Source organism: Protopterus annectens, chromosome 3.part1 (genome assembly GCF_019279795.1).
Source record: "Protopterus annectens isolate FY-2018-M chromosome 3.part1, PAN1.0, whole genome shotgun sequence".
NCBI lineage: Eukaryota > Metazoa > Chordata > Ceratodontiformes > Protopteridae > Protopterus > Protopterus annectens.
In genome coordinates this window covers 460914945-461059123 of record NC_056732.1, presented here as the reverse complement: position 1 = coordinate 461059123, position 144179 = coordinate 460914945, and positions in this window count along the sequence as shown.

The window sequence follows — 144179 nt, the reverse complement described above, 5'->3', positions numbered from 1 at the left end:
AAATCTGACAACTCTGCATGGGTGATGTATGTACCCCTTCTGCTTCTGTTGCTACAGAAGACCACATGCCTGGCCTCTGGGGCAGATCTACCTAAGGGTACAGGCAGGGCAGGGGCAGCAGGGGGTGAGCACCAGAAGGCAGCCCAAAAGTGCTGTACCTTGGTGCTGCAACCAGTGGAGTGAGCATAGGTGGATCACCAGGAATTGGCCTATCCTGCTGTGCTGTAGTAAAAACATAAAGAAAAAACAAAAACAAAAATGAAATAAAACATGAAACAAAATTAATCAAAGAATTTAAAAAAAAAAAACAACAAACATTATAAAAAGGATAAATGATATTGATACAAACAGAATGATATATAATGAAAATTTAACATAAACAGAAGATAAAAGTATGCATAATAAACAAAACATAAGAAATAATAAAAAAGGATATAATGTGAAATATGATTAAAGAAATAATATAATAATAATAATGAAATTATAATAAGAATAAGTAATCTAGAAATAACAAAAAGAACATACAGGGTGGGGTGAGAGAAAAAAGGAGAAAATTAGCAACTTCAAACATTATACAACCAGCTTTCAAAAATAACTTGTATCATATTCTGTTACAGTGTACTTTAAACAAAACAACTGCTAAGAAATCCCTTTATTACTTGGACTACATGTACAGTGCTTAAATGTAACAGCAGGCTATTGCAGGCAAAGGTCTGGAGGTCTGCACTACATATGCTATAATGGTGATTACATGACAGCATTATATTTTTACTGATGAAAGCTAACACAGTATTGTAATCAAATGATTTTTATATTTGGGTATTGTGGTATTGTGGTATGTCAAGCCACAAGCAGTGTCCACAGTAATACTATACTTTTCCATTGGAATACAACATAATGCAAACTCTCCTTTGTTTTACATTTTATAGACTCATGGTCACTGTTATTTGGGAAAGTGCAACTGTTGCTTTGTGTGTCAGACCACAGATCTCCACCTTTTAGAGCAGGATATCTTGACATATCATAAAAATATTGGGTGTACAAGGACCCACAATTAGGAACATATGTCAAATGTTGATATTGCACACATGGATAGTTGCATAGGATTTGATTTAACATAACATTTTGACACTCATTTAATTCTTGACTTCAATATAAAATACTTGCCAGACAACCAGGAATCCTACAATGACCAGAGTAAAGCAATGATTCTTAAATCAGGGGTTTCAGCAGACAGAAGTAGTATTGGAAGCTACTGTGCAGATAGGCATTTCAAAATTCATAACAAAGTCTGATATAGCAGCTAATCCATCTATAACTGTTAAGGGTGCAATAAGAGTGCTTTATATAATTATTCTTACTTGCCACATGCTTCTCTCATCCTCTTCAGTTGCCTAACGTGGGACCTCAGATTCAAGGTCCTCTCTTCTGCAGCTGTGAGAAAAAGGAGAAAGAAAAAGCATTATGAATACCAGTGTTTACCATAGCCAGCTTAAGTATGTTCTTGTAAAATGTGCAAATCATACTTACACATCACCGGGGTCTTCCCCATCTGGCAATCCCTGATCCACCAATCAAGGGTATCCCTTTTTCTTTTACAGAGGTTGTCATAATGGAGATGATACTGTTCATTGGTGCAGGGGGGATACCAGTTGCACTGGTAAATGCCCTTGCCATACAATGCCAGGCTTCTGCTTTGCTACTTCGAGAAATGCATTAATTTAAAAATAGTACCTCAGGGGCTTAGAATCTTCAAGGAACCCATGGGAGTTGACATTTGTGAAGAAGTTATGAATGATTTTAATTTACTGTTTGATGAATTTGGGTTTAATTTTATGCGTTTACTGATAAAGCATAAAGACATTAAAATAAGTAGATTTATGGTTGATGTTGAGACATTAAACCTTGAAATTACTGAAGATTTGGTATTTGACAATTGGAGAAGTTTTTATGACAAACAGTTTAGTATTTTTAATAAAAATGCTAGTTATTTTTAAGAGAAAGGAAAGAAAAATACAAAGGGATATTAAACAATATAAAGAGAAAAATGTTTATACATGGAATATAACCAGAGAATACTAGGATACCCCCCAAAAATAGTACTTATCAAGTTAAGGAACCCAAGCAGGGTAACAAAGATGATGGGAAGGGATTCCAGGGAAATAAACAACAAAAAACGTTGGGAAAAAAATGTTTTGGAAGGGCCAAAAAAAGAAAAACTGGAAAAACAAGGGAAAAATATGGGATTCAGGACAGAAAGGGTCAAAAGTCTGGTACAAAACCAACAGTTAAAGCCATCCCAAGCAAACCATCACTGGAGATAGTTAAAATTAATGATTTTACATTTAAATACAAGAACATTAAAATTTTGAATTATACTGACAGTGTGATGACTCCTGAGCATTTTTCCTTGTTTTTAAAAGGGATGAAATTTGTGCCTACGTTTAACATTTGACTTCTAATATTGTATCACTGATACAATATTAAAAGTCAAATTGTTTATTAGGAAACTTAATTTAACTATGCTTTTTAAAGATAAGAACCAGGATCATGACACTAACAAACTAAAAAGAAAGAGCACTTTTAATCCCCCCTTATTACCCATTCTTGCTAGTCTTGAAAAATTAATTATTGAAGACATTTATAGGACTCACACATACATGGCTAAAAGTAAAGAGAGGGAATACAACCTCAGGAATGCAGAATGGGAATTGTTTCAGAAACTTTGTCAAGATAAAGCAGTCCGAGTTATGAAACTGGATAAAGGAGGGGGAGTTGTGCTTTTTGACCAGTGTAGGTATATTGAAAAGATGTATGAGATATTGAATAACCCAGAGGTCTATGAGACTATTAGCATTAATGAAATTAATATAGCTCATACTCGGATAGATTCTTGGTTAGAGGAGATTCTTTTGGAAGGGAGATTTACTAGAGAGACGTATGAATTTGTTAAAGTGGAATCCCCTTTACTAGCAACTATGTTCGGAGTACCAAAAGTACATAAAGATTACATCGACCCTCCCCTTCGATCTATAGTATCAGGCAGTAAGTCTAAAACTTACCAGATTGGAGTTCTGATAGACAATTGGTTAAAACATGTTTATAATAATATCCCACACCTACTTGTCGATTCATGGGATTTTTTGAGTAGGTTGAAACATGATTTATGGGATAGTAAATTGATTTTTGTGAGCATAGACATAGTGGATTTATTTAATTCTATACTTAAAGAAGAAGGTTTCGAATTTTTCCACACCTCTATGATTCGATATTCTAATCTCAACAATGATATGATTCTCCTTTTATTGGAATTGATGAGTATTGTTTTAGATAACAATCTTATATATTTTGAAGGAGAATATTATAGGCAATTAAAAGGACTAGCCATGGGGGTGTCGTGTGCCCCCATATTTGTTAACTTTGCACTCACAGAATGGGAGAATAGATATGCTTTTAACAGTGAGTTTAGGCATCATTTTACTCTCTAGATATGGTTTTTGGATGACATCTTTATTTTATGTAATGGGGAAAAGGACGTTATTTACAAGTTTGTTGGTTATTTAAATTGTGTTTGTCCTTATTTTAAATTTACATATTCACTCAGTGAAGTTGGGTTGCCATATTTGGGCACCTATATTTCTCACACACCCTCAGGATTTAAATCAAATATACATCGCAAGCCTACTTAAGCTGCCACCCTTTTTCACAGAAAAAAAGTATTTTAAAAGGGCAATGTATAAAGGCAGTAAGAATAACTTCCAATCAACAAGATGTCATACAGGAACTCAATCTTATTGGTAGAATGTTTTTGGAAAGAGGTTACCCCACTAAACTAGCTGATGATACTAATGAATATGTTTCATCACAATGGGAGGTATAATACAAACCTCTGTTAGGTGCAGAATTTATGCAACAGGAGAAAAGCAGAAATTAGAACAATTCTAGCCTTTCATGAGCTATGATTTTAAAATACAGTACTCAAGCATCTGTTATAAAAGACATTATAGGTAGGAATTGGAATGTACTTAGAGGTAATACTAAAGTTTACAGTTGTCTAGGCCACCGACCTAGGTTTGTATACAAGACTGGTAGGAATTTAAAATTCCAACTTGAAAATTATAAAATAGAACCAATAAAGTACTTAAAGGAGCTACTAAATGTGAAGCCTGCAATCAGTGTGTTTACATATATGAGGGCAACAGTATAATTCTAGAAAATTTGTGTAAAAATAAAATTGATTTTCAGACAAGAAATTGTAACACAAAAACTGTGGTCTATTTAGCTATGTGTACAGTCTGCCCAGCATTTTATGTTGGGAAGACAGGTAGGCATTTAAAAAATAGAATCTATGAACATACATACAATATTTAAAAATAAAAATACAAATAATGCCTTGTTTAGACATATACAGACCAACAACTTTAACCACACTTTTTGTTTTGCCATACTTGAAAAAGTGCAATTTAATCCTAGAGGGGGTGATGAAAAACTTATATTAGAGGAGAAAGAAGTTATATGGCAAGTCAGATTAAATGCATCAAACCTTCCTGGAATAAATGACTACATATCTTGAAATCCATCTTAAAAGTCAGGGTATGACAACGTCATTTTGTATTTAATGTATTCTCAACATGTTTGGTAACAGTTATTCCATTCATTCATCTTATTTTATTTAATTTAATTATGTTATTTTATTACACTAATTATATCTGTAGCCTTGTGAAAAATGAGATTTGATTCATTGACATTGCATTTGTATTTCACATCAAGTATGTATATATATATATATATATATATATATATATATATATATATATATATATGTGTGTCTACCTGACAACACCGACGAGCTAAAACACCGATAATGAAATCACCGTTACCACAAAACCGAAAGTTCAGAAACCTGAAACGTCACATATGCAACAAACCACAATCCCGACACTCAACAAACAAAACAAATGCCCTGTCCGAAAAGCACACACACAACACAAGCACACCAAAAACCTTATAAACCTACACTGAATCTTACATACACAACTATCTATGCACTAATCTTAACCCAAACCCTAACCCTACGGTCCGTCACTATCGCACACTCACCTAACCCATGCCCTAACCCTAACTCACTTAACCCACCCCTAACCCTACAGACCATCGCTATCGCACACTTACCTTACCCGCACCCTAACCCTGATATCCGTCACTACCGCATACTTACCCACTAGCGCTCATTTAACATGTCGGTGTTCTCAGCATCGGGATTCTCAACTATCAGTCATCTTTGTTGTCGATCTTCCAGTGTCAGTCTTCTCGTTGTCGGTGTTTCAAGCTTTCGGCGTTATCAGGTAGACCTATATATATATATATATATATATATATATATATATATATACATATATATTTTTTTTTTTATCTATACATATGTTTTTAAATATATAAATATTTTTATTGGTTGTGTATTTACATCACATCCTATTCAGTTAAGTCCATTTCCTGTGGTTGGATATATATATAAGTTTGTAATTAATGATTGTTTAGGTGAATCTGATGAAGGCCAGTTAAGCTGGCTGAAAGCGCTTATTCTCATTTCTTTTGTTACATTAAATGTGTGCTTTTAAGGGATTCTTTATTGTCTAGGACTTCTTGCTTTATTTGCCTGTTGTTTTCACAATTATAATAAGAAGAATGAAATTATAATAAAAATAAGTACTCCAGAAATAACAAAAAGAACATACAGGGTGAGGTGAGAGAAATAAAAGGAGAAAATTAGCAACTTCACACATTATATAACCAGCTTTCAAAAATAACTTGTATCGTATTCTGTTACAGTGTACTTTAAACAATAACAACTGCTAAGAAATCCCTTTATTACTTGGACTACATGTACAGTGCTTACATGTAACAGCAGGCTATTGCAGGCAAAGGTCTGGAGGTCTGCACTACATATGCTATAATGGTGATTACATGACAGCACTATATTTTTATTGATGAAAAGCTAACACAATATTGTAATCAAATGATTTTTATATTTGAGTATTGTGGTATTGTGGTATTTCAAGCCACAAGCAGTGTCCACTGTAATACTATACTTTTCCATTGGAATACAACATAATGCAAACTCTCCTTTGTTTTACATTTTATAGACTCATGGTCACTGTTATCTGGGAAAGTGCAACTGTTGCTTTGTGTGTCAGACCACAGATCTCCACCTTTTAGAGCAGTATATCTTGACATATCATAAAAATACTGGGTGTACAAGGACCCACAATTAGGAACATATGTCAAATGTTGATATTACACACATGGATAGTTGCATAGGATTTGATTAAACATAACATTTTGACACTCATTTAATTCTTGACTTCAATATAAAATACTTGCCAGACAACCAGGAATCCTACAATGACCAGAGTAAAGCAGTGATTCTTAAGTCTGCGGTTTCAGCAGATAGAAGTAGTATTGGAAGCTACTGTGCAGAATGGCATTTGAAATTCATAACAAAGTCTGATATAGCAGCTAATCCATCTATAACTGTTAAGGCTGCAATAAGAGTGCTTTAAATAATTATTCTTACTTGCCACATGCTTCTCTCATCCTCTCCATTTGCCTAATATGGGACCTCAGATTCAAGGTCCTCTCTTCTGCAGCTGTGAGAGAAAGGGAAAAGAAAAAGCATTATGAATACCAGTGTTTACTATAGCCAGCTTAAGTATGTTCTTGTAAAGTGTGCAAATCATACTTACACATCACCGGGGTGTTCCCCGTCTGGCAATCCCTGATCCACCAATCAAGGGTATCCCTTTTTCTTTTACAGAGGATGTCATAGTGGAGATGATACTGTTCATTGGTGCTGGTGATACCAGTAGCACTGGTAAGTGCCCTTGCCAAACAATGCCAGGCTTCTGCTTTGTAGTGGGTGCCAGAACAGTCTTCCTGCAACAGGTGTGGACCATGATCCCTAACCAGGAGCTCAATAAAAACCTTGGATTCCTGGACACCCCAGCACTGTGCTCTAAAGCTTACACCTTCACATCCACCAGACATTGCTGCACAAGTCAAACCTCATGTATAAAGTGCAATTCCTGGTAATTCCCCTTTAAATACCATGTTTTCCCACCAATTGCAATTACTGAGAGTGTGCACTCTCTGGATTTTGATACATTTGAAAATGGTGTATGCTGTTTACTGTCATGAAACCAACATTTGCCCGATGCTAATTGGCGTGCACCTTTTTCAAATATATTGTCAAAAACAGTCATCCAATACAATTCCACGGTTATTTCCTTACAGTACCACTTTATTTGGATAAGCTACAATGTCCCACCATGATAAGAAAGGTTTGCATGTCTTGAATTAGAACCCAGAACCATTGGCACACTATTCCAAAACTTAATCCATGTTGCCACAAGGGCAGTGAGATGTTCAAAGTATCTTTAGTTGTCATTGTTAACTTTAAGGTATGAACATAGCACAGCGCAACTTACTGGATTTGCTTGATGTACAGCATTGTGCAGTGATATTAATTGACGGCTTCCTGCCTCTATTTTTAGATGTCTGGGTTATGCCTGATACATGGGTGTTCCCTCTGTACAAATGCAGTAAACATCAGCAAGCACCAGGGTGCATCGCGCATACATGGGTTAAAAGTAAAAAAAAAAAAAAATGAAATAAGCAGAGAAAAGATGGTATACATTATGTGGTTTTAAGACAGTCATTCGAGATGGATGGATTTTCATGTAGGACTTCATACTCTTCTGAAGGTGCATGATGGAGGCGGTCCATCAGTGCTTACACAGATTCATTATCTATATACTTCTATGAGGTTTTGTGGCCAATGCAACTGGAACGCACCACAAAACCTCACTTACGCATCATGCACATCATGAAAATGCATTATGTGCTACAGACAACATGGAGCCTGCACAGAGTTTATTGAATCCTGAGGACATTCAGGTGGTAACAACATTCGATTTTCTGCAGTTTGAGGGGAATCAGGCATGCAATGAGCAACAAAATGAATGGTTGATGAATGATCTTGGGGAATAGTAACTGTTTATACTCATTGTGCCAGATCAAAGAACAGTCCGAATGAACACATATCTCATAAAACCAAGAAAAACAATAATTAAGAATATTAATTATGAATACTAAGACATGTTTAAAACTAAATTGTATACAAATATAAGTGGTGGTCCTTTTTAATATAACAAATAATAAGGAAACCTCTCTGTGTAGAAGATTTAAGATTCCCTAGAGTTCCTAAGAGATCAGGCACCTAATAAAAAAACATAGTGTGAATAGCCCACTTAATAACAGGTGGTAGAAATACTATCTTTAAAAACTTTCCAAATTATAAATCCACTAATGAAAGTCGGGAAGCACAAGCTAGTTCAAGTCGAATATTCTTTATTAAAAACATACAAACAAACGATCCAAATAGTAGTTGAAAAAACAAAATAAAGTGTAGAAATTCACCATTCCATTTATTTACCTGTTTAAAACCTTTTTAAAAGCATGTTTAAAAGCATGGAAGTGGTTTACTAGAGTAGCTCTGTTGTAAAAGACATTCCCACTGGAAGAATGTTTAAGAAATTTGTGGACAATAAATCAAAAGAAAGCTGCATACTGACATATACTATAGATTTTCATTGCATCAAGAATATTATCAAGGAGAACTGGGCCATAACATCAGAAAACCCTTATCTTGTAGACATTTTGGGTGAAGCCCTGACTTTTGTAGATAGGAAGGCTAGAAATATTAGGAGCTTTGAAGAAGGAAAACCTAAACCACAAGAAAGGAACATGAAAAAAAGGTGAAACAAACTGTTCATTTTGCATCTACATTCAAGAGGGAGACTGTTTGTACTGCCCATATTTAAAGAAACTAATTAAGACTAATGCAGATGGAAACTGCAACTCTACACAAGTTGTTTACAGGGCTAGTTGCAATGGATGTGATGCATTTTACATGGGAAAGATTATTAATAAATTGAAACAAAGGATTTTGGATTATCTATCAGAGATCCGGTCTAAATGTAGAAATAATGCCTTGTCCAAACACCTTCAACTCCACAGAAGACACTCTAGATTAAAATTTCAAATACTTGATCATATAGACCTTACTGAACTTGAAGGAGACATCCCAAATACTTTATAAAAACAAGAGCTTATGTGGCAACTAAGGCTGAACTATTTTAGAAAGCCTGGACTAAACTATTATTGCTCACCGAAAAGTATACTAGAGCTAAAAAAGTTGCCCCACTGTTTCAAGACTAAAGTTGTGAACTTTATTTGCTTGTTATTTGTAATTAACAACAATTTTATTAACTATTAACTTTGTAAATATAATTTTTAAATTTAATATTATAGTAGTGGCTTATTAATTCTGGTTTAATGGATACCTTTGCATACAAAGAGTTTTCTGTTTATAATCATTTTTTTTAAATACCTAAATGTTTATTCTAATTATATCTGCATTTTGTACTATTATTAGAATCAGGGCATATTCATAAGACACTTTCTCACATTTTTTATAACTAAGACTTTTGATTACAGTAGAACTGCATTAGAGCAGTATGTGCATATTCCGCAGATGTCATGACATCTTATTAATTCTTGTTTATTACTTTTTAGTGCAAATATGGACAGCTTTAATAACTATAGTCATATTAGTGAGGGGGGTGTATGCTAATTATTTTATCTGGCTAAGATACATTAACTTCTGAATATTTTAAATGGTAGACTAATGTTATTTATTTATTTGTAAACAAACAGCAGCGCTAGATTCCATATAGCACATGCATGATTTTTGCGAATGTTTAGCCTTTTTCGGTTGTAACTTTTTAATACACAGTGTTTTAGCTTAACTAGACACATATTGAGTATTATTGGCAGATATACGATATGGTTATATTGGCTTCAATACTATAACATTCATAAATTTTAAATGGGGTCCTGTTTGTACATTTTTTCTAGGGTTTGCAGACCTGATAGAATATCACTGCTGTGAGTATGAGTGACTGTTTTTTCCACTAGATTTTTCATATATATTTTTTATAGATTTCTGAGTGTATTTTACTTTAAAATTCTTTAATAGATTTATCATTTGAGATTAATAGACTTATGCACACATACACACACACACATATATATATATATATATATATATATATATATATATATATATATATATATATATATATATATATATTCTCAAGTGTTTGTGAGGTTTTTGTTTAGTATTTTTTTGTAGTACATTTTCTTAAATATTATATATTGTTTTGATCCCAACAAAATTTAGTGCTATATATTGTTATTTAACTTTTAATTTTTAGTTGCTTTTCTTACTTGACACACAAACCTGAAGAAGTTCTACTAGACAAACGTGATCTATGTTAAAAATGTTAAAAATGTTAAAATGTTTTTGAATGTTGGTAGAAAAGATTTATAAAGAATTTTGGAGACTTGTGTTAACTGTTTTTTTTTTTTTTTTTTTTTTTTGATACTACAATGAAAAGCTTTCAGGATGTTTTAGCAATTCTTAATGTAAATTTTTTTAGTTTAAGCTTTAGTTTAGTTTAACATACCCAGGAATCACATAGCTTGAAGTAGGGCAGCACTGTGTTGAATATCACATTGGTGTATGGGGAAGGGGAATTTGCCTAGTAAGCATGCTGATTGTCTTTTACAGCAGAGCTACCCTAGTAAACCACTCACATGCTTTTCAATATGCTTTTAAACAGGTTTTAAACAGGTATGTAAATGGAATGGTGAATTTCTACACTTTATTCTGTTTTTTCAACTACTATTTGGATCGCTTGTTTGTGTATTTTTAATAAAGAAGATTCAACTTCAACTAGTTTGCGCTTCCCTACTTTCATTAGTGGATGTATAATTTGGAAAGGTTTTAAAGAAAATATTTCTACCACCTGTTATTAAGTGGGATATTCACAGTATGTTTTTTGTTAGGTGCCTGAATTCTAAGGAACTCTAGGGAATCTTTGATATTCCACACAGAGAAGTTTCCTCATTATTTTTTGTTGGATCCACTATACTGACATATTGGATTTGTGGGACTTCAAGGGACACCATGGGGATTGTTTGTTTCCTTTTTAATATAACCATTCCAGAAGGAAGAGCTGAACTTGCATACACGAACATCACATTTAAAAAGACTTGTGTTCTTGGAAATTGTAATATATAAAAGGTAGTTTTTATTGGGATTCCAGTTTTCATTTAAAATGGCATTAGAAACCAAATAATTGTCCAACAAGTTATGTTGGGATGATTTTTTACTGACAGGAAAAGTTGATTAGGTTAACATTGCTTTATTTGTTGATAGATTGGAAATATCTGCTAGTGGATATCATAACAGAAATGCATTTCAATGCCAAAATATTCAATAAAACTCTGCATGTCTAAGATTAAGACTTTCAAGAATGATGGAAGATTAGTGACACAGGTAGGTTTATATCAAAACCTATTTCTATGAATTAGAGATCACCTGGTTGTAATCTATAAGGGGGTATTGTCCTGAGAGGGACTAAACTGGGTCAGATATAGTGAATAATGTCACCATTCTAGAAATAGTGTGTAAAAGCTTAATGTTTAGATGTTTATACCTAGATGTATAAGAGTTAACTTTGGGCTATATATATATATATATATATATATATATATATATATATATATATATATATATATAGTTAAAATAAGGACACTAGCACAATGGAGTGAACAGGCAATGCACAAGTCAGAGGCAATAAAATACAAAACCAGTAATATGGTGTATAAAGTCAAACACTGTTGTAAAAATCCAGTAGCAAAGCAGCAAAGCAACAAATGATATGAGTCTTGAGGTAAAATGATCCACAGGTTTATTAAAAAAGGTAAGCACTTTTGCATTAGAGCTTCATCAGACCAGAAACAAATAAAAAGGACCAACACAATATATACACATCACATGGAAACTCTGTCCAATCAATAACCCTATTGGTAATTGATAAATTAATAGAGATTGCAATCAACCAAATAATTAGTTGATAAATTAAACAATTAAATAACTAGGCAGTGCAGTACCAATAAAATTCAGCTGACTGCTAAACCAGGCATACAAAATAAAAACAGGTATATCCAAGGCAGGGAAAATACATATATATCAAGATAGATATATGACTATTAAAGGAAATATGATTACAGTAAATATACATGCATTGTAACCACGCATTATAACCACCAAATATGCTAGATAGAAACACACCTGCTGCTATAAAGGAGCATAAAAGGTGTATAACAAATATATATAATAAATAATTAATAATATATATATATATGCATGCACATAAACAAAAATATATACATATACAAAAATATATATAGAATATATATAGAAAAATCTTCCATCCAAACATCATTTATACAATCTCCTTTTCTTTAAAAAAGGTTTAATAGAGGCCCTTTCATTTAGGCCTTTTCCTCTATCAGCATGGAGTATGATACTCCAGCAAGTCTCTCTGTGTTCAGTATGTGTCAAGATGTCACCTTCCCTAACACTAGGAAAAATGACCTCAATAACTCTAAAACTAAAATTATCCCTGTTCCAGAACATGTTTCGAGAGTGCATTATGCAAGGAGACTTTTCTAATATGATACATATGCTCCCTCATCCTATCACGGAACACCCTGTTGTTTTTCCCAACATAAAATGACCCACAGGCTGTACATTCAGTTAAATAAACAACATGGGAAGTCATACAATTCGCATCTGCCTTAAAAAAGAACTCCTTGTGAAGATCTGGATGGTAAAATGTGTCAGATGTATTAATATATACACAAAAGTTACATGAATCACAAGGCATAGTATGCCCAGTGGCAGAGGTCACATTCCCATGATCTCTATCAGAACATAAGAGCCTCTTCAAATTTCTGTAATTCTTAAATCTAAACATAGGTCTATCTCCTACAATCCTACCAATTTCCTCATCCACTAATAGGATGGACCAATGCTGAAAAAACAGATCAGTGACTTATTTATGATCACTTGTATAGAACAGAGGGATCCTAATACTGCTCACTGTGTTATTATAACTATTACCAAAACCAGCCTCCATGGCAGGTCCAAAATATGGCCGTGCTGTAGTTGACCTCAAGTCTCTCAGGTCAGACTATTGTCTGTTAATTTCACTAATAGTATACCCCCTGTCCAACAGATTTTCTGTAAGCCTGCAATCTCTTGCTGGAAGCCATCTAATGACGGATTTAACCTAGAGGCTCTCATGCCCTGTCCTCTGATTAAATTCCTAAAAATATAGCCAGGATACATGCTAGACCTAAAAAGAAAAGCATTTCTATGACATGTTTTACGATGACTACCTGTGTTAATTGTATGCTCATCTAACTTTTCAATATATAGGTCCAAAAACTCAATACGTGTATAAGACCAACTATAAGTAAATTTAAGACAATCAATCAAATTATTCATAACATGAAAAAACTGTAGTAATTCATCAGATGACCCCCTCCATAACAAAAACAAATCATCAACAAAACTTTGATAGAATACCACATGTTCCTTAAAACCTAAAAGGGGGAATAATGCATTGATTTCCCAATGTGCAAGAAACATGTTGGCGTAGCTATTGGCACATGAAGTGCCCATAGCTACGTCATGTTTCTGTAAATACATTTCCTCACCAAAGATGAACACATTTTTTTCAAGTACAGTCTCCAAAAGAAAACAAATCAAATCAATCTGTTTCAGAGAATAATCACTATGTAGTGATAAAATACTCATGTATGTACTGTATGCCCAGTTCATTAGGAATCATGGTAAATAATGACTGGACATCAAAAGTAACAAAAATAACATCACTGACATCATGAACATCCTTAATACATTCATATAAATCTATTAAAAACTGCTTAGAATCCCTCAAGACTGTTTGATTCAAACTAATCACCGGCCTCAAAAACTTCTCAACATACAGGGACAATGGTTCTGTAACCCACCCACCTCTAGCTACGATGGGTCTCATGGGTGGGTTAGTAGGGTGTTTGTGAATTTTAGGTAGGCCCTGTATCAACGGAATCAAAGGGTTGGTTACTTTCATAAAAGAGAATAACGCTTCAGTAATGAGGTGGGCAGAAAAAATATCAAAAATGTTACTACCCACAGATGAACTAATCCGGTGTACATCCACAATGGAAATCTTATCATAGAAACCATCATTGCTTAGCATAGAACTCACAGATTGGCAATAAAATGATTTATCCATGACAACTATAAGCCCACCTTTGTCTGCTGGACAGATTACAACAGAGCTATTATTTTGTAACTGGTTCAGGGCTAGCCTCTCCATATATGTAAGATTGTGTCTAAAAGGTTTCTTAGAATAGACACGATTATCATAAAACTGATAGATATTTTCTTCAGTAAGTTTAAGGTATGCTTCTACTAGGGGATGATTGCTAGGAACAAAATTATTAGGCTTCCTCAAATTAGAGTGAAAGCCAACCTCATTACTAGAACCAGGTCCTGTATTGGATTCACCATACAAAAAATGCAACATGATATTCCTGAAGAAGACTTTCAAGTCTAAAATAATATCGGACATTTTGCTTTTGCACGAAAGTATGAAATTCAGGTCCTTACAGAGAATACTACGTTCCTCTGGAGTCAGCTCATGAGCTGAAATATTAGAAATCAATGACTCAGGGTCTTCCCCCAGATTTTCTTTAAAGTTTGAATGGGATGTTGTTCCCCTGATAACTTGCACTTGTAACGTCCCCTGCTGGCTGATCTCCCCCACCCCCCTCTTCTGTCCAAATGGACCAGTAGGGGAAAAGGAAGTTCATCAATAGTGCCATTCCTGGCATTATCAAATGCTTCATTACCAACAGTAAAAAAGCTCCTATCCTTAGGTCTAACAGAATTATCTGAAATTTGGCCTCTCTTATTATGAATATAATTACTCACAACAACATTAGGGTATAAATTACCCCTGGCACTAGCATTCACACATAAATTACCCCTGGCACTAGCATTCACACAATGAACTAAGTTGTCAACCTGTACCCTGGTTCAGAAGTGCCAGAAGGAACCTTGTGATTTCCTACCATCTCTACAGTACTCCCATTGGCATCTTCCAAGGATGATGCTCCAGTATTAGAGTCTCTAACCAAACCATTGGTGCATACACCACCAATAACGCCCCCCGCAGACTCAATAACATTTAGATTGGAGGCACCATGGTCAATATGATCAGTATTCACTGCAGATCAATTGACATTAACACAAATTGCATTATCCTTTTCAACATTACTTACAGTATTATTATGTTCAACATTATTGTGTCCGGAACGCGGCCACATAAAAACGTGGCCGGCCCGAAAATCAGTTATGTCCCTTAAGACTTTAGTTTTTTTCTGATGTATAAGCTTGTGCTCAAAGACGGCTATGCCATCTAACAAGCTTTCAAAAAGAGGACTAAAAACCTCATGATGATAGTTCTTAATGAGTTCTTCTTGTTTCACTTGTAACAAGTGTCTTAACTTTTCCTCCTCAGGGCTAAAAAAGTCAATGAGGAGGCGCATGTAGCTGGCACTTACCTCCAAGTTCAACTTCTGCCAGCGTGCTAATAGTTTGGGATATTGAGACCCTTGAGTAGGCATATTGAGGACACCAAGTCCTCGAGGTACTATTTTATTCTCAAGACATACTTCAAAATGTAAGCGTTGTATCTGTAGTCGCTTTAGTCGAAGAAAATCACGCTCGATGTCCTCCATGCTGTGCTGTAGTTTTTCCAAATCACCAGTCTCATTGATGACATCATCATCTGTCGCTTGAATATCAAGCAACCAAAGGCAGTTCCTATCTCTCAGCAAATACTGAGAAAACCTCTCCGAAAATGAAGAAAGTGTAGTATTCACCTTGTTAGAAGGGTTGTGGTCCAACTCAATGGTCAAAGGTTGTTCAGTAGCCATGTCCTCCCTGGTTGCAAGCAATATAATGAAAATAAAAATAAGAATTACAACAAAAACTGTAGCCAGCAAACTGAGAGGTAAATCCTCCATTGCACCAAATAGAAGATAAAGTTAAAATAAGGACACTAGCAACGGAGAGAACCAGTTAATGCCCAAGTCAGAGGCAATAAAACACCAAACCAGTAATATGGTGTATAAAGTCAAACACTGTTGTAAAAATCCAGTAGCAAAGCAGATAGAATGCCACATGTTCCTTAAAACCTAAAAGGGGAATAATGCATTGATTTCCCAATGTGTTAAAGAAAAGCAGATTGTATAAATGATGTTTGTATGGGAGATTTTTCTATATATATTCTATATATATTTTTGTATATCTATATATTTTTGTTTATGTGCATACATATATATTTTATTATTTATTTATTATATATATTTGTTATGCACCTTTTATGCTCCTTTATAGCAGTGGGTGTGTTTCTATCCAGTATATTTGGTGGTTATAATGCGTGGTTACAATGTATGTATATTTACTGTGATCATATTTCCTTTAATAGTCATATATCTATATTAATATATATATATATATGTATTTTCCCTGCCTTGGATATACCTGTTCTTGTTTTGTATGCCTGGTTTAGTAGTCAGCTGAATTTTATTGGTACTGCACTGCCTAGTTATTTAATTGTTTAATTTATCAATTAATTATTTGGTTGATTGCAATCTCTATTAATTTATCAATTACCAATAGGGTTATTGATTGGACAGAGTTTTCATGTGATGTGTATATATTGTGTTGGTCCTTTTTATTTGTATCTAGTCTGATGAAGCTCTAATGCGAAAGCGCTTACCGTTTTTAATAAACCTGTGGATCATTTTACCTCAAGACTCATATCATTTGTTGCTTTGCTGCTTTGCTACTGGATTTTTACAACAGTGTTTGACTTTATACACCACATAACTGGCTTGGTGTTTTATTGCCTCTGACTTGGGCATTGCCTGGTTCGCTCCGTTGCTAGTGTCCTTATTTTAACTTTATCTTCTATTTGGTGCAACGGAGGATTTACCTCTCGGTTTGCTGGCTACAGTTTTTGTTGTAATTCTTATATATATATATATATATTTTTTTTTGCCAAAGAAGTTTTATAGACTGGTTAACCAACTTGAATTAATGTTGAGGTATATGTGAAATCAAGTCATTACAAAAATAAAACAAAGTTTTGGAACCATGTTAATTTTGATAATGTAGGCCTATTCCAAAAGACCAAATGTTAATTCCAGTTTTTGAGATCCATGTTTATCAGTTTCAAAACTGAGTCAAAATGAATACCAATAAAACTATATCTTCTTCACCTGCACTACAAAGAAAGAAGGTACTTATTTAGGGAATCTAACTGATTTTCTTTGAGAGACATTGTGTTATAGCAATATTCTACTATCGATATTCTTTTTTTTTTTCAAATTTTTGAAAATGTAACTTCAAACCATTCAAGGTATGCTTTTTAGATTAAATATTATTTTCCCAATGGGCATCATTGCAATTAAATTAACTAATGTATTAATGGATTAAGGTAAATGCCTGTGACAAGATATACTAACTTGTGATGTACAGGATTCCAAAAGTTTTAAATTAATGCAGCATTCACCATTTAATATAATTTTTTCACCCCTTCCCTATGAACTAAAATCTGACAATATTATTCCAATGCTAGTAGCTAGAAAATAACTATCCTCATTTAGGCAATCATTTTCAACTAAACTAGCTTTGTCTCCTACAGGCTGTTGAAGGGAAATCTATGCCTGGCATACAGGACATTGTCAGACCCCACTCTGATGGGCCTCCTGCATATCCACAAAACAAACAGCATCAAAATTACCAGTTCTAAAGACTTAAACCTTGCCTGTGATATAAATAGGACCTGCTGGAGAGACAAGTATTTATCCCAGAAACTGCCCTGTCTCTGGAAAAGGTTCTCCAGCCATGTGAAGCAGAGTTCCTCCCTATCCCAATTCAAATGTAACTTGGACAATTGGAAGGGGAACAGGAAATTCATCCATGGCTTGGCACCTTTGTCTCTAATGGGCACAAGCAGCTTGTAAATGGTTTATCTCCCAGGCCCCTGCTTGTAAGTTTTTTCATCTCCCAAGTCCCTGATTACACTTATCAAGGGTACCAGAACTTTTCAGACATTTAAAAAAACAGACATATAAAAGAGCTTCTAGGTGGTTAATTAATGAAGATAATGAAGGATCTGGGTTTATTTCTATAACAGTAACAGTGGAAAGGCATGTTATAATGAACTACCGATAACTGGGGTGTCGCGTGTAAAATGCATTGCTAGTCAAATAACGTCATTGAATAAAGAATATATTACAGTTTCACTTTACCAGGGTTAAAGCTAATTGGTTATTTAGATTTGTTACCAATGTTAACTAGGGATAAGACAACTTATAATAAATTTACTTTGCAATGAGGTACTAATGATTTAGGCAATGCATAATTAAATAGGATGAAAAATACAATTCTTGATATAACTGAGTATTTTGAAACTTTAAATCTAGAGTTTGAATTAGGCAAAATCCTTCCTAGCTTGCACAGGCCAGATTACCAATGGTTGAAGACAAAGTTATTTAATAATTGGTTAAGATAGCAGTGTTTTGTCTGCAATATTAATTTAATACAAATTTGGAAAAACTTTGCCTATAATTTAATAATGTTTTCAATGGATGGAGTTCATTTTAATTATAATGGATCTAAGGCTTTGTCAGGCTTGCTTAGGAATTGTGCTGATTTTTTAGGACCTCACATGAGCAGATCCATTTGTGCAATAGAAACAGGAAATTTAATAGCTCTTTTAAATGTTTCTTTTGTAATGCCCAAGGCTTAGGGAGCAAAATAAGTAAGTCAGAACTGATTGTACTTTCAGTGGGATATGAATTTATTGCTGTTACTAAGACATGGAATTCAACTGACTTACAAATACCATGATATAACCAATTTGAATTCTTATGAACAACCAAGAGAGGCGGTGACGTAACTTTATAGGTTATAAATTCAATTTCTTGTAAACATTTAAAGACTATTGCTGAGTTGGAGTATGTAATAGTCCAAGTGTATGGAATATTGTTACATAACTACAATGGATTTAGAGTCTCAGTATGATTACTTTTCTACATTAAATATGAATTTAAATTATAGAAAGCTGGTACTGACAGGTGACTTTAATTATACTACCACTGATTGGCAAGTAAATACAGGAAAAAATAATTGAAAGAAAATGCACTGAGAGTTTTGAGTATCTTAATATTGATTCTAAAATCAAGTTGAGGTAAAAATATCCTAGATTTGTTAGGCACACATAATCTGATTTTAATTGAAAGCATTTGGACTTTTCCTTCTCTAGGATTATCTGATCATTTGTCTTTTTCATTTGAAATAGTTACTAAGGGAAAAGTGAGAGTATGGACCAAACATTTAAAAATATCTATTATCTTCAGTAAAACAATAATGTGCTATCTTTGGGGTGGGTAGAGATAGCTGAGTCAGTTAGTGAGGGTTATGATAATATAGAATTTCTATTGTATAACAGTGTAGTTGGGACATCTTGCTAAAGAACAATAAATTCTAAAAATAATTTCCCAGTATGGTGGAAATATAATCTGAACAGATTATATAATAGGAAAAAGAGAGCTTCCTGGGTTTACTGTAAATTCCCAAATATGTTTAATAAAAGGAAGTTAAGGTTGAGAAGTAAGGAGCTATCATTAAGTATAAAAAATGAAAAAAAAATAAAATATGAAGATATTTTGGCAAATAATCACACAAACACAAAAAAGTGTATTATGGAACAGATCATATTAATTATATTGTTGTAGATAGGTCAATGATTAGCGATCATGAATTGACAGCTAATAAATATAATGAATATTTTACTGGTTTTGGTGTTGATACAAGTGATTGTTATTTTTCAATCTATGGAAGAAATATTGATTGTAAGACAAAATGACCTGTTATTACTGAAAACATTTTATTAAGAGACTTAAATAAAATTAAACTTGATACATTGAGTGGACCAAATTGTATTCCTGGAATTTCTGTGGTTAATGTTTAAGATTATTTAATGAGTATATTAACTCTGGCATTTAATTCTATGATATATAATGGATATATACCAAAGTCTTGGAAGGAATCATTAGTTACTCCAATTTGTATATCTGCAGATAAATACAAAATTATTGTCTAGTAAGTCTAACATCAATATTATGAAAATATTTTGAGAGATATATTAGTGAAATAATACTAAAAGAAAATAATCCTGCATTGATTGATATTTTTCAGCATTTTTGAAAGGCCATTCTGCATTCACTAATCTGTCAACCTTTTATGATTACATCTCTAGGGCTACAGAGGTGGGAAGCAACATGGCTGTAATCTATTTAGATTTAAACAAATCTTTTGACTTACTATCATTCCACATTAATGACTTGACTTTGGAACAATGTAAGGTTAATCAATATTTATGTAGATGAGTTAATTGTTGGCTCAGATACAGAACTCAAAGAGTAGTGATACAAGGAAAAAAAATCTGTGCTCAGATCTTTGTTATTTAATATTGTTTTTGCCTTTCTTCTATGCAATGATCATAGTTGGTTGGTTAAGTACACTGGCAATTGTATTTTTTTTTGCCAATACTGAAAGTGATTTAATTTACTATTGTTAGATAAGTAGGCATAGTACAGTTGGTTTCTCATTTAGTGAGAAAAAGTATAATATCATGTATTTTGACAAAAATATTGAAGAGATCGATTGCATTGTCTACATTTGATTTTTTGGAAGTTACTATTACTAGTGACTATAAGTATATAGCTTTACTAATTGATTCTTCATTTTGTTTTGTAAATCATGTGAGAAACAGATGGGCTTGATTTTCAAAATCTTTATAAAGACAGAGGTTATGATCTTAGCAAGTTTATTTAAGGTATATATCAGATCAATTCTGGAATACAATACAGTGTTCTGTACTCTTAATACTCTTAATAATCAGAATCTTACTTGTATAGAATCAGTACAATATAAATTTGCATACCTGATATTAAGCAGTTTTAAGGATATATGTGTCTCAGCTGGTCCTTATACCCTCCATTTCAGATATATTAGGAGTTGACTTATATGTGCACATAAGGTATTTAATGACTCTTTTATTCAGTCTTTATTAGGTTTGGAACTATATAATAATCCAAAGACATACAACTATTATAATTTAAGGTTTGGTTTAGAGATATGTAATAAAAGAGCATCACTTGTTATTTAACACACAGGATTGCAGAATTATGCAATAAATTACCTGAAGATATCAGAGGTGCAAATAGTCCAGTAACATTTAACAGGTGCAAATAGTCCAGTAACATTTAACAAGTATTTGGATAATTGGACAGGTGATACAGTGTTTGATCCAACAATTACAGAAATACTGTTCCTTGGAAGCTGTAAGACTTGAACACTTAACTTATGAATTTATGGACTTATGTCAATGTGCAACTCTAGGAATCATCACAATAATATTATAACTATTGATTGGCTTTGCCCTGTATTCAAAGTATCACTTTAATGCAAAATGACAAGTTACAGTGTACATTCCAATATCAAATAAAACAAGGTGAACAAACTTCAAACACTATGCTTGCATAAAGTGTAGCAAGCCAAAGAAAAGGTGTAAATTACTTAAACTAATGTAGTATGTTTCATCCAAAGTTACCACACAAAGTTTTAGCTGTTACTTTTTTCCCTTTTTGCCACCACTGCACGTTAATCATCAGCCCCCTCAGAGCTAAAATGCCCATTTCCTCAATTTTTTGTTGAAGGTTGACTGTGAGGGATCTTTATTAAGAAAGTCAGTGGGTTAGTTCAGCCTTTTCTCTACCTTAGCTTTATTTCTACATGCATGCATTTAAGAAAACACTAGGCAGAGTATATGCAATGGGGTGATAGCAGAGGCCAAATCCTCACTTCCACAATGGGGTGCTCACTCTGATCAGACATGCTCCTCCATCAAAGCACTTGGCAGTAGTTTTCCAGTCTCCACCAGGGTACTGACACTACTTCATATGCCCTTTTATTGAGGACAGCCCTCTGCACCCCAGGGAGAAGTAAGCAGGCCATGCTCCTTCCCATCTACCACTCCTTGCCTGACTTCTCCAGTGCTGGGACACTAATGGAACCCCTGGTCATCTACGTCATAGTTATACCTTTCTACAACACAGAGCCTGGCTAGCTGATTCCCAGTGTTGCTTTAAAGGGAAAATGTTACCCCGATGTGAGATGCCAAATCACAGAATTTCAAGAGCCTTAAAGTATTCAAAATGTTTCAAAATTAAGTGACAGCTTCCACCGAGTGATAGAAAACAGATTATCTGTGCACACAGATCACAGTATCTCAGACTAGCCCATGAAAAGAAGAATAAAAAGAAGAAAAGATAAAATAAAATGTTGTCAAATCAGAAGGTTTGTAGATCCATCCAGCTGCAATAGTGTGGTTTGTAGATTCATCCAGCTGCAATGGTGTTATCTAGCCATCTCCTCCAAAAGGTTATAATTGAGGAATATACTTTATATTGAGTATGTCATTAAGTCCTCAAAAACAGAATAAATTGAATATATATGTATAGGTTCATGGGTAAGTACTAGGCTAGCTGCCATTTGTGGCCATTTTAAGCCTAGGCAGTTTCCCTTTTTGTGCTCAAAATAACATATCCCTTTCAGTTATAGATTGGCATTATCCATCCCATGGTCAATAATTATATATAATTACCCCTAATCAGAAAAAATGGGATCATACCATAGTTAATTTGAGAGGAGAAGTGTATAGGGTAAAGTATTTTAGTGCTGCCTCTTGTCTGTTAGCAGTGTGGGGGCAGTCATGGAGTACACGTTCTGTCTCCCATCTATAGATTTAAGTTACCTTTGAGAATGGATGGGAATGAACTTTGTTTTATGTGGATTTGATTTGCCAAATAATTCTCTTTTCCATAGAAGTATAAAAATGTTAAGTTATCTTTCATTGTTACCTGAAACCACTCTTCATTTAGTAATTTTAATATTTATACATCCTGCTGTGTTTATATAAGGCATTATGTGGATCCATTTTGATGATGGCTCTAAGATGTTTATAAGTCATTTAAATTATCTCCTTGTCATCTTTCCAATATAAAACATGTCATAGTAGGTTGAACAGTGTGGTATATACATATGTATATATATATATATATATATATATATATATATATATATATATATATATATATATATTCACTAGACAATCTCAAAATACTGAAATGTCGAATTTCAGTATTTCGAGACTGAGTAATTGAACACCCACATACCTGAACACGCAAAAATGCGAATAGCACAATCGCGACCACACACACACACACACACACACACACACACACACACACACACACATACACACACACCTACATAACTACACTAAAAAAAAAACAATACACACAAACACAAAATAACACACACACACCTACCCTACCTAAAAGCACCCCCCATGTGTGGAGCTGAGCCCCCCACACCCCCTCTACTTATATATACTAACCCTGAGGTCGCACTAAACACACAGACACACAAAAAACAGCACTACACACACTCACACACACTAACATCCCTATCCAATATCCTTACACAAACATCACTTACCTAAATCCCCAGATAAATCCACAAACTGCACCGCATGTCACGAACGTGACGCCACCGTAACTGATTCGACATTTCTGCAGTCGACATAGTGCAGTTTCGCATAACTGCACTTTTGCGTATTCAGTCTCGAACTACTGAAATTCGACATTTCAATACTTTGAGAATCTCTAGTGTTTCCATACATATATATATATATATATATATATATATATATATATATGGATTCACTTTATAACCTCAAAATACTGAAATGTCAAAATTCAGTATTTCGAAGCTATAAAGTAAAAAATTTAAAACCACAAAAACTCAAGATTTTGAATTTCACGATTCTACTCCACACACACACACACACACACACACACACACACACACACACACACACACACACACACCTCCCTCCCCACACACAAACACAAGCTCTCTACTACATAAAAACAGGGGGGCAAACCCCCGGCACCCCACATGTGAGGGGCTGTAACCCCCACCCCCCCTACTTAAATATTCTCACTCCGATGTCGCACTACATACAAACACACACAAAACACCACCACACAAGCTACATTCTCCTCACATACACACATCACAGCAACAAAACACACTGACACACACCACAGCCCCTACCCAAAATCTTTAACACACACACACTTACCTGAATCCATAATCACAGCGAAACCTCGGAAGCGCAAAATTCACAACCTCTGGTATTTGTGGTTTTGAATTTTGTGCTTCTGAGCTTTCGATCTTCTCAGGATTCCACTTTATGGGCTCGAAATACTGAATTTCAATATTTCAGTATTTCGAGCTTCTAAAGTGAATCTCTCTCTCTCTCTCTCTCTCTCTATATATATATATATATATATATACATATGTACCATTGAACTATGTATGCAGATGTAGCCTTCTGAGCCTAACATTTTACCTGAAATTGGATCCCCAAGGGACTATTAGTTAACTGTTTACATTTCTCATAATCACTATGAATTATAGTCCTTTTTTTCCTTTTAACCAAAGTATCACCCCCTCTGTCACCTAATGCCTCAAAGAGACTTTAAAGGCTCTTCCTCTTCTTCTTGACAAAAACAAGAAGAGGTGCTTAATTCTGGAGAGTGATTCATTACTCCTATGTATATTCCAGTTACTGGAAAGTCTTTTTCTGTTTCCTCCTCTAAGTTTTGCTGGGGGTGCCTTCTTTCCAAGTCCCTGAGCTTCACCTCCTCTAAAAACAGGTCATCCTCATAGACCAAGGAGAAGACCTTGCATTTTGATGTTTTATTTTACTGCACAGTCCAGACAGAAAAAGCATATAGTGTAGTCCAGTCAGAGGCAGGGAAAGTATTTTTTCCCATTACACTAAAAATATATCTGACACTGGGCAAGAAGCAAGTCAGGGAAACAGACAAATGCATGGATGCCACGAGAGTAGCTTAAAATGTAGATTCAATCAATATCAAAAATATCATTTACAGTAACTGCAATGCACTTTGGACCAATGAATGCATTACACAAGTTATAACTCCTGCTTCTGTTTATATAGACAAGAGGGGAAGAACCTTAGGTGTCTTTTGGAAACATTGGGTCACAATATGGTTTGTTTTCTTTCTAGCATGATAAAAGACACTTTCGGGTGTAGATTGTTATACAATGTAAATGTTTACCTAACAGCCAATACTTTTTTACCCAATTTCACATAAAACTTTAGCCATAGAAGAATATTACACCTGCATAACCAGCAATGTATTCATAGCACAGTATTTAACTTGCGATAGTGTCTATATCAGGAAGATCACTGCAAGAAATTGTACATTTTAAAAGGTTAAGATTTACTGTATTAGAAAAGAAACATACTGATGGGGGAGGAGAAAAGACAATTATTTTGGCAAGTTAGATTTGATGCTTCTTGTTTTCCAGGAGTTAAAGACGTCTAATATAAAAGGTGTTCTTCAACAATGGACTTTGAAATTTTGAGACATATGTGATATTACTGAAGATATTTTTACAAAATCTAAATATTTTTCTAATATTTATGCAAATTAGTACATATTTTATTTGTCTTTTATATAGTTGAACCATCATTTTTTCCACTTGTTTGGCTGAAATATTTGAGGTATACTTGTCCGAAAAAAATAATTTATCTTACAAGATGAAAGTGCTCACAATGGTTTGTGTTATTAACGTTTTGAAACATCTATGGCATTTAGACTTCATTGTGGATTTTGCCTGCATTTTATTCTAGTGTTTACCTTTTGGGTTCTACTGGCTGCTTTTGTTTTCAATAGCAGATCATTGGTTAATGGGAAGAAGAAGGCCATAATCACTAAACCTCTATAAAATACTTTTAAATTTCACTAAAGGAGTTAGTACAAAAAACATTCACCATCCTTCCTTTATTAAAAACTTTATAGATGCACTGAAATGAAAGCCTGATGCTGCATGTGAAAAAATGACACATGGTTCATTGCAAGACAATTTGAAATAAAAAGAACTACCTGATAACACTGGAAAATAACTGATACTTTAGAAGCTTAGATTAAAACTACAAACTGCAAAAACAGAAATGCATCTGGTAAGTAACAAATCAGTGGTAGGCTCGATCTAACAATGCAAAAAAATTGAAATATGTCTGAAAACTTTAATTTCAAATTAACTTGAAAGACAAAGGTAATATGAAATGTAGTTGTAATAGTTTAAGTAATAGTGGTATCTATAATAAGAGTACTATAGTTACAAGGTAAAGTACTCTTATAAATCCAAAGAGTCAGTAAGCAGATCTTTATCTAGAGTTGTGTGTCTGCTGTTCAGAATATCCCTGATTTGCTAGCACTTAAAACAAATGGTAAAGAATAGTCTGTTACCATTGTCAAAATACTGGATTAAAGTTTACTTTCTAAAAGAAGATGAATAAGGAGAAATATAAAAGATACAATCAAATATCCCAATGGAATATTTACTGGAAAATAAAATAGCATATGCTCAAAAGGAGACGTCATATAATCAAACAACACAAGCCAAGGAATAATAATGAATATATGGTACTGTTTATCAACAATTCACAACTTTTTAAGGACAGAGATGTGTCATTGCAAAGCATCCCTCATAAGAAATTGCTAAGATTAAAAAGTATGAGTGCTTACAACTACAAGAAAGCAGACATAACAAAGCAGGCAGATGTAAATACTCTTGCAAATCTAAACTGAGAATTTTAAAAGGATATAGAGAAATACAATGTTCACATTACATTTCACCATGGGATTCATGACTGTTTTCAGCAGAAATGCATATTTAATGACAAGCTCTAAACAGAATGTTTAACTATAAATAACCAGGAACATGAACTTTGAACTCTGACAGCTAGGCTGCAAGAGGCAAGCCTCAGGAAGTAGGGATAGATATAAACAGATAAGCATATAATTAAACCTAACATGAATGAAGAATGCCTAAGAAAGAAAGCATCTGATTTTGAAAGAGTGTGAAATCATTTAAAATCCTAGAGATAATTTCATGGAGTAGTTGAAAGGTGAGTGGTGCTCCTTTATTTGCATGCATGATGAGTGAGAGTGGGAGACAGGGAGACCCTGGATTTCATAAAAAAAACAGAAATGACATCAGGGCCACTATTAGAAATGCCCTGTGTAAGCACAATGAGAGAGAGAGAGAGAGAGAGAGAGAGAGAGAGAGAGAGACTGACTCAAGGATTCATGAAGAACCCCACAACCCCAGCATTTACATTAAGGGATGCAGTAAAGAAGTCCTGCACACATAACACATTTCAGAGACATGATAGGCACACTGAGAAAATACCTCATCACAGGCTAATTAACATGTCTCTGAAGCACCATTAATTACCACAAGTGTAAATCAGCACTTTTAGTTGTAACTAATAGTTTTGGCATCCGCATCATGTAGCACACACAGACACACATACACATGCACACACACTCACACAGAGCTACCATGCCTGTCCTTGTTGCTAGAATATTCATTGTGTTTCCCCTTTCCCTGCCATGGTAATCCAAAGATCATTACATTCAGCCATTAATTCATCATCCTTCATATCCTTCAGTAAATGCATTCTAGTGCACGTGATGTTATTCTAGTGATGTTCTCACTATGTAAGAGGATTATTTTAAATCTGACCCTCTTTGTTCCATGATCATTTTTAGCTTTGTCTCATTTTCTTGTGCTTGAAGTTGAGAGGTACACATTATTTTCCCTGTCCCTCTCTCTTGTAAATCATGAACCATTGCAGGCATTCCATAATTCCCCCATTTTAATTTTTTTATATGTCTTAATAATTTTTGCCAGAGTATCTCTGGTGTCTAGTAGTGGCACGGAGGTCTAAGGTCCTTGTTGTAAAAGGACAGCATTTGAATCCAATTTGGTGACTTTAAGGCATACTGTTATGGTATTTCTGATGTCTAGTGGTTCCCTGCTCCATTTTTTTTTCATTAAGTGCATTTATGGAACTTTAGGGAATCCCTGTTGCCTAGTGTTTCCCTTGACACTATTGGCTTTGAAAATTGCTTACCTTGGTAGTTAGTGTCTCCCTGTATCCCTTCTGTTTAAGTGCAGGTCAAGCATAAGATATGTGTATTATTCCTGGTGGTGAGAGATCTCCCCACACCTGATTAATGTAAGGATTTAAGTGCCATTAAGGCAAGAGATATCACATTTTCCCTGATATCTAATGTTACACTTTGATCCATGTTCTGTTTGACTGTCTTTGGTACTGTGTGCAATTAAGGCATCTAGCTAAGGAAATATCCCTGGTGTCTTGTGTTCTCCAACCCTGTGTGCCATTTAGGCATGTAGATGAAGAGTTATCCCTGGGGTATAGTGCCCCATTCAACTGTGTATGCCATTATGGCATGTAGCTAAGAATATATTCCTGGTGGCTGGCATTTCGCTAACTCAGTGAGCTATTAAGGCACACCTCTAAAGATTAGTGCCCCCCCCCAGACACTTTATGCCATTAAGGCACTTAGCAAGGAGTTATCCCTGGTGTCTAAAAGTTTACCCTGATCCTGTGTGCTGTTAAAACTGTAGCTAAGGAGTTTTCCCTGATTGTAAGTGTTTCCCTGACCCTGTATGTCATGAAGGCATTAGCTGAGAAGTTTTCCCTGTTGGCTAGTGGTTCCCACTGCCCCAATGTTGCAGTGTTGCAGGCTATGCTCATTAGTCTAGGGATAAAAGTATGACAGTCAACCCAAAACACCCCCTTCCAAACATACATTCATTGGGCATACACATGTGTACACACACGGACACACACACACACACACACACACGCACACGCACTCACACACACGCACACACACACTGAATGCTGAATGCTTTCACTGTATTTATTGCACTTATTATTTTTTACTAAGTGATTTGATGAAAGGTAAACATACAGAACTAGGTCTTTCCATTAAAATGGAAAATACTGTTTTAATCTTATTCAGTTCATTGTTATTTGCATATGGTTAATTCATCTTAACACTTAGAATGCATGCATCTCAACAGTATACAATGTGAATTTCTTTTAATGTTCCACAGTTAATTATCTCTCTCTCTCTCTCTCTTCTTCTCACTTTTTTAGCTTTTGTCTCTGCCATATTCATGATATTATGAGTCCCCCCGATGCTCCATCCCTTTCTTCAATCATCCAAGCTCTACTTTAAAGGTCCCATTCACTCATTCCCTTTCAGTACATTTTAGAACCCTGAAAAGAGAAGAGAACATTGGTCATGTAGCCATTCAGGTTGAGGTGTTTTTTGCAACTGCAAGGGCTGCAACGTCTTGCTGTTAGATATTAAACATTCTTCACAATATTACAGTACCAATCTATAAATCTATTTCATGCTTGAGGCTATCATTTAATTCTATGAAGAGGAGAGTGGTGTAAGGAGATTTTTTTTTAAATGTCTTTTGTTGTGATCACATGTATATAACAATGCATGGTTAGATATAATTTATGTAGAATGTAATTTGCATTCACATACAGTCTGGCTAACTGATTGCTGTTATGGCACTCTGCCTATAAAGTACTGTTTCTCTTAATGTTCCGTTGACTAGTGAATACACTATTTCATTGACTGTACTGCAGCATTTGTACTGTTTTTTGTCATTTCAATGTTCTGATGAGACCTGAATATATTATTATTTCTCTGAAAATTCTGATGACTACTGAATGTAGATTTCATTGATTGCTCTGCAACAGTCTTTCTTGACAAGTTCTGAATGCTGTTTTACTTTTCTGAATGTGCTGATGACAGCTGAATGAGCTACATTATCAAATGTGTTGCGACAGACACAAAGCAACCAACTAGACAAATAAGTTATTACATCCTCTCAATACATTACATTACATTTCTACATCAGCCAATAGCACATCTGCAATAGATACATAGTGGCCAACCAGATAAACATTGTATCAATTCATCTTGCTAAGTCCCGAGATTTCAGTATGGGTTTAAAGGGATCTTGCCATTTAACCCCGGTTCCTTATCAGCTTCTAGTCTAATGATCCACCTAGTCTCATGTTTTGAGTCATATTCCTGAAATTACCCAACCTCTCACTTTTATGCAGCACTTCAATAGCCATAAACTTAAACAAATGACTGTTATCTGTCTTCAAGCAGTGTTTTGATAGGGCATTCCCATCATCACCTATATGAATTTTATACACATGCTCTCTAATCTGCTTCAATAACAATTGGTTAGTCTTTCTTACATAGAAACTAATGCATGCAACACAACACACTAAATAAGATTCCTTGTAGTACAGTCTGCATGTAGATTAAAAATGTAGCTTCACCATGTAACAGGATGTATAAAACTATTTTCAGTACTAATATATGTACAAACATTGCACCACTTGCAGGAAAAAGTGCCCCGGGGTTCAATTCTAACAAAATCACTATGAGATTTGCTCTTATGGCATAATAATCTTTTAAATGATTTCTGGTTCTTATAACAGACCTGAGGTTCCTCCCCTACCAATTGCTTGATCTTAGAATCTGACATCAATTTTGGCCAGTTTTTATGAATCGCATCACATATTTGATTGATATCTCTAGTAAAAACATAGGACTAGAAATGTTACGTTCCCAAAGAACATCCAAGCACTCACTAACCTGATACAATCTAGGGGCAGCAAAAAAGGTTTAGCTCAATCTGGGGCGCATATCAATAACATCTTCTTTCATTCTCAGAAACTTCCTTATGCTCATACCCTCTATCTATAAAATCTTGTTGCATGTTATCCAGAACTTTCTGAAACTTCACATCATCATTTATTAACTTAGACAACTTCATGCCCTGTTCTTTCAAAACATTCTTATAAACAAAGCCAGGGTGCATACTATTTCTGTACAAGTTATTTTATGACAAGTCTTCCAAAACAAATCAGTATGAAAAGTAAAGTCCAAACCCCTTGTTACCTTCACATCTAAAAAAATCAATCTCAGTTTTTGAAAAGTTATATGAAAATTTAAGAAATGTGATGGTAGTATTTAGATATTCCATTAACTCCAGAAAATGTTCAATTGATCCCATTCATAACATAAAAACATCAAGCCGTGGTGGTGCAGCGGTAGCATTGTTGCCTCACAGCAAGACGGTCGAGTGGTGTTCAAAAGACATGCGTAGAATGGGCGTGCCTTTGTTGAAGGTTGGGCGTTGAGCTGGCACCTCGGCACCCGTAAAAAATCTACTGCCAATCATTAGCAGACTGGAGCTCTGCTGTGGTGACCCATAACAAGGAAAAACAACAACAACATAACATAAAAACATCATCCACAAATCTATTGTATAGCTTAATAAAAGAGGTGAGCTTATTACCCTTTAAACACAAGGATTCTCCCATTATGTTAAAACTGCATTTGCATAGATATAAAAACAAAGTGTACCCATAGCTGCACTCTACTTTTGTAGTCAGTAGTTATTATCAAACAAAAAGACACTATTTTCCAAGATTATTTCAAGGAACAGAAAGATCAAATCTATCCTTTCATTTGTCAGTTGGCTATTACATTTCAAATACATTTTAACCAACTCAAATCCTTCAATATTAGGAATAACATTAAGAGGGAAAAAATGTCCATGATGATCATTAAGCAATCTTCCATATAGGTATTCCCTGCTGTAACACTGAATAAATTCACAAGAAACTGCTGTGTATCTTTGAGAACCACAGGTTTACCTATCTGTCTTCACTACTGTTCTTAACCCATGTAAATGACTTACCTTCTACTACTACCTGCCTTTACAAGTACTTCAGCCTACCTAACTTCCTGCCAACCATGAAGCAAGACATTGTTCATTCCATTCCTTCGTCCAGATAAATCTTCATTGGTATCCTTAGGCAAAGTAGTAACTGCCTCATGTTTACTAATAATCCACTCTTGTTACCGAATATAGTTTTCATTACTAATAATCCACTCTTGTTACCGAATATAGTTTTCATCTGTGAGAGACACATTTATGCACACAAATTGAAGGGTGATCACTCAGATCTTGCCAGCAAACACAGACCCACATATGCAGAAGTAGTCAAAAAATACTCAAGTGCTCCAAACACATTAGAGGCAACTCAGTTACACATTGTTCACATAACCTTGCTACTCTCATATATGTGTGTGTATATATATATATATATATATATATATATATATATATATATATATATATATATATATATATATATATATATATATATACTAATATATACACACACACACACACACACACACACACACACACACACACACACACACACACACACACACATGCACAAACATCAGTGACTACTGCTGCCAGTTCACCATGTATTGTTACCAGAAATTATCAACCCTAAAAAGACCCTTCCTTGAGGATGATACAGCCTATAGCTGAAACAGATAATAAAACCCGAAATATTCTAGTTTTCAGTGACTCCAGAAGTTTGTAAGTATAGGAACCATTGCTTTACCAATGCTTTAGCATGAATATCTGATAGATAGGTATGCATAATGATGTTTTTCCATTCCCATAGCTTCAGAGGAGAGGGCTCGCAACTTGGAGGCCCATGCACGGTGCCTAATGAGTATGCATAGAGAGTATGGTGAGTGCAGATATATCTTGCAATATATAGTCATATAAATAAGAAAGAGTACAGTAGTAACTGCCAGTAGGTATGTTCTGTTCTGAGTGCACTGCAATAACATTATTAATATGTAGGAATTACATGTGTATATGGTATTAATATTAATTAGCTGGTAATAAAGTACACTGGCATTCTAATTGTGAAGGGAATAAATTACATTCATTCTTGATCTACAGGAAATGCAGTACAACTGCAGTCAGAATTGTGAAGGAAATAAAGTTAGTATTGCGTAGGTTGTGTAATAATAGCACACTTTCAATGCAAGCATCATATAAAGTGGAGAACAATAACAATTGTCAAATGTATACCAATGACAGTGGCATGTCACTCTCAATAAAACTTTGTTCTGCCAATTCTTGTGTGTATTCTGGTCTATTGTGGAAGAAATCCAATTTTACAAGTGCTACAAAGCAAATATGGGTATAACACCATGAAGTGACTGAAGTTTGGCTGATAAAGAACTGTTATGCTAAAGTGTAGATGAGGAGCTGTACTACAAGATAGAATGCAATTTGATATATGTTACTGCACTAACATGTGAACCATGAATAATAATGAGTAAGGTATTATAGTGTGTTTCCTTCAGGACTGTCTCATGTTAACTTTTGCATTTCAGCTATATGCATTCCTGAACTTAGGTATGCTGATGTAGGCAAGTATGAGACAGTAATAGCTGTAGACTGCAAATATACCATCTGCAAATGTATATGGGCCAGGTAGGCATCCCAGCACCCTGATATAGTCTGTACAGATCACACATATTCCCATCCACTATGGGTTGTGTACACCTGCATTCCAAGTATTAATACACACTTCACCTGCTATCTCTGTCATGCCTGAATCTCATACATGTATGTTCAACTGTCACCGCAGTCTTCTGTGACACTCTACCAATATTAACATGTCAGACTTTGTCACCAGGTGAGCTGTAGGGACATATAAGTCAACCAACATACAACAATGGCCGAGTAGCTCCGTGTAATAAGCAGTACATATGTTGTTATTTTTTCCACACACAGACCAGGGTTTGAATCCAGGGAATGGTAGTAAGATTTATTTATAGTAACAGATAAGTAGTATTGACCATTTATAGAAACAGTCACATATTTTTAACAGATATTCTCCACACAGGACTTACAGGTAAATAAAGGTCTGTAATAGCTGTATGAAGGGTATACTAATGTCTGTGTCCAGATATACTAGTGGATAAACAGCATTGCTCATCCAGGTGTTAAGGTTCCATTAAATAAAATGTCATGAAGTACACTACTATTCCAACAGAATAAGACAACTAAAATGTTGTACTCTGTACAGCTGTATGTCTGGTGCATCTGTGAATGTGTGCTGATAGTCTAACCTCATTTCTACGAATTACAGCAGGATAGATACAAACTCCCTGGACTGTGCACAATACATGCCTCTCAAATGTCACACTGTTATGGCTAGTGATCACTGTTGCCATTAACCTTGGAGGCAGATATAAATCCAGGTGAAGTATGGCAGTAGCATACTCACACAACATCAGTGCAGGGTACACCTTGTTAGTTATATATGTTCCCCTGGCATGTAATAGTCTCCTGTAGTTATGTACCTATAGTTCTTACAGCTTGGCCCATACTATCCCATGTGGACAGCTTGAGAGGTATGTACGTGCAGTGGAAGCTACAGGGCACATGTAGATGAAAAGTAAGGGCAGACCTGTAGAGTACTGAGCAGTACTGTTGTGAAAAATATAGCCTATACAGTAGGTAATGGAATGTATTTTTCTCCACTCACCCCTTATCTGCATCACAAATGTTTATTATTTTACTACAGCTATGGTTTCATTTCCACATATGTTGTTCTCAAAAACTAATAATGGGCCTTGTGTTGTATTATTGGTTATATATTACAATGGTTGCATACTAACATACCTTGTTGAAATTCCACTGTTGTTGGCCTTTTGCCGTAACTGTTACTGGAATGCTGTTACAATACTGACTGTTATTCCAATTATGCCTGTGTTGAGTATGCTATGCAATTTTATTGTTCTGGGTTAATTGGGCCATACATGTATGCTGTTACAACTAATGTTTAAATGTTCTGTTCATGACTAACCTATACACCTTGAAAAAAGCTCAACACCATAGCATGATTGAGGTGGATCTACCTATCCTATCTCATCTGGCTTTGGCACCTGGTCCTAGTACGTCTGGGACCCAACCTGGAGTTGCTCCTTCTGCTAGTCCTGCCCAACCCATGGTGGAACCACCTCAGGGGATGTGGCCCATCCCCCCCGGTTGCAGGAGCAGAGAAGAGGTTGTCACCCAGACTCAGGTTTCAGGTATGGTGCGCAGGGTCATCCAATATGACTTGGATGATAGACTGCACCAGAATGCGGGCAGAATGGTACACCTCAAGGAGAAGGCTGGCCCCATTACCCAGTCTTCAGCACAGCCACTTTTGGGGCCATGAAGGGGCAGTGGTTACTGCCCATGGGTGGGGATCTCAGTCCCACTGTTGCCATCAGGGAGCACTTGGTCCTCCGATTCCCAGCCACCCACTCTTTCCAAGGTGTTTAACCCCCCTCATGTGTCATACACTGCCCCTGTCCCTTGTCTTGCCTGTCTTGTCTGCAAAAGCAACCTACCCAACTTTCCTCCCCAAACATTCCTACAACCCTTCCCCACCATTAAACTCTCACCTTAATAAAAAAGGGCATCTGTCCCAAAAAAAAAAAAATTGTCCCATACATAGCTTTCCATTTTGCTCCCAGGTACACTGCCACGAATCAATCATCCCATCAATTAATCAACAAAGTTATGCCACCCACACCCCTCCCTGTTTGGAGTGAGGCTTTAAATCCCAAATTGTCCACATCATGTACAGCTATTGCTGCCCAAGAAATGGAGAGCTATGGTCCTTTCCTACACCTGTCCTGGACATCCCTAGCTGCATTTCATCTTGTTTTTCCCCCTGCTTGCCTCCATTTCACCAATTTCCTATCACCCCTTTTTTCTTTTTTTTTTTGGAAATAGCTAGGGTTTAAGCAAGACTAAGCGCTACTTAGCTTTGCTCCATGTCGCACAAACCTGTGTAAACCCACTTAAAACTGATTCTGACACTGTTCTGCACCTTAATAAAACAACCAGCCCTGCCAAGTCTTGTACCCAGGACCCTCTAAACTACAGCATAATGCATTAGTCCACTAGGCCAATTCAACTCTAAGAAACTGCTGCTGGTTTTGTAAATATATCATGTAGTACAGTGATGTAACATTAGGAAAAAATTACAACCCTGCCAAGTATTGGACCCAGGTCCCTCTGAACTACTGTTCAGGGCATTACACCACTAGACCAACTCAGCTCTGGCAAGTTACTGATATATTTTAAATATATCATGCAGTATAGTGATTTAACATCAGGAAAAAATACACTCCTGCAAAATATTGAACCCAGAACCCTTTGAACTACAGTTCAGTGGAATACACCACTAGGCAAACTCAGCCCTGGGGGATTACTGGTGTTTTCACAAAGATAAATGATTACAAGTGACACCACTTCTACATATAGTGTGATAAATGACAGCGTATCTGGGACTGTGATGCATACACCGAACCAGTACACAACCAAAGACATGTTGATGGATTGAAGGGAGGCCTATGATATCAAGTAGAGCTGACAACTGCACAGACTGTTGCAGAATGCCCACAGTTGTGTCACTTACTTATGGCATGGTTACCATCAAAGGTATTCTGTGTGCTGACGTACTGGCAAGGCAGTGTAGACTGATTTTACAAAAGCATGACACACAGGTCAGTGCCACATGTCATAGCCATCCAAACACACATGTTCATGCCAATCCTGTGTAACACACTGCATGCATGCACATATGTCTTGCAACTACACCACCTATAATAATGACTCAGTAGCTCTATTTGTTACATTCCTAGCATGTCAGACATCTGGACACCCACAGTTCTAGCCAACAGACCAGTCTGTTGCATGATAATTACATGCTTGTCAATACGACATAGAAATAACTGAGCCCTGAAATGTCCAGCAGAACTGGTTGCTGTTAACACAGTCACTGCCACCCACAGTAGCATGTTAAAGGCCTGGAGGGTGGATCACACACATATATATATATATATATATATATATATATATATATATATATATATATATATATATATATATATATATATATATATATACACACACACACGTATCCTAAATGTTCCCTAACACTCTCTGGATGGCACTACTACTTAAAATATGTATCAAAGGCACATGCCTCACTTGGACTGTTATGGGTACCCTCATTCTGGCCATGCTGTGACACAAGAGCTGATACTGCTCCCTCACTGACATATACAGCTTGCTGTCCCCAATGTCTTCACAATCCACAGTATGACTCCTGGCCAGAATGCAGCAGCTGCATCCTGCTGCACATGCAGCAGAATGTTCAGCTACCTGCTACAGACCTAGCATACCTCCAAAACACCTAGAACTGGGAATCTACACAACAATCATTCATAAAGGGCTGGGGGGGAGATGTTCAGGTGACAGGGACATGTGTCAAAGTCTCCCCCTAGAAACGTATACAGCTGATAGACCAGCATCAACTGCAGCAGCATGCACATTCAGATAAAAATGAAATATGACACTCACATATGCCTCTTTCCTTACTGACCCCAACACACATTGTTAAACAGTAACCTGTCACAGAATCAGAAAATCTCTTAACAATGGCCAAACATAGCATGCAAAGCTGTGGACATACCACATCAATCCAAACAATGAGCAGTATTTCTACCTACCCTCTGTGATGCTGTAGCTCCCACACCTCAACAATGTCCTCCTCACAGGCCAGGAAAAGGGCCAAGGCCTATATGAAGGCCTTAATTATAGTACTGTGTTGCTATGCCATTGCCTAATGGCAATGCGACCCAGCTATTCTGCATGCTATTACCAAGTGCGAGTCACAGACTGGTGCACAGGCAATCACCTGTTCATGAGCATTACCTACAAAAGGCAAGTTTCAGCCTATGGTAAAGAGGTCTATGACTTTCTTCATATAGACAGACTGCGATTTCCAAGGAAAAATGCCATTGGATTTCTGCTCACATAGGAGTACAGCACTATACCAGGTATGTCATAGAGTCAACCATGTAATGTAATGCAGATGGGGATGCAGTCATGGGAAATTGGACTTTCAACAGTAGGTCTCAACAACATATCTTGGAATGACATGTTCCTCTTACTCTGCAGTCCAGCACCTACAGTCTTGCCTTTTGGCTCTGTCTGCAGTGACATAGATCACAGCTCTGGCCCATGACTCCCCCCAGCAATAGTCAGTGCATGTAGAAATGCCACTGCATTGTCTGTTGTGCAATAGTGACAGCAACTACTGACGGAAACAGCTGGCATATCACATCATATAGTGTCATGAGCCCCTCTCGGTCTGTGAATGTCATACAGGGTTAGTTTAAAGACTTCCCAGGTGTCCCTGACTGTTCCTAATGTACTCTGGCTAGCTCACTGTGTACTCAACACCTGTATCTCATTGCCTGACAGTCATGTCTAACATATCTGGTGATCCCATGCAGCAGGAAAGCAGGTTATAGGCCGTAGTAGTGGGGAGGACATAGGCTCCACCTCAGCAACAGTGTGTACATATTGACCATACGATGTCAGGGAATGAATACAGTGCCAGATATTAATGTATCATTACTGTGTTCTGAGTGGTCTGGCATGTCACAGACACATTATCCACACTCTGGGGACACACATTACATATTATCCAACTGTTCTCCAGACATCCACATTTGTCTGGCATGGGATCCACATATATCAGGCACATGTATACATTCTGCAAACATCTGGGTGCTGCAGATGTTGGACACCTACAAGGAGGAAATCCTACACCACATATGCACTGCTCTCAGTTATTGTGTAGCACAGATGTTGCTGGAATGTCCATGTGCACTTTTAGTTGCACTCAAGTATTTGTCGGATATTGGCTGTATGACATGGTACTGTAATGATTGCCCATAGGGGACACACCACAGTCAATGACAGTGATGGGTGTGGACACATAACAACACAATCTGTCACAGCACACAGGCCATAACTGCTATATCTAGGACAATATGAGGTTACTAGGCTATGGGCCCTGAGCCTCCATAAGCCTAGCCTAGATGTTAGACCATGTGCATGCAAGGCAGCTTCTGATGCCCAGTCCAACAGGGACACAAGTGGTATCCCAAGGGTGGATGTGCAGTTAACCATCCAGTTATCCAGGTTCTGCCTGCAAAGATGTAAATAGCTACCTTGCCTGATGTGGACAGGTTGATCATTCCACAGCAGGGTGAGTGTGTAGGACACATATCTGAGCCACCAAGAAGATCAGATGATGTCACAGACCACCAGGTTGAGGGTGTGCGTTTGTGTTAAAAGAGTGGAGCTTGAGTTGCACTTGTGTAACAGTCCCAACAATGTGGAGTCCGTGACTGCCTTGCATGCCAGACAGAGGTCACCTCTGAGGAATATGTATGAAAGTGGGTAGAGGGCTGGGCTTATAGCCTATCTCTGTGTTGTAGATGTTTGAGTCCCTGGTACTTCCTGGTATGAAACCTCTGTAATGTCTCCAGCTGCTGCATGTGCTGTGTGAGGTGAATGATTAACAGGGCATTTTACACAATAATGGGCCTTATCGTGGGGAATACAGGGATGTTAGGACCACATGTACCTGGATGACATAACCATAGGTATTAGGTGGGCCATGTAAAAGGTTTACCATAGAACATAAGCAACATGTTGGTGAAATGTGATGGCACCATTGACCTGTGTGCACAGATCACACACGACTGACTGCATGCTGGGGATGTTGTTAGTACTGTGATAATATGTTGGGATGTCACTCTCACAAAAGGGGTTAACACTGTATGTTTTGGTATGTGGCCCGAGGCCATGTTTCTGTCACCAATCATGCATCCTCCATAAGACCCTACTAGACAGATATCCATATCACTAGGGAGTCTGGTGCAGCACAAAGTATGCATAGGTTCATAGGTTCATAGGTTGGTACTAGGCTATTGGCCCTAGGGCCTATACAAGCCTAGCCATAACAATTCCCTGGCTATTTCTTCCCTCACTATTTACTTCCCTCACTATTTACTTCCCTGGACCCCTGTCTAGCAGGGTGACTGATGTGATCCCTGGGGTGAATTTACTTTCTCCCATCTAATCATTAAGGATCTTTTTGAAGAGGGCCAAAGAGGTGCTCTGATTGGCATGTATGGGCAGTCTATTCCAGAGTCTGGGGAATGTCTGTGTCAGGAACCTATCCCTCTAGCATGTTTTGTTTATTGTGATGACAAGGTTTAGATTGCTGGAGCTTGTGGCTCTGAGGGATTGTGATTTCTTTAAGTGTAGCAAGTCCAACAGCTCTGGGTTTGACATGGCCTTGTATATTAAGCAGAGATCACATCTGAGTAGATGATATGTAACAGAGTATAGCTGGAGTTTTTTTAAGGTGGTCAGCATAGGGCATCTGCATTAGGCCTGTGATTCTTTTAGTGAGGTATTTCTGTGGCCTTTCCAGTTGTTGCAGATGTCTTGAGAGGTACATACCAAACAGGGCATTGTATTCTATAATGGGTCTAATGAGGAATGAGTACAGTGGGACAATGACCTCTTTTTTTCTGGATGAAAAGCCCTTAGTGATGAGTTGTGCCACATAGAAGGATTTCCTGACTGTTGTGGCGATGTGGTTATCGAAGGTGAGACCACTGTCCACCTGTGTCCCTAAGTCTCTTATCACACTTTCGGTGTTTAGTGTACTGCCACATATGTGGTAATTCATGGGTACATGTTTTTCCTAAAGAGGATAACTATACATTTCTTTGCATTGAGCTTGAGCCCATGGCTCTGGAACCCAGCACCTGTTTCTGTAAGGCCCTTTTGTAGAGTATCCACATAATTTGGGATTGGATAATGGCTCCCATTTTGCAGTCATCTGCAAACTTTGTTAGCCAGAGTCCCTTAGTGTTGGCCTGTACTTCAGAGAAGTAGATGCCAAACAAGAGCGGTCCCAGGACTGAACCCTGAGGTACTCCACTTGTCACTTGTCTGGAGCTGGATTTGGAGTCGGCTATTTTTACAGTGTGGGTTCTGTCAGTTAGCCAGTTGGCAACCCATCGAGTGACATAGGGATTAATGCCCAGCTTTGTAAATCTATCTATGATTCCAGAGTGGGGGATGGTGTCAAAGGCATTGGTGAGGTCCAGATAGGCTGTGTGGACCGCCATACCCTCATCCACGGCTCTGAAGACTGATTCAAAAAAGTCAATCAGGTTCAGGAGACAAGATCGGCCCTTCAGAAACCCAAACTGGGTGGGGTCCAGTGTTTGAAGGTTGCCAATATCTTTGTTTATAAGTTCCGTGATAATGCGTTCCATGGCCTTGCAGATCAGGCTCATCAGACTAATGGGGTGGTATTTCCCAGGATCCAAGGTGGATCCCCCCCTTGTTGAGTGGGATAACTGTAGTTGTGCGCCACTCAGTGGGCACAAAGCCTGAGGTGAGGCCATGATTAAACATGGCACTTAGGTGAGGTGGCAGTTCATTTTATAGTTCATGTAGTACACAGCCCGGGATGTCATCTGGTCTCATGGACACTGTATTCTTAGCTTTGGAGAGTGCCATTTTTTACCTGTGTGGCCATTATTACCGGAATTTGGCAATCTTTCAGTATTGAGATGGGCCGTTTAGGGGGGAGAGGGGGTTGAAGTTGCCACTGAATTGATCTGCCAGGATATTGGCAATATCCTTGAGATCAGGATATTTAATGCCATTCTATTGTAGCTGAGAGCAGATCTGAGCATTGCCATTTAGATTCTTGACATAGTTATAGAATGCCTTGTGGTTGTCTTTGGAATCTTTGGCAATTTTGTTTTCATAAATAGCTTTGGAGGATTTTATGAGGGATCTCATCTTCTTACTGAGGCTGGTAAGGGAGTTTTTTGCATCCTGGGATTTTCCTCTTTTCTGCAACAGTTTCTTCCTTTTGTTGTAAAGTTTGTATATGGCAGGGGATCACCAGATTGGCTTCCTTTTTTGGAGGAGAGCATCTTGGTTCAATTTGGTATGGCACGATTCATGCATGAGTGGATGTGCTTGTACAGTGCCTTAGTGCAGGATTCAGCAGTCGAACTTTCAGTTCCCATTTGCATGGGTGTCATGATGTTTGTCACTTATTATTTGAGTTGCATGAAGTTGGCTTTGGAGAAGGTTTTTATGGTGGTTTCCTTACTGGGGGGTGGGGGAGGGATGTGGATGTTAAGGGTGATTAGCATATGGTCGGAAATAACTAACGAGGGAGTGACCATAGATGTGGAGCATCAATTTCCCATATTTGTAATGACCAGTTTTAGGATATTGAACCCCCTGGTGGGACTATGGATTAGTTGATCCAGGGCATTGGAATTTATGAATTCCAAGAAGCGTTGGGCAAAGGTGTTGATACACGAGTAGTTTTCCCAGTTAATGGCAGGGTAGTTGAAATCACCCAGTATTAGGGTGTTTGGTTGTATCTTAATATATGCAGTCATCTCCAGACATGGTTGGCCACAGGCCAATGGCTGTGCCCTGCACCACAGATGTGCACATCACACATAACAAAGGCCCAAACACAGTGCAATAGGTTACACTGCTAGTTGTGGGTCAACCACTTGGTGTGGCTTCCCCTATGTGTTTTACTTTGGTCATGTCAGCATGCCAGTGTGCTACCCCTATGGTAACATATGGTGTGATGCATACTTGGGAGCATATGTCTATTATGGCCAGATGGGCTATACTGTCAAAGACTTGCTCCAGGTCAAGGAAGGCAGTGTGCACTGTCACCCACTGTCCATGGCTTTGGTGATTGTGTCAAAGAGGTCAACCGAGTATAACAGACATAATTCCTTCCTTGACAAAGCCTAACTGTGTGTGATGGAGTGTGTGGAGGTTGCCAATGTCCTTGTTAATGAACTGTACTATAAACTGTGCTATGGCCTTACACAACAGCCGAGTTAGGCTAATGGGTGTATAATGTGACAGATTGGTGGATGCACCACCTTAGTGTAAAGGGTAGACAGTGGTTGTCCTTCACACAGCTGGGACAAAGGCAGTAGTCATGCCTCTTTTGAATACAGTGGCTTATGTTGTTGCAAGGTTATGCTTGGGGTCATGTAGGATACATCCTGTCATGTGATAGGCTCCCATGGCAGATGTATACCTTGACTTTCACATGGCAGTGGTGACCTGTTTACTGCATATAGGAGAAGGGGGCAGATACTGTGGACATCCTGATGTACTGATAGGGGGACAGGGGATGACGCCTACGCTGATTCTGTCAGGCATCAAGTATGCTATACCTATAGCACTGTATTCCTGGTGTCCCTGACCACCACAAGTGAGCAGATGCAGGTGCTTCCTGTGATGTTGCAGACATATGTGCAGAACTGTAGATGATTGTCTGTAGTGGATGTCAACAATGTGGTCTCTGGGTTTGCAGTGTGGGTTCCCAGGAGTGACCCCATTTGCTTGTTCACACTAACAAGACACTGCTTGTAAATGGGCACCTGCCACTAGTTTGTCTCAGACAGTGGTATGTCATCCCTGTTACAGACACTTATGTATTGCAGATGCCCACCAGACAGGTGTACATATCCTTGCAGAGGATGATGTAGTCCTGTTGGGTATACCTGACTGCATGCATCATTACAAATGCACATCTAGCACATGTGTGTATGTGTGGATATTGGTGGCAGTCCCTACAGAGGGGTTTGGGGCTGTGAAGCTGTGTATACCACCCCCAGGAGGCTGTTATTCCATGTTGGAGGTGTATGTATGTGTGACCCTAGCTAGATGGGTATTGTGGGAGATGGTGACTGCAAACGTGACCGCATGATGGTTGCTTTGCCATGGAAGAGGACACTGTAGGGATGCTGCAGTGGTAACCTGTGTTGTGTAATATCAACAGCAACACACCTTCACCTCATGTGGGAGTAGTGCCTAACTGCACAGAAGTGTTTGTAATTCCACTGTTGATGGCTCTCCTGACGTGTGTGCTGACATGGGTACATCTTCCAGTATGTTTTGGTCATTCAAGTGACCCAGGTTTAGGGTACAGACATAAATCAGAATACAGTTGTCGAGGTCCATATAGACAGGATGGGCTTCCTGGTCACATGTGGTGGCCCGTAGCTAGTTATGATTTGAATAGGTATGTTGTGGTGTCCCCTGTGCATCTTACTGCCTGTACAGTGTGGAGGTGTGTATGTGTCTCATATATACTGCAATCATAGGTCTCATGCCATTTCTGCCCACACTTTTGGGTATGACTGTATGATAGGATGGTAGACCAGGTGAGGCTGCAGCTTTGAACCATGTGTGTGTGACTGCACAAATGTCACCATTTTCCTGGGTTAAGAATGGTTGTATTGAGGGCAGAGTCATGTGTAGACACTTAAGGTTTAGCAGCATGACCTTAAATGTGTGCTGCACTGATAGTTGTATGTTAGTAGTGATAACCTTACCATTTTTCCTAATAAAGGTACTATGGGGGTGGCAAGAATCATTACCAGATGCCTGAAGGCCAGTTCAGACAGATGGAGGCCATCTGTTGCAGAGCATTGTGGTCTGTTGACCATAACATCCCAGACTCACAGGTACTGGAACCCCCTGGAATATCATAGGATTAAAGGCCACATGATAAAGTCAATCATGTCCTGAATGTATTTCAGCATCATTCTGCATGACAGAGGAATGCTGCATAAGGCTAGGGTCATACCTGCCTAGGACACATAATCAGTGTGCTCACTTATGTCTCACTGCATATAGTCCATGGACATACATCTGAGGTCAGGCATGCCAACATGGACTGTGACAGACTCATGACAGTACCTGTTAGTGAGAGACAGCAGTGCATATGCAATATGGTGGAGTCTGTCACCTGACACACAAGTAACTGTGACCATCCATATATACAGCCAGGTGAGAGGAACAGCACTGTGTCTCACAATGGAGTCTCCTATGTGTAACATGTTTGACATGTGCTGACACCTGCAATTTTGTGGGACACAGGTGTGTGTGGCCATGTGTAGTATGTGCCATGTATGGCTGTGGTGTTCACATGTGGCTTTGCACTGGAAGTGTCCTTTGTTTGTGGATGTGTATATTGAGGTCCACTGCATATGTGTGTGTGTGTTGTGTAGGTGTGGGTGGTGTTTGAGGTGTACCAATTGTGTTAACAACCTGTTTGGGGACAGATATGCCACCTTGACAGGGAGGGAGCATGGACTCCAGGTTCCTACTGTCATTGCATCTCTCGCACAGTGTATTCCTTGGTGATGTTTTTAGATGGTTGGCCATGGACACCCATATCAACTACACTGGCAGGGGAAACTGTAGGATATTGTCCCACCATATAGTCCAGAATCTGAGGGAGGAATGCCAGGGAGATCTGAGAGGTGGGCCTACAGCCCATGTACTTACTACAACAGTAGTAGGCTGACACCACAGCATACCATGTAGACTGGCTATGAACAAGCAGTAACAGGTGCAACAGGTAAATGCATTTGAACACCTCATAGCACATGCAGCAAGTAGCATGAAACATCAGGATCAGGAGGCAATGCATGATGTACTGCCACTATGTTGCTGATAGCCACCTACATATTGTGGTGATAAATGGTAGGATATGATGTGGGAGTTAGTGGTGGATAGTGATGGCAGTTGTGAATGTGCAAGGTATATACATTGTGGTGAGCAATGTATGAGGTCCTGTGTTGTGTTCCCCTCTTCATGTCTGTCAGGTGGGATGTATAGATATCACAATCCACCTTTCTCAGAAGCTAAGACTGCTGCCATTATTGATGCCCTGAGACTCCATCAACGGGTGCTGTTGACAAGGACTTGCCATAACCAGCAAGAACATGCTGCACTGTGGGCAGATCTCAAAGCAATGGTGAATGATGTGGGCCACCAGGACAGGAGCTATGAATAGGTCCGATACTGTGCTACAGATATAATACATCATGCATGGCAAAGGGCCACAGCTGTGGCCAGGGGCTGTGCTGGCACTGGGGGAGGGCCTGCTTTACAGCCCCCAGTCTCAGCCACAGAGGAGTTCCTGGCAAACCTGGGTTCAGAACCAGCACACAAGAAGCTATCACAACATATGTCATGGAGTTGGGTGGCACAGATTCCACAGCTGAGGAACATCCAGGTAAGCCTCCTGCGGTCATCATGTTAATACTGTAGCATTCATAGTGGCAACCTCTGCATACCTGTACACATATGTCAGATCAGTCTGCATTTGTGGTTGGGGTTTTGTAATGCACACATGTGCATACATGTTGTGAATGTCAGCAGTCTGGGTAGTATCACAGTTTGTACTGTACATGTTGATAAATGCACATATTATCCTGTACAATGTCACATATGTATCTGCTGACAAGACCTGCCCCCCACAAATCCATAGGTGCCTCTGGTGTGGCCAGAGACCATCATCATGTAGCTGGTAAGAGTGGAACTGTCTTGTTATGGCTCATCTATACCCTAGGCATGTTAAGGGCTGTAACTTTGCCATGTACACTATTGTTAAGCTTAGCCATATTGTAATACATGCATGTTCACTTGTGGTGGGTTTCACTGCGGTGCATCACATCGGTAAGTGCAGTAGCATAGGTGCAGTAGCTGTAACATATTAGGATGTATTTTTGTAAAGGTGTAGCCAGCCTGCTATACAGGAGTGCAATACTATTGTGTAAATGGGTGCACTGTGCTTTAGGTGAGGGGCCATCACATAGTCTGACTTGTCATGTATCTCACAGGTGTATAGTACTAGCAACATTAGCTGAACATTGCTGCACTGCATGTTGTTGAGGACGTGTACAAAGTGTGTCAGTTGTGGTCTGATTGTGTGTTGTGCAATCAGTCAGAAGGTGCAATCTGTATAATGCTTTTGTGGCACCTCACATGTGTGTGTGTGTGTGTGTGTGTGTGTGTGTGTGTGTGTGTGTGTGTGTGTGTGTGCGTGTGTGTGCATGTGTGTGTGTGTGTGTGTGTGTGTGTGTGTGTGTATGTGTGTGTGTGAATGTGTGTGTGTGTGTGTGTGTGTGTGTGTGTGTGTGTGTGTGTGTGTGTGTGTGTATCAGCAGACATTATAGTGCAGGAAATAATGTAGTCATGTTGTCTACCCCTCACAGGTGACCATGGGGTTGGAGCGTGTCCCCCTCATAACCTGATGTCAGTATGTCATCAGACTCTGATGATAATGGTGGCCATTGTGAGGCATAGGTGGGATTGTTGGGGGCTGAATGTGTCCCATTGTTTGACATCCTACCTCCACCCCCAATGACCCTGCACACAGTCAGTATGCCCACACATATCCAGTCCCCAGCAGCCACACATATTATGCAGTCAGAGGGTGGTGGCATCAAACAAGGGAGTGTGGCGACTATGGCATCTGTGACTGTAGACACTAGCCATAGCCAGAGAGCTGGTGAGGTGCTACACAGGCAGATTGACAGGGATGCTTGAAGGAGGACTGTTGCCCATCCAGCACTTGTCAGAATTGTCACAGCATGTGTCACCCAATGCATGCATTGGTCCATCAAGGAGGCACAGGCATGTTGTGAGCAGTATGCTGGATGAATACTCAGGACATTGATGCCACACTACCTGGCATGCATGACTCCCTCTATGGCACTGGTGATGCCTTACACCATTTTGCTGATGTAGTGGATAGACATTGGGGTGAGACATTGTCAGTCCTTAACCATGCAATGTCTGTGCTGGAATATGTGGTGGGAGTAGGGCGTCAGACACATGGATGTAGGTCAGCAAAAACATCAGCTGAGAGCTCACATGGCCATGCACAGTCACACTCCCATAGTGGCAGTACCATCAGCACTACTGTCAGCACTACTGAAGGGAGGCTGCTGTCCACACCACAATGTGGCAGGCCATGAGCATGTGGTCCTGGGTACTTCCGTGAGGGAAACAGACCCAGCAGACATTGGTCACCATCAGCAAGTAGTACTGCATCTGGCCCTGGGCATGGTGGTGCCAATGCCACTCCTGGCAGAACCAGTTCCTGTGTTCATAACCGGAGACAGTGAACTGTACATTCTGCCATGAACAGTCCACAGCTGTCCAACATACTTTCATGTAGGGCTAGCACATGGCTTGACTATGTGCATGCACACACTCACACAGCACTGTCATATGCAGGTCACCAACAGACACACACAGCTCCTCTCCATGGCCCAGCTGACCAGCACCCCTCCAGACACACACACATGATGTCAACAGTATGGCACAGCCTAGGGCTTTGGCAACACCACACCATACCCTGTGCATGTGATGATACATGTGCCACATCCCTGTTTTTCATACCATCAATGCAGGGACATACTAATATGTGTGTGATGCACAGGGTGAATATAATACAGTTAACAGCAGTTTCTAGTGCAGGAGTGTTATGACCTGTAAGGTACTGTCTGCTGGCAATTGTCATGTGTACGCATGAAAGTGTATGCACCTGTGTGCTGTGATGCTTTATTGCTGTTAGTACTGCTGATTGTTGTCTGACAGATCTTATTCTGTTTCTGTTCCGGGTGTCTGTGTGTCTAATTCATGGTGACCTGCTGTCATACCATTGCAGAAGCTCATGATGATGTAGTGGCAATGCAGAGACTTTTTCCTCTCCAAGGTATGGCTGTATATGTTCATGTTTACCTAGATTCGTATGCATGGAACAGTGTGTGAGCGTTAATGGGGCAGACAGCTTCTTTGTGTGGCATTACCATAGGTTATGCTATTTCTCATAACATTAAGGTGCTTCTGATGTGAAATAACTGCTTTTTGCAAGTAGTAGACAACTTTAGGAAATTTTTGTTGTCCTGCACTCTGGGGACCTTTGTATTGTTTCAGTCATTGTCACAGGTCACACCTGACCAAACATGGACTGCAACCTGCAGAGTGGAACAGGTGTTGGCCATACCTCTCACCTCTACAGATTTCTACAGAATGTCCTGATGTTTGCCACATATTTTTGTTCCATTTGTCATAACATTGTGGTTTTCTGGAAAAATAGTGTGAAATCATTAATGACTGACATTACACAATGACAGATATTTTCCTGTCAGACTTCATTTCCTTCAGAAAATGCATGCAAATGCACAAACTATTATGCTAGCTACCTTCTATGTTTGTCAAAGCAATATTTAAAGATTGACCCTAATATTTGGGCTTTGTCCCACTTTTCTGTATGGCTTTATCCAGATGTCTTTCTCTAAGGGGTTGAGTGGTATGTTTGTGGCCCTAACACAGTCACACTGCTGCAAGTGGATAAACATACATACAGACCCACTCATGAACTGCTCTTGTTGATAGTAGAACCTCTACCTGCCTAGTTTTACATATGATAGCACTATACACACAGCACATAGCCACAGAGCTTCCACAATTTTGCAGTGTCTGCCATTACTATTCAGGTGGATGACATCTGCAGATGCTGTTAGGATTGCCACTGGGGGGTTAATAGGGCCATAAAATGGTATAATCATGTCACACACACACTGCTGCAAGGAGACATGCATTCCAACACACATGCACAGAGCATTGCCAGTTTTGAGATTAGAACACCTATGTACTTATGTACACTATAGCCCACCATACATTTTTCATGTGCCACAGTGCTACTGTGTTTGAAAATGGCTAACTCTGCATCTAAGGTGGATGACATCTGTAGGCCCTAAATAGGTTGGCGATGATGGAGTTAACAGGCTGACATAAGCACACAAAATGGTATAACTATCACACACACACACACACACACACACACACACACACACACACACACACAGGCAAGACAGCCATGTTGCTACAAGGGATATGCATAAACAAAGAGCACAGACACATATACTCACACAGTTGCCAGTACTGAGATTAGAATCCCTACCTATCTAGTTGTATGCATTATAGTGCTATGTTCTTATTGTGTGCACCGCGGAGCTTATATGTTTAAGGCATACCTCTCAACCTCTTAGAGCAATAAATGTGGACAAAGCCTTCAATAATGGGGATTCAGGCCCCAAAATAGGGGCACTTTGTATGTATTGCTCTTACAAACTTAGATAACTGATAGAGTGCAGGATTTGCATTAGCATTACTTTTGGGAAGGGCATGAAGTCTGAAACTCAAATGCCTGTCATTATTTTCTGCCTTTGATTTGTCAGGAAACAATAACTTTATGAGACACACACCAAATATATGAGGCAAACACATGGACATTCTGCAAAACTCTATACAGTTGAATGGTATGGCCTGCAGACTGTCAAACAGTGCATTTAAGATGGATGACATCAAGAGGCCCTGTAAAGTTATATAATGGGGGGAGTCAGCAGTGTGGAACAGGCTTCAAAATGATATAACCAACTCACATACATACAGAGGATATGGTTCACACACACACACACACACACACACACACACACACACACACACACACACACACACACACACACAAACACAGTTGGCAGTATTGAAATTAGATCCCCTACCTATCTAGTTATATGTACTATAGTGCTACATACTTATCACATGCACCATGGAGCTTATATGCCTGTAGCGTGTCCAACTGTGCATGGATGACATCAACAGACCACACACACACACACACACACACACACACACACACACACACACACACACACAGGACAGCCACAGAAAATATGCCTCACACACACACACACACACACACACACACACACACACACACACACACACACACACACACACACACACACACACAGTTGGCAGTATCTAGTTGTATGTACTATAGTGCTATGTAATTATCACGTATGCCACAGAGCTTATATGCCTAGAGAGTGTCCAATGGTGCACCTAAGGTGGATGACATCAGCAGGCCATGTAAAATAGGACAATGTGTGGTTAACAGGATGGAGCAGGCCTCAAAATGTATTGGCATTGCACACAGGCAGGAAACACACACACACAACCACAAGGGAATATACTTACACACACACACACACACACACACACACACACACACACACACACACACACACACAAGCATACGGTGACTGATGTTAGATTACAACCCCTCCCTACCTACTATTACATAATGGGCCTCACCATAGTATTTGCACAAGCCACTGGTTAAATTGGTGTAAAATGTGGCTGCTGCAGTACATAATTCTATGCCTTTCAGGGTCTCTCTGTCTCTCTCTCTTTCTCTGTCTCTCTCTGTCTCTCTCTCCCCCTGTTTCTGCCTCTCTATAAATGATATATTTGTATATGTCACCTATATATCTCTATGCATATCACATTCAACAGATCTAGATAAATCTCATATGTACCACGTATGGATAGATGGGGGTAAACATGTCTGATGGGGGTGGAGATAGACAGTTAAGGTGCACATAGCTGTCTGTATGCAGAACGGATATATGCACATCCCAGCTCTATAGTCAGATGTGGGTTCAAACATGGGCTGTAAGCAGGTAAGTGTAGGAGCATGCCCAGTATAACCATCAATAGACTTACCTGTATTCTAATCCAGGATTTTGTGTGCTACAGCCGATTGGCTGATGAAGCTCTGTAAACAGTCCAGCACCTCACTGATATACTGGCTGAGGGATTGCCTGCCTCTGTGCTATCCTTAATAACTGAGTCTATCTAGGGTGGGTACAGTCTGTATTGGAATGAGCAGAGTTTTGCATAATATGTGAGATACATTTTGCACAGCACTGTGATGTCCTGGTATATCAGTATACATTAATGTTTGGAACTGCTGACAGACATCTTTACTGACTCCATACACTGCAGGGACCCCATGCTACTGCATGGAGTGTTCTAGTCTACACATTCTATGTTTGTCTGGCCAGTGATTCCTCCTTCCCATTATATGTGGCCCTTTGTCTTGCTCTGCTCCAGTTGCAGGCTTTGTTGACAGTTGCTGCTCTTATGTAGTTGTAGTTATAGTGTGACTGGGGTAGAAGTCATACACATGGGTTATGGACTGCACACCTCTGACTGTTCCTATTTAGCAGGTTGGCCAGCATTGTGCCAAATACATCTACTCTGGTCCTCAGACAGATTGTATTGCAATGTTCTTCTAAGGCTACAAGTTGGCCATACCTCTCAAACTCTTACAGCCAGACATCTTGACAGGGCCATATATCACTGTCAGACACAGGCCCAGACATGGGGACAGCATCTTAATATTGCTCTTCCAAACATAAACAGTTGGTAGACTGGTTTTGTATTAGCTTGCATTTTCTTATGGGCATGATGTCTGCATCTCAACTGTCTGTCATTGATGTTTTCACATCAACCTGCATTGGTTTGCCAATAGTTTGCCAGACAAATACAATGTTAAGACATTAAGAACAGATATATGAGGCATATGTGTGGACATTCTGAGAAATTCTGACATACATATGGTATAGATGGTGCCCACTGACTTGTTGTCAGTACTGACACAGTTGCATGGCAGCCTTTTTAGCCTGGCACTAGACTGACTTGTCACAACCTGCTGTTCTAATAGGCACCATATAGGTTACTCAGAGCTGTGTACTGTCCATATCTGTGGCTCCCATCCCTATATTGTCCAGTTTTTCTGCAATAACAAATATTGACTTCTAGACAGCCTGTAGAACTCCTACAGTAGGTTTATCTGACTTGCAAAATAGTAGGCACAGATAGTTTTGAACCATGGACCCTGTCAGCCACAGTAATGTACTTAGTCCAATGAGCCACAACAGTCACCAGTCAGTGCCATCTACTTCCTGACACTATTAACTGCACACATACATAGCACATTGACTCCTGCATATTGTGGAAATGGAACATGTTATCAAGTTGATAGGGCAGCCCTGGAAATGTGTGGTCTGCTGCTATTACCTTACAAATATAACAGTTGCTGCAGTTCTATGGTAACATGGGTGTGTCGGGGATAGGGGACCATACCTCTCAACTGTACAGATTTTGACCGAATGTCCAGATCTTTGCCCCACATTTTGAGTCCATTTTTCCATAAAATTGTGGTTGTCTGGAAAATTACTGGCAAATCATTAAAGACTCAAGTTAGAAAGTAATGACAGACATTTGAGTTTCAGACTTCTTACCCTTCAGAGAATTCATGCTACTGCTAAACCAGTTATTCTATCAACTTTCTATGTTTGTAAGAGCAATATTTAACAATTGCCCCTGTTTTTGGGTCTTTGCCCCACATTTCTTTATGACTTTGTACAGATGTCTTGCTCTAAGAGGTTGAGAGGTATGTATGGGACTCCAGCATTAACATCCATTCATCTGTCCTATGACCCTGCTGTTTGTAAGTCCTTCACATAGTACAGTGGGTTTTGCTGGCTTGGGGCCTACTGCATATTCTGGGGCAGCCAGTATTTGGCAGAGTTCCTGTTGTCCCACATAGCTGCTGTTGTCTGCTGCTATCCCGGTAGCCCACTCCATTCCCTTGCATACATGCAGCAATACCATACATATACTACCATACTATTCCATTCATTTTTTATTAAGAAGAATGACTAAACTCATGCCTGCAGCAGTTGAGAGGACAGTGCTTCAGGGCTGACTCTGTTGGATACATGCAGTACACAGCCTATACATGGTAAGATATGGCTGGCATGCTTTTAACTGTGTGTATGTAAGTCGGAGTGAGGTGTCAGTCCCTGGGGCCCTAGGTTGTCAGTGTATCTGTTATGCATTGCCTCTTTGCCAAGGCCAGGGTATACTGGGCACACTTATGTCTGCCTAAAGGGACAGGCTCAGAGAGTTCCTCCTCTGAGTTCCCCTGTGCCTGTGGGGACCTTGGCAATGGTGGGGGGGCTGTGTCCCTGTGATGTTTCTGATGCAGCTGTTTCTGCAAGACCATATTGTGTAGTATGGCACATACTATGAACATCTGTGCACATATGGCTGGAGAGTACTGCTGGACTCCACCATATATGTCATGGCAGCTGAACCGTGACTTGAGCAGCCCAAACACACTACAATGTTCCTAGTTTGTGTGTGTGCTTCATTATGGCTTTCTTCAGTTGGTGTGTGTGCATTTCTGATGGGTGTCATCATCCATGGTTCCAGTGCATAGCCAACATCCCCCACTAGATGGTCATATGAGATGTCCCCCTGGCAAATGTCTGGTACAGCTGTGATAAGTGCCAAGATGTTTGAGTCATGATAACTACCAGGGCTGCCAGCACAGACATTGATGATACTGCCCTGAGTATTGCACATGACCTTGCAGTTGATGGAGTGATACCACTTGTGGTTGATATAGACTCTACCCTCCTCACTGGGTGGTGCTTTGATGTGCACATGAATGCAGTCTATGGCAACCAGTACCTCTGGGTAGTGTGCTACACAATGGAAGAGATGCATATTGGGGAAATAAAAGTGCTCACTGGCATATGTTAGCATAACATCCAGGAAATGATGGAGTATCCTGGATACAGATGCTTGTGAGTCCCCCAAGATGTCCCCAGTAGGTCTTTAGAAAGTACCTGTAGCTAGTATTCTTAAGGCTACACATACATTTCTTTCCACTGGGATGGGTTCCCCTCTGTTGGCTCTGGGTTTGAGGTGAGGGTGGCAGAGCTCGGTGGGTTCCTGTAGTATGTCCCTGTCCACCCTGTAGTGCTCTACTATCGCCAGCTCATGTAGCCCCTGAAAGGTTACCCTGGCCTGAACACTCTTCTCCTCTTCAGTCTGGGCCTATTGTCATCAACATCACTGACCTCAGCCTGTAGTGCATACAGATGTAGCAGTGCAGCAGCAGCCCCTATCATTTTGTCAGTCAAAATTCCCAAGTGTGTACTCCAATGGTGCAGAGTATGTGGGAAAAATCAGATTGAAGGGTGTATGCATACTTTATAGTGGTGTGCTGCAGATGCAGCCTGTGTGACTGAATATGATACATTTCACCTGCCAGGTATATCATTGAGGGGTTTGAATGGGCTAGTGCCAGTGGAACAGGGCTTATCAGTCTATTATACTTGATTGGCTTACTCAGGCTATTTCCTTTTATTTTTTTTCCTATTTCCTCCACTGCTAAGCCCCACGGCACTCTGTACAAACCTCCATTGGTAGTATAAACATTGCTCAGCAGTTTAGACTCTCCCCTGTACACAGGCATGCTTAGCTTTTCTTTAACCAGCTAAAACACGTGCCGCAGGGCTAAGTATTGCTTAGCAGCCTCAGACACACCTCCCTGCTTAGCTGTGCTTAGCTGAGCACAAAAAGCTGCTGCTAGGCTCCAATCTGCTTACACATGCTGTGACACACCCCGTTTTAATGTTAGCTATCTGTTTTGCCTACACCAACAGAGTTCTAGACCTAACACGGTTAGTAACTAAGGACATGGTGGCCCTGTACAGCACTACACTAGGGCCTATTGCCTTAGCTACCACTATAACTAGCCATTGTATGACTCTGCATGCTGGCAACTACAATGGAATAACTTTGCATACCTTTATAGTTCATATTTTACACTTGTTATTTATTTGTTTTTTGCAAAATAGCATATTAGTCCGGTACATGGTTTGTAACTGCGTACATTTTTCCTGCTGACATGGCACCTACATGGATGTCTTTCTGCTTCCTGAATCAGAAAATCACCTCATTTGCATGGTTTTCACCAGCAGATGAGGTGATTTTCATTCCGAGGGCACCTCCGTGTTCGCACTGTGTCCACACGTTTGTGCGTCCAGCCCTGTTTCCTGGATCGCTCAACAGCTATATTCCATGGTCAGGCTGTTGCAATATTCCTACATGGAGAATTGCTCCATGTAGGGTTTATTGAATTACTCCCTTTGATTTTAGTGCTTTCATCTTTATTCATAAAAAAAACTTCCTCAGAAATAAATTTCAAAAATCAAACACATTCATTTAAAATGCTGTTTAAATATATATGTCAGAGCCAAGCCCCAAAATCAATCAATAACAATGCACGTAACACAGTTCATTCATAAATGCTGAAATAAAACTCAATGACAGTTTCTAAAACAGATACGCTAATACTTAAACACTTCTTGTTCAAATACGGTATTACAAATTAAATCCTATACTTGCAAAATATTTATATATTCCTACATTTATTTTCTCCATAATTATTTTAATTTTAAAATGGAATTAGTAGAAATTTGACCATTCAACCTCGTCCATATGCTGGCATTTAAAAACAGTTGCCAGTATAATTCTTGTCTCTCTAACTGCAGTGGCCATGGGCCTCTCTGTTTATCTATTATTAATTTCTCAATAATAATAAATTTAAAACTATGATCAGGATAGTCCAATAAATGTTTTGCTAAAGTATTTGATTCTCATGTCTTTTTGATGTCATTAACATGTTCCAATATCCTATCTTATAACTTCTGTTGGGTTTTTCCTATATAATACACTGAACAAATTCCACAAAGAGCAGCATAAATATATGTTAGTATTTTGTGAGTATAGGATTTAGTTTTTAATACCGTATTTGAACAAGAAGTGTTTAAGTATTAGTGTATCTCTTTTAGAAACTGTTACTGAGTTTTATTTCAGCTTTTATGAATGAACTGTGTTATGTGTATTGTTATTGGTTGATTTTTGGGGCTTGGTTGTGATGTGTATATTTAAATAGCATTTCAAATGGATGTGTTTGGTTTGTGAAATTTATTTCTGAGGAAGCTTTTTATGAATAAAGATGAAAGCACTAAAATCAAAGTCTTTTATGGTGTTTGCATAGAGGAATTGCTTATTTGGTTGGTGCCATGAAGATATAAGATAATAAGTTTATTTTGGGAGTATTTGTCAGATTCTCAGTGGACAGGCAGGTTTCGTTCATTTTTTTAGTGAACTTATTTCTAAGGATTCCTGATATTGGAGGAATTCTGACCTCTCTTGTAAAGCATTTATCTGATTGGCCTGAAGGTTTAACTCTTTAAAAGTCTTCCATCCTGTTGGTATAAAAGAATAAAACTTTTGTGAGATTGTGCTCATTTATTCAGAACTTTCCTGTGCCTGGCTTGGACACCTGTGACCACAAGACTTGGCTTATTTCTAAAACCATCTGGACCTACAAAGCTGATATAATTTTTTTTTTTTGTTGGTTTTGTTTTGCAGTTGCTCTAAATGTTTCTGTGCTGCATTTATTGATTTTGTTGAATTTGTCACTGTTTTTCAGCCTGTGCTTGTTAAAGAAACTTCATCTGTTTGTTACTGTACTACATTTATGTAATTTTAGCACTATTCTGTTATTTCATAACCTCCTCTGATACTGCAAAAGTCTTCTGAGTTTGCCAAGGTTCTCCTGAGTCTGCCAAAACATTTCTAAGTTTTGCAAAGTTTTTGTGCATTGTGAAAATTTCTCAGGGTTAGTGAATTTATTTCCAAGGACTCCTGATATTGCTAAACATCTGACCTCTGACCTCTGTTGTAAAGCATTTATCTGATTGGCCGGTGGGTTTAAATAAGTCTTTCATCCTGTTAGTATAAAAGAATTACAATTTTATGAGATTGTGCTCATTTATTCAGAGCTTCCTTGTGCCTGGCTTGGACACCCATGACTACAAGACTTGGATTGCTTCTAAAACCATCTGTACCTACAAAGGTAATATAAGTATTTTTTGCACTTTTTTTACACGTCCTATTGCAGGAATTCTGACCTCTCTTGTAAAGCATTTATCTGATTGGTCTGAATGTTTAAGTCTGTAAAAGTCTTTCATATTGTTGGTATAAAAGCACGTGCAAATGTGATTCCCCGTGCTTGCATATAAGCAAACCTCTCTATAGTCTCTCACTGTTCACAGCTGCTCAATGAGCTGCCAGTTTGTGCAGAAGGTGGTACCACTGCAGGCTATCTAATTGTATACTGCTAAACACTCTCTTTGACCCATAAGTGACTCTTTACTACTCCTTCTCATCTAGAAATTGTTTATCCTTGCCTTATATAGCACAGGTTAGATTCAGGCCTGCTGAATCTAGACTGTTTTGCATCGGAAAGCTCTTAAACGTTCCATCTTACATTAAGAGGGCGTCCATGCACTGTTGTGGCAGACATGTGTATCACTGGACACATCTGAGTTTGGGATTGATGGAGAAATATCAGTATGTAGATTTCCCATTGCTAGTTGTGTAAAAACTGTTTAAATTCACCTGTATATAAGCTTAGCTTCTGCAGGAGTTCATGTTCAGTTTACCAGAGTTTACCAGAGCTGCTCAATATTTGACAACTTTAGTCAGAGGTCTGGAGAGCATCTGCACTAAAAGCCAAGGCATCCACTGAAAAATAACTATACTTTAAGCCAGCATTGCACTTTGTTAACTATATTTAATTGAATCACTGCTTCACTTGAACTGTTCATGATTGCTTTTTACTCTGCACTTTGAAATTGTGTTTCACTGCCTTATATACCATAGGCTAGATTCAGAAATGCTGAATCTAGACTGTTCTGTATCACTGTGCTCTTAAACCAGCCATCTTACATTAAGAGGGCCTCCTTGCACCCTTGTGGCAGAAGTGTGTAGCTCAGAACCCATCTGACTTGGGGATCCTTAGAGAAAGGCTCAGTGTGGGGCTTTCCTCTTGGTAGTTGTGTTAAAAACTGCTTACATTTTCCTGTATGTAAGCCTTGCATTTGTTCATTGCTGTGTACCTCGCAACAGGGTTTAGCAGTGCCCTGTATAGATGCAAATGCCTGGGAACCTTATATTTTACTAGATACCTTCCAGTAGAACCCCCCCCCAAAGCTTCCCTGCTGAGCAAAGTGCAACTCAGTTGCACTCTAAGCAGTGTTCTCATACTTATCATCCACAACCTACTATATACCCACTACCTTTGCTACTCCAAGTCAAACTAGATCACCGGTTAAGCCAAAGTCCTATGTCCAGCTAGCCCACTTCCCTCCAAAATACTACATTCGGAATAATCCTGCCATAATGGATGGGCAGTTTTCCATCATTTCTCCTGCCAGCTTGATTGATGTGAACATCTTGAGGCAATGTATCAATTGCGTCATGTATACTGACAACCATTTACTCCTAAAGCAAACTGACACCCTATGTGAGAGATGCAAATGCACTGTGGAATTGGAGTCAATCCTCTTACATATAAACAAACTCGATATCAAACAAGCTGTAGGCACACAAGCTTCACCTTTCAAGCAAACCTCACTTCTCACACAAAATAAGGTCATATATACCTAGAGGTACTCACTAAAAACCTGCCAAAAGAACAGAGCTCTCCCAAATGCACACTACCCACACTCATGACTAATCAAAAAGAAACCATTACACATATCAACACACACATCCATTTCTCAACAAATAAGCCCCTAAAGCAAAACACATCAAATGTCTTTGTCATAGTACTATTCATAGTGAGACACACAGATCCCCCCCTCACCAGAGTGGACAAGGAGAAAGTCACAGTCATCTGCCTAGCAGGTGCCAGGATCCAACAAATCATGCATGCACTCAAGTCACTCAACAACAAGTACTGTTATGACTCTGTCATAGTCCATGTTGGAGTAAATGACTTGAGATGTACCTCTCTGGACTATATGGAGAAAGACATGATGGAACTCTCTGATTATGTGTCCCAGACAGGTTTATCCCTAGCCTTAAGCAGTATCCTATCCACACCCAGGACGATGCCACAATATTAAAAAAAATGATTGACATCAACAATTTGTTTAGCTTCTGGTGTCAGCCCAGGAGGATCCGGTATCTGTCAGCCTGGGAGGATATGGTAGGCAGACCTCACAGACCTTACTAGAGATGGTTTGCACTCCCCCCCCATAGGCTTTCGGATACTGGCAGAGGTCCTTGCCTTCCCCATAGCACCTTTTTTAAGCAATGTCAAAACAACACATTTTCCAAAATAACAAAATCTAATTGAGACAAAGTCAGGGCTGTGCTGCTTAATCTTATGAGTTTAAACAAGAAATTGCACCCCCTGGAAGCCCTCCTCACCTTGAAGGATGCTGATGGGTTGGGAGGGTGGCCTAATGATTAAGGTGTGTGTCTTACAAACACAAGATGCAGGGTTTGAGTCTCACAAGGATTAATTGTCTAGGCTTAAAATGGCTCACAAGGGCAGTTAGCTTAGTACTAATCTATGAACCTATGAACCTATGTCTGTGCAGTTATGAAGGCATGGTTCAAGACCACTGAGAGCACCCTCACCGCACAAGGCTACAATGCCTTCCATACATTTAGACCACAAAATGAGCGTAAAGGAACCAAATGTGGGGGTATATCCATCTTCAATAAAACCAAATACATATCAAGACTGATAAAACAGCATGACTCTCTTGAACTACTCCATGTCCAAGTAACTATTGGGAAAGTACCATATGCATTATTGCAAGCTATAGATCCCCCACCATGGACCAGGATAAGCACACCCCCATGCTCAATTTACTTGAATCCCTTGTCATACAGCCCAACACCTTAGTCATGGGAAATTTTAACTATCCTTCCATAGACTGGGGTACATACACAAGCAAAAACATGCTCACCCAGGAGTCTTGGACTTTGTTAACACAAATGCTCTGTAACAGATAGTCTGTACCCCACTAGGGGCTCTACAGTTCTAGACATAGTACTCACCAACATGTGTGGGGGGGTCACAGTCCTTTCCCATCCGTGATGCCATCACTGGTTTGGTCAGATGACAAATCAATCTCGTTTGAAGGAAATACTAGAACTGATATCCTCACAGGAACAAACATTATAAAAAAACTTACCAAAGTTAACTACAACCAACTGAGGAATGATAAAACAAGTTTCATACTATCTGCAATCACAGACATCAATGATCACTATGCAGAAGTGTGCACAAATGCCCTCTACAGACACTTAAGCAACTGCATAAACTCTGCTGCACCTGACTAGATCAACATCAGGTCTTCCTGTAAAAACAAGCCACCCTGGAGGACTTTAAGTATAAAAAGATTATATAACAAGAGGAAGAAATTGCTGTCCAAAATTAAGATCTTGCTTCCTAAGCCTACACAGAAAAATCAGAAATATTGTAAAGTCTTCTAAAGCAAATTATGAAACTAAAAATCACATAGACAAATCCAAATCTGCAAAAACATGTAATAAAATGATAAAATGAAAACACAGACCAAAATGGTAATTCCAAATACACTTTAATGAAAATAAGCACTTTCATTTCAAGCAATCTAGAACATCATCAGACATCTAAAATCACATCCATAACCAAGGATAATCATAAGGCATTCTTTAACTACACCCAAAGTCTAAAAGGGAATACCCAGCTATGTGCCTAACTAGTTGTAGATGGGATCACTTATACTACACTGGACGATATTGCCAACCTACTAGCTGACAGTTTCATCACAAACTTCACTCCCATATCTGCACCTACCATATCCTAAAACAAACCTGACACCAGTTCTCTGCCTAGTATCTCTAGAGAACAGGTCATCTCTGTGCTCACCAAGGCCAAAAACACAGCCTTAATGGGACCAGATAATATCCCAGGTTGTTTACTAAACAATCTAAAAAAAGACCTAGTAGACCCACTTGGTGTTCTCTTTAATCATAGCTTGAGAACTGGCTATGTTCTTACAGAATGGAGAATAGAAACAGTAATTCTCCTGCACAATGGTGGACAATCAATTAACCCTGGGAACTACAGACCCATAAGTCTAACCAGCCTCATCTGCAAAACACAGAAAGAGTTATCATGTACCTTATCAACAAGAACTTAGGTGACCTCCAAATGCTGGACCCAACCCAGTTTGGCTTTGTTAAGGCTATATCATGCTAATTAAGCCTGGTAGACTTCTTTGAGAATGTCACCAATGCCATGAATAAAGGTAAGACAGTGCATACAGCCTATCTTGACCTTGCCAAGGCTTTCAACACAATCTCCCACTCTGGCATCATTGAGAAACTCTCCCAGCTGTGGATTAACCCTTATGTTACTACATGGGTAGCCTACTGGCTCACTAACAGTGAACACTCAGACAAAACTGGTAACTCCACCTCCACCAGTAGACCCATCACCAGTGGAGTACCACAAGGGTCTGTGCTGGGTCCCTTACAGTTTGGCATCTATTTCTTGGAACTCCAGTCAAAGTAGATGGCCTCTGGTTCACCAAGTTCATTGATGACTGCAAACTTTTATCAGTCATTAAGTCACCCAGTTCCTCCTTTGTGAATGGATAGGAAAGAGAGGAGAAAAAAAGAATCAATAAGTGCTGGGTAGCAATATTACGTTACCATTGATGTAATGCATAGCCTGCATAATAAATGTTTGCTGTAAGGTGTTTATATTACTGCAGCTTATTTTTAAGTAAATATTTAAACATGTGTGTTTATACTGGAAGTACTTAGCAACTGTATATATTAATGTGCAAAATAAAAGGAAAAGAATAAAAAACAAAAGAAAGTAAGAAAAAGAGAGCAGTACTGAGAAATAGAGAAAGGTAATATAGAAGAAAGCAGGCTTAAGTATATATATTTGCTAAATAAGTAGAATGTTTGCACCTTATGATTCTATTTGGATCCTGTGTTTTCAGATGTATCGTTAATAAGTTTTAAGAGTGATGGTTTTTATACTATTTCCCCTTAAGCTTCTTACTAGATTTGTCAGCTGTAGTTATTTTACCATTTATATTCCCAGTTTGATGAAAGTAAGATATGTGTGCGTTTAAAACACCAAGGTTCTTATTTAACTATAACCTGTAAAAAAAGTACCAGCTCTCATAAAGTTACAAAGAGAGTTACTTATCAGTTTCTAGATACCTGTTTTGTATTTTTAATAACTAACCTTTTTGAACATAGCATATTCTAAGATACATATGCACAGGTCAGTAATCATGAACTTTGGTATACATTTGTAGTTCATATGCATTGTTCTATCTAGGTATAGATAGGTATGTCTCTATATGACTAACACACAACCACCCTTAAAATATGTACCTAGATATGTGAACTCTTCCCATTTTGTTGTGATCACCCTTGTACATGTATTGAGACATTTTTATTGCTGACAGCAATTTTGCAACCCATTACATTATGCTTGCATAACAGCATATAGGAGTCTGAGATATTCAAACCTACTTTGTCTGTGTATCTATAGCATTTGCTGTTGATTGTTGCATATTACTGTGTTGTCTGTGCCATCAGTACATGTACATGTTTATAGTTGTCCCTAGCATAATATGTACAGAAGTCAGATATTAGTAATTTCTGCATTTGTCATTGCCAGGACTTGCAATACCTGTTCTTATTAATTTACAGAGAGAGTTACTTACTAGTTTTTGGATAGCTATTGTGCTCCATAGTTTAAATCTTAATAGCTTTTACTTAAAATTGTTGATAGTTCCATGTTTTTTATTAACTCTATCTGGAAAACGTTTTAGACTCATAGCTAAACATAAGCTACCTAAAGGCATTACTATTTTCCTACTCCGGTAACAATACACTAGGTCTTTTGTTTTAAAATTACTCTCTAATTTGGTTATACAAAGCTAATTACTTCTAATATACATAATTATCACAAATAAGGTGTTAACTTGAATTTCACACACTTTGATATTTCACTACTCAAATCAGTAACAATTCTATGGAGTAGCCTTTTATTTTTCTCACTTCTTATTGCATTCTATACAGTTATTGTAATGGAAGTAGCACAGAACAGATGTAGATTATTGTTCTTAGGATGGATGAAGGTGGTTTTGAAGAACTTCTCATTAAACCAGGATTTAAATATTCCATGTTTAGACTTGTAAATAGTTTTAAATGTTTTACAGTTATACTCAGTGTTCATGTTATGCTCATAACAGAATCTTTACTATCTAACACAATCTATAGGAATGTTTTCATATAAATGTTTGTTCTTAAATGTAAATAGACTCAACAATCATATAAAGAGAGGAAGCTTAACCAAATATTTGAAAACTAAGCAAGTAGATATTGCATTCTTGCAAGAAACTCATATAATCAAAGAAGATTGGAATAAGATGTCTTTTAATTGCTACTCTATACTTGCAGAATCTCATTTTCAGACCAAAAGAAGAGGCACCATGATATTGTGGAGGAAAACACTGCCAGTACCTAAAATAATTGACATGTATTCAGACAAAAATGGCATGTTCTGCTTAATTATTCTAGAAATAAATAAAAAACTAATCACATTAGCCAATACTTATTGGATAAATGGTGTCGGTGCTGCAACAGCAAATAAATATCTTGACTTACTTGCAATCAAATCTAAGGGAGAAATAATATATGCAGGTGATTTTAACTGTATTCTGTCCAGAAGTGACATTACTAAATGTGATAAATTTAAGTTATCTGCACCTGCTAAAAGACTGAACAACTTCATCAATAATTCAAATATAAGAGATATTTATGAAAAAATAGAACCCATATCCCTCAAATACACACATTACTCATATAGATTCGATATACAAACTACCATCGATAAGGTATTGGTTACAGATTATTTCATCTCAAAAATTCTGGAAGTTTTCATTAGCTCCTGTCCAATATCTGACCACAATGCTATTTTCTTAAAAATCCACATGAAATCTAGTCATCTAGTATATTGGCAAAGAATACCAGCATACATTGTTAAGACAACCGGGTTTAAGGAATGGTTACTGAAAGAAATCAAAATATTTCTAGACATAAATGACAATGATAGTACTTCTAAAGTTATTGTCTTGGATATGCTGAAATCTTACATTTTTGGTAAAATCAAAACCTGGAACCTAAACAAATGAAATGAATGGGATAGTACGCTATCGAGAATATAATCAAAAATTGAAGAACTAAAAAGAAATCTAAATAGTAAAGACATAAACACAAATAGAGAACTGAAACAATTAAACATTGATTACATGGAAATTATTAATCACAAACAATCAATAAATTTAGAAAGAATCAAATTACAGTCTTACTCTGATAACCCAAAAAAACACGCATTGATTAGCTGTGAAATCAAAAAACTTAACCAATGTTAAACATATAAGGGAAATGGTTGATGAAACTAAAAATAAGACTAAAATTGTAACAAATTTAGAAGATATTCTTGAGACTTTCAGAAAACATCACAAAATAATAAATAACACAAATACAAATATTAATAACAACATCCCAAAAGATAACTTCTTAAATGAGAACATAGGCAACAAACTATCAATAGAACAGAATACCAAACTTCTCAAACCAATAACATTAAGTGAACTAAAAGAGTAGATTCAAAGCCTTAAGAACAATAAAGCCCCAGGATTAGATGGATTAATAGGAGAAATTTATAAAGTACTCACAGACAATACATTAAAGATACTTTTACAAGCTTTTGAGGAATTCAGAAAAAAGACAAGCTCATCCCCTTCCTGGAAATATGCCATGATTTCTCCCCATCCTAAAACAGGACAAAGATCCTAAAACAGTAACTTTGTATCATTCCATTTCACTATTAAATGCATACTATAAAATTTTTACATCAATATTAGCTAACAGATTAAACCAACTGATGCCTAACATAATAGGTGATGATCAAACAGGCTTCATCCTAAATAGAAGAGTACAAGACAATGCTATCAGGCTCGCTTCCTTAGTAGATCATGCTAACAAGAAAAAAAAAGAACTATCAATTATTAGCCTAGACTTAAACAAGGCTTTTGACGCCATAAATTCGACCTATTTATTTAAAGTATTAGAAGTATATAGCTTCTCCCCTGGCTTTATCGATATAATTAACAGATGATATGTTAAAACAATATCATACATCAAAATTGGAGCTTTTTATCAGGTCTGCTCAACATCCTAAAAGGCACTAAACAAGGTTGCTCACTCTCCCTCTTATTATTTGCCCTATCAGTAGAACCTCTAGCAAACTTCATAAGAGCAAATTCTAATATAAGGGGATTTTCTGTTAGTTCAAGCTACATTTCTAAAATGCAACTTTTTGCGGATGATGTCATGCTAACAACTGGAAATATAGATTCCTCTATAGAGCATATAACAAAATTTCTGCAAGATTTTGAAGAGGTTTCAGGCCTAAGCTTTAATCACACCAAAACAGAAATATCATTAATAAATAAAAAAATAAACACTTTACTAAGAAAACACAACAATTTTAACTGGGCAAATGACACCATTAAGTACTTAGTAATATACATAAAGTCAAACTAGAATAATACTTTAAAAATGAATTACAAATACCTATTATCCACAGTTAAGGACTTTTTAAATAGATGAAATAGAATGTATTTCACGATAGAAGAAAGACTGTCATTAATAAAAATGATCATATTACCCAAAATTTTGTTCTACTTCCAAACTTTAATTGCCTCCCCATCCAAAAAGTTAATGAAGCAACTAAATTCTATGTTAATAAATTTCCTATGGTTTCTTCAAAAGCCAAGAATCTGCCATGCTTGGCATGACAGAAGCTGGAAAGATGGGGGAATAGCATTCCCAAATTTAGAACTTTATGCAGAATCGACCATACTTAATTTGATGAGCCAATGGTTAAACTCCAAATATAGTTCTAATTGGAAAAATCTCCATGTAAGTATCTTATTATCTAACATAGACACAAATATTGGCAATAATATGTTCTCAGAAAATAAAAAAAATCTTCCTTGTTGTCAAAGAACATTTCTACAATACCAATAAGAATAAAAAAGTTCTCTTTTCACTAATTATATATTAGATAATTTTGAAAAGATAATAAACAAAAATCATATGACAAAAAGCTTAAAATTTTTAATATTTCCCATAGCATACACGAAGACATGAATGGACTCTTTCAACGTATCTAAAATAAAAGTAATGGAAGAAAATGGCTTAGTTTTCTGGCATCAGTTTCTCTGCAATAATAATATCCACAAACCATGTTCTCTTATAGCCAGGTATAACATAAAGCACAACAACTGGTTGAACATACAAATGTTTAAAAAATACATAGTTAATGAATTCAAAATATGTCATATCACCAGCACAACACCTTTACCTAAAATACTTTCCCTTCTTTGTGAAATAAACACTTTGCACATTAATAATATTCTATCATTGTCAAGTATGTATAAATCTTCAAGAACCAATATACAAATCCCAGAGGACTCCTTATGGAATTTCACAGAGAGAATAAACAAATCCATTTTTTCAGATAATGACAAAGATTTAGTACTTAAATCAATTAGTAGCACAGCGTCACCCCTTCTTGGAAAATCTTCACTTGGAAATACATCCATAGGAGCTTTATTACCCCACATAAGATGGACTTGATATCAAAAAATAATCTTAATAAATGTTGGAGATGTGAGGAAATACTTTGTGCAGCTTGGGTACATATGTTTCTTACATGTAAAATAGTAACTCCATTCTGGATAGAGTTCAGAAATTTCATAAAAGCTAGTGGTCGGACAAGTGTGAAGTATCTGACTCATTATTACTGTTCAATGTACCGATACCAGCACATATCCCCAAAATACAGGTGCACCATCTTTGGTCCTTGCTTGCAATTACAAGAAAAATCAATACGTCAAATTGGAAGTGTAAAAAAATCCTATCATTTACAGATTTGCTACTATTAGCTAAACTTGTATGTAATAGGGAGTTGCAAACTATTTCAGAAAGAACTACTAATATAACACATAAGAAATTAACTTGGTTGAAGCTTGAAAAACTACTAGATAAAATGTAATCATACCAATTACATTATATCTGTTATGGATATTGGAAATAGTTATTGTTCCATGTTATGGTGTTTTTAAGACATATATTGTGCATATTTATATATCATATTTCTTGTATTATTTTATTTTATGAAAATCAATAAAAATGTTTAAAAAAATGAAATTACACCATCTGCAGATTCTTTCAGCTAAAATGTCAATCTTGAAACTTCCAAATAAACTTATCTTAGTACTTTTAAATAGTTGCCATTACTTTCGCATGTGAACTCATCCTTACATGCCTTAATAATTACAATGTAAATGGTAGAGTAAGCACCCTAATAACATCAGATAATTTCCTACCAACATGTTTACCTTCATTGACGAAGAATTCAACAGTCTGTACACCCTATTTAAATGTTTTCAATTATTCTACCTTATGCTAATAAAAGGCGGATAAATCTTTTTTCTATGTGTTTATCAACTCCTTGTGACTACAGCTGGCCCACTTATTCTTGCCTCTATCATCACTAAGACCACTTTTTTCTCAGAGAGACATTCAGTCCAGTTAATAAGCCAGATTTTTAGAATATCTGAGAATAAGTCCAAGAATCACCTATCTGAACTCTGACAGAAGCACTGTTGTGATTATTTTTATTGCTTCAGCTTACCCCAATTCAATTTGTGGGAACACTCCTTCTGCTTCAGATTTTTCCTCACAACTAAAAATTAACAAGGTAAATTAGGCACCCTATATGCATTTCTAATTTTAATCTTGCCAGACCTGATCACTCCTCATTCACAATCATGCTAACCTGTGGCTTCTTATACAATAACTTTACTGCCCCATGAAGAAAGCTTCATCAGGATCTGTTGTTTATATTAAAACATTCCAAAAAGTGTGTCATATGCATTTGTATATCAAATAAAACAACCCTGTCTTCCACGCATTTGTTTCAGTTCATTCTGCAAAATGGAACAGTAACTTGCAGTGTTTCATAGAAGATCAACATTTCAGACCTGCAAAAGCTCCCATAATTACTAGCATCCCCTTCTTCAACCATAGAGGCCTAACTTATTTTCCTTCCCTGTTCAGTTTTTGCATAGCATAAAAAAATGTAGCCATTTTTTATGTGTGTCTTGAGAAATCCTTATCTGCTGTGACCATCAGTAGCCAGCAGCTTCCCCAGACTGCAGCCAATCTCATTGTTTATTTTTTTTCAGTCTGTAGCTATGGCACTTCACCACAAAGTGGTTTGGGTACATGGGAGTGGTCTAGCCCTCTGAACGTAGTCAGTGTGAAAGCCTAATCATTCCCAGTGGCTCACCTACTTTCTGAAAAAAAAATTGGATAAATAGAGTTGAAGTAATTCTGAATATCTCACTGCTGATATGATCTTCTTGCTCTTTATTCTTTTCTTGCAGTGCAGTATTAGCTTTCTGCATTTTCTACATCTCTTCCCTATGGAAGCAGTCTGTCTTCCATAGCCACTATACAATGAAGTATACCAGTCACTTTTATTTGTTACTCTACCTCACTGCATGCTTTCACTGTCTTTCCTTAAGCCATATGTGTCAGTACTAAACTCCTCAACTTGCCTACTAAAATTTAAGATGTTGTGCCTCCATTTCAGCAGAAAAATAGATGATCACTATATTGGCTTGTTCAATGAAATGTTGCGTAACTAATTTCATCCTCCAAAAATATAAAATGTATGCTTCATTGCTTACACATTCTAATAAAGTAAACGCTTCACCCAAAATTGTGACTGTAAACTTCTAGAGGCTCCTCAGTCTTACCCACTGTATCTTCATGTTTCTTATCTTCAAGCTCTAACACACCAAATATATATATTTTCTGCAGCAGAAAGTAAATTGTCTGAATCATTCTACTAGTCCCTTTAATCTCTCTTTCACATCAACTTTTAACTTAACAAATGGATGCCTTTCAACAAACTGTAGCTTCAAACAATAGCATTCTTCAGGCTTCACAGTGCCCCACACCCTTCATTTACAAAATAGTCACTCACTGACTGAATGTGTAAAGGACTATTCTGGGTTGTGACAATGTGTGTATAGTATAGAGTGACTCAGACTGGTTAAGTACTACCTGTTCCTGGACAGAAAGTGTTTCACTGAGTTTGTCTCAACTGACTGTCCTTTTAAGAGAAATATTTTCAAGCATAGCAATTCCTTTGGTGGTCATTCAAAGTTTAACTATAATAATATGATATGCTACAGTCTAGTTTGAGTTGTCATGTCTTTATGTGTGTGTGTGCGTGTGTGTGTGTGTGTGTGTGTGTGTGTGTGTGTGTGTGTACACGCGTGTGTGTGTGTGTGTGTGTGTGTGTGTGTGTGTGTGTGTGTGTGTGTGTGTGTGTGTGTGTGCGCGCAGTACACGGGCATGTGGCAGTGTCACAATTTAATATAACCAATTCTAAATGGGACTGCACATATTTCCACTTGACTGAGAAAGACAAAATAAGCAATAAACATTTAGAAACAGTATGCTTTAAGCTGGAGACATTTCTCCCAAAAGTACAGAAAGGTATTATGAAATATGATTGTGCATTAGAAGTATTTCTTGTGATTGCAGTGCTAAAGGGATTCTGAAATTTTAATTTATTTTCCTGAAAGTATTACAAACAAGTGAAATCTAAGAAAACAATGCCCTTTTATTCTTCTTGAACTAACTTAGTATCATTTAACAGTCAAAATGTTATGGCTATGTTTTTGAAAAAACATGAAAAATTGTGTTTTATGTAGTTTTCACCACTTAGTAAAGATTATACAATTATAACAAAAGTGGGTAATTAGTCCATGTTTTGATCTAACAGTAACATGATCCTTGCAAATGCTGAATATCTTGACAGTTTGTAGTAGTATGTCATTTCGGTTTCATTTCTTCAGTCTGATACACTAAATTAAATTGCTCAGTCCTACTTATCCAGTTACCATTAACATGTCAGCTAGGAAACTGAAGTTCTTCCTTGCAGCTTTATTCCTACATCAGTTCTTATTATAAGCAAAATGATAACTGCATGCTGTGAAAGGGAACGGTTTGAAAATATATATATATTTTTTTCTCGTTTCTGTTTCATGGTTTTACAATAAATACTGTAATCCCTCCGGTGCAACAAAATGGAAGTTCTGTTAACAATCATCTTAGTGCCCACTGTATACACAGCTGCATGTATTTGATTCCAAAATGCTCAGTAGGGGTTAGTAATGAGTCAAGTTGGAAACCTACAGAACAGTGCTAACTCATAGCCTGAGCTGGCAGAGATTTTTCTTAATCTAGTTGTAACTATAAACAATCCAAAACTAAACAGTAATAAAATGTAATAAATAACAGCAATGAGTCAAAGCTGTTGTAACCTACTTTGATGGCTCCAGCATTTGTCTGATTCAACTGTTTTAAAAGAACATAAGGAAGTATATGCACTCAGCAGTACAGAGTATGTGTTAAGCATGGATAATTATTTGCTGTCTAATTTTTTCATGTGTAGTAATATAACTAACTGTACATATTTAAATATAGAGTTTTTTTGTAATCCTTGTGAGAAAATGTATTGCACAATGTCATCCTGCTGTAAAGATTTATAACAAGTAATCTTCATAATGGAATGTTTACAGTGCACTTCCTTTTTCCTACTCCATTTCTATATTCCTTAGAGAATTATTGTGTCTTCTGAGCTTTTTCATTGGTGTCAAATGTACCAGTGAAATTAATTTTAATCATTTAGGCGTGTTTGCTGATGTTCACATTGAAAAATGTTTACATTTATTTGCTAGTGAAAAAAATTGTGTTTTCATTGCTATAAGGTACTACTCCAAGCAAAGTAAAGTAAAAAAGGTGTGAAAGTTCTATAGCCGCATTTTATGCAACCTAATGCATAAAAATAATAAAAGACGTAGAAGACAGCAGTGGTAATTGCTATTTGTGCATTTATTTTATTATGAACGAGAAAAAATAAATCATTGTATTATTATAGCAGAATGCTAGGCTATCAACCCAAGGGCCTTTTTTAAGCTTAGCTATGCTTCCCAATAAAACTTGATTGGTATTAGTTGTTGTTGTGTTTTTCGCTTTTCCCGGTTAGGGGTTGCCACAGTGGAACTCCGGTCCGCTAATGATTGGCAGTTGATTTTTACGTGCTGAGTTGGGGGCCCTAACGCACAACCTTCAACGAAGGTACGTCCATTCATGCATGTCTCCACAGTAGACGCTCTAGCTGAGAATCGAATGAGACAACGTCTTGCTGTGAGGTGACAACGTTACCGCAGCACCACCACTGCGGATAATTGATTGGTATTGGTAAGCAAGGATTTTGTGCAGATATGTATATGTGTGTGTATACATATATATGTGTATATATATATATATATATATATATATATATATATATATATATATATATATATATATATATATATATATATCTTTATTTATTCTCTGATCATTAGAGACCAGATGATCGGATTTCTGAAATATCGAACCTAAGAAAAAAATATCTAAAAGGGGAAAGCGTCTTATTTCTTGTTTTTGCAGGAGGCAAGCTCCCCTGCAGCCCCCACATCCCCTGCTATATACCAACCCTGAGATCGTACTACAGTGAAGTGAATGGTAAAGTTCCTGTTCTGCAGTGTATGGTGATCTCCATTCACAAGGTTTGATATTTCAAAACTTTGATCATCTGGTCTGCATAGATCAGTGATTCGATGTTCTGAAATTTTGATCCTTTGAAGGGGATCCATATGTGTATATATATTTATCTCTCTACTCTCATCCAGCCTTATACTCCCAATCACTCTCTCCGCAGCTCTCAACAGAATCTACTGCAAGTCTATAAGCCTAATAAAAAAATTGGCCAAATACTCTACAGCTATTCCATAGCAAATGCTTGAAATAAACTACCTCACAACGTTAGGTACATCACTACCCCTAACACCTTTAAAATATCAATAAAAGATTACCTCTGTAAATCATAGTCATGTTCTTGAAATTACCCAACATAATATATCTTCCTCTACTAATAGACGGCAGTCCTCTCTGCTTTTCTACTGCAGTTCTCTGTACTGACTTCCTATCTGGGGTTCTCCACCTATATATACTCTAAATACTCATCTTCTATGCCTCGCTTTACCCTTTGCTAGCTTGTGCATATATAGTGTTTACTCATAGGTTCATAGGTAGGTACTAGGCTATTAGCCCTAGGGCCTATATAAGCCTAGCCAAAAAGGTACCCTAGCTTTCGGCACCCAAGAAAATTATTTTCCTGTGCACCTGTCGAGCAGACCCACAGAAGTGATCCCTGGAGTGAATTTCCTATTTCCCATCCAATCATCAAGATTTTTCTTGAAGAGTGCTAATGAGGAGCTCTGTTTGACATAGATAGGTAGCCTGTTCCAGAGAATGGGAAGTCTCTGGGACAGGAATCTATCCTTCCAACATGTTCTGTTATTTATTTTATATATTTTTGCTTACCTGTAACAACTGATCTAGTTATTTACTGTTAGTTCTCATATACTAGTGTTTCTCTTGTAATTAATTGTCTGTGTTATATAATGTTTATTGTACTGTATTTTTGGAACTTTTCTCCTCGGGTCTCTGCTGAAAAAGGGCCTTGCCCAGTTGGAATAACCAGGTTAATAAATGTCAAATAAATAAATAAATAAAGTGTGTGTGTGTGTGTGTGTGTGTGTGTGTGTGTGTGTGTGTGTGTGTGTGTGTGTGTGTATCTATATATTCTTGGGCATGGGTGGCCAGCATTTTCAAGCCTTCTTTCTCCAATAGAAACATAGATGCTAGGCTAGGGGTATATTTATGGTCCCCCATCCACTGATCCAAGTTTTACTTTATTTATGTATGCATGTATGTATTTGTCTTTGTTTAGCAGGGAGGTCTGCCTAAGATAGAAATGCCCTTTTTTCATTGGAGGCCCAAGGAGAAAAGCTTCACATTTACATTCATAAGTTACAAGTGCTCACATTACATAGACATATTTATTACATCATAGGCAGTATTGTCTCTTGGATTATTACAGAGCGCAAGTAAACATGTCAGCTGTTTTGAAAAATGCTATGTTCAGAAATTAAAAAAGAAAAAATGGAAAAATCATTAATTTATATTTCATTTAGTTCTGTAGTTTCAAACTGGAGGTAAACTGAGAGTGAAAAATAAAGTACAGAGAAGTACTGATTGTTTATAGTAGGAGAGAAAGGTGACATTGTACTAAGCTTGTCATGATGATGGGTTCCATATGTGATGAGTTAGGAAGGGTGAAGCATGGTTTTGTCGGAGGTGCAGTAGCTTAATAAGTTACTGTGGTAGGCATTAACCAGGTGGAGAGCAAGAGCAGAACCAGGTGTGTTGCAGGTGCTGTTTTAGTAGGCTTTTAAAGCATTTGTCATTTTTCTGTAAGTTTTAGCTGTAGTGGAATGGAGTTCCATAGTTTTGTAACACAGTAAGAGTACAGTGAGATGCCCACAGAGGTTTTTTTTATTTACCTACAGGTAGGAGGGATTTTTATTGCAGCATACTGTTCTGCTACTACTGTATGGGTGGGTGCAGTATGTTTTTTAGAGAAGGGCAGCTATCTCGTTTATGGATAAGTTTGTGGGCTGTAGTGGGCTGAGAGTAGGTTAGCTGGTTTGGGAGTTCCATACAGTTTAGTTCTGTCAGGGCTGTGCAGTGATGGAATTTGGTGATTGAGTATGTGGCAAATGTTGCTACTTTATTATAGTGTGTTTCAAGTTTGGATATGAGGGTACAATTAAGATATTTGAAAATGGGGAATGCATGCAAAAGAGTTGGGAGTAGGTAAGTGGATGCTACAGATATTCTTGTGGATAATGAAATATATTGTTTTGCTCTATAAAGGGACTCTTGTTTCATATGTTTTTTTGATAGTTTGATGAATATGTTGATCATGAATTTGCAATCTATGATTACTCCAAGTAGTTTGGCTTCTGTCACTATTTCTATTACTCTATTGTCAGATGAGACAATATAGAAATAATTTTTCTGATCATTGCATTGTTTTGGTATAAGGAATATGAGTTTTGTCTTTTTAGCATTTAGGAGTAGGTCCACGCTGCTTAACCAAGATTCTATGGAGGAAAAGGACTCTTGAGTGGTTTCTTGGAGGGTTTTTAGTGTTGGGGCAGGGCAGATTATGGTTGCATCATCAGCATACTGAACAATGTTTGCCTGTTTGGTGGTGGTATGGAGGTTCTTAATTAATAGGTTAAATACTAGTGGTCCCAAAACTGAGTTTTGTGGAGCCCCAACTGTGACTAGGAGAAAGGAGGAGAACTCATGTTTCCATTTTACCATTTGTTATCCATTTGTGAAATGGCCATGAAACCAGTGAGAGTACATTGATTAAGACTCAGATATGAGTTTGGTGAGAAATTTTTGATCGGATGCTGTGCCAAAGGCCTTTGACAGATCCAAGAAGAGTGCCAATACTAGATTGCTACTATTTCTGTTTTAGTTGATAATATTGGTTAAGCTAAGAAAACTAGTTGTTGCCCTATGACTGGGGTGGAAACCGTATTGGGATTTGGATAGAAGAGTTTTGTTACTAGGATGTTTATGGAGATGAAAATGGATACATTTTTCTAGAATTTTTGATATTTGTGGCAATATAAATAATGTTTGTAATTAGACAGATAAGTTGAACTTCATCCTTTATGTACTGGCATTATGAATGATTTTTCCAGGTACTTCGGATGTGGCTTTCTGTTATCGATCAGACAATTGGTATTGAGACAGGGAAGGCTAGAGCATCAGTAGAGAGCTTCAATTATTCTGTTGGCAGGTTGTCAGCTGCTAAGGTTGTTAGTTTGAGGTTTACTGAGTGTTTTTTATGGTAGCTATTGAGACTGTGTAGAATATGAGACTGGGATGGTGAGGATGGTGGAAGAGTTTTGTTTAGTAGGAGAGGTCAGAGTGTTTATAAAGTGGAAATTGAACTGGGTTCCTATATTGTCTGTGTTGTTATCAGTTGTTGGTAAGGGAGTCATTGTTTGGCCAAGGTGCAGAAGTTTGTTAACAGAAGACCAAAAAATTTGGAATTGTTTTGGTGTGAAATTTGGAGGTTGGAGAAATTGGACTTTGTGTCATTTATTATTAGTTTCTTTGCAAGATGTCTTAAGTATATAAACTATTGCTAGCTAGATTGGGTTTTGTTTTTGAATCAGAGTTTCCAAGTTTTATCTCTTTAAAGGAGTACCTGCCTTTCTTTTGCTAAGTAGGGCTACTGGGTTTGACCTGACCATCTTTGTTCTGAGGGGTTCATGAATGTTTAAGATGTTTAGGAAAGTATTACTAAAATGGGTTACTGCATCCTCTAGTGACATGGTTTTTAGCATATTCCAATTGTAGAGTTTGAGACTAGATATTGGGTTGTTTACATTAAAGTTTTTTATATTGCATATCTGTTCATATGTTACCTGTTTGTGTATGATTAAATGGCTTCTGAACAGCATAAATAGGTCAATGGTTGCTGATATTGTCAGATGGGTAGCCAGAGGAGCTTATTTTATTTGGCCTATTTGAGAGGCACTGTTCTAAGGTAGATAAGGCAGTTACAAAGATATGCATCTGGAGTGCTTCTCCCCGGGCCTGCACTGAAAATTGGCTTCATTCTAAGTTGCACTTTCCTGGTTAACAAATGTTAAATAAAATAAATAAAAAATTCCTTATTTGTGCATTTTTATATTTTTCTAGTCTCATTTATGAATTGAGAGAATGCAAGGAGATTCATTAATGGGGTGGTTGTATGATATGGATCCAAGTTTATGTTGAAGTCACCCATTATGATTGTTTAATGGGGTATATTGTCAGATAGCTATTGCAGTAGGTGTTTGGCAGTGCTTTTGTATTGTCCAGCTGGTATGTAGAGACCAGTGATACAACTGCTTTTTCTATTATTGTTTGAGAATTATTATTGCATATTCTGCATTGTTAAGTATTGATAGAGAGTGTGGGTACAGTTTAACGTCAATGGAGTTTTTGTATGTAATCACTATTACTACACCTTGTTTGTTTTGTCTGGCAAGTCTGAAAATATTATATCCTGGGGGTAGTATTTTGTTAACTTTTATGTGTGGTTTTAGCCAGGTTTCAGTGACTACAGCTATATCTAGGGAGCAGCATGCAAAGCTTGCATGGAATTCTTGTCCTTATATTTGGTCTTCTACAAGCTGCTGAGAGGCAATCAATGCCTGGTCTTCAAGACATCCTTCAATGCAGTTCTAATGGACCTGTTGCATATTAATAAGTACAGGGAGAAAAATTAAATCATTGTAGTATCATTGAAGAATACTAGACTACCAGTGTAAGGGCCTTTTTAATCCTAACCATGTTTTGCAATAACATTTGAAAGGTATTGGTTTCCAAGGGTTTTGTGGAGGTCTATATACTTGGCATTGGTGGCCGAGCATTTTCAAGCTTTCTCTATCAAATGGCACCATAGCTGCCAGACTAGCAGTATGTTTACAGTTCCCCATCCACTGATCCAAGTTTCACTTCAATAAGTGCAGAGATGAGCTCTACTTCACATGGATGGGAAGCCTATGCCAAAGAAGGGGGGGCATCTGAGACATGTACCTGTCCCTCTAGCGTGTCCTGTTTATGTTGCAGGCAAGGTTTAGTTCTCTAGATCAGGTGTTCTTGATGATGTTTGTTTGTTTTACAGATATGCAACCGGTTTATTAGGACTGCACTAGAGGATGCCTTATAGGCTTGGCATAGATAGCCTCTCAGCAGGCTGTCGGAGACCGAATATAAGATCCAGGCTTTGAGGTGGTCCACATAAGATTTGGTTTCCAAACCATATATTATTTTTGTGAGGAATCTCTGAGGGTGTTCCAATTGTTGCAGATGCTTGGCCAGGTAAATACCGAAAGGGGCATTGTATTCAATGATTTTTCCTATGAGAACAGAGTACAATGGAACAATGACATGTTTGGATCCTGATGCCATGCATGAAAATCTATGCACTTATTTTGTAAGTCAGATACCAGAATTCAGTAGGTAAATTATGCAGATTTGTTTCAATTTCAACAGCTGAATATATGTCATACCTGTGGCAGACTTAGCTAAATTGCAGCAAGCACTCACGTCTGTCTTTAACATACCTTTAATAAAACTGAATTCAGTTGTAGTGATGCATGGAATTATGAATAACTGGACACAGATTTCAGAGCAACATTAGCACTTCCCAAGTGGGTGAGCTGTGTAGCTCATCAAGCATAAGTTTCTTTTCTGCACAGAGGTATATATAGATAGACAGATAGATAGATAGATGGATGAATAGACAGATACATATATATAGATACATACATACATAGACAGAAATATATGTGTGCATGCATACACATGCACACAGTTCATTTTCTTTAAGCTCAGTTTAGTATACAGTAAATGTATAAGGAGTGAATGACTAATTTCAATTATCTGCTGATTAAAAGGCAACACCTTTTAGGCAAAGTGGATTTCATGATTTAGAAAAATACTATAATTTTAACTAAGATTAGATGGAACACACACACACACACACACACACACACACACACACACACACACACACACACACACACACACGCACTTACGCACTCTTGACAAAAATTTTCCTATACAAATCAGAAATCCTCTGTTGAATAGTAGGTATATCACAGCTGTAAATTAATTACTTGTTGAAATTAACATCTGAACATTCAGTATGTATAAAAGATGGCATTTCAGAAAGAAGTTGCTGGACAATGTGGGTGTACTTAAGAGTGTTTATGAAAGATATGTAAAAAGTAATTTTCCATACCAGTACACAGGAGGTGTGTAATGGACGTGGTAGGGGGAGGGGGTGCATTAACAAATAAGTATCCAGAAGTAGATATATGTGTAATCCTCTTGTCACTCAATAGCCACTGGATGAAGGAAGCAATAACACAAAGTTTAAGCATCAGTTGTATGACAAAAACGGCAGTGCACCATCAATAGGTGGTACATCTGATAGTTGGGCACATACAAGTGAAGCACACACTGCACTTTTTGATGTTAGCCTACAAATTAAGTTACAAATGGAGGAGATGTCATCTTGTCATTTTATATCCACTGATGTTGAAATCTTTCAGTGGTGTTTGTCATCAATTATCACTCTTCTTCTCTTTTGGATGTTCCCGTTAGGGGTCGCCACAGCAGATCATCTGTTTCTATTTCTTCCTGTCCTCTGCATCTTGCTCTGTCACACCAGCCACCTGCATGTCCTCTCTCACCACATCCATAAACCTTATCTTAGGTCTTCCTCTTTTCCTCTTACCCAGCAGCTCCATCCTTAGCATCTTTTTCCCAATATACTCAGCATCCCTCCTCAGCACATGTCCAAACCATCGTAATCTCGTCTCTCTGGCTTTGTCTCCAAACCGTCCAACCTGAGCTGACCCTCTAATATACTGATTCCTAATCCTGTCCATCCTTGTCACACCCAGTGCAAATCTTAACATCTTTAACTTTGCCACTTCCAGCTCTGACTCCTGCCATTTTGCCAATGCCACCATTTTCAACCCATACAACATAGCTGGTCTCACTAACCTCTTGTAGACCTTCACTGTCACTCTTACTGGTACCCGTCTGTCACAAATCACTCCTGACACTCTTCTCCACCCATTCCACCCTGCCTGTACTCTCTTCTTCAACTCTCTTCCACACTCACCATTACTCTGAACTGTTGATCCCAAGTACTTGAACTCATCCACCTTCACCAACTCTACTCTCTGCATCCTCACCATTCCTCTATCCTCCCTCTCATTCACACACACATATTCTGTCTTAGTCCTGCTGACCTTCATTCCTCTCCTCTCTAGAGCATATCTCCACGTCTCCAGGGTCTCTTCAACCTAGTCCCTACTCTCACTACATATCACAATGTCATATGCAAACATCATAGTCCATGGAACCTCCTGTCTGATCTCATCTGTCAACCAGTCCATCACCATTGCAAATAAGAAAGGGCTTAGAGCTGATCCTTGATGTAATCCCACCTCTACCTTAAAGGCATCTATCACTCACACTGCAGACTTCACCACTGTCACACTGCCCTTGTACATATCCTGTATGAGTCTTACATACTTCTTTGCCACTCTTGACTTCCTCATACAATACCACAACTCCTCTCTAGGCACCCTATCATATGCTTTCTCCAGGTCCACAAAGACACAATGCAACTCCTTCTGACTTTCTCTATATTTCTCCATCAACACTCTCAGAACAAACATCGCATCTGTAGTGCTTTTTCTCGGCATGAAACCATACTGCTGATCACTAATCATCACCTCCCTTCTTAATCTAGCTTCCACTACTCTTTTCCATAACTTCAAGCTGTGACTGATCAGTTTTAGCCCTCTGTAGTTACTTCAGCTCTGCACATCACCCTTATTCTTAAAAATAGGTATCAAAACAATTTTTCTCCACTCCTCAGACATCCTCTGAATTTCCAAGATTTCATTAAAGAATATGGTTAAAATCTCTACTGCCATTTCTCCTAAGCACCTCCATGCTTCCACTGGTATGTCATCTGGACCAACAGCCTTTCCATTCTTCATCCTCTTCATAGCTGTCTGTACTTCCACCTTGCTAATCTGTTTCACTTCCTGATTCACTATCCCCACATCATCCAACCTTCTCTCTCTCTCTCATTCTCTTCATTCATCAGCCCCTCAAAGTAATCTTTCCATCTGCTCAACACACTCTCCTTGCTTGTGAGTACATTTCCCCTCACTATCCTTTACCACTCTTACCTGCTGCACATCTTTCCCAGCTCGGTCCCTCTGTCTAGCCAATCGGTACAGGTCCTTTTCTCCCTCTTTAGTGTCCAGCCTTTCATACAACTCTCCATATTGCCTTATCCTTAGCCTTTACCACCTCTCTCTTTGCCATGCTCCTTATCTCCTTATCTTCTTATACTGCTGTCTACTTTCTTCATCTCTTTGACAATCCCACTTCTTCTTCACCAGCTTCTTCCTCTGTATACTCTCCTGTACTTCCTCATTCCCCCATCAGGTCTCCTTGTCCCCCTTCCTCTGTCCAGATGTCACACCAAGCACCTTTATAGCTGTCTCCCTTACCATCTCTGCTGTAGTTATCCAGCTATTTGGTAACTCTTCCCTGCCCCCCTAGTGCCTGTTGTAACTCTTTCCTGAACTCCACCTCACAATCACCCTTTTTCAGCTTCCACCATTTGATCCTTGGCACTGCTCTCACACTTGTCCTCCTCTTCTTGATTACCAACATCATCCTACAGACCACTACTCTATGCTGCCTAACTACACTTTCCCCTGTCACCAATTTACAGTCTCAAATCTCCTTCAGACTGGCCCTTCTGCATAGGGTATAATCCACCTGTGTGAATCTTCCTCCACTCTTGTATGTCACCCTATGCTCCTCCGTCTTCTTAAAAGATGTATTCACCACAGCCATGTCTATCCTTTTTGCAAAATCCACTACCATCTGACCTTCTGCATGCCTCTCCTTAACACCATACCTTCCCATCACTTCCTCATGCTCTCTGCTCCCTTCATCAACATTCCCATTGAAATCTGCTCCAATCACCAGTCTCTCACCCTTGGGTACACTCCCCACTACTTCATCCAACTCACTTCAAAATTTTTCTTTCTCATGCATCACACAGCCAACTTGCAGAGCATATGCACTAACAACATTTATCATTACACCATCAATTTCCAGCTTCATAAACATCACTCTATCCGACACTCATTTCACCTCCGAACACTCTTGGCATACTGTTCCTTCAGGATAACCCCTACAACATTTATCCTCCCATTCACAGCATGATAGAACAATTTGAACTTGCCTCCTATACACCTGGCCTTACTCCACTTTCATCTGGCCTCTTGCACACACAATATAGCAACCTTCCATCTCTCCATCATATCAGCTAGCTCTCTCCCTATACCAGTCATACTCCCAACATTCAAAGTTCCTGCCCTCACTACTACACGCCTAACCTTCCTCCTCTCTTTCTGCTTTCGGGCATGCCTTCCCCCCTCTTCTTCTCCTTCGGCCAACAGTAGCCCAATTTTCCCCAGCACACTGTTGGCTAACAGTACTGGTGGCGGTCGTTGTTAACCTGGGCCTCGACTGATCTGGTATGGAAATCTGTATTGTTGTCTGCATATGTTATTTGGAAGAGGTTTTACACCGGATGCCCTTCCTGACGTAACCCTCCCCATTTATCCGGGCTTAGGACTGGCACAAAGAAATGCACTGGCTTGTGCAACCCCGGTGGCTGGGTTTACCATCAAATATCACTGCAAATGCTATTTCTATGTATGCACAGCAGTGCTTCACTGTGACTGTGTTTTTTCCTCTTTTTTGTTTCTGCAATTGCACAACAATTAAATTAGCATATTTAGGTAAAGGTAGGAGGGGAGTGCACAGTGTTGCCTGACTTCCTGCCAAAACACTTTTAAAAATATTTGTCAAGCTAAATGTTAAAGCTTTTTTTATCTGATTAAAATATTATACTCAAGAAAATTTAGAAGCATCTTTTGACTTTTTGAACCTCTGTACAAGAGCAACCCCCAGTATTTGTGACCTGTTGTTCACATTATGATGTCACAAAACCATGGATATTAATGCATATTACAATATAGAAATAACCAGCAACAGTTTGTGTGGCCTTTTGCTGATTTCTTTACTTAGAGATTCAAATATTTTGGAGAATATTTCCTTCTCATATCTGTTCTGCCTGCACAGCGTGATGTACATGCATGTGCATTTGATCTAGATTTTATTCTTCTGCCTACATTGCTGTATTGGATGTAGAAATATAACCTTAAAATCATTTCAGCTGATGCTTGGCACTGTCTGGTATGCTACTCTTTGACTTACACAAATTGCTCAGTATTATTACTTTCATTAGCAAACATACAGTTATAAAAGCAGATGATTCCAACTAGGAAATTATCTTTCTCCAATGGATGACCTTTGAGTATGAATATCTAAGTGGTTAGAATGGGGATGTAGGGAGGTGTCTTACCACTGAGGAAAATGTACTTTTTAAACTTAATCCAATTTCACTAGATTATTTTTGGTTAGAAACAATAGTGATTAGCATTAGATCACTCTAAACTAAAATATTCACTTGTATGTAGACACAATATCTATCCCCTTGCATATGCTTTTGGATTTGGCCATTTAAAGTGCATTCCTTCCTCCACATGTTCTGACAACATAAAATGTGTAGCTCTGTCCTCTCACTAATCTGAACAATTACCATATCATTGCAAGCCCATTGTATCAAATCCTGCAATTTATATGGCATGATATATCAAGACAGAGACCAAGAGCAAAATACTGATGTTTTCGCTTAGGATTCTACTTGCTAGTTGGTGCACTGTTTGAGAGAGCCTTTGTAGGTATATCTTTCTTGCTGACAAGTGTGCATTATCAGAAATATATGAAACTTTTTTCTTAAGCATAGTTAATGCTTTTAAAAAAGATTGTTAAAATATGTGATACAGAATTTCAACAACATCATCATGTCATACAAGTAATGCATGAGCTATAATGCAGCAATGGAGCAGATCATTCAAAACAGCATGCTTTCCAGATGTGTCTTAGAGTGAATGAGGATGAAACTGAGTGCTGCAGCAATAACAACAGGGAAACCACCAACAAACTCAAAGCTGCTAATAAAACACATACTGTAGAAAAACTTTAATTCAGAAATAAAGTCACATAAGCGCTTTTGTCTTATGATAAAGACTTCATCAGAGTGACACACAAAGAAATTCCTGGTGAAAAGCTTTAGTTGAATAATTGCTTGCACAATGCCCAGTTAAAACTAGGAATGAAAGCAAAATCTTTTTTTTAAAAATGGAAAACAAGTCTCTGACCAAATAACATTAGAAAGGTTAAAGACCCTAAAAGAATTAACTTCATTGTTGTCCATTAACAGTACACATCTGGATTTACAAGAATTCAGCATCTGAATCTGCCTCCCCCCACATCGGGAGTTGGAATATGCCCCTCGATGTTGAGGTTCCAAACCAGGCCCTTTTGCCATAATTGAAGTTCTGTAGATGACTGGCTAACCTCTCGGACCCTCTGACTTGGGGTTGTTCTAAAAAAAACACACCCATTGTCATCAGCATTGACATTGTTTTCGTTAACAGGAGTTCTCTATAAGAAACAACCCTGTTACTCATTCCTCGAGGTAGAACAAAAAAGGCTTTTCCTTGCTCATAGTTAACCCTATCCCTTTCAAGTTTATGAGTTTTGCACTTTTTTTTCTAACAATCTCTGCCTCAGCGTTAGAGAAAATGTTGAAAAATTCTTGTTTAACATTAGCAAAGGATAGATGCTTCCTGATAGACTCATTAGTAGCCCTTAGCTCATTGTTCACCCTGGTGTATTTATTTTATGTATGTAGTTATTATAGCATGTGTTATTTAATATAGTTGTCTTAGTTTTAATAGGAATATTTTTACTTTCTATCAGCCTTATTAGCGTCATTATTTAATCCATTAATTAATGTTGCCTTCTGATTTGTTGTTTATTGTATAAATTAATTTGAATTTCTTTGTATGTTACTCTGATGAAGTCTTTATCATAAGACGAAGGTGCTTAGTACATGACTTTATTTGTGAATTAAAGTTTTTCTACAGTATATGTTTTACTAATGGCTTTGAGTTTGTTGGTGGTGTCCATGCCATTATTCAGTTTGTATCTGTGCTTCTTTGACTGCTGCAGCAAATCAGAAGTGGGCAAGGGGTGGGGTGGTCAGGCATGTAGACTATATTTAGCAAGACTGATGCCCACACACAGATACAGACAGACAGACACACACACACACATATATATATATATATATATATATATATATATATATATATATATCTATATATCTATGTATATATATATATATATATATATATATATATATATATATATATATATATATATATATACCCAAAGGCCTAAGTAAGCCTAGCCAATGAGATTCGCTGGCTTATGCCACCCAAGAAAGTTATTTTCCTGTGCCCCTGTTGAGTAGAGCCACAGAAGTGATCCCCAGGGTGTATTTCCTATTTCCCATCCACTCATGAAGATTTTTCTTGAAGAGTGCTAATGAGGAACTTTGCTTGACATAGATGGGTAGCTTGTTCCAGAGTATGGAAGTCTCTGAGACAGGAATGTATTTCTCCTCAGCATGTCCTGTTTATTGTGGTGGCAAGGTTTAGGTCCCTTGAGCGTGTAGCTTGGAGGGATTGGGATTTCTTTAGGTGTAGCATGTCCAACAGCTCTAGGTTTGACATAGCTTTATATGTTATGCAGAGATCACCTCGGAGTAGGCGATATGCTACGGAGTTAAGCTGGAGTTTTTTGAGATGGTCAGTGTAGGGCATCTGTTTCAGACCAGTAATCCTCTTTGTGAGTGTTAGAAAAATATGTATTAATATATGTTTAGTGCTTATTAGAAGCTAAAAGAGTTAACACATGTCATTCTATTTTATGTACAGCTTAATTCTGTATGAAATTATAAGATGATTTTTCAAACCACAGTATGCTTTCTGAAACTGCAAGATGCACCCTGACCTAGTATTTGCTAGCACAGCAAAATTCATGTTTATGCCTTTTGGAAATGTGCTAAGAAGCAGGTGATTATCTGCTAGGTCAGGAAAATGAATGAATAGTGTATGAATAGAACAATACTGTTTTCTATAATATGATTGAATATGAACAATCAGCTCTGTTCGTGTTATGAGAACATGCACAGCTGCGGAAAAGAAGAGATACATGAAACAAAAGACTGCTTGAAGAATCTGTACTTGCTTTGTGCTCAAATTAGCTATAGTACCTTGAATGGTAACATAACATAGTGGGAAACTGTATCTAACCGGTGGTCACCAAGGCCACGTTGTTTTTCTTAGGACGTTTTTCATAAAATTGATAGTGCAAGCAGAAAATCATGGACAAACAGCTGCTATGAAGTAATGATGTTAAAACTTGTGATCTGTTACATCAGCTTGGTAGGCAATGTCTTGTTAGAAAATGTATAAAGATGACCTTACTTCCTGATTTTAGTTAGACAAACTCTGTATTAGCACGTTTTTGTCTCCTTGCTGCAATATTAAAGTGCCTTAACCTGAACCTGCCGTGTATTGATCTTTTTGAAGTTTATTTTTCCTTTGACAGATTGGTCCTTCGGACCGGAAACTCTCGCTCTAGCTCAGGTCAGATGGGCCCAGTGGCATGAAACCATATGGGGAAGAGGCCACATCGGTTCTTCTGCACTGAAAGACCTCCGACTGAATTGTCGTTCAAAAGAGGCCAGCCACTGTTTCTGATCTGCGATTGGAGGACGAGTCAATGGTTCCATCAGTGAGACGATCAATCACAGAGGCTCAGGTAAGGAGGAATTTACCTTTTCTTTGTTTCAGATCTGGGACTTGTTACAGTATTCATTTTGGTCAGGGAGATTTTGTATAAATCAGGGACAAAAAAGATTGCTGTCTTGTCATAGATCAGGGAAACAGGATAGGTTGGCAGTTATTCTAGATAAACTGTGAGAAAAAAAAGAAAATCATGGTACCACGTGATAAGAAGGGATACGTAACAATTTCTAACTAAGTTAAGACAATATGGGAAATAAGTGCACGAAAAGATCCTGACATCTGCTATTAACCGAAGATGCAAAATATATGCAATTACAACGTGCCGATAACGTTAGGTACTATACAAAATGGGTTAATAAATACAAATTTGAAGGCAAATTAGACAAACCTTAACTTATCAAACTTGTCAAACAACTTAAAACAGATGCAAAAGGCCAGGTAAAAAAGCAACGCCAATTGGGAGTTCCTCAGGCACACAGGTGGCTTGAGGAAGCAAACCGCAGGGAACAAAAGATTAAAAATTCAAAAGCAATGTTTTTAGACAAAGAAGACAATAACCTAGTAATAGCATCGGCCCCTCCACCCCCTCCGCTTCCCTTACCAGAATATGAAGCGAGTGGACAAGCTGATCCACCTCCGCTATACCCAACTGTCCCTGCGAAATCAAAACCGTTTGTCAGAGATCCTGTCGAGACTAGGTCTCGAGCACGTAACTTAAGTGGGGATATTGAATTATATGAAATAAGTGAAAATTCACAAGCTATGAGGGAAGAAGAGATATGTCCACTCATAGAAGTACCAAATCCACAGGCAGGACAGGCAGGACAGGACCCAACTCTTCTAGTGTATAGACAGTGGACACCGGAAGACATCCGGAAAGCCACAGAGGGAATTCCCCATCCTAAAGTTAATTTTAGAAAATTCCTAGAAGACTTACAGGGTATGAGGTTAAGTTACCATTTAAATGGAGAAGAAGTAGAGAAAGTAGTCAGAGAAATCGTAGGTCCAGATTGGCACATGATCAGTGGCAACTGGAATCCCCATGATGCAGAACATAAGCCACTCCCACATAGCAACGCGGAGCTAGATAACAGAGTGAAAGGTCTGACAGACCGAATCTCTGAGAAATGGAAGCCTAGGGCTGACTGGACTTGCATTAATCAATGCATCCAACAGGAAGGTGAAACTGTTGATAGATATTATGCTAGACTATTAGAGTGTTTTAATAACCATTGTGGAATGCAGGTACCTGAAGACCAAACACATGATTCCCCATATGAGCAACAACTAAAGAATGCATTTTTGAAGGGTAGTATTGCACCCAAAAGTAGTTTCATTACAAAGCACATGGTAGATCACCGTACGAGTAGATTACAGTCATTACTTGAATATGCAAGACATGCTGAAAGGCATTTTAATAGCAAAAAGAAAAAGAAAACTCAAGTATTCGCAGTAGAAGATGGAGCAGAAGTCTTTGTAGTACAGTCCGGGAAGAAGGGTAAGAAAAATGCCCAGGGAAACAAACAATCTGATAAGCAATCAGAGGAGTTTGAAGAGAGAAAGAAAAGGGGTGAATGTTTTAAATGCGGGAAAAAGGGACATTTGGCAAGGGATTGCAGGCAAAACAAAAAGGTAGCCACGGAAGATAAGGAGGGTGAGGACTGACTATATGATAGTCAAAAATCACTAGAAGGGAATAACCAAGAAAAGACAAATCCAAATGTGATAGAAAGAGTAGAGAATGTGATAGAAGAAATAGAGGAAGTACAAGAAATCACCGATGGTGAAGAAAACGAAATTTTAGATTTGGCATTATTGAGCCTAGAGCTCTATTTAGCAGACACAAAACCGGAAGTTACACTTCTGCTAGAGGGGAGGGAAGTTAAATTTCTGTGTGACTCAGGGGCTTCACGGACCCTGATACATCCTTCCAAACTACCAGAACATTCAGAATCACTCGATTATATATTAGTAAAAGCAGCTAATGGACAGCTGTATCGGGAGCCACTCTCCCATAGCATAGCAATAACTGACCCTGTTTCTGGGATGACCCAAAAAAGCAAAATTGTTGTTTCTGCAAAATGCCCAGTAAATCTTTTGGGCAGAGACCTTATGCAAATATTTGGCATAGCAGTAGTTCCAACTATGCAGGGTATGGAAGCACAGTGACAAATGGATACGTTTTTGGTGCGACCGGAGGGTGAAACATTTTATTGGTACAGCCAGGACTTGGTTATGACTGGTCCAGGGGCAGTAACTGAAGAACTGATGAACATAGCCATCAGTAAATCCCCCCTCCCTTGACACTGATAAACAACATTTGTTGCATTGTACTCTATATTACTGTAGCATACCAGGACCTGATAAAGAATATGAGCAAGAACTGTTTAGAAACCATGCTAACAGATTAGTATTGCGTAATCTGTACTGGGACACAACAGGAAACAGTGTAGTTAGCTGTTCATTGCCCCAGGAATTCCTAGCACTTTATAAATCTAATCGATTACCACATGTTAGTTTAACTAAAGACAAGAATATAAAGTGGGCAGACCTAGGGAAAAAAGTCACAAGATGGATAAAACAGACAGAATTAGAACTGTCAAAACAGGGAGTACAAAAGCAGAAGTTGAATTGGATAACACAGACACACCCAGCTGTGCACTTGCAGGCAAGTGAGGACAGCTGAGTAGCACTCTTACTAGAGGAAGAAGAAAAAGCCTTACGAGGCATACCAGAGACTCTATGGTCAACAGGAAAATCAGATGTCGAACTTATTCGTACAGCAGGACCAGTTACTATCACGCCAAAGTCAGCATTTAGACCTCAAAAGAGACAGTATCCCTTAAGAAAGGATGCAGAAGTAGGAATAAAACCTATAATAGCAGCCTTACTTAAGGAAGGAGTATTGATAGAATCTCCCGATTCGCCATGTAATACACCCTTAGTTCCTGTTAGGAAAGCAAATGGAGAATGGCGTATGGTCCAAGATTTACAAGCTGTAAATGACGCAGTTATACCTAGAGCACCTATGGTGCCAGATCCACACACCTTATTAAATGATTTAAAGCCTCAACAGAAGTATTTTTCTGTGGTAGATATCAGCAATGCGTTTTTCTCAATACCGATACACCCTGACAGCCAACATTGGTTTGCATTCACATTTCAGGGGAAAAGGTATACATACACACAACTACCACAGGGATATTGTGAGAGCACAACAATATTCGCACAGGAAATGGCAAGTAAGTTGGCGGGATTTATCCCACCAAAAGGCAGCCAGATTTTACTTTATGTAGATGACATTCTGCTGGCAGCTCCCACCCAGCAAGAATGCAGGGAAGATACCATAGCATTATTACAATTTCTAGCCACTCAAGGACACAAAGTAAACAAAAGCAAACTGCAGCTTTGGAAAAAAATAGGTTAAATACCTGGGATATGTAATATCCAAAGAAGGCAGAATATTAGATGAAGACAAAAAAACAGCAATATTACAAGCACCCAAACCGACTACCAAGAAGGAAATGATGTCCTTCCTAGTACGACTAATTTTTGTCGGAGTTGGATTCCAAACTATGCCTTGGAGTCTGCTCCACTGACCAACTTAATATACAAGAAGCCTATGGCAGCACAAGATTCATTACAATAGACACCAGAAGCAGAATCAGCTTTCTGCATATTGAAACAAATGATAGCATCCTCATTAGTTTTAGGATTACCGAACTATCATAGACGATTTTTCCAAACTGTAAATTGTAAGCAAGGCTATATGACATCAGTGTTAACACAGCAACATGGGGACAAACAACACCCCATAGCTTACTATTCATCACAACTAGACCCAGTGGCACGATCCTTGCCCCACTGTGTACAAGCAGTAATCACAGCTGCAATGGCAGTAGAGACTTCAGCCTCAGTAGTGTTATTCCACCCTCTCACATTGAGAGTGTCTCATGCAGTCTCAATTATTTTACTGCAAGAAAAAGTGGCATATCTTTCTCCTGCTAGGCATCTTTTCTGTATGACCATACTGTTGAGCCAACCTCATATGACAATTGAAAGATGCACAACTTTGAATCCGTCACCCTTGCTCCCAACCCCTGCAGATGGCAAACCACACTGCTGCCTGCAGGAAATTGAGCAAAGGACACTGCCTAGAAAAGATTTCACAGATGTTCCCTTGGATGATGCCGAGGTGACATACTATGTGGACGGCTTGTGCAAAAAGGGTCCTACAGGACAGAATCTAGTAGGGCATGCAGTAGTTTCTGATACTGAGATTTTAGAAGCAAAGTCTTTACCACACAACTTATCTGCACACGCAGCAGAATTGATTGCTTGAACAAGGGCATGTACCTTGGCAAAGGGTAAATGTGTGAACATTTTTATTGACAGCCAGTACGCTTTTTCTACTGTACATGTTTTTGCGCAGCAGCGGAAAAATAGAGGAATGATAACATCTACTGGTAAACCGATTAATCGTGCGCAATTTATTTTAGATTTGTTAGAATCTATTCAGTTACCTCAGAAAGTAGCTATTTGTAAATGTGTAGCTCATACCAAACAACAGGACAGGATTTTAAAGGTAATGCGAGAGCTGATACAGTGGCAAAACAGGCAGCTTCAGCTTCAAAAGTATTTCTTTTGAGTGAGAAATTACAACCTTCTGAGATTTTAGATTTAGAAATGTTAAAAACAATGCAGACACTTACTACAAATGTAGAAAAACAGAAATGGATAAAATGAGGAGCAATTCTTGAGAAAGGGCTGTACATCTCCAAAGAAAGAAAACCAATTTTGCCATCTAACTTGTTTAGATATGCAGCTTTGTTGAGCCATGGGCAGTGCCATGTCTCAACAGGGGGGATGGTACAGTTAGTGAATCGAGTGTTTACAATGTATGGATTTACAAACTACACAAAACATTTTTGTGCAGCATGCCATGTTTGTAACAGGCATCATGCACAGGGGGCACTGAAGCCTAAGCAAGGGAGTTTCCCTACACCACCGTACCCGTTCCATACTATCTGTATGGATTTCCTAGAACTAAACAAATGCGAAAATAAAAAGTACTGTCTTGTCATTATAGATATGTTTGCCAAATGGGTGGAAGCTTTTCCGACCAAAAATCCAGATGCAGCTACTGTTGCAAAAGTCCTTGTTAAAGAAATTATTCCTAGATTTGGCATACCGGAAAAGATCTACAGTGACAATGGCACACACTTTGTAAATCAAACCATACAACAATTGAGCCGTTATTTCGGGATTTCCTTGAAAAACCATTGTGCATACCACCCCCAATCTGCAGGATTAGTAGAGAGGCATAATGGAGTTCTGAAAAATAAGCTTAGGAAATTGATTAGTGAGACACAGAAGAACTGGGTGCACTGTCTGCCTCTGGCACTGTTGAGCATGACAACTGTTCCAAATGCAAAGGGGTTAACTCCTTTTGAAACACTGTTTGGGAGGGCATATTATATACCTCAGTGGAAACCTCTCATGCCTGCAGACCAGGAGGCTGACAGTTCACTTGCAGAGTATATGAGGAGACTTCTGAATAACAAAAAACTTCTGCAGTTAAATTCTGTTTCAGATAAAGAACAGACCAGACCATTGGAAGCAGTAGTACAACTGGGATCGTGGATCTGGGTGAAAATGGTGAAGAAAAGAAATTGGAGTAATCCGAAGTGGGAGGGACCATACCAAGTTTTGCTGGCAACACCCACTGCGGTCAAGATAGCTGAACGTGTGTCCTGGATCCATTTGACGCACTTCAAACTGGTCAAGAACTTTGAACTGGACAAAAACCTTGTTACTGTTATACAACAAGAACAAAATGACCAGGTATAGAATAAACAGGGATGCAGAACAACCTCCGAAAATTTGCATGATCATCCTGTTAGCTATACTGGTAACAATAATCTTTTTGCTGTGGCCTTTCCTTTTTTCAGCCACATGAGTTGAACTGAACAAACGTGATGCGTTACCCATAGACTGGCACCCAAACTTTAACACTTACCAAGCAATTAAATATGTGTATGCTGAGACTTTTAATGTTTCGAACTGCTGGATTTGCACAGCTATACCAACAGCATACGGGGGATTATTGATGACTGCTGTCCCCCTAGGGGTCAATGAGACCTGGGAAAATTTGATTTTTGATACTACACCTGTAAAATCACAAGACAAAATAGCATTGTACCTACCTGTCACACAAAAAGGAATTGTATGTTTTTATAAAAATGACACTATTCAGGTGAGTTGGAGCAATTGCAATGTGACTGCTTCTTATAAATGTTATATTAAGGCTAATGAGGCAGAAACTATTTGTGATACAAACTATGACTCATATCTTAAGAAAATGCAAAAAACTGTTAGTGAAATACAGCATAATCCTGTTCTTTTGAAGCAACTTTCTATCATTGATAAGAAAATGTTTCATGCAGGGCAAGCATATATCAATACTAAAGTAGAGAATTGTTATTTTGTTTGTGGGAAAAAGGCATACAAATGGCTACCTGAGAATTGGTCCGGCAGTTGTTTTTTGGGTTACCTGGTTCCGACCATATGACACACTGCAGCTTTGCTTCGAGGAAAAATTCAAAACGTCAGAGAGGTCAGCAGTAAACCTGGAAATCCAATCAAGAGACCCGAGAATCCAGTGGGACGAATCAAAGCAGGATGGAGAAACCATAATTCCGTGAAAAACAAAGATAAGCTGACACACGTGGACTTGAGTGACACTATTATATCATGGGCAGGCATAGCCCCTGCATATGGCGCAGTGAAATCGATTTGGGAGCTGAGAAAACTGTCCAAACTTCTCGAAGTTATGAGCAATGCAACTTTTTCTGCTCTTGAATTAATGACTGATGAACTGAATGCTATGAGAACTGTGGTGCTTCAAAACCGCATGGCTCTCGACTTCACCCTAGCGGCGAGAGGTGGTATGTGCACTTTAATCAAATAAGAATGCTGTTCATATATTCCTGACAACCAGCATGAGATAAACGACCATCTTGAGGTGATCCAGTAAGTGTCGGCCATGACCAAACCAGGCCCAAACCCTCCAACGGACTTTTTCCAGAATTTGTTTGGGGGGGTGAGGTTCCATCCTAATGAACATCCTGATTGCCATTTGTGTGGGATTACTCCTATTAGGAGCATGCATTTGTTGTGGTATTCCCTGCATGAAAAAGTTAATCAAAGATTTTATAGACATATCAGTTTCTGAGACTTTGTATCAAAGTACTGAAATTGAAGAGTTGTTGAAAACTGAAATGCTTTCATAAGTCTAAACTAAATGACTCTCTTAACTGCAAATCCAAAATGGAAGAGGTTTGGAGAAGAAGCAAACTGTTTATGCTTTTGAAAATAGAATAAAAAGTATTAACAGGGGGGAAATGTTAGAAAAATATGTATTAATATATGTTTAGTGCTTATTAGAAGCTAAAAGAGTTAACACATTTCATTCTATTTTATGTACAGCTTAATTCTGTATGAAATTATAAGATGATTTTTCAAACCACAGTATGCTTTCTGAAACTGCAAGATGCACCCTGACCTAGTATTTGCTAGCACAGCAAAATTCATGTTTATGCCTTTTGGAAATGTACTGAGAAGCAGGTGATTATCTGCTAGGTCAGGAAAATGAATGAATAGTGTATGAATAGAACAATACTGTTTTCTATAATATGACTGAATATGAACAATCAGCTCTGTTCGTGTTATGAGAACATGCACAGCTGCGGAAAAGAAGAGATACATTAAACAAAAGACTGCTTGAAGAATCTGTACTTGCTTTGTGCTTGAATTAGCTATAGTACCTTGAATGGTAACATAACATAGTGGGAAACTGTATCTAACCAGTGGTCACCAAGGCCACGTTGTTTTTCTTAGGAAGTTTTTCATAAAATTGATAGTGCAAGCAGAAAATCATGGACAAACAGCTGCTATGAAGTAATGATGTTAAAACTTGTGATCTGTTACGTCAGCTTGGTAGGCAATGTCTTGTTAGAAAATGTATAAAGATGACCTTACTTCCTGATTTTAGTTAGACAAACTCTGTATTAGCACATTTTTGTCTCCTTGCTGCAAGATTAAAGTGCCTTAACCTGAACCTGCAGTGTATTGATCTTTTTGAAGTTTATTTTTCCTTTGACAGTGAGGAACTTCTGTGGCCTTTCCAGCTGCTGCAGATGTCTTATGAGGTACTTTCCAAAAGGGACGTTGTACTGTATAATGGGTCTAATGAGTGTTGAGTAGAGGGGGACAATGACCTCCTTTTTCCTGGATAAGAACCCTTTTGTGATGAGGTGTGCCACATAGAAGGATTTCCTGACTACTGTGGTGATGGGTTTATCAAAGTAGAGACTACTGCCCACCTGGGTCACAAGGTCTCTTAACACACATTCAGCATTAAGCAGACTGCTGCCTATGTGGTAGTTCATGGGTACAGAGTTTTTACCAAAGGAGATGACAATGCACTTTTTGGCATTGAGCTTGAGGCCATGGCTGCAACACCAGGCATCTGTCTCAGTGAGGCCCTTCTGTAGGATGTCCACATCATTTGAAGACTCTACTATGGCTCCTAGTTTGCAGTCATCTACGAACTTCGTTAGCCAAAGGCCTTCTGTGTTAGACTGTACTTCAGAGAAGTATTTTGTATATACACACTTCTCAACTGTTCTAATCTAGGGAGATAGCAACTTTCAATCTTTTTAAATCAGGTTCATTAAAATAACTGTTACTGTACTCAGATCACACACAATGCGTACACAGACTGACTATTCAGTCCTAGAGATCTTAATAGTTTCTAATGTCCATGTTATGTCATTCCTAAGCATTCTTAGTTAAGAAACTGCACATCAGGTAGATGCATATTTATGAATATTAAACTTGCCAGTACCTAATTATCATGTGAAATATGTGAAATATATATGTTTTATACTGAAATGGCATCTGTTAGTGCACCTTTGATTTTTTTTTTGGGGGGGGGGTCTCAAAATAAATTTCTATGAGCAATCTGAATAAGTTGTCCATTTGCTCTTACACCGCATTTTTTATGAATCATGCAGAATGGCTTCAGTACTCCTTCAGGTAAACATACCTCATTAGAACCTTCCAGATCCTAAGAAATGAATTTCTATACTCGATTATTTAAACACTGGATGACTTTTAAGCACTGTCAGCACTTATTTGATTTTGAAACTCTGTCATCAAGGATAATTAAAGCAGGATCCTCTCATAGCATAAACTAGGCAACAGAAACATGGTAAGATGTAAAGCTGTGTTGGAGGTTCCACACACTGATAGCATGTTACATTACTTAACGTTTGGTGAAGCCGAAGTTTGTCAAGAAAACATATTCACTTTAACTAGAAAATACCATTCTTGGCAACTGCTGCCAAAATGCCTGGTGCTGGATTGTGTTTCAATAAATCCTGTCCTACGTGTTCTGCTTTTCTTATGATGATGTGGAAGTCAACTGTGATGATTTCTTCTATGTACTGGCATATGTAAACAGATATTGATATTTTCTATTTCCATATGTGCATTAATTTTTAAACAATATTTTTTCACCCCACCGACTTTAAGCACCTATAGACCCTGATAAAGTTTAATGCTCAGTTGTTCTTCAATTAGAGTAATAACTGGAAAGCAAATTGTATTTTACATTTTGCTATTGGGATTATTTACTCAGTTTATGTTTTTTATTACCTTATAGTTGATCCTTCACAATTGCTGATCTGCAATGGCATCAGATAGCGAGTGTATCTACCCATTATAGACCCACATACCACTATTTATATTTATGCACACCCACCCCTCAGTTTGCTTGCCTTGTAGCACTAGCCCATTTAGTGAATTGCAGAAAAATACCATTCCACATTTTTCCATTCAGAAAGTAAAAATTCTCTTGAGCAGCTCAACATCCCCCACCAGTCCTCCAAAACATTGGTTACCGGAAAATTCTAAGCCATTAGCATTATAAATGGAAACAGCTTTTTTGCACCATTGTAACAGCATTATTACATGTATAATTAAAATAGCATTACATTAGAAAAATAACCATTTACATTTATGTGTATAAGAAAAGGAGCCAGTTGATTTATTTCTGTTGTTCAGTAGTAATTTAATGCCAGCAGTATAGCTTGTTAATTTTTATTTTTGTTACCTCCTATGACATTGCATCTCTTTTTTACTGAGTCAGACAGTGTGTAGCAATGATAGCACTTCTTAGATGTAGGGTAGTGTAAAGAATGAATTACTCAAGATTCAAGTTTAGAAACAGAATGGCAAGGAAACCAGCTGTGACAGTAGCCAAGGAATACACAGCAGTTAACATGCAGGAGTTTGTGGAACATTTATCATTGCTTCAGACATTTTCCATTACATAGCTGATGATGTAATAATACAGCTGGCCTGTGTAAGCTGCCCATTATATGCATTTAACATTCAGTCTCTCCTCATCACTCACTTTCCCCATACCTTTCCTCCATCTATTCCTTAGGACTTTGGAATTCTACTCATTAGGGCAGTACACTCAATAGTTCAAGAAAACTTTTCTTGGAAAGGAAAAAGTATGTTTTATAGATACTGTCAATAGCTAATCTCTATAATCTTCATCATGTGCCTTCTACTCCTCTTCTTCCTCCCAACCCATTATTGCCTTTCACTGTGACTCTTTCAGATTTCCTGTACATAATATTATGCCCAAATATCATGTCTCTGCACCATATGTTCAGGTTTCTCCAGCTGCTTTACTCTATGGTAACCCCCCCCCTTTCATGCAAGGCACCAGCTATTGCTATCATCCACCCCTCAGTTATCTGTGCACTGACCAATAATCTGTCAAAAATCTCTGTCATGGAATCTACCAGCACACTTACCAAATTCCTATTAACAATAGGTGGCAGCCCATTTGGGGTTGGCGACTAATCCTGTATTAAGTCAGCCAGTTCCATGTCCATATTATTCTTCTCTGTCTTGCTGTCTGTCCACTGCTCTTACTACTTTATCACCTCATTGTAAGTCACCATGCCCTTCATTTCTGTAGAATAATGAAGCATTCATTCACTCTGTCTACTTGTTTAATGTCTTTCTTGATCTTCCTTCCATTTTAGCTCAGCTGTTTCTATGACTTTCATACCCTCCTCCTTTACCTTACTTTGCAAGCCCTGCCCTATCTCATATATGTGTTTGCACTTGCTTTTTTATAATTCAAGAAGTGCAACAAGCAGCCTCTATAATCTTAAGGCCAGATGAGGGAAATACTACTTCTCTGGTAAGCAGGCAGTATTTGTTGTGGACTGTTATTTGCAGATAAACAAATAAGCAGACAATGTGAGTCAGTGCAAGTTGCTTTACCTGTTCTCGAGACAGAGAGAGAGAGAGAGAGAGTCTATGGCTTGGCTACTGCATTTTGTGGGCAAAATGTGCTGAATGATTACAGTTTTTGCAGAAGTGATGGAATAAGAAAAAACAGTTGATGAGTTTGTTGTCATAATATATTATACAAGTGTTGCAACTATAGTTAACCCTTTCGCAATGGGTGCTAAGTTAATTCTGTACTCTCTGCAATGACCAGAGCTATTGGTGTCAAGATAACTTTCAGATGCTTATGTAGTAGCTAGCATTCTCTTGTATTTAATATCTCTACAGAAAATTCATTGTCCTGTTGAGTAGGTTTTCCTTACACATGACAGGAGATTGTGCTATACATTTTCTGAAAACCATTTGTTTGTCATGGAAGGAGGAAACTTTCTTGAATGCATTTTGGTTTCTGCAATGATAAAGTGGAAGGCGAATATAAAGGGCAGTGCATAGTCTTCTGTATAAAAGGTTTTATGCAGTAGACAGTACAGATGGAAAACCTCTGTGCAAGAACTCCCTCATATTTATATTGGTAATGTTGCTTTTGATTTATAAGGGCATTGAACTAAATTTCTGCTTCTTTCATTCAGGAGTTTATATTTGCCAAAACATTTCACTGTCTTTCAACTTAGTTTGATGCTAATAAATCATCATCTGTGATATTTACACATTACTAGAATAACTACATATCCGCTGTGGAACAGGCAGGGATTCTGAACAATTAGCTCGTCACAAATCCACATAGATAATAATTTCAGTAAAAATACACATATACATACTTCTGTGCAGTGACAGTCTGATAGAGATGATCAAGGCACAGTATGTATAATGATTGCCGTCCACCATGCACAGATGTTGTAGAAACTGAAAATGTTACAGCACAAACTGCTATATATCTGAAATAAGCAGCTTACTGCAGTACGCAAGAAACAATGCCATATGTGCTAGTGGGACTCAATGGAAGTAACAAATATCAATATACAACTATAAAACAATGGCAACTACTGTGAAGTGGTGTCCACATGCACAGACACATGTTCAATTCAAAAAGAAGTAGGAAAAGAGTGTATAAACAACAAGACAAGGGCTCCACAGAACAAAATAAAGACAATGAAGGCAGTGGGAGATAATGGACAACATATTTTGTGGGGCTAGGGTGTCCTTTTATTAATATAGAAAAAAAGAGTAACCAACCTGACTCATGTCTTGTTCTGCTCAAGATGGAAGAGAAAGGGTTACATCAGACACTAGTTTGAGGTAAGATGCCAGGAAAACATTTACAACCTACATTCCCATATAACTGTCTTATTGCCTCAGTCCCAGGAAGCAGGCAGGTGTATGTCCCCTCTACATAAATAAGTATACAAATATATGACTGTTGCAGACAGAGGGACACAACAGGTAGCAGGCTGCCACCCTAAAATGGTATAGCATAACCTCACCACATAACAGGTCCCTGCAAAACTCCATCATACATATTGCTGGTATAAAATAATACTCCCCACTACCATCTCTGTTTAGTATAGCACATCTACACAGCAGCCTACCTGATTATTTGATAATATATGAGAGAAACATCAGCTAGCAGCATCACCATAAGCATGTATGGCAGTTACCAAAAAATCCTAAATATAGTTTGCAAAGAACAACATGGGCAGTATCACAGAAGATACAAGGGACATTTCTACTTAACCAATGTTTCCCATGCAAAGAGATTTTCATGGTAACAGCATTTCCAAGTTATCACAACGATGACAGTACTGTCCTCCCACCCCTGGTAATGCCCCTAGCCATGGTAAACACTTCAGCCAGGTCATTCCAAAGATGAACATTTCTAAGGAGATCATGAGGCATCAGTCGCCATTCCCTGAACTGACAGGGAAGGAGATACAACATGATTTTCTCTACATCACGCACAAGGCAGTTTTTCTCCACTGGGCAATAACAGAAGTATCCGTTGCTGTGTGAATATCCTCTAAAATTATAGCACTTTCACAAGGTATAAATGGCAGCCAAGGAATCACACATAAAACATGATTTCTGAGTTGAGAGTAGTACAGTGTGACACTGCTAACAAGAGAGATGCAAATACTCCTACATGTGTCCTGCAACTCCTGTATGAACCCACAAGTATAAGTCATTATACACATGCTTAAACATCTTGTTCAAATACATGCCAGTAAAATAAAGTGGCGCACACAGAATCATGGTACTTGGCTTTATTTCCCTACATTTTTCACAATGTGGTATAATGTTCCACCTTTCTAACATTAAGGGATACAAACATTGCAAGTAATTGTTAAGCTGCAGGCAGCAGTGTTTGGAAGTAAAACAATGGTTTCTGGAAAACAGTTCTGAGAAGGTGCATAGAAATCTGCATTTGTATGATAAGATGTGTTTACCTAACTCCCTAAGAATGTGTATTCTTATCCAGGAATGAAGTGCACCTACAGACAGCTATAAATAATGTGTGTATCTACACATCATCAATATACATAAATTGTATTGGTTATATGGGCTATTGATCACTGTCAGCTCATCTGTACTTATGACTTATGAAGAGGTTATGTCCAGTGAACAGCATAATGGAGAATTTGGTGTTGAACGTAGCTGTAGTATGCCTACAGATATGTATACCTCCCACACTAACAATGTATAGCGTTAACATCAATATTTCTCTATTTGTCATCATAATATTGGCAGCAATAACCACCACCCTTCTATCATATATACAAGTAGATCCTACCAAATGGGCTGGGCCATGCAAATGTGCATATGAACTGTGTGACAGATAAAGCAGACGTGTTTTCCTGTATCTTTTCCTTGACTATAGCATGATATATGTCAGTTGTCTGTGTGTCTGTAACTGTCATCCTATTACCCATAGCACTCTTTAGCTTTGTCTCTTGTTCTCAAAAGTGTAAACATGTCCAGTGGACACAGTGGATGGCAGAGTCTGGATAATTCCAGCCTTGCTAAAAATTAATTTCTCTTTCAGGAACTCAAGACCCAGGGATGGTACCTGTCGGTGATAGGTGATAGATGCTGACCAAGCTTTCCAAGATCTGGTGGGCAGAGAGTGCTCAATGACATCAGTGCTGTACGCTGAGGGGAATTACATGCTGCAGCAGTGTTGAAGGTTGTCAACAGCATGATGTGTCAGCCCAAGGTAGATTAATAAAATTAAATAATAAAATGAAATAATACATTTGTCAACTGGGTATGCTCCAATCAGTACATAGTGATAGAGCCACCTCCATTTTTATCCTTTGTAATTCCTTAATGTTGTAATCCCTACATGTAAATCAGTGTGCATGACCATGAGTAGAAACATAATAACTGATTCAAAAAGTACATATCCTTTTCACATGCATTCATTGGGACTTGGGTATATTTTTCTTAATACTCACTGCATGGTAACTGTCAGTTGTAAGAAAAACATTCTTAGAAAAAGGTTTATAATACAATTTGGTCACTAAAGATTCTTCCTCAAATGGTTTTGGTTTCACTGCTAACTGCAGATTCATCAGTTAAAGACATCAGTCCAAAGACAAACTCTGTATATATATATATATATATATATATATATATATATATATATATATATATATATATATATATATATATATCAATTAATGAAGCACTGGTCCATCTTAATGTTATCCACCTCAAAAGAAAATGAAAACCCAAAAGGATTATTCTTCAGATACATAATAAATTTCCTAAATTGTTTCACAGTGCTATCCCAAACAATCTAGATTTTATCCAAATAACATATGTTAATACATTTAAAAAGGAGAGAATCTGATGATATATATATATATATATATATATATATATATATATATATATATATATATATATATATATATATATAGTTAATTTAAAAATTAAAAAAGTAAAACAGGAAAAGGTCTACATAAATGAGGCCGAAAGCTGTTCCTATTGCAGTACCTCTTTTAGTTGTACATAACATTGCTAATTAATGATCTGATCATTAATCATTAACAAATAAAAATGTAATAAATATTACATAAATAATAAAATTAAAAAAAATTATAAATTAATAATTCCCAGGATTCAATAAACTCTGTGTAGGAATAGTGTTATTCCTACATGGAGTGAATGGTGTTTGCATCCACATAGCCTTCTCAGCAGCACGCATTTTATATTAATAAAGGTGAGCTACTGAGAATGGATCTGCAGGCATGAACTCTGAAAGAGTGCAGGGGGTGTGTTGCAGTAGTGTCCGTGGATCCAACATGCCTACTGCACTTTCAAAGTGCCATACTGCACATTTTAAAAGCTTTCAGTGTCTGGGGACACTGAAAGCAACTAATAAAACAGTAAAACAGTGTCCGAAGACACTGAAACAGTTAGTAGGACTTGAAATAAATGCAGGGTGTGTGTGACAGGTACTGCCACACACCCCCTGCATTGGGAAAACGCTGTATGGCACTTATTCAATGCTTTCCGTGTCTGTGGACACTGAAAGTTGGAATGTGAATGGGAAGCAAAGCAGGGTGTGTGTGACAGGAACCGTAATACACCCCCTGCATTGTCAAAGAGCCATACAAAACTTTACAGTATAAGTGTGTCCTCAGACACACAGACATACCTGTAAACCTCTTAGTGCCCAAACTCCGGACAAAGGGTGACCAAATGGAGGGACAAAGGTCCAAAAATTGGGACATATTTTAAGTACAGCTCTCATCATCTTAGAAAGTTGATAGAGGAACAGGGTTTGTATTAACATACATTTTTGAAGGATTAGAAGTTTGAAACTGAAATGTATGCCATTATTTAGTGACTTCAATCCTGAGATCATCCCATTGATTTGCAAAAAAACATGAATGTTATGAGGAACAAAACAAAAATATGAGCCAAACATCTTGATAGTCTGTAAAAATCTGGACAGTTGAAAGGTATCCACGCACCTCAACCTCTTTCACCAAGAAATCTGGGTAAAGCTATGAAATGAATGTGGGACAAAGGTCCCAAAATAGGGCAAATCTAAAACATATTGCACATACAGACTTAGAAAGTTGATAGAATGACAGGTAGTGCATTACAAATATAAATCAGTATTAGTATACACAATTAAAGTGGTTGTATTAAGTATTTTTTTTCCATTATAAGTGAAATTTAAGTGTAGCTGAGTGGGTTTGCATGCTGTGGCACTTCCTCAGCAGTGTTTAAACATCTTCTAGGAGCTAAATACAAATGTATAGCAAAAATCCTCAATAGTGAGATAGCGTAGTGGTTAGAATTCCAGGTTTGTATGTAGCAGTTTGCGGCTTAAATACCAAGACAGGCTCTTCATTTTTACATGGGAAAGCATTGTTAAAATTCTTTTTTTATTTCTTAAATGATGAAGTAATTGATATTTGTCAACCAGGGTAGTGTAGATTGTCAAAAATTGAAGTGTCAGTGGATATAACGTGAAATCACCCATATAAACACAAGTTTCCCATACAGTATAGTCACACCCCAAGGCAATGTAATGAAAGCACATAGGGGGACGTCATATAAAGTAAATTATATAAACTTAATAATATGTCAGTAATGATTAATAAATTTGATATTCTGAAATATTTTTGAAATGAAAACTGAGCAATGTTTAGCAGTGCTCAGCTCTGCTGAGCCGGTTTGAGCATTGCTTAGAAGTCTCATTCTAAGCAGCATTCAGCCCAGCTAAGCAGATTTGCACACTAAGCACTGCTCAGCAGTTACCCCTTTAAGCACTGCTCAACTCAGCTTAGTGGGTTTGCACACTGCTTAGCTGAACTCAGCATTTTTAAAATGGTCCAATGATGGTAAAGGGCGGGAACATGGCCTTATTTAAACTGCACAGGTGGGACTACAGCCAGAACCTGTTGTAGTTTGATGTGTGCAGACACTATGTCTGGCGTTGGAGAAGGAGCACACTTTTGGGCACACTGCTGTGGCATTTTGGAGTTCAGGATCAAGGTTAGGATCCTTGTTAAAGACCATAACCATAGACTGCTGCAGGGCCAGTACCAGGCTCACAGTACAAAACGGAGGCCTGGGACCGTCTGGCATGTGATCTCACCAGTGCTACTGGAATTGCCTGAACTGGTGAGCAGGTACGGCATCATTATGCCAGCCTAATTGGTAGGAAGGGGGTGCTCTTGGCCCAGTGGATCCAAGAAGCTCAAGATGGGGATGCCTGATGTAATGAGTAAGTATCTCACCCATATCAGTACCAAAATCTAGCCTGAGTATGTGATAGACATGTGTACTTAATGTTTTCTTCTTTCCCCCACAGCTGCAGAGGAGAGGGCTAGCAACCTTGAGGCCCATGCTGACAGATTGGCGAGGTTGCAACGAGAGTCTGGTGAGTACAGATTTATCAGGCAGTATATAGTGTAATAAATAAGAAGGGGTACATTGTTTACTGCCAGTAGGTATACTGTGTTCTAACTGTACTGAATAAATAAAAAAATTGTCAGACCAATACTGATCTACACGATATGCAGTAGTAGTAAATTTAGATTATAAACTGTAAGAAAGCACTGTGTCATGCTACTCAAATAAATATTTATACCACAAACTGATGTGTTTAATCTGGTTTGTTGTTGAAGAAATAGAATGTGTAAAACAAGATATAAATGAAATATGAAATATGTCCTGCACTAACATCTGAACCTTGATTAGTTATGTGTAAAGGATTACAGTGTATCCCCTGCAGCATTGCCTTGTGTTAACCTTTACATTTCAGATTGATGTACTCCTGAATGTGGGTATGCTGATGCAGGGAAGTATGACAGTGTAATAGGTGGGGACTGCAAACATAATGATGTCCAATATTCACATCTAGTAGAGGTTAAATGTGTACACCTTCTTTCAAAGGATTAATGTACAGTACAATAACTATCTGTCAGGCATGTATGTTCAACTGTCACTGCACTCTTTGGTGACACTCCACTGAGATTACAAGGTCAGACTGTCTAACCAAGTGAGTATTAGGTAGAAATCAGTCAAGCAAGAGACAGTGGTTCCCCAGTAGTTTAGTGTGTTGAGAAATAAGACTGTTGTTCACTTTTGCACACACAGACCACGGTTTGAATCCAGACAGTGATACTAAGATGTGTGAATATTTACAGACAAGTAATCCTGAATATGTGTTTAAATAGTTAGGTAGTCTTCGCAGATATTTTCTCCATAGGTTTTACAGGTAAAGAAATGAATGTAATAGCTATATGATGGGTATACTAATAAGCTTTGTGTCCAAATGTTGCAGTGTTCAAACCCCTGCCTGCAAAAGACAGTAGGATAGGTACATACACCATGCACTCTTCCTGATACATGCCTGTCAAGTGTCACACTATCATGAATAGTGACGACTGTTGCCAATAACCTTATACACAGATATTACTCTAGTTGAAGAATGTCAGTAACACACTCACACATCAGTACAGGCTACACCTTATCAGTCATATATGTAACTCTGACATGTACATGTCCCCTCCAGTCATGTATCCAGAGTACTCACACTTTGTCCCATACCATTCCAGCCTGACAGTTTAACAGTTATGTATGTGCTACAGAAGCTATGAACCACAGGTAGATGTAAAGTGAGGGCAGACCTGTAGAGTATTAAGCAGTACTGTAGTGAAAAATAGAAACCTATACAATTGTTAATGAACTTTTTTTTCTCTACCCCCACCCCTTACATGCAGGAATAATCATTATCCATATACTGCGGATATGTTGTTCTCAAAATCTAATGTTGAGACTTGTGGTCTATTATTGTTCAAATATGTAATTGTTTACATATTAACATACCATATTCAAATACCATTGTTGGTGGCCTGTTACCACACATTTAACTGGCATGTTGTGAAAATACTGACTGTTATACCATATATGCATGTGTTCTGTTTGATAAGCAATTGTGTGAATTCCACTGTTCTGGGTTAATTGGAACACCCATGCATGCTGTTATAACTAATCTTGAAATGTTTTGTTCATGACTAACCAATACATTTTGTAAAACCTCACCACCATAGCACATTTGGGAAAATCAATCCTAGCGGGCCCACCTGTCCCGCCTCATCTGGCCATGGCACCGTATGTCTGGTACCTGACCTGGAACTGCCCCTTTCGCTGGTTTTGCACCACCATCAGATGGAACCACCTCAGGGGGTGGGCCTGTCCCCCTCCGGGCATGGGTGCAGAGAGGAACTGGTCACCGCAGGAAATTCCGGGATATGGTGCACAGTGTCATCCACTCAGAGTTAGATGTAAATTTGCACCAGATCAAGGGCAGACTGGAACACCTCGAGTGGCAGCCTGCTCCTGTTATCCAGCCCCCAGCACAGCCACCTTTGGGGATGTGAAGTTGCAGTGGTGACTGCCCATGGGTGGGGATCTCAGTCTCACTATATCCATTTGGGGGCTCATAAGCCTCTGATTCCCAACCACCCTCCACGTCCAAGGTTTCCCCCCCCCCTTGTGTCATATACTGTCACTGTCTGCTGTCATGTGTGTCTTGTCTGTCTGCAAATGCAGCCTATCTTACCCACCCTACCTCCCCAACCATACCTACAGCCCTTAAACAACACCCCCTCTCACCTTAAAAAAAGGACATCTGTCCCGCAAAAAAGTCATTGCCCCATACATAGTTCTACATTTTCCCCCATGTACAGTGACATAAATCAATCTACCCTTAAATTACTCTGCAAATGTATGTTGCCAATTCCTCCCTGTGGTGTGTGAGGCTGTAAATTCCAAATTGTCCACATCATTTACAGCTGTTGCTGCAGAAGAAATGTAGATTTATGGTCCTTTCCTACACCGGTCCTGCACATCCCTAGCTGCTTTTGCTAATGTTTTACCCCGTGCTTGCCCCCATTTCACCACTTTCCTATCACCCTTTTTTCTTTTCTTTTTTTTGAAATTAGTGCGGGTTTAAGTAGGAATTAGCAACGCTAAGTGAAGCCAAGCAGGACTAAGTGCCTCTTGACATCACTTAGCATTGCACAAAACTATGCAAACCCACATAAAAGTGCTTTAATCACTCTAACTCACTCTATCTCAATCGGCCTGTGTTCTGACCAGCAACAAAATAACCAGCCATGGCAGGTCTCGAATCTAGGACCCTACAGTCAGAGCAATGTACCACTACACCATATGAGCTGTCAGAATTTGTAATGCTTTTACAAACATATCATGTATTACAGTCATTTAACATAAGGGAAAATATACACATGCGTGCCAAGTTTTAAACCTAGGATGCTGTGCACTCCAGTCACAACTACTCCACATGAGCTGTGAAAATTAGTAATGCTTCAGTAATCTGGACAAAGCCTGATAAAGTGAGGGACAAAGGCCAACAAATAGGAACATATTTTAAATATGGATTTTATAAGCTTAGAAAGCTGCTAGAGTATCATGGTTTGTTTTAACGTATATTTTCAGATAAATTTCAAGTCTGAAACACAAATGATTGCCATTATTTTGTGACGTCAATGCTCACATCATCCTTGTGATTTGTCAGAAATCCACAACAGTTATGGGGAACAGACCAAAAATATGGGCCACACATCTGGACAGTCTATGAAAATCTGGACAGTTGGAAGGTATGAACGCAGTCATGTAACATAAGGGAAAAACACTTTGAGCTGCCAACCAGTTCACCCAGCACCTTCTGAACTACAGACAGACCAACATAACACTACACCAAATCAGCTTTGGGGAATTGCTCATGCATTTGCACATATATCATGCACTACAGGGATGTAGCTGTAAGGAAAATCAGACATTGGTGAGAAATTGTCTACCCACAACCATTTGCACCAGTCACAGTGACATACCAGTAAGCCAACTGACCACTAGAGTATAACAACTGTTTGAACAAACATATCCTGATTGCCAGTCACACACTTCTCCTATATATACTGCCCCAAGTTACAGTGTACTTGGAATCCAGAGGTGTTAAGAGACATGTCTCAGTCTACCCCTATAAGCATATACAGCTGATAAACCACCAGCAACTGTAGCAGCATGCACAGCCAGATAGAAAAGGATCTATGACATTCACATCTGCCCCTCTCCCTACTCAGCCCAAAAAACATTTGCACACTACACTACTGCACAATCTTGATAGTCTGTTAACAATGGCCAGACATACATAATCCTCAACTGTACAGATTTCCACAGAATGTCCAGGGTTTGGGACCATATTTATGGCCTCTTCCTCATAACATTTCTGTGATTCTGATAAATCACTGGGATGATATCAGCAGTGAGGTCACTAAATAATGATATACCATACCTCTGAACCTCTTAGTGCAAGACATCTGGACATAGCCTGACATACTTGGGCGACAGAGGCCCAAAAATAGGGACACATTTTAAATAATGGTGTTATAAACTGAAAGAGTTGCTGGAGTGACAGGGTTTGTTTTAACAGGAATTTTCTGAAAGCTGCAAAGTCTGAAACACAAATGGATGTCATTATTTAGTTACTTCAATCCTCATATTATCCTAGTGATTTGCCAAAAACAAATATTGTCTGAGGAACAAACCATACATAACAGACATATCTCTGGACATTCTGTGGACATCTGTACAGTTGAGAGGTATGTCATATGCATAGTGTCAGACTTCAAATCACACAAAAAATGCATGTCCAGACAAACCCTGTTAATCCAGCAATTTTCTAACTGTATAACAGAAATACTTACAATCTGTCCCTAATTCTGGAGCTTTCTCTCCCATTTTGTTGGGCTTTCTCCACATTTCTTGTTCTAAGAGATATTTCCACCTACCCTCTGTGATGCTGTAGCTCCCACACCTCCATAATGTCCCCCTCACAGGCAAAGAAAAGAGGGCAAGGCCCACATGAAGGACTTAATTATAGCACTGTGTTGCCATGCCAATGGCTAATAGAAAGACAACACAGCTGTTCTGGATGCAGTTAGCAAGTGGGAGACACTAATCGGTGTACAGGCCATCACCTGCTCATGAACATTATATACAAAATGCAAGCTGCTGTCTACACAAAATAGGTCTGAACCTTCCTACGCAAAGTCAGACTGTGACTACAGAAACCTACACATATGGATTACTCAGAAACAGAAAACTCTGCAGCAGTATAACAGGTATGTCAAACAATTAAGCATGTAATGGAATGCAGAAGGGGGGATGCTATAATGTGAAATAGGAAGTTAAGCAATAAGTCTCAACAAGACTTGCTGGACTGATATGTTGCTGTTCAGTACCTATGGCCATCCCTGCTGGCTCTGTCTGTAGTGACATAGAGCACATCTTGGGCCCCTGAGTCACCCCAGCAAAGGTCATCTCACATATGACTACTACTAGTGTCTGTTGTACAATACTGACTGTGACACTAACAGGTCAGCTACCTGGGATGTTGTAAATATTCATATGTCACTTGTGAATGCTACTATGGTACATATGCTTGTCTTAAAAATATAACGGACCTATATAGGGTATGTGCATAGTAAACAACTGGCGCAGAAGTATGTATTGAACTGTATATTATATACCGAGCTCATACCTTTCAACTGTCTGGAGTTTTGCAGACTGACCACATGTTTGCCTCATATTTGTAGTCATTTTCTCATATAGTTGTGTTTTGCTGGGCAAATCACTGGCAAATCATTAAAGACTGAAATCATAATATAATAGGATACATTTGAATGTCAGATGTCATATCCTTCAGAGTATTCCTGTGAATGTAAAACCTACTTTGCTATCACCTAAGTGTGTTACAGCAATATTTATAAAGTGTCACTTATTTGGGGCCTTTGTCCCCCATTTATGTGTGTCTTTGTCCAGATGGCTTGCTCCAACAGGTTCAGAGGTATGACTGAGCTGCAAGAGTGTAAACACAGTGTGCCATACTGACAAAGAACAGAAATGTATATCAAGTATTACCTGTGCACATGTATGTAGTAACAGTAGTAGCTGGAAGCCTCAAGCACACAGACAAACAGTTAAAAGTTAAAATTATCAGGTAAATATGCTGTACTTGTTTTACAAATGTGTAATCTGAGTTTCAGTGCATCAAGCAGACATAAATGTTTATAGCTACAAATAGTTGTGTTGCCTTAAAACAGAAATAATTACTAGCCTAATTATAATTACTAGTTTGAAATTGGAAAATTGTTTAACTGTCATGAATTTGTGTCCAAGCATACACCAAACATCTATATGAGCCCCTACATAGCTGTATGGACTCAGCAATACCTGACTGGACAAAAATAATTTCCCCAAGGTAGATTAAACCTCTGTGGTAGACAGCAGCAATACACAAACCCCATAATAGATGGAAATATTGGCTGTACAGGGCCAAGAAGGAGCAAGGTGCCAAATTGGAAGCAATTTCACCTCTGTCTGAATAACCAAACAAGGCCACAGGTGAATTACTCTAAGACTAACTTTGAGTTCAAATTGGACACATCCACTAAGGCCAATCAGAAGGCCTTCCACACATATGTCTGAAATCTCAGAGGCAACACCCAAATCTGCTCTGTACTGGTGGTCAATAACACCACATACACATACACCATAGATATAGCCAACCTGCTGCAGACAAGTTAAGTGAAAACCTCACTCCCCTGTCCTGCCATCAGTAAAGGAGGACATGCACAGCACCTGCCCCCCTCCCCTCATCATCAGGGAGCAGGTCCATAATGCCCTCTCAAGGGCAACCAACTGAGGTCTCCATGGGACCTAATAACATCCCTGGCTGCATCCTACATGAACTCAGGCATGAGCTCTCAGCTCCATTATACACTGTAGTCAACCAAAGCCTGAGCACCAGTGTTATTCCATCTGCACAGAGGACAACCACTGTCACCCCTCTACACAAAGGTGGAGCATCCACTGACCCAGACAATCATATGCACATCTGCCTTACTAGCCTGATCTGCATGACTATGGAAGGCATTATCAAGGACCTTATTAACAGGGACATCGGCAACCTCAAAATGCCTGAGCCACCACAGTTTGGTATTGTGAAAGGGAGATCAGGCCTATTAAACCTGGCTGACTGCTTCAAAGTGGTCAGTAAATATATGCATGAGGGGAAGATGGTGCACACTGCCTACCTCCAGCTAGACAAAGCCTCTGACAATAATCCCCAGTCAGCTATAATACATAAGCCTACACAGCTATGCATCAACCCATATGTTACCAGATGACGAGCTAACTGGCTCAGTGATAGTACCCACTTAGTCAAAGTAGTGAAAGCCATCCCTAGTGGTAAACCTTTAAAGAGAGGTGTACACAAAGGATCTGTCTGAGGGCCTCTACTGTTTCGGATATACTGTCCAGAGGTGCAAGACAAAACCAGTGGTCTGTGGCTGACTAGGTTTACAGATGAATGCAAGATGGCCACTTACATCTTCCTAGTGATGTGAGCATCCTTCAGGAGGCTCTTACCCAAATTAATGACTGGTGCCAGAAGCATTGCCTCAAACCGAATGCCAGGGAATGCATCATTATCCCTGTTGTGCTAGATGTCATCCACACTAGCTATGACAATAATAACAATGTACTGAGCATGCAATCAGGCATGAGGCAACTAATGCACCAAGGCTGATAGCACCTGACAGTTTCCCACCACTTTGGCACCATTGTACATAATGCTGTTTACATGGCCCACTTCACAAATAAGGGTATGTCATCCAGGAACCAGGAGGCCATAGCATACCTGTACTCCTCCCTTATCTGACTCATTACCAAGTACAATGGCTCATTTGGCATGTACCTTACCAACCACATGCAGCAGTTGCAGACACCACAGACATTCCTGACCAGGAAAATCCAGATTCCGCAACACATATCTTATACAGATAGGCTGAAAGCCCTGTCACTCTACTCAGTGTCATACAGACTGATCATAGGTGACATGTGTCTGGCTAACAATGCCATTCCCAAACCAGCCTTGCTGGAGTGTATGCATATCCATAAGACAAACCCCACTCTCACAACCCACACGCAAGGCCCTCACATGGTCTGTGACATGAATAGTACTTGGGAGGATAGATATGTGTCTCAAACAATACACTGTCTGTAAAATACACTCCCTCCCCATGTCTAGCAGAATACCTCTTTAGCCTTCTTTCAGAAGAAGCTGAATGACTGCATGGGAAACACAAAAGACACACATGGGATACCACCTGTGTCCCATCTGGACAGGGGAAGCAGGTGCTGACTTTGAAGGGATATAGGCAAACATCTGGGCTAGGCTTATGAGGACATCTGGGCCAATAGCCTAGTATCATTCTATGAACCCATTCACCTTGTACTTTACAGGTTTCTTGTATGTAGTGCAGACCGTCCTGCAATGTTGTGATATATGAATCCCTGTGAGTCTGAACTGTGTAGTTACTGCACTGATAGAATATTCTCTAGTTCCTTTATTAGTTATTGTCACATACCGTTACACCTTGTCATTGTGTCAGGTCTGTATAGCAGTCAGTAAGTTCTTAGAGTACTTGCATATGCACATGGTGACACTGTATAGCTCACTCCAATAGACTTGGTCTTGGTCACACTTACCATTTTGCTAATAGGCTCATCACACAGTAGGATTTGTCATCCTTTGTTGAGGGCCTTACACAGTAGCTGTTAGAGAGATGGATTATGGCAGTCAGAACTACCTTAAAGTATGGGCTGAAGGGCCCATAGTTAGCAAAGTTGTATCAGACTTTAATAAGAGCGTTCATGTTTGTGTGTGTGTGTGTGTGTGTGTGTGTGTGTGTGTGTGTGTGTGTGTGTGTGTGTGTGTGTGTGTGTGTGTGTGTATGTATGTGTGTGCGTGTGTGTGAGATTCACAACTCAAATAGCAAAGTGTGTGTGTCAGCTACTTGGCCAGGGACCAAAGTACTGGTTGGACAGAGAGGGTGACAGATGTTTTGAATTGACCACTCTGCTGTGATTTTAACCTTATAGGTGTGCCAGTGTGGAGTATTATTTGGGTTGTGGAGAGAGAGGGCGAAACAATCCCCACACTGACTGTAACCTCTGTGTGCTCTGAAGGGTAATTGTACTTTAATGTGCATGCACTTGTCATCCTGCCATTGTGTAAATCCCTCACTGGAGGTAGTGGTGAGTATTTAGGCTCCCTGATGACTGGGCCAGTGCAGGGGTGATATACTGACAGTATGTACTGATGGATACAGATGGCATATCACATCATGCACCATCATTGAGCCCCTCACAGTCTGACAATGTCATACAGGGTTATTTCACAGATTGTCCAGGTCTCCTTGACCATTCCTGACATACTCTGCCTAGGTGAATGTGTACTCCCCACCTGTATCTGATGCCTCACACCTATGGCTAGCATACCTGGTGACCCCTGCAGCAGGACAGCAAGTTATAGGTAGTAGTAGTGGGTGGATGCTGGCACTGGGTCAGCAGCATTGCATACATACTGAGCATACAAGGTAAGGGAATGGATACATTACCAGATACCCAGGTACCATTACTGTGCCCCCAAGGGTCTGGCATGCCACAGACACATTCTCCAAACTATGGGTACAAACATCATGTATTGTTCAACTGGTGTGTGGAAATACATATTTGTCTGGTGGGGGGGGGGGGCTACATCTCTCAGGCACATGTATGCATTCCACAAATATCTGGGTGCTGAAGATGTTAGACAGCTATAAGGAAGTCACTCTACAAGACATATGCACTGACCTCAGTTATTGTGTAGCTCAGATGTTCCTGGAATGTCCACATGCACCTGCAGGAGCGCTCACCTATTTGTGGTATGTAGGCTTGAATGCATGGTACTATAACACTGGCCATAGAGGACAACAAGCAGTCGATGGCACTAATGTGTGTGGACACATAACAACACAGTTTGTCACAGCAGACAGGCCACTTATGGCATTCCACGTACCATACCAGGTTACTAGGCTGTGGCCCCTAAGCAGCCACATCCCTAGGCCATATGTCAGCCCATGTGTATGCAAGGCAGCAGTAGCTGATGTCCCCATCCAACATGGACACAGGTGGTATCCCAAGGGTGTATGTGCCATTAACCATCCAGTTGACCATGTTACACCTGCCAAGGTGTAGGTAGCTACTCTGCCTGTTGTGGAGAGGGTGCCTATTCCCCTGCAGGGTGAATGTATGTGACACACATCCAAGCTGCCAACAAGGCCAGTCCAGGTCACTCACCAGGCGGAGGCTGTTTGTGTGTGTGTGTGTGTGTTAACAGAGTGGAGCATGACCTGCACTCATGCAGCACTCCCAGTTTTTTAATTTCTCCAAGTCTTTTTGGTTTCTAATACCATGATGGGAATGGACCCCATTCCAAAGTCAAAGTACGATTAAAGTTCATGAAATTCGTATTGTTTCACTCTTTGATGTCAGCCAAAAGTGCTATTTGCAGCACCTGCAATGTGCCCAGTAATGATTTCTTCTGCAAAATGTATGGTGTTGCATGAATTTGTAACATATCTAAATACAATTGCAAATTCGTTTTTATAAGACCAGTTGCTATTGGAACTGTCTGGGCATCTTTCTTCCACATGGCTCTCATTTCTGCCTGCAGATAAAGGTGTTTTATGATTTTTGTCTCTCTGTACACAAGACACTGTAGTCACTAGGTGTGGTGATTGTAATGATCAATGCTACTTTTGTCTTCTTTTCTTGGACCGCTATATCCAGTTTTCTAACATCTATCTTTTGAACTGTTGGTATGGGTGATCCATGTGATATAAACTTCATCATTTTCTGTGATTCTTTGTCAACCATATGGCCCAGTCCAGGCCTCTGCCAAACCAAAACCACACCCTGTGCATGTGATGATACCTGTGCCACATCCCTGTTATCCATTCCATCAAAGCAGGGACATGCTATTATGGGTTTGATGTACAGGGTGAATATAGTACAGTGTAGTAATGTAATGTTGTGTATAAAGTGCTGTCTGCTGGCAATTTTTATGGATACACATAAAAGTTTATGTACCTTTTTAGCCAGGATGCATTATTGCTGTTAGTACTACTGACTGACTGTAGTCTCACATACTGTATTCTGTGTTACAGGTGTCTGTGTGGCTGCAGGCCATGGGCCTGCTGACATTACCAACTATGAGTCTGATGGAGTGGAAACACAGTGACCTTTTAATAGCCAAGGTAAAGCTGCATATGTACATGTATACCATGTGCGTATACATGCAACAGTGTGTCAGGGACAATAGGGGCAGACAGTGTGACCTTGCATACATACCCCTTGACACTGCCAGCTAGCCTTCATATATGTCACCTGGGTGTCCTGTAGTACCACAGGCTCTTACATACAGAGGAGGTTACTGGAGTACTGACATTAGGTCCCTCACAAGCCTAGCCATTATTTTAACCCCAACAGATTCACCTATCAGCACCTGTTGCCCCTGCTATTTCTTTCCCATCCACTCATCCTTGATTGGGTTGATGAGGGTATGCACGGTACTGTGTTTGACAAGTTTGGGAAGTGTATTCCTGACACAGGTCAGCCTGTGTTAGCCTAACCTGACAATCACCAGCATGTGTGTCTGCTATCTCATATGCGAGTTGGGCCTGTTGTGCTGGTAGTGTACATAGAGTCATAGTCTTGTACATGGGGCAGCTGTTGAAGGGTTGCCCACAACCTCTTCTTGCCCAGTTTTACAAACAATAGTGCTTGATACATAACACAAACACCACAGTGGTAATGCAGTGTTGTAGTGTCTGCCACTACTATCCAAGTGGGTGACAATTGCAGGGGCTATTAGGATTGCCAAGGGTGGGTTCAGAGGCCCTTAACAAGGTAGAGCCATCTGAAACACACACACACATTGCTGCATGGCGAAATGCATTGAAACACACGCGCACACAGAGTTGGCACTTCTCATATTAGATGACCTATCTACCTATTTATGTACAATACACAGTGATATGATTTCTGCATGCACCACAGTGCCTTTGTGTTAGAAACTGTGTAACTGTGCTTGTAAGGTGGATGACATCTGTAGGGGATGAAACTAGATTGGCATTGAGAGACTTAACAGGGTGGAAGAGGCACACAAAATGGTATAACCATCACATCCACACAGTAAAGACAGCCACAGGGGATATGCATACAGAAAGGCATGCACAGTTACAAATAGACAGATTAGTAGCCCTACATATCCACTTGTATGTACTATAGTGCTACGGACACATTACATGCACCACAGAGATTATATGCCTGGGACATAACTTACTACCTCTTACAACAAACAATCTTGGGAATGCCTTCATGGATGGTATGATAAACCATCTAAAATAGTGACTGCTCTCATATATTGCTCTTACAAACCTGGACAAGTGATAGAGTAACAGACTTTGTATCAGCATGATGTTTCAGACAGGTACGAAGTCTGATGCTGACATCTCTGTCACTATGGTAACTGTGGCATATTTGGCAATGATTTCTCATAAATAAACATTGTTAGGGGACACAGACAACATATAGGTTGTAAACATCTGGATATTACATATATATTTATTTATTATTTATTTGACATTTTTTAACCAGGATGGTCCAACTGGGAAAAATCCTTTTTCAGTGGGGGCCCGGGAGAAAATCTCCACAAACAAAATAACAGTAAGTATACAATGAGATACAGTAAAATGCAAATATTTGTAAATTTAACAATACAGTATAAGCAGAATAATAATATAATCAGCAGTAATAATAGTAGCATATAACTATAAGTAAGGAGTAAGAAGATAGAGAAGATAATAGAGAAGGAAAAGAAAGGCAGTAGAATGGAAGAAGAGCTAGAGTAGGGGAGGAGTTGGATGATTACAGAGACAAGACCAGGTACTATTAAGATGCAGTTTCAGTGTTTTCTTAAATTCATGAACATTGGAGATATTTCTCAAGGGTAGAGGAAGTTTGTTCCAATGAGAGGCTAGAAAAGAGCTGAAGAGATACTGTCCAATAGATGTATTATGTTTGTAAATCTGAAGTAGATGTTGATCAGAACTTCTGAGAGATCGAGGAGGGGTGTAAAGAGAGATAAGTGCTATGAGACTAGGGCAGTTGTGGGGTTTATTTAGTATGGAATGCATAACTTGAAGTTGAGAAAATAAGAGCTGGTTAGGAAACTCTAACCAGTTAAGTGATTTCAGAGCCAGGCAATGATGAGATTTGAAAGACAGGCTGGCAGCAAATCTGGCTACTTTATTATAGGTAGATTCTAATTTGGAAAGAAGGGAAGACTGTAGATTAGTTAGGCTTTGTGAGCCATAAAATAGGTGAGGTAGAAGGAAGGCATTGGTGAATGAGATTCTAGTGTCATGGGTGAGAAATCTTTTATTTCTATACAATAAGCCAAGCTTTTGGTGAGTTTTCTTAATACAGTGATGCACATGTAAGTCAAACTTGAGCTGATCATCTGTGGTTACACCAAGGAGCTTAGAATGAGTTTCAGGGGAAAGGAAAGTATTATTTAGGGAGGAGATGGTAAAAGATGATTTCAGATGGTAGAGGAATTTTGTGAGGAAGAGAAGGAGTTTTGTTTTTTGGGTTAAGAATGAGTTGATTGTTAGATAGACAGGATTCAGTAAGGTTAAAGGATTTGTGTGTGATAGATAGTGGATATGTAGGGTTCTTTGAGACAGACATAATAGTGGAGTTATCAGATCAGCAAATTGAATGAGGGAGGACAAGGGACAAGATTGGTGTAGATGGTTGGTAAAGATGTTAAAAAGAAGGGGACCTAGAAGTGAGCCTTGTGGAACTCCCATATTAATAGGGAGAAAGGGAGAGAGATTAGATAGCCATTTCACTGATTGCATTTTGTCAGTAAGATAGCTGTTGAACCAAGAGATAGTAGAAGTGGATAAATTGAGTTGAGCTAGCTTAGAGAGGAGGATGGAGTGTGATACAGTGTCAAAGGCTTTATAAAGGTCTAAAAAGAGGCAGGACATAAGTTTATTGTTATCTCTAGCTAGAAAGATACAGTTGACAAAAGAGATGAGAGGAGTAGTAGTTGTACTATAGAATGGGCGAGAACCATGCTGGGTTGGAGTAATCAGATTTTTTTTGGATAAGATAGGTTAAGATTTGTTTGTGAACACAACTTTCAAGAATTTTAGAAAGAGGAGAGAGGATTGCTATAGGTTGGTAATTAGAGAGTTCAATAGAAGTTCCTCTCTTATAGATAGGTATTATGTGGGACTTTTTCCAAATAGTGGGGACAGTTGATTCTGTATTGGAGCAATTAATAAGGATAAAGACAGGATATGCTCTGGAATTAGCTGCAACCTTTAGGATGTGAGGTGGTAGCTTATCAGCAGAAGGTGAACATGGTTTAAGTTTAAGAAGCAGGTTTTTAATATATTTAGTAGGAATTATTTGTAATGAGAAGGGGGAGTTGTGTGGTTGAGAGGTGGTAGAACATGAAAGATTAGGTCAGTGGGAAGTCTGCATGAGCTTACTGATAGCTTCAATGAAGTATGAGTTAAAGAGAGATGCTGTTTTAAGTGGAGTGTTATTAAGACACAGGATGGGAATTGAAGGATTGCCAGGGTGGAGAATATGTTTAACAGAGCTCCAGAATTTTCTAGGTAAGGATGTTTGGTGAGTGAGATAGAAGCTCTTTTTATCAATGATAATGTGTTTCTTAGTCAGATTACAAAGCTACCTATAAATCTAGAAATTAGGAGGAGATTTTGTTTTGGTCCAAAGTTTCCATGCATTGTTTCTTTTACGGATAAAAGACCATGAGACATTAGAGAGCCAAGGAGAGCACTGAGATTTAAATCTGACAAATCTGCGAGGGGCAAGAGAATCAAGAATGCAAAGAAAAATAGAATCAAATTGAAATACAGCATCATCCAAAGGTAGGAAAGAGAGAAAGGACCAATCAATAGCTTGGAGAGAGTTGTTAAAGATTTGAGGTCAAAGTTAGTTAGCTTATGACATACAATTACTTTATGTGGTCGAGACGGATGGGTGGAAAATCTTTGGATACACACAGGGCTGTGGTCACTTAGAGTCGGGGAGGGATTCTGGATAGTGATAGATGTGAGGATTAGTCACCAGAATCCAATCAATGATGGAGCTAGTATTAGTAGGCTTATGATGAAATGTAGGAGCAGAGACAAGCTGAGTGTAACCATATAAGTTTAGACTAGAAGCAGGAGAGTTAGAGCAGATGGTAAACCAACTAATACTGACATCTCCAAGTATTATGGTCTCATTTGTTAAGTTGTCAGACATCCAATGAAGAATATCTTCTAATAAGGGAATATTATTTCCAGGGTGAATATAGATGGGGGCAATTGTTAAGGTTTTGTGTTTGTTAAGTTTGTAGTCAACAATGATAAGTTCAGCTGGGTGAAAAGAGGGATGAGGTATGAAAGAGGGGGTTAGGGTCAGGAGTTCAGAATATAAAATGGCTACACTTCCACCTTTTTATATGTTCTGTCGTGACATATAATTTTGTAACCAGTAGGAAGGAATTTATTGTCATTATCATGTGGTTTTAACCATGTTTCAGACAGAGTAACAATGTCTGGAGAATATTGGCCTATCCAAGAGTGAAAGTCAGATGTTTTGTTGAGGATACTGTATTAATGGAGAAAAGGGTTAGAGTTTTGGAGTGTGGGTTATGTGGGTGCAAGGTAGTTTGATGGCCAGAGGAAGTAGAGGATGGATTAATAGTGGGACTTGGGTTAAGATGGATGTCCCCTGAGAGTAGTAGAGTATTGAGAGGGAAAAAAAGGAAGAGTAATAAAAGGAGAGAAATAGTGAATTTTGTTTTTGGTTCTATCGAGCGGAGAGGTCATAAGTGTAAATTCAGAGTACGAAAAGAGAGAGGCAGATATGATAGAGGAGTAAGGAGTTACAAAAAATGAAGTGTAGTGTGAAGAAGTGGGAAAACAAGGTTGCAAATAAAGCTGATTGTGGTAAGAGGTTAGGGTGTATAGGTGCATAAGAATATAGGATGTAAGGAGAGAGATAAGAGGAGATGAAAAGGAAGAGAGAATCATAGTGGAATGAAATGGGTGGGTAAATCCAGATAGACTAGTGAGTGCATGGAGAGGATGAGAATGTAAAGTAGGAAGGAATATAGGGTGGAGTAAGTAGAGGGACAAGATTGGAGTAATATGAGAAGTTATAGGAGGAGCTTGTGAGGTAGGGAAAGAACAGGATAGGGTAATGTGCAAAGGAAGTGAGGGGTGGAGGGTGGAGCTAGGAAGGTTAACTATAAAGGAAATTGGTTTGGGGTGGGTGGTAAGGGAGGTAGGGTAAGGCAGCAAAGTGAGCCCAAGCGAGCAGAGTGGGTAGAATCAAGTAGAATGGCAGAGCTTTAGAAAAAAATCAGCATAACAAAAAAAAACACTATCAGCAAAAACCTACTGTCGTACTGCATATAACATCTCACAGTGAAACAAGAGTAACAGGTTTATGTTAATACAAGAGCAAAAGTGTTCAGGTAAGAAGACTAAGAATTTGACAAAAGGGAAGCAGTTTAAAGCTGAGCGTTTACCAAGGCAGTCAGCGAAAAGTACATAAATGCCATACAGTATTAAAAAAATTAGACAGGGGAAGTGAAATAGAGATTGGAGGGAGCAACTAATAATAGTGACAAACCTGAGTAAGAAAATCAGTATATATAGTGTATCTGTACAGATATCTGTAGAGATAACTGGTATGGGCTGTATAGTTTAACATGGTTTATGTAAGGCAGATGCCATTCACTGGCTATTTAAAGTAATACCATGGGGAGGGGGTCAACAGACCTTAAAATGGTATAACCAACACACACACAATGGCCACAAGGGATATGTTTCACACACAGTACTATAGTTGTCCATTTTGAGAATAAACCCCCTACCAATCTAATTATTTGTATTATAGTATCACGCATTTATTGCATGTGTCACAGAGCTTATAGGGCTGTAGAGTCCATACAGGTTCTTCTAAAGTGAATGACATCAGTAGGCCTTGTAAAGTAGGGCAATGGGAAGTATACTGGGTGGGAAGGGCCTCAAAATACTGTAACCTACACACTTAAAACACTTCTACACACACACAGACATTTGCCAGAACTGAGATTAGAACCCCTACCTATCTAGTTATTTGTGCTATACTGTTATGTAACTATCCCATGCACCATGGAGCTTATAGGGCTGACAGTTGTCCAAAGGTACTTCTAAGATCTGTGCCTGACATATAAAGCCATGTCCAACCCGGAATTAATGGACATGCTGCACCTCAGAAAATCCAAATCCCATCGAGCTACGCACTCAAGAGACTTGCACCTCAGCACTGAAATAAATAGGACATGCTGGCGGGACAGATTCATAACCCAGAGGCTCCCTTCACTCTGGAATAAAATCCCAGTCCAGGCTAGGCAGAGTCCCTCATTGACTCTCTTCAAGAGGAATCTTGATGAGTGGATGGGAGATCGTAGGTTTACCCTGGGTATGACTTCTGTGTCAGTGTTAGACAGAGGCACAGTATGCTAACCTCGAAAAAGGGCATAGCAAAATTAATTTAAAATGGATGGCGAAAGCCAAACACACTCTGGCTAGGCTTATAAATGCCCTAGAGCAGATAGCCTAGTATGAACCTATGAACCTATAAGGTGAATGACATCAGTGGCCTTTGTAAAGTAGGGCAATGGGAAGTGTACTTGGTGGGGAAGGCCTCAAAATACTTTAGCCTACAAACGTGCACACTTATCTGCACACACACATTAGCCAGAACTGAAATTAAAGCCCCTACATACACATCTAGTTATTTGTACTACAATGTTATGAAATTATTGCAAGCACCATGGAGCTTATGGGGCTGAGGGCTCTACAAAGTTACTTCTAAGGTGAACACCAGCAGCCCTTCTGAAGTAGTGCAATGGGCAGTGTACTAGGTGGGAATGGCCTAATAATCTTTAATCTACAAACACACACACACACACACACACACACACACACACACACACACACACACACAGACTTACATTTGCCAGGACTGAAACTAGAACCCCTACCTATCTAGTTATTACTACTATAGTGTTACACAGTTATCGCACACACCACAAAGCTTATTGGGCTGACAAGTGTTCAAAGGTACTTCTAAGGTGAATGAAATCAGCAGATCTTGTATAGTAGGACCTTAGGATGTGTATTGAGGGGGAAAGGCCTCATAATACTTTAACCTGCAAACAAACTCACACACACACACACACACATACACACACACACACACACACACACACACACACACACACACACACACACACACACACACACACACACATGCACACACACACACACACACACACACACACACATACACACACACACACACACACACACACACACACACACACACACACACACACACACACACACACACACACACACACACACACACACACACACACACACACACACACAGGCAAGTGATGTGATGTTACAGCTCCCTCCCTCAGTACTATTACATAATGAGGCTCACTGGCACATGTGACTGGTTACAATTGGTATGCAACTGTCTGCAGCAGGACATCACTCTATGCCTTTCAGGGTATCCCTGTCTATGACTCACTCTGCGTGTGTGTGTCTCCCTGTATCTCTCTCTTTCTCTATCAGTGTCTGTCTCTCTCTTCCCCATGTCTATGTGTGTGTGTATGCTTGAAATATTGTTATATGTTGCCCATATATATGACTGTGTATCACACACAACAGATGCAGATATATCACATATGGGCCACCTACAGCTAGCTGAGGGTAATCCTGTTTGACAGGTGTGGGTAGAGACAATTAAGGTGTGTATAGCTGTCTGTATGCAAAGACATATATGCACAATACAGTTATATACTCCGCTGTGGGTTTAGACATGGGCTGTATTTCTCTAAGTGTATGAGCATACCAGGTATGACCTTCTATAGTAAGAGTGGGACTCCATTCCAAGGATAGTTGTACTCTGGCCCTGGGTTTTGTGTGCTACAGTCATACCTTTCAACCTGTTAGTGCAAGAAATCTGAAGATAGCCTGCCAAAATGGGGGGACAATGGCCCAAACACAGGGAGATACTGTAGATATTGTTCTTATTAGCGTAGAAAGTTGCTAAAGTAACAAGATTTGTTTTAGCAGACATCTTCTGACATATATGACATCTGACACTGAATTACTTACTGACAGATACCCTCAGATCATCACAGTGATTTACCTAAGAGATACAAGATGCAGACGGAAACTTAAAGTTTGACTGCTGAATCCTACACTAAGGCACTGTATGAGCACATCCACTTGTACATGAATCATGCCATTCCAAACAGAACCAAGACGGTCTCCTCCAAAAAAAGGAACTGAATCTGGTGGTCCCCTGCCATAAACAAACTATACAATAGAAGGAAGAAACTGTTGCAGAAAATAGGAAAATCCCAGGATGCAAGAAACTCCCTTACCAGCCTCAGTAAGAAGCTGAGATCCCTCATAAAATTCTCCAAAGCTAGTTACAAAAATAAAATTGCCAAAGATTCCAAGGACAACTACAAGGCAATCTATAGTTATGTCAAGAATCTAAATGGCAATGCTCAGATCTGCTCCGAGCTACAACAGAATGGCATTAAATATACTAATCCTAAGGATATTGCCAATATCTTGGCAGATCTATTCAGTGCCAACTTTATCCCTTCTCACCCCCTAAATGGTCCATCTCAATACCAAAAGATTGTTAAATTCCAGTAATCACAGCCACACAGGTAAAAAATACACTCTCCAAAGCTAAGAATACAGCATCCATGGGACCAGACGACATACTGGGCTGTGTACTACATGAACTACAAATCAAACTGGCACCTCACCTAAATGTCATGTTTAATCATAGCCTCACCTCAGGCTTCGTGCTCAATGAGTGGCGCACAGCTATATTTATCCCACTCCACAAGGGGGGATCCACCTTGGATACTGGGAACTATCATCCCATCAGTCTGACTAGCCTGATCTGCAAAGCCATGGAACTCATTATCATGGAACTTATAAACAAAGACACTGGCAACCTTCAAACACAGGACCCCACCCAGTTTGGTTTCATAAAGGGACAATCTTGTCTCCTCAACCTGATTGACTTCTTCAAATCAGTCTCCAGAGCCTTGTACAAGTGTAAGTCAGTCCACACAGCCTGTTTGGACCTTGCCAAGGCCTTTGACACCATCCCCCACTCTGGAATCATGGATAAGCTTACTAAGCTGGGCATTAATCCTTACGTCACTCGGGTTGCCAACTGGCTTACTGACAGAACCCACACTGTAAAAGTAGCCGACTCAAAATCCAGTTCCAGAAAAGTGACAAGCAGAGTACCTCAGGGTTCAGTCCTGGGACCACTCTTGTTTGACAGCTACTTCTCTGAAGTACAGGCCGGCACTAAAAGACTGGCTAACAAAGTTTACAGATGACTGCAAACTGGGAGCCATTATTGAATCTCCAAATGATGTGGATATTCTACAAAAGGGCCTTACAGAAACAGATGCTTGGTGTCAGAGCCATGGGCTCAAGCTCAATGCCAAGAAATGTATAGTTAACCCCTTTGTGAAAAACCATGTACCCATCAATTAACACATAAGTGGCAGTACACTAAACACGGAAAGTGTGATAAGGGGCTTAGGGACACAGGTGGACAGTGGTCTCACCTTTGATAACCACATAGCCACAACAGTCAGAAAATCCTTCTATGCGGCACACCTCATCACTAAGGGCTTTTCATCCAGAAAAAAATGAGGTTATTGTCCCACTCTGCTTATCCCTTATTAGACCTATTATAGAGTACAGTGCCCCATTTGGTATGTACCTCTCAAGACATCTGCAACAAATGGAAAGGACACAGAAATACCTCACTAAAAGAATTGCAGGCCTAAAGCAGATGCCCTATACTGACTATCTAAAAATACTCCAGCTATACTCTGTTGCATATTGCCTACTCAGAGGTGATCTCTGCTTAACATACAAGGCCATGTCAAACCCAGTGCTGTTGGACATGCTACACTTAAAGAAATCCCAATCCCCCAGAGCCACATGCTCCAGGGATCTAAACCTGGTCATCACAATGAACAAAACATGCTGAAGGGATAGGTTCCTGGCCCAGAGACTCCCCATACTCTGGAATAGACTGCCCGTAGATGTCAAGCTGAGTGCCTCTTTGGCCCTCTTCAAAAGGAATTTTGACGATTGGATGGAAGATAGGAAATTCACCCTGAGGATCACGTCAGTCTCCCTGCTTGACAGGGGACCAGGGAAGTAAATATTCTAGGAAGAAATAGCCAGGGACTTGTTATGGCTAGGCTTGTATAGGTCCTAGGGCCAATAGCCTAGTACCAACCTATGAACCTATGAACCTATGATGCACAGATCAAAATTGTGAGCCAAACTATAGACATACTTGCCCAATCTGGCTGGTTGAGAGGTGTGACTACAGCTGATTGGCTGATGAAGCTGTGTAAACAGTCCAGCTCATCAGTGATATACTGGCTGGGGATCTCCTGCTTGTGTGGTATTCTTCTTAACTGAAAAAAACATATCCTGGTGTGGGTACAGAGTGCATTCTAATGAGCAGAGATGTCCATTATTTGTGTGGTATATTCCAAATAGCTCTGTGATTTCCAACTTTGTCAGTGGCAGAGCAGTACAGAGTAATGTGGTGAATCACTGACAGACATTTGTTTATAGGTTGATAGGTTGGTATGAACTTACTAAGCTATTGGCCCTGAAGCCCTTATAACCTTTGCAGAAAAGAGTATAGCATATGGTAAGACATGCCAGCACCCAGAGTCCCTGTCCAGCAGAGACACAGGTGGACTCACAGGACTGTATTTTCTGTTTCCCATGCACTTATACAGGGAGCACTTTACAAGGGGTATTGAGGCACTCAGTTTGATGTGGACAGGGAGTGTAGTCAACAGATGGGGGGAGTCTGTGGGGCACGTATCTGTCACACCAACAAGTCCTATTGATATCACAGACCAGGTTGATGGTGCACCTACAGGCTGATCAAGTGGGCCTTGACTTCCTGATGTGCAACAGTCCTATCAAGGCAGAGTCTGGATTGATTTGATGTCAAACAAAGATCACCTCTGAGGAGTCTGTATGTAACTGAGTAGAAGGACAGTGCTGTTAGCCTATCTGTGTAGGGTAGGTGTTTGGGGTCCTGTAATCTTCCAGTGAGGAACCTCTGTGGTCTCTCCAGCTGCTGCATGTGCTTTGTGAGGTACATGCTGAAAGGGGCATTGGACAATATAATTGGCTTATAAGCTTAGAATACATGGATCTTATGACCACTTTGTCCCTGGATGAGATACTCTTACTTTGAGTTGGCCCATCTATGAAGCTTTCTGTACGATGGAAGTAACATGGTGCACAGACTTCAGGTTGCTATCAACCTGAGTGGCCAAATGCCTCAGTACTGATTGTGTATGTAGGACATTGTTGTTAATGTGATAATATTTGGGGACATCAGTCTCCCTGATGAGGATGATGATGCATCTGCAGGCATTCAGCTTGAGGCCATGTTTCTGGCAGCAGACATATGTTTTGGTGAGACCCTGTCGTAGGATGTCCACATCACTTTGGGTATTGATGACTGTTTCCAGCTTGCAGTCATCTGCCAACTTAGTCATAGGCCAGTGTTTTTGGCCTGTACATCAGGGAAGTATATCCCATATGCCAGAGGCCCACAGACTGATCTTTGTGGTATGCCACTCATTACGGGTGTACTGCTTGAGTTGGCTACCCCTATTATGATCATGTGGGATCTATCAATGAACCATTTTGCTACCCATCTGGTGACATATGGATTGCTGCCTAGTTAACAGAGTTCATGTACTACGGCCAAGCGGGAAATAGTGTGTAAGGCTTTGGCCAAGTCAAGGTGACTGGAGTGCACCATCTTTCCCTCATCTATGCCTTTGTTGACTGTCTCAGGGAAGTCATCTAGAGTTCAGTGACATACCTCCCCTTGAGAAAGGCAGACTGTGTAGGGTCAGGTATTTGGAGTTTGCCAATGTCCCTGTTAATGATGTCCATGATGATCCATTGCATGGCCTTGCAGATCAGGCTAGTTAGGTTGATGGGTCTTTAATTTCCTGGATTGGTGAACACTCCACCTTTGTATAAAGGGATGACAGTGACTGTCCACCACTCGGCTGTGAAAAAGGCAGTACTGTGAATGTGATGTGCTTGACCCCAGTTCTGCACTGATCTGGGAGCTTCATTTGGAAATGCAGGCATATGTGTGGAAGGCCTTACAATTGTCTTTCTTAGATGTGGGCAATTTGGACTTGGAGATGGTTTAAGAGAATTTCAGTGGTGCTCTTATTTGTCTGTTCAGGCAAAGGGGTGATTACTTCCAGTTGTGCACATGCTCCTTCTTGGTCCTAGACAGCAATGTCATCCTTTTGTTACATAGTTCCTTTGTTGCAGATGTTTGCAGACTGGTTTACTCTCCCTTGTGGATGATGATGTTGTCCTGTCAGGTATTCCTGATTCCATGCATCGGTATATATGCATCCTAGTATAGTACTTTTGGGTACATTTGGACATTGGTGTCTGTTCCTCCAGTGGGGTAGGGGCTGTTCAGCTGTTTATACCTTCCCTCTGGTGGTTGTGATCAGCTTGGGAGACATTTTCATTTTACCATGGCTAGAGGGGGTCAGGAGAGATGGTAATATTGAACGTGACCACTTTTATACTGGAACTTGCCAGGGAAGATGATACCATAGGGGTGCTGCAGTGGTTAATCATGTTAGTTACTGCCAAGTCCAACATATGTTATCACATCTTGTGTGGGTATCAAGTAGCTTTCCTAAGGATTTAGCACTGATAATATGGGAGAATCTCTGTGCATTTCTGTTCTGGCATGGTTGGTTTTCTAATCAGTGGTTGGGTAATATAAGTCACCTAGGATCAGGGTAATGGGTTGAATCTTGATAGATTTGTAGAGGGACAGATATCTGGGGTGGGTATCCTGAGTCAAATATGCTGACCTGTAGCTACCTATAATTTGCATAGGGGTCTTGTCATCAGTTGACTGCACTGCACTTGAGTGTCTTGTGTGTGCCAGACTCTTTGACCAGCATGGAGGTGTGTGTCTGTCTAATATATCTTTATACTCCACCTCCTTTGGATTTGCAGCCCACATTTTGGGGTCTGGTTGTGTGATAGGATGAGTGATCAGGCAAGGATGGGTTGCTCTCCACAGCTGTGGCCCAGGTTTCTGTGAGTGCACAAATGTCACCATCTGCCAGGGTTACAAATGCATACAATGAGTACATTTTCCTGTGTAGACACCTGGCGTTTAGCAGCATGGCCTTTACTTTGCATTTTGTTGAGTGTTTTATGTTGGTAGTATTGACCCCATGACTTTCCTTAAAAAGGCACTATGGAGGAGTCAAGGGCCTTTGCCAGACACCCGAAGGCCAAGTGAGACAGATGTAGGTCATCTCTAGCAAAGCAGCGTGGTCTGTCGGTCATATGTCCCCAGGCTGCTAGGCAATGGACACCCTGGGATGACACCAGTAAGTAAGCCAATTGTTGCTGACAATCCTTTTCTGTTTGTATTGAGCCATCATTCCAGGTGATGGTAGAATGCTCCTTAAGATAGGGACATACCTGCATGGGACACATATTCAGCAAGCTGAATCATGTTTGTCTTCCTATAGTCCAGGGAGGTTCATCTGACATCATTCACACCGTCATGGACTAGGCCAGAGTGATAACAGTGCCTGTTATGGAGTGACCTGAGTGCCTGTGTGATATGGCATATTCTGGCACCTGACAGACAAGTAAGCATGACTTTCTCCTTATCCAGCCCAGTGAGAGGCACATCTGTGTGTTTAACGATGGAGTCTGCTATGAGTAATATGTTGGGTTTATGGTAAGGCCTTAGTGGTTGTAAGACACTGGTGTGTGGACTATGCATGTTCTGTGGTATGTAGGTTTGTGTAGTTCTCATGTGTTTTTGCCTCTGAGGTGTTCTTGGTTTGTATTTTTGTTTTGTTGATGACTTCCACGTAAGTGAATGTGTGTTGTGTAGTTGTGGGTGATGTTTACTGACTCCATACCCTGCAGGGTACTTATGGTACTGCACAATTTGTTCTGGTGTGCACATTTTCCATTTGTCTGGCCAGAGGTTCCCCTTATGTGTGTCTCTTTGTCCTTCTGTAGTCCGGTCACAGGCTTTGCCCACAGTGGCTTATGTATTTGTATTTCTGGTGTGATCGGGGTAGATGCCATAATGTCACACACAGAGTTATGGGCTTCACACCTCTGAGTGTACTTATTTAGCAGGTTGTCCATCATTGCACCACTACATCTGCTGTTGTCCTCAGATGGTTTTTGTTGCTATATTATTATGAGGCTACATGTTGGCCCTAGCTGTCAACCTGTCAGACTGACATCTGAAAAGGCCCCTATATGACAGTCAGACACAGGCCCACATATGAGACAGGGTGTTAATAATGCTCTGCCAAACACAGACAGCTGGGAGACCGGTTTGGTATTTGCTTGCTTTTTCTTATGGGTATGACGTCTGCTTCTCCACTGTCTGCCACTGATGTTTTAACATGAACCTTTCTTGTTTTGCAAATATTATGGCAGGCAAATGCAATGTTAGGACAAGCAGAACAGATATATGTGGCATACCTGTGGTCCTTCTGTGACAGCCTGTCATTCCAGGGGTATGGATGGTGGCCTTTGACTTGTTGTCAGTGCTGACACAGTAAGGTGGCAGCCATTTATAACCTGGCAGTACACTAACTTTCAGGGTTTAAACATTCCCCATACAAACCTATATAGCTGCTACAATAACAAGTTTTGCATTAGCATGCATTTTTCTAAAGGGTATGGAGTCTGAAACTGAAATCTGTTCATTATTTTATGACTTTAGTCTTTAATGATTTGCCAGTGATTTTCCAGAAAACCACAATGTCATGGAAAACAGCAAAATTATGATGCAAAACTGTTGACATTCTGCAAAAATCTGTACATTTGAGAGGTATGCTAGGCACTGTGTGGGTTACTCTGAGCTGTGTACTGCCCATATGAATGGCACCCTGTCCCTGACTTGTCCATCTTTCCTGCAGTAATGGATATTGACTTCTGGACAGTGTGTTCAGGTCGTATTGTAGGTGTAGGTGACATGCAAAATAGTTGGCACAGAAAGTCTTGGAACATGGACCCTGTCAACCACAGTATTGTACCTAGGCCACTAAACAACAACAGCCAAGAGAAAGTGCTGCCCACTTCCTGACAGTATTAACCACACATATACATAGCTCATTGACCCCGGCATATTGTGGACATTCAACTAGTTACCAAGTTGATTGGGACAGCCCTGGGAATGTGTGCACTGTTGCTATTACCCTATAAACATAATGCTACTGCATTTCTAAAGGGACATGGGTGTGTTGGGGGGAGGCATACCTGTCAGCTGTAGACATTTGCACAGAATGTGCAGATGTTGGCTTTAGGTTTTGGTTCCATTTAGCATAGTGCTGTGCCTGTCTTGGAGAATACTGACATATCACAAAAGACCACAGGTTAGAATGTAATGGCATACATTTGAGTTTCAGACTTTCTATCCTTCAGAGACTTCATGCAACTGCAAGACCTGCTGTGATTTCACTGTGTAAGCCTGTAAGTGAGTTTTGTCACCTGGGACCTACTGCATATTCTGTGGAAGCCAGTATTGGGCAGACATTTCCTGTTGTCCCACATAGCTGTCAGTTGTCTGCTGCTATCCTGGTAGGCCACCCCATTCCCTTGCATACATGAAGCAATACCTGAGATATGCTACCAAAATGTCCTACTCTATTCATCTATTGTTAAGAAGAGTGGCTTACCTTGTGCCTGTGGCAGTTGTGAGGACATGCTTGAGGGATAAATCTGTCAGATGCACGCAGTACACAGCCTATACATGGTAAAGTACAGGTAGTGTGATGTGTGCGGCATCCATTTTACTGTGTGCTTGAGTTGGATAGAGGTGTCTGTCCCTGGATCCTTAGACTGTCAGTGTATGTGCTATGTGTTGCCTCTTTGTCAAGGCCAGGGCATACTGGGCATGCCTAGACCTGCCTACAGGGGCAGACTCAGGGGGTACCTCCTCCAAGTCCCCCATGCCTGTGGAGACCTTGGCAATGGTGGGGGGCTGTGTGCCCCTTCTCTGTGCTGTTCTTGCACATCTGTTTCCTCAGGATCATATTGTGTAGCATGGCACATACTATGAACATGTGCACACATGTGGCTTGACAGTACTGCAAGGCTCCACCAGATATGTCAAGGCAGCAGAACCGTGACTTGAGCATCCAAAACACATGCTCTATAATGTTCCTAGTTTGTGTGTGTGCCTCATTATGGCATTCTTCAGTGGGTGTGTGTGCATTTCTGATGGTTGTCATCATCCACGGCTCCAGTGTGTAGCCAGCATCCTCCACTAGACGGCCATATGGGATGTCCTCTCTGGCAAATGCCTGGAACAGCTGGGAGGCATGTCAGATGTGGGAGTTGTGATAGCTGCCAGGGCTGCCAGCACACACATTCATAATAATTCCCTGGGAATTGTACATGACCTGTCAGTTGATGGAGTGATAGCCCTTGCGGTTGACATCTTCCCCGGGTGGTGCTTTGATGTGCAAGTCAGTGCAGTCTATGGCATCCAGTACCTCTGGGTAGTCTGCTACATGATGGAAGAGATGCATATTATTGGTTCTCTCCTCAGGAGTGCTGGGGAAATAAATATGCTTTCCGGCATGTGGTCGCATGGCATCCAGGATCTGGTGGAGTACCCTGGATGCAGATGCCTGTGAGACCCCCTTGATGTCCCCAGTAGATCTTTAGAAAGTACGGTAGCTAGTATTCTTAAGGCTACACTTACCTTGGTTTCAACTGGGATGGGTTCCCCTCTGTTGGCTCTGGGTCTGAGGCGAGGCCGGTAGAGCTCTACGAGTTGCTGAAGTATGTTACTGTCCACCATGTAGCGCTCTAGTATCTTCAGATCATGTAGCTCCTGGTAGGTTACCCTGGGTCTGGACACTCTTCTCCTCCTTGGTCTGGGATGGTTCTCAGCATTATCCTCATCACTGCCCTCAGTCTGTAGCACATAGAGATGTAAAGCAGCACCACCTATAATTTTGTCAGTTAAAATTCCCAAGTCTGTACACCAATGGTGCAGAGTTTGTGGGAAAAAACAGACTGAAAGGTGTTTGCATACTTTATACTGGTGTGCTGCAGATGCTGCCTGTGTGATTGGCTGACTATGATACATTCCACCTGCCAACTATATTATTGAGGGGTTTTAATGGGCCACTGTGAATGGCAGAGTCAGTTATTAGTGATTTGTAGTTCATTTCCTTTATTCTGATATTTCCTTTTTTTTCTATATATTTCTGCTGTGTTTAAGCCCCACACCACGCACACTGTTTTAGCTAGTGTAAACATTGCTGAGCAGAAAAGGCCCTCCCCTGGACACAAACATGCATATCATTTCTTGAATCAGCTAAGCACAGCTAAGCAACCTCAGACACATCCCTTTGCTTAGCCATGCTTAGCTGTGCAGAAATAGGAGCCACAGAGCTCTAATGTGCTTACACCAAGCATGACACACTTTCTTTTTATGAGAGCTGCTTCTTCTGCTTACACCACAGCATTATAGCTCCTACACGGTTAGATACCTATGGACACAGTCTCCCATTTTGCTATTCAATAAAGTTAGCTCATTTACATACCCCTACTGGCTTATACCCTAGTTATACTACTACACCAGAGCCTATGTCCTTAGCAACCACTGTTACCTGTTGTTATGAGTCTGCATGCGGCCCACTATAAAGGCAAAATTCATGTTTCACATTTTATTGATTTTTACTGAATTTTTTATTTTCTGCACGATCACGTTTGCGCTCCACTGTGCTTTGGTTAAATGGCTACAATTAGCAAAAAAAAAAAAAAAACTTTTGATTTTTGCAAATTTAAAACACTTTGGCATGCCAGTGGCCATAGATTTGGACATTGGCATGCCAAATAAATATAATACATCCTTTACTTTGAGCTGTCATGCCCCCATTTTGATTTTTGCAGAAATGTTCATGGTTACTAACCGAATACATTAATGCTGCAGACACGGCTCCAACACAGATATCTCTCTGCTTGCTGTATCGCAAATTCAACTAATTTGCATGGTTTTCACCAGCAAATGAGGTGATTTGCATTATTCTGTCACATCCATGTCAGAATAGTGCTGGAGGCTCGTGCATGCTCCCAGCCTTGTTTACTGGATCCCACAGCTTCCAAATTCTGTGTTCGAGCTGTACTACTATGCTTACATGGAGATTAGTTCCATGTAAGCTTTATTATATCCTGGTTCATGATTAATGGCTGATGATACTGATGAGGGAGAACCTTCTAGAGACCCAGGCAATTACAGACCCATACGTCTGACCAGTCTTATATGTAAAGCCAGGGAAAGACTTATCTTGGAATCAAAAAGGACATAAGAAACCTCCAAACACTGGACCTGTCTCAGTTTGGATTCATCAAGGGAGGGTCATGCTTACTCAGCCTGGTGGATTTTTTTGAAAAAGTACACACTGCATTCCTTGACCTGGCTGGAGCTTTTGACATAATTCCCCACTCAGGCATGGTAAAAAGCTAAAGAAATTGTGAATAACCCCCTATGTCACCCACTGGATTGCCAATTGCCTCACAGATAGGACTCAGATAATCAAAATAGGTGAAGATATCTCCTCAAAGAGACCAGTAACTAGTAGATTCCTGCAGGGTTCTGTGCTGGGACCTCTTATATTTGTCATCTACTTTTCTGAAGTTAAAGTCAATACAAAAGAGGTCTGACTGATTACATTTGCAGATGACTGCAAGCTATGATCAGTCATTGAATACCCAAATGACTTAGCCATCCTGCAAGAAGTTTTGTCTCAAAAAATAATGGGTGCCAAAATCATGGACTGAAACTAAATGCCCTGAATGTATTATTGTACCCTTTTGGAGTTTATCTATCCCAGGGAACTACTACACTGACAAAACACCAGTACGAGTTGACTCAGTTGTTTGGGATTTGGGAGCTTATATGGACAGTAATCTAATTTTTGATCCAATTGTGTCCATTGAAATATGCAAGTCCTTCTATATTGCACAGCTTATAAACAAAGGAATTGTGTCTAAATCTAAGGATCTCATGGTCCCACTTTACTCAGTCTTATTAGGTCAGTCACTGAATACAGTGCCCCTTTGGAGTGTATCTGTCCAGACACATGCAACAACTGGAATGCCCACAGGCGTACCTTGCTAAAAGAATACAAGACCAAAACAACATGTCCTAAATGGAGCAACTGAAAGCCCTGCCACTATACTTGGTATCCTACAGACTGCTAACAGGTGAACTGTGTCTCACATTCAAGGCATCCGCTGATTCATTACTGATGGATTTCTTGATAAATACTCAGTCCAGGGATCTAAATCTCTCTTGCAATATCAACAGAATGGTTTGGAGGGACAGGTATATCTAACAGAGGATACCACTGTTGTGGAACAGACTCCCCATCCACATAAAGCAAAGTTCATCTCTGTCCATTTTCAAGGGTAACTTAGATCTATGGATAGGAAACAGAACATGTACCCCAGAACTGACCCCTGTACTACTGACAGACAGAGGCAGCTCCTAAGTTCTTTATCCCATGCATAGGTCCTCTCAAATATGGTATAATCTATGTCATTCTCATTAGGAGTGATATATAATTATCAATGATGGGATGGATAAAGCCAATGTATAACCAAATGGGATAGGTTATTTTGAGCACAAGAAGAGAAAATGGATAGGTTTAAAATGGCCCACAAGGGCAGCTAGCCTAGTAATTACCTATGGGCATATTAAAGAAAAACACATTTGCACCGATTCAGTCAATTATATAAAAAAAAAAATCTCTAAACTCAACTGTGTATAGGTCAGCATATTCTAGCCAAAATCCCACTGTCTCCAGACCATACTTATGAGGAATTAGTTATGAACAATTACATTAGTAAAATATGGTACTTGTAAATGCAAATGAGGGTAAACAATAGGGTGGAACAATTTAACGATGCAGATATATGATACCAAGAGACACTAGCTCCAGATCTGATGACTGCAATAAATTCCTGGAATTACAGGAGATGGAAAAAGAAAAAATATATAGGGTAGCCACTGCACCAGTAAATCTGTATATGCAAAAGGCTGTACTTGCTGCAGGTTGTTATGGTGCAATGCGTAGTTGCTCACAGTGGTATTATGTTATTCACTTAAAATATATCATGCCCTTCCTGTCACTGAAATAGTGGACCATTTCTGTGCAGGAGCTGATCAATATGTGTTGCCCACATATGCAGGCCCATGTGATATATAGAGCACCTATCCTTGTAGATAACAAGGTATGTGTAGCTTTAAGAATACTAGCTAAAGGGACCCTTCAATGACCAAAAAGGGACACTGTGGATGAATCCCATGAATCTGCCTCAAGTATATTCTATTAGCTTTTCAATAACATCCTACATATGTATTTGTGTGTGTGGGGGAGGAGGGGGGTTGGGGGTATGAGGTATAATGTTTTCATGTACCACAGAGGACAGAGCAAATATCTTGCATGCTTTTTATGACATAGCCCATTTCTCTGAAGTATGGAAGCCATAGACTGCACCCACATTGCAATAAAGGCCTTATCTAAAATGCAGGGAAGAAGATATATTATCTTTAAGGAAATCTACTTTATGGGTTCTACTTTATAAACTGTCAGGTGGTTTGTAATGCACTGAATGTAATACCCACATTGCAATAAGGCCCCATCTGCAGAGCAGGGAAGAAGGTATATGAGCTTTAAGGGATTCCACTTTATAAACTGTCAGGCGGTTTGTAATGCACTGAGTGTAATAAAAGATGTGTCTGCTGGCCACTCAGACTGTTTTGTGACTCCCACATATGATACATGTGTGACTTGTATCAGTGGTGTATGTGGGCTGATTTTATTCAGGCATATTTTACTGATGATACTGGATGTCCCCTGTCACCATGGTTACTGACACTTATCAGATATTCCTTGACTATAGCAGGGAATGGCTACAACAAAGCTTTGTCACAGACCTATATCATTCTTGAATATATGTTTGACTTTCTGAAGGCATGATCCCACTCTCTGGATGTATCTGTGGGAGTCCTGTAGCATGACCGTGGCACATGCTATAAGGCCTTATAGGTTTATATGTGAATGTTAGGCTAACTGCTTTGAAGGGTCATTTTAAGCCTAGTCAATAGCCTGAGATCAGAATCAAACTCTGTACCTTGTGTCTATGAGGTGAAAACCTTAACCATTATACTAAACCCACTCACCCTTTTTTTTAATTTTTGAAATGTTGCATAACATTACTAAACACAAGCACTTAAAGCAGAGTAAACACAATAAAAAAAAGTAGTGCCAGTCTCAGGAGTGGAGAAAGTGCCTGATAAGAAACCCGATGAGAAGCCAGATGTAGGAGAGGACATTGCCAAATGAAGGAGGGCATAGTATGACATATCACTGGCTAAGAAGGTAGAGTCTGGTTCATAACTCTGAGCCAGAGAAAAACATTGTATAAAAAATAAAAACAAATGCATGCAAACCTTCAACCAGGCTGTGCTCTAACAGAGACTTGCACACTGTGCCTCACTGAGCATGAAAAATTGGCTACTCTAGTAACAAAGTACAGAAGGCAGGGTAGGGCAGAGTTATCATTATATGCACATATGTTTGTGGGTATGTCTCTGTGTATATGTAGGCACAGGAGCAGCAGATGTTGCACTTTTATAACCGGTCAAATGCACCCACAGGAGATGTGTGCTCAAATCCATGCATGTTCCCATCCATGTGAGCAGCTAGTTCTGAGAGGGTCATAGGTATGATGCAATCTATTCTGAGAGGACTGACTGCTCTATGAATGTAAGGGGGTTGCCCATTCCATGGATTGATATAGCATTAATACCTCTGCGATGTGGATGTGCCTGACTGTGGCCTCCTGCTTCCATGGTGGTTCTCATAACTGGATGTGGAGGTGGACCAGCTACATGAAACAAATCGATCACAATATATGGTTGCACGGCCACACCTACTTCATGCAAACATCCTATGTCACATGCCCATGATGTTGCACACATGATGTATGCACTGCCTCAGGTCATCTTGCAGACCTAGTGCTACTCCTAACACCTTAGCAAGGGTTGTGGTGGTATCCGCCTATCCTTGACATATAATGGAGTGTGGTCATTGACACAGCTTGCTCAGGTGGTGGACAGTACCCACGTTTTGCACAGCCACTGGCATGACATCTACCTATGTCTTCCACTTCTTCAGTGGAGCTTGCAGCAGCAAAATGACAGTGTTCTCCAGGTACAGACATACTTCCGGGATAGATCTGTCTGCATAGTCCTGTCCTTGTGTGCATTCTGTATTCATGAGCTGGCTTCCACAGGTATAGAAGCTATGTACACTGAATGAGGTGGGGATGTAGATGCCACATTGACACTGTGACCCCTGATCATACTAGGATTTGTCTGTCATTATCTTCACAGCTTGAAAGATATCTGGCATGAAGCATCTGTATATAGATGGTGGAGGAACCTGCCAGTACTGCACCTGTGAAAACACCCCCAAAAACGTTTCCCATACCAAGTAACTAAATCCCAGTGAATGAATACATACTGCTTAAAATAGTAGTACAGCAAATTAATAGTTAACATACCTCACTCTAGTGGTCTCTGTACCTACATCCAGATGTTCCAGTGAAAATTATACTTATGAAATGTATTAAACAGACATTCATCTGCTATGGCAGACACTTCTGCATGGAATACCAAAGCCAACTGGGGCAAGTCCAACAGACATTCTAGGTATCTGCCTAAGCTCTGCATAAAGATCCAAAACTCCACTGTGGATGGTAGAGTTGTCTTAGCCCCCAACAGTGATGACAGGAATTCTCTGGTTCCATTAAAAGTAGCTGAGTCAGTGGACTACCTATTTCCCTCTGGTCATGTGTCACTCGGGCATCCTGAGCTCTATCCACATTTATCATGTCACTAGCCTGACGTCTTACTTGACTGGACATCATGTTCTGGCCACTGACAGTACTGATGGCATTAATCGCATCCTACCAGGTATGGTCATGAAAGGTCTGGTCATATTTGTAATTGCTGATCCTTCACCAACCCTGGGCATAGATTAACTTTAAGGAGATTTCCTCCTCTCTGTGGATGAACTTGCTTTTATGTTGTTTTCCATATTGTGATGTCTTGTCTGAGTTGTAAAAAAAAAATGTGAAAACATTTGCAGTCCTTTCTGACTTGCTTATACTGATGTACACAGTAGGGAGGCTTTTGAAATTAAGGATATGATCTTGCCCTATCTGTGTGGAGATCACAATGATATGGGATTGTGATGGCCAGCTGTTGTAGGTCTTACCTGACTCATCAGCCATTCCCCCCAAAAACAAAAAACAAAAAATAAACAAAAAACATTCAAATGTGGACTCTGCATGGGGGCCACATGTAATGGTCTCTAACGATATTCTACATTTGGGTGTCAGACGTGTTACACATGATGCTGCATGTTCACTCTGAAGCATGTCACACATGCAGTGCAGTGAACCATAACCGTAGGCTTGATGTATCACATCATACATTTTCTCATGTATGTTTACTGTTTGTGTAGATTTAGAAAGTTACAGAACCATGCATTACTGTGTGTGCACCCTGTCAAGTGTAAAAAGGTGTCAGGGAGAGCAGAAATGATTTTCTCAGTAGCAGGAACATGCCAACTACTGCTTCAGATTATGCATTAGGAATCTACAAAAACATAATTATATGAAAGCTACATGCATGCTTCTGATGGATGCACTTTGTTTACAGTTTGTTTCACAGGTCTGTTTAAACACCTAACTTGTCCCCATGTTAGACACACACATTGTCCCTGTGTTAGGCACACAAAAATGGGCATTTGTAAACAGTGACATCCTCTTACTACAGTATGTTACATTCCTCTGGGATACTATCCAGCAGGTGTGTACTCTAGCAAAGACCACTACCTGCATAATCCAGACACCCTGACCACCTAACAGACAGTACAGGTACATCAAGTGCTCTAGTGGTTAAGAGGCTGTACATGCCCTTAGTCAACCATCATAATATTAAACATGGAATACTCATGCTCTTCTTGTAAAACAACAATAATGGCTGTAGTCTATTTACACATATACAGTAGTAAAGGCATTGTAGTCTCTTGCCCTACCTTACAAATATTTGCCATGGAACTGTATACAAAATAAGACATATTGAAAAACCAATAAATTACAACATAAAAAACTTGTACTACTCCCATACTTTCTGGAAAACCTTTAAACAAACATGAAGACTTGTAAAAACTGGTATAATGTTCTTTTCCAACAAAAAGGCTTCAATGAAGACCCGCTGTTAAAACTTTCTACAAGCTATGATAGCTGCTGCAGTGTAACCTTCTGTAGCACATTGAGACTTGTGGCAGGCATGGGAGCTTGTATCATGGCATTTTGAAGCTTCTAGTGTGGCACATATGCTAATGAGGCTGCAGGTCATGAATATCTGTTTTTACTCATTGTGGCTGTGAGACAAGCTAACCTAAGTGGCTCATTCATCTTCATGAATGCAAACAAGCACCTACAAAGGGCACTAAACAAGCATGGGTGGGTAAATAACTCACAGGGTAACATATGGAAAACTAATGTACTAACGTAGCTTCCTGTACTACTCCATGCTAATTAGTTTTAATAGTTTCTGGTCATACTTTTTGTTCTTCCCTGACCACCTCATAATCTATGTTCTCTCTCACATCTAGATAATCTCTAACCTCCTCTTTTTCCACTGAATTTCCTCCCTACAAACCCTTCCTCAGCTTACTTTGAGAAACCGCAATGTCTACACTACAATATGATTGTATAATACAAATGTCAGCTATAATAGCATAGAATGTCATTTCTGCTGTACTGTAAGTCTTGTATATTTTCTGTATAATTTCTTGTGTAAGCTTTGCATAATCTCTGTATGTGGAGCTTTTCTCCCCGGGCCTCCACTGAAAATAAGTCTTATCCAAGTCAGACTTTCCCAGTAAACAAATGTAAAATAAATAAATAAATAATGCAGTTTTGCAGCCTATAAATGTGCCAAAAAACAAAGCTGTTATTATAATTAAGCATCATGCACCCTATAGACATTTTCAAGAGCGAGTGTTCACACCATAATACCATAATGCCATAATCCATTGTCACCTATTTGTGTGCAAAGCAATGGTGGCACCACTGCTAATCACAAAAATAAGATGCATAATGTTGTATATCATATGCAGAAAAAGTTAGCATGTTTGATGCATAAGGTATATCTTGGAATATGACCTGGTAAAAGGCTATGGTTTTCAAGGTCACTGATGTTGGCAAGCTCTCCAGAGGTACAGTAAAAAGAGTTAAATCCATTTGTATTTTCACATAGAGACCACTAGGAGTACCTGAATGTGGACTTTTATAAGGGTACCCAGTATAAAGTGGATGACTGGTACAGTCTTGCCAGGGCAATGACTAATGTAACTGTCATACCCCATTCTGATGAACATTGCTGACAGTTCTTTTGTGATATGTGGAGGCACCACCTTAACCTTTTTAGCTGGTGGAAAAAGAGGTCAGAACAAGGGCACATGAGATGTTTTGTAAGTACTTCAACTAGATGATTGTTCATTCGCATGTATACTATATTCTATATGATACATTTGGACATGTAATTTATAATTTACATTTATGTCTCATTTTATTTGTAGTGTAGAATGTTATCTTGCAGAATAGACATCTGCATCAGAGGAGAATGAAGAACCTCTCTGGTTGAAGATTTGTGCATGAATGTCTGTTAATATAATTTTGCCTGTATGAAGTATTTAGCTGCTGACAGCATCTGCCACAGCAGTCCAGTGGCAAGACTCAGGTCATCAAACACCCTAATCTGTCCAATCCTACCTCTACCTCCACAGCATCTGACTCCTGGCCTACCTTGCCAATGGATTTGGTAGAGGTGCAGGTAGAATGGCTGCACTGTGGCCTCTGGTGGTCACTCACAAGAGTGGAGTGCCATTGTTCCCTCTTGTAGCACTGCCAGGATTTGCAGTTTGTTACATGCAGGAGGTTGGTGGCAGGGGTGGGAGACTAGATTGACCAGTGGCTGGAAGTCCACATCAGCAATATTTAAAAGGTCCTTGTGTGACTTACAGAGCACACACACCCATCATTTCTGTCCTCCCTTTGTTTGTCTGCCTGTAAATCCACTTTGCCCCAGTATGTTAGCACCTCCCCATTAGTCTTTGTCTCTGTTTTATATTTGTTTGCATGCTCCTGCTGTTAAAACTCACCCTTATACTATCCCTTACCTTACCATTAAGTCAAAAAAATAAATAAATAATTGGGTACTTGTCCCTGCAAAATATATGTGTGTGTGTGTATATATATATATATATATATATATATATATATATATATATATATATATATGTGTGTGTGTGTGTGTGTGTGTGTGTGTGTGTGTGTGTGTGTGTGTGTGTGTGTGTGTGTGTGTGTGTGTATTTATTTATATATATCGTTCCTCTACCTCCCACTATTATTCTTATCTACCCTGTTTCCCTTGTCTGTGTTTCACTATTTGCTGCAGTCCCCTTGTCCTGTTTTCCTGTACAACCATATCCACCCTTGTAATAGTCAAACATTGCTATATCCCCTATAATGTGCCTTGCAAGCATTCCCATAGCTTCACAATGTAACCCACGTGTGCGATCGCAGGTGTGCACATGCTACTTGTTTAGCTGTTTTTTTCATGTCTGTCTTAGCTGCACCTGTGTGAATCTCTGTTTCTACATGGGTCCTGTCAGTTGCTTAGGTGGGTTTTGTAATTAGCAGTGATATGGGCTGTGAATTTCTAGTGAGTTAATTAACTGTTTTCATGTCTCATCCTAGTATGAGCCATACCTGCAGGAGGCTTACCCAGTTAGCATTGTCGCCTGCAAATAAATAATAAATAAATAAATAAATAAATAAATGTCTCATCCTAGTATGAGCCATACCTGCAGGAGGCTTACCTTAATCACACTAGGCATATTTCTGAATCCCAGGCAGTGCCTGATATATTGCATCTACATGTAATCAGTCCAGACAGGATATCTAACATTTACATTCCATCATTCCATAGAAATTTACCTCAGGGGTTTAGAAGCCAGTCCCAAGTGACAGAATTGCATAAATAATATAACAAAATGAAGGGCGGCCACGGTGGTGCAGCAGTTAGCATTGTCGCCTCACAGCAAGAGGTTCTCCAGTTTGATTCTCAGCTGGGGTGCCTTCTGTGTGGAGTCTGCATGTCCTCCCTGTGGTCGCGTGGGTTTCCTCCGTGGGCTCTGGTTTCCTCCCACATCCCAAAGACATGCTGTAGGTGGATTGGACACTCTAAATTGGCCCTAGGTGTGAGTGCGTGCATGTGTGTGCCTTCTGTGGAATGTTGGCAACTTGACACCATAAAACTCACTGCCAGTCATGAGCTGACAGGTGATCTGCTGTGGTGACCCCTAATCTGGAAAAGCCAAAGAAGAAGAAGTCTACCAATGCCTGCAAATAGAATAGACTCAGCCAGAAGCTGTGGTTAACATGATGGCAGCTACAATTGCTGCTCTGTAATTAGCAGGATTAGGTGGCTGCATCAAACTTCTCTGAATTTGTTAATGCCCCAAGGTGCTAATATGCTATGTGTTCATCTAGCTTTGTGGTTAACTGAACCTACACCTCACCTTCCCTCCAATGAAAAAGACTTGAGTTCAGTGATTTAAACAGCATAGCGTATTCATTTATTATCTCCTAAGCAAATCTGTACTGTTGTACAACACAGAGCCCAACTTAAGCTTTCAGAAAGTGCCCATTTGCTTCTATCCTATTCTTTGCAATTTCCGTACAGTATCTGTCTGTAACTTCTAATCTGTTCAGACACATTCATTTTAAGGAAAACAAGATAATTCCCTCCTTTTTAAAACAATGAGCTGATGAATTTCATTTTAATTTTAAATTTCTAAGGGTCTGCAATACTTTTTTTATTTGTTCCTGTCACCCACATTATTATGTTAGCTCTCTGTCTTTCTCCTTCACTATCTCTCCCCTCCCTTAGCGTTTTCCTTGTTACTGAAAATTGATTATGTCATACACTTTCTTAAGATTTCATCATCTGACACAGTGTTTAGTTTTAACCTTTTGTTTAATCCACCTAGGGTAAATACCTTGTAAATTCTGTGTTAACTTAACTTATTCATCCCTTTTAATGTAGTCAACTCATGGTAAATAAATGTATTTCAGTTTAGAGTCTCTTAGAAATCATGATGAAGGAATACAATACAATACATAAAGATACTTTAATGTTTGCTAATCATGTTGTGGACAAGGAATTAAAGTGTTTTCAAATTTCTAAAAGTGGAATTCATTTAGAATATTTACAGAAGCATACATTGTTGTCGGTTTGTTGCTTCCAAAACACAAAAGAAAACTGGAAAAAGCATAAATACAAACAGGGCTTAGTCATCTGCTGATGGTGAACCACAAGATCCATTACTACTCCAAGGTGAACACAGTCATCACCCATATGAAACACAACTGTATTATTAAACTGCATAATTATACTCCCCCAATGTACATACACTAGTTTCACAACTGCATAACTGGGGAGAAAGAGAAGCATGACAAATACACACAATTACAATGTATTACACTTGGTTAATATAACAAAAGTTTAGTACTATTTGTTTATGTCCCATAACTTTTCAGTTGTAGAGGGATTTTGTATACTTATTTTGTTGTATTTGTTCAGTCTATATTAAGCAGTGAAAATTTAAAAGATTTATTTCTTAGTGTTATTAATTTCAATTTGTTTATAACAAATTGATGTATCATCACTTAGGTGTGAAGTTTTTTTCTTAAATATTAACATTTACTTAGTGATAGTTGTTAGGATTTAAATTTCACTTAATATTTGGGTAGCTGTTACACAAGCAAACAGGGTGGGCATTATAAGAGAAATAACAGACCTTTCAGGGGTGTTGTGAGGCCTGATGTGACAGACAGATGAGCGCTCCAACCTTGGAAGGTCTGTTATTTCCACATACAATGCCCTGGAGAAAGGTATTGATGTATGTTTTGCTCATTATCTAATACAAGTCAAATATCCAAGCTTAGTCAGTGGTTAGGGATTATGGCAAGTAAAGCTTTAGGTTATCAGCTTGCATATTTATAGATATTCCTACTATATTTTTATTTGTTGTTGTTTTTTTTTTATTTATACTAAACCAAATATTTTAATTTAATTTATATTGAAACTTTGTAAATTTTCAGACCAGGTTAAGAACTACTGTATTGTTTTAGTATAAGTTGGACTCTTACAATACATAAAGATTTAGATAGACTGCATTTTAAATTCAAGCCAAACTTTGTTGTTGTAGACTTAGCACAACTAATGGACATATGCCATTTATGTGACTCTTTTTTAGCTCAAATCTCCTGAAGAGTTTACATTTTATTCTTATGCCCATACATCCTGGTATAGTACTGATTTTATTCATTTTCAAAATATTTTGGGAAGGTAGTGAGATACATTTGTTTGGACCAATGGCATTTTCTAATCATCCTGATGCCATTGTTTGTCTGAAATTAGGTGATTATTTTAACAAAATAAAAAAAATGAATATTAAATCTAAATGTTCTTTCTGACTGGTG